The sequence below is a fragment of the Hyla sarda genome, chromosome 2 (genome assembly GCF_029499605.1).
Source record: "Hyla sarda isolate aHylSar1 chromosome 2, aHylSar1.hap1, whole genome shotgun sequence".
In the NCBI taxonomy this organism is placed as follows: Eukaryota; Metazoa; Chordata; class Amphibia; order Anura; family Hylidae; genus Hyla; species Hyla sarda.
Genome location: NC_079190.1, coordinates 86,902,246 through 87,024,141, shown reverse-complemented (window position 1 = coordinate 87,024,141; position 121,896 = coordinate 86,902,246). Strand labels below are relative to the sequence as shown.

The following is a 121,896-nucleotide window of genomic DNA, read 5'->3' as shown; positions in this document are numbered from 1 at the left end:
GTTAGGGACCCACTCTTAATAGGTGGCCTTGACGTGGCGAGTGGGTTTTTACTTTTTGATCAAAATGTATAATAACAGCCTGTTAGTTTTTTTTTATTTATGCTGAGAAGCAAGTAGATCAAAATACAAATGGTGGATGTGCGGCTATGTTTCTTTTTCTCTATTTTAGTTTTACTAATACATTGTACTACTACTGTAGTGCACTGCATTATCCTGTCAACATAAAACTGAAAGAGGACCTATCCGGCCCCGCCAGAGACAGAGCTGAGTAGGCACAAATACATGGCATACCTTCAGTAGGCCTTCTGCTGCCATGGAAACCCATCCATGTCCCAGCAATCGTTTCAACCGGGTGCCAATGAGGAGGCAGGTGTCCAGAAACCACATAAATACCATTAGCACAATTTCACCACAGCATCTAAGGAGTTAACCTACAAGAACCGGACATTTCTCTGTTCCTGGCTCTTAGAGGAGGAGGCCCTGCTGTCATACAACAGCTGAGTTCCTGCAATATTTGGCCCAGGAGATGAGTGCATGGCTACTTCTGCCCCATCAACCAAAAGACTCATTGTGGTCATTAAAGGGTTAAGTTGGTACGAAATCTCTGGAGCCATGTTCTCTGCCTTTATAAATCTCCTCCCTTTAGGAACCACTCCAAGTTTTGGGAAGAAAACACAGGCACGGCTTTCAGTGCAACCAATCTCATATAAGAACAACCTAAACAATTGCTCAGTGTGATCTAAAAAGTCCACTACTGATATCCTGTTTACTAAGGCATTTCAGGTCAACTCTTTTACATAACGCTTCACGGGCCGTTTTGCTCTCGAACTAGACTATAAAGGTAAGAATTTTTTTATTTTTATAAATGTATGGTTAGTATACAGTAATAGAAGAACTGTACGAGAATAGCAAAGAAAACAGAGGTTCAGAAGAACGAAGTACGTGGTGGGTTGGTACATAGTATACATAAAATCTGTCCTGATATGATGGTGGATTTCCTCTCACATGTTACATTTCTGAAAATGTAACAGCTGTAAGCGGTTTCATGTTCAACATACCTTTATACTGTACTTTTATACTATTTGCACATATTACACAGCTGAGACATATTTGCTTGTACCAACTGTATCAATAGAGATTTGATAATAAACACATATAAAGATAGTGAATTATCTTTTTAGTGTAGAACCGTGTTTCCTAACCAGGGTGCCTCCAGCTGTTGCAAAACTACAACACCCAGCATTCCCGGACAAATTGCCTATGACCCAACAAAAATAGTTAATAGCCGGCTACATCAAACTAATAAGGCGATTTTTCTTTAACTAATACATTTTAGTTTCCAGATCAAATATAGGAGAAATTAATTCATTTCACTTCTATTTTAAAGATTTTGTTACGTGGCAGCCTTGCGCTAAATAATAATAATAATGATGATTATAATCATGTTTTCTCATGTCATTCTGCACACAATACACAGGTACAGTATAGTGCTCATGAACCTCTGTGGAAGATGGCCACATGCATGATGCAGATGTAATGTCCCAGTACTGATACATGGTCCTGTACTACCTGTAGGCCCTGTCAGGTTGAGTCCCTCAGTGACCTGGGGGCTCCCTGCAGGGTCTCCCCCTGTTGTCTCTCTGTTGGTTTAATAAATGTGTGTATGTTCCTTTAATACATAGACAGGATCCCTATGTCTAGATCAGGGGTCCTCAAACTTTTTAAACGGGGGGCCAGTTCACGGTCCCTCAGACCGTTGGAGAGCCAGACTACAGATAAAAAATAAAATTTAAAAAACATAAACAAATTCCTATCCACACTTATATATCTTATTAGTGGACTACCCCTTTAAGTATGCAGCACAGTTCCCCCCACATTAGGTTGGCAGTATTGATCCCCCACATTAGGTTGTAGTTCCCCCACATTAGGTGCAGTACAGTTCCCCCACATTAGGTGCAGTACAGTTCCCCCATATTAGGTGCAGTACAGTTCCCGCACATTAGGTGCAGTATAGTTCTCCACATTAGGTGCAGTATAGTTCCCCCACATTAGGTGCAGTATAGTTCCCCCACATTAGGTGCAGTATAGTTCCCCCACATTAGGTGCAGTATGTTCCCCACATTAGGTGCAGTAGAGCTCCCCACATTAGTTGCAGTAGAGCTCCCCACATTAGGTGCAGTATACTTCCCCTCATTAGCTGCAGTATGTTCCCCCACAGACATACAGCCTCCAGCCATACAGTGTATGGCTGGAGGCTGTATGCCTGTGTACTGCCCCACTTCAGTGCTCCTACCACCACTCCTCCAGTCCGGCCATAGCAGTAAATCCCGGGACCGGAGGAGCGGTGGTCGGAGCACCGAAGCTGACGTGCTGCTGGTAACACTTACCAAGCTGGCCAGTGCAAGTCCTCATTGCTGCTCCGCTCCTCCGCTCTCCATTGCTATGAGCGCACGCACGGGACATCAGTGACGTCCCTGCATGCGCCACCTTCCCGGTGCTGACACAGGGATGTCCTTAGGCAGCGGTGGGCCGGATAAATCTCCTCGCGGGCCGCATGTGGCCCGCGGGCCATTGTTTGAGGGCCCCTGGTCTAGATAGTCCACAGGACCTGTGGATGTCTCAAGGACCTGTGAGTAAGCCTGTCACATGTTATGTTATGCAGTTACATGATTTCTTGTAACCTGTACTCCCAGAGAGCACCTGCTTAACCTATGACCTACAGCTTGACCAATGGGCTTTAGTCCAGCCCCCCACTATATAAAGGGGTGGCCATTACAGTTTCTCTGAGATTCCATCTGCTCTTGGATCTTACTATCTAATCTGAGAACAAGTTCTTGCTGAGGCAGCAAGCACCAGAGGCCTTAAAGTCAAGTGATCAGCATCTGGAGTACCACAAAGCAACAAGTCTCTCCAGTAAGCCTACAAGTCTATGTCTGCTGTCACTACAAATAATCAAGTCAAGTCTAATTACAAGTCAAAGTCAAGTTTATTACAAGTATTGGTCAAGCAAGCTGTGAGCTCCTCTGGGTCCTGGCCACCTCTCTGGGAATTCTGGTCTTAGCTGTGAAGATAATTACACCTGTCTTCTACTCAGTAAAGCATCTGTTTATCCATAACTTGTAATCTTTATTCACTAATAGCCCGTGGGATAGCGGAGAATCTATGCATCCATGTGGTGTTACGGAACCCGAAAACCACACTGGTGCCACAAAAACAAAAGGGTTAATACCATCCGACCCCCAGGGTTAATAATAGAGATGAGCGAACTTTTAAAAAATCTGATTCGGCCGATTCGCCAAATTTTTCCGAAAAAGTTAGTTTTAATCCGAATTTTTTCATGGCGAATCTATATTAAAAAAGGCTATTTCTAGCCTACATACAGCCTCAATAGGGGTATAGAACACTTTGCTGTGTTCTAAAACGCATATGGAGTGTGCTGGGGCAGTGAAATAATACTGTTATTCAGAATAACATGCAGATTACCGGCATCGCTTTTAGAATCACTGCCGCACAGCAGCACAATGACAGAGCTAGGTGGTGGCATCAGTGTGAGGAGACCATATAGTGGCTGAATGACACAGCGTGGAGGTGTTAGCAGCATGAGGACACCATATAGTGGCTGAATGACACAGCTTGGATGAGGCTGAAGCATGAGGACACCATATAGTGGCTGAATGACACAGCTTGGAGGTGCTGGCAGCATGAGGACACCATATAGTGGCTGAATGACACAGCATGAAGGTGTCGGTAGCATGAGGAGACCATATAGTGGCTGAATGACACAGCGTGGAGGTGTTGGCAGCATGAGTAGGCACTAGGTCTTCACAATCCCTAAAATTAAAAGATTCATTTAGAAATTTAAACCGAAGATTTTGGATAGCGGGTGCTACCTGTGATAAAATTTGAATTTCCCAGAAACAGGCCCCACAGCGGCATCAGCAAACCATATATTGCCTGAATGACACAGCCTGGAGTTGGCTGATGCATGAGTACACACCAGGGCTTCACAATCCCCACAAAAAAACACAACAATTTTTGAAATTTTAGAAGAAGATTTTGGATAGCGGGTGCTGCCTATGATAAAATTTTAATACCCAGGCCCAGCAGCAGCATCAGTAAACCATATATTGCCTGAATAGCACAGCCTGGAGTTGGCTGATACATGAGTATACACCAGGGCTTCACACTCCCTAAGAAAAAACACAACAATTTCACCCCTAAAATTAAAAGGTGAACTTTGAAATCTCTATTGAAGATACATTTTAGGTAGTGCTACCATCCAAAAATTTAAGGCCCAAGCCCAGAAGCATCAGTATGCCAAGTAATTCCTGAAAGACGCAGGCGCAGGCATGAGCAGTACACCCAAGGGTTTCATAACCCCTTTACTTTGCAAGATCAATGTTGAAATTTAAATAAAGCTTGTGCTAAATATCACAAAATTTGAGGGCCAAGGCCAGAAGCATCATTAAGTAAATTAGGTCTGGATAAAAACAGTCAGGAAAAGGCATCTGCAGTACACCGGGGGATTTAATAAGCAATATGATTGAAATATCATTTAATTTGAGGATTTTAATTATTTAACTCAAGATCACCTGATAGCAGATTCTAGACTATACAGTGTATAAATGCCACATCCTTGAGGTGGCTGAAGCAATGGGAAGCCATTATGACTCACACACATAGGAAATAGGTACATCCAAAGAAGCAACAAGTAATTAATTTGAGGATTTTAATTATGTAACTCAAGATCAACTGATAGCAGATTCTAGACTATACGGTGTCTGAATGCCACATCTTTGAGGTGGCTGAAGCAATGGGAAACCACTATGACTCACACACATAGGAAATAGGTCCATCCAAAGAAGCAAAAAGTAAATCCTTTGAGGATTTTAATTATTTAACTCGAGATCACCAGAAAGCAGATTCTATCTCAGAAATTCAGACAGACACTCCAATTTAAATAGAAAGTAAAAATGACAACCTTTAGACACTCTCATTAAAAGTGGATAACAGTGTTGAGTCACATGACACATCAGTCAGCTGTAGCCCAGTTAAATCAAATAAAGGCTTGCACAAAATTGAGATTCCCACAATAAAGAATAGACTGAATAAAAAAAGGCTAACTTCAGTGTTTATTAAAAGGTGTACTAGAAGAATTCAATAGTTCTCTCAGTCAGAAGAAAACATTAAAGTTATTTTAGGTATGTTGTCTGACGAAATACCTTTGTGTTATAACAAGTGCATATCCAAGAGTCCAGAAGACTCTATAATGCATGACGGTGTACCACAAAAAGACATTCTTCTCTAAAGTAATGTGTTCTGACATAAAGAAGCAGAGTTCATCCCTCACCGTGTTATTTTGGAAAAATTTCAATTAAAAAATCACACACAACAAGTGTTCCATGGTGTCTTGGTTAATACTCTGGAAAATTCAAGTTAACTTCTGAGAAAATTATCAGAAAATTTGAAAAAACTATAACCCAAGAGGGTTTAATAACCCATACATTGCACCATAAATTTTGAAATTTAAATTAAGCATGTATGTATCTACTCCAAAAATCCCAAAATGTAAGGCCCAAGACCAGAAGCATCAGTAATCCAAGTAGGTCCTGAAAGACACAGTCAGGAAAAGGCATCAGCAGTACACAAGAAGATTTCATAACACCTAAGATTGAAAGATCAATGTTGAAATCGCAATTAAGCATGTATGTAAGCTAGTGCAAAACATCCAAATCTAAGGCCCAAGCCCAGAAGCATCAATAAGCCAAGTAGTTCCTGAAACACACAGTAAGGAGCAGGCATCAGCAGTACACAAGAGGGTTTCATAACCCCTTACATTGAAAGATCAAAGTTTACATTTCTATTAAGCATGTATTTATCTCATGCTAAACATCCAAAAATTTAAGGCCCAAGCCAAGAAGCATCAGTAAGCCAAGTAATTCCTGAAAGACACAGGAGCAGGCATCAGCAGTACACCCAAGGGTTTCATAACCCCTTTACATTGCAAGATCAATGTTGAAATTTGCATTAAGCATGTATTTAGCTACTGCTAAACTTCCAAAAATGAAAGGCACAAGGCCAGAAGCATCAGTGAGGCAAGTATTTCCTGAAAGAGAAACAGGATGAGTCAGGAGCAGGCATTCGCAGTACCCAATAGGGTTTCATAACCCCTTACATTTAACCCCTTAAGGACCAAGGACGTACCGGTACGTCCTTGGTCCTGCTCTTCTGACATAACGCGGGGTTACACAGTAACCCCGCGTCATATCATGGCGGGCCCAGCGTCATAGTGAAGCCGGGACCCGCCTCTAATAGCGCGCAGCACCGATTGCGGCGCCGCGCGCTATTAACCCTTTAGCCGCGCGCTCAAAGCTGAGCCGCGCGGCTAAAAGTGAAAGTGAAAGTTCCCGGCTAGCTCAGTCGGGCTGTTCGGGATAGCCGCGGCTAATCGCGGCATCCCGAACAGCTGACAGGACAGCGGGAGGGCCCCTTCCTGCCTCCTCGCTGTCCGATCGCCGAATGACTGCTCAGTGCCTGAGATCCAGGCATTAGCAGTCATCCGGCAGAATCGTTGATCACTGGTTTCTTATGAGAAAAATTCCAAAGTCCAAAATAGTGCATTTTTGGTCACTTTTTATATCATTTAAAAATGAATAAAAAGTGATCAATAAGTCCTATCAATGCAAAAATGGTACCGTTAAAAACTTCAGATCACGGCGCAAAAAAATGAGCGCTCATACCGCCCCATACATGGAAAAATAAAAAAGTTATAGGGGTCAGAAGATGACAATTTTAAACGTATTAATTTTCCTGCATGTAGTTATGATTTTTTCCAGAAGTACGACAAAATCAAACCTATATAAGTAGGGTATCATTTTAATCGTATGGACCTACAGAATACATATCAGGTGTCATTTTTACCGAAAAATGTACTACGTAGAAACGGAAGCCCCCAAAAGTTACAAAACAGCGTTTTTTTTTCAATTTTGTCGCACAATGATTTTTTTTCCCGCTTCACCATAGATTTTTGGGCAAAATGACTGACGTCATTACAAATTAGAATTGGTGGCGCAAAAAATAAGCCATCTTATGGATTTTTAGGTGTAAATTTGAAAGAGTTATGATTTTTTAAAGGCAAGGAGCAAAAAACGAAAATGCAAAAACGGAAAAACCTCCGGTCCTTAAGGGGTTAAAGATCAATGTTGAAATTTGCATTAAGCATGTATTTAGCTACTGCTAAACATCCAAAAATTAAAGGCTCAAGGACCGAAGCATCCGTGAGGCAAGTAGTTCCTGAAAGACAGAGGATGAGTCAGGAGCAGGCATTCGCAGTACCCAAGAGGGTTTCATAACCCTAATTGATAACCCAAGAGGGTTTCATAACCATAATTTGGAAGTGTTGGTGTAGCAGCATGGTGAATCTACTCTGAGGCATCTGGCATTGGTGGCTGGAAATCCTGGCTGATCCATCCCTGATTCATCTTCACAAAGGTCAGTCTCTCCACATTTTTCGTGGATAGACGAGTTCGCCTTGGGGTGACTATGGCCCCAGCCGCACTAAACACCTGCTCTGATGGCACACTACTGGCCGGGCAGGACAGCTTTTCCAGGGCAAACTCTGCTAGTTGCAGCCATAAATCAAGTTTGGCTGCCCAGAAGTCCAGCGGATCTTCAATGTTTGTTGGCATGGCCATGTCAAGGTATGCCACCACCTGCTGGTTCAGGTCCTGCTCCATGTCTACCTGCTGCTGTTGAGTTGCTTCACTATGTGGGTGAAGAAAGCTACTCATCAGCGACTGTAGACTCAGGCTGCTGCTGATGGAGCTGGTACTGCTCCTGCCACCCCTCCCCTCCCCACCGCCATGGCAGTGAAAGCTGAGCGCAGAGGTCCCCCCGAGTCAGACCTGCGAGTGGATGGACCATGTCGCCGATAGGCATCGGCCAACTGACTACGTAGGATCTCTCTGTAGTAGGTCAGTTTGTCCTCCCTCTCAGTGGGTGTAAAAAAAGGCCCCCATTCTGGGACGGTAGCGAGGGTCCAATAAGTTGGAGAGCCAGAAGTCATCCCGCTGACAAATTTTGACAATTTGGGGGTCACTAAGCAAGCAACTGAGCATGCATTGTGCCATTTGCACCAGTGACTTGGAGGGACTACCTGCTTCCATCTCCACTGCATACTGCCACTGTGTGTCTGGGTCCTCTGTCTTGCCTTCCTCATAACCCTCTAGCTCCTCTGGCTGCTCCTGCTCCACCTCTCTGGTCCGTTGACTAGAAACACCGGCCATCTCATCCAACCTAAACTGTGCTCCACTCTGCCCCTCATCCTCCTCCTCCAGTTCAGCCCCCACAGGGCTCATGTAGCCTTGAGATGTAGGCACAACGTCTCCATTGCCGTGACCAGCCATTGTTTCAATCATTTGTTGTAGGAAATGTAGGAGTGGAATTACGTCGTTCATGCCGTAATCCAGGCGACATACAAATAATGTGGCTTCCTCAAAGGGCCTCAGCAAACAGCAGGTGTCACATATGAGCTGCCACTGGTTCACATTGAAGTTACACAGGGGAGTACTCCTATCTGCTTGGATCATCAAGAAATCGGTGATGGCTTTTCTTTGTTCGTATAGTCTGTTCAACATATGGAGGGTGGAATTCCAACGTGTGGCAACGTCACAATTAAGAATTTGTTGTGGGATACCGTTCTGACGCTGCAGCTCAAGGAGGGTGTGCTTTGTGGTGTACGAGTGGCTGAAGTGCATTCACAATTTCCTTGCCATTGTCAGGATGTTTTGCAAATGGGGTGAAGATGTCAGGAAGTGCTTGAGAACCAGATTTAATACGTGAGCCATGCAGGACGCATGTTTCACCACTTCCTTGTCGCAGCGCGGACACGCGGTCACCATGGTTCCCATTTCCAGATTTCATGGAGTAAGCCATACTTGGATTTCTTGACGAATGAATTTTATCAGTTCCACCCCTGTGTGACTCCGTTCGCCAAGGCAAACCATGTGAAGAACAGCTTGACATCGCCGTGCCCTACACACATGGTACAATGAAGAGCCACCGAGATTTGTACGTGCAGTGGAGGCCAAGGACACGGTGGAGGATGAGGAGGCAGAATCTCACACTGTCCCAGGACCAACTGCCTGAGAGCAAGAGCATGGAGGTGGAAGAGGTGTGACCTGTCCAAGTTGCTGTTGTGGCTGTGCAGGAACCACATTTATCCAGTGGGCCGTAAAAGACAAGTATTGTCCCTGCCCGTAGTTACAACTCCACATGTCGGCGCTGCCGTGAACTTTTGAACACACCGACAGGCTCAAGCACTGGCCCACCTTCCCTTCTACAAACTTATGCAGACCTGGTACTGCCTTATTCGCAAAGAAATTACAGCTTGGGACTCTCCACCTCGGTTCATCACAAGCCATCAATTCTCTGAAAGGTGCAGAGTCCACCACTTGAAAAGGGAGGGACTGCAGCGCCAGCAACTTTGACAGGAGCACATTCAACTTCTGCGCCGTTGGATCAGTGGGCGCATACTGTTGTCTCTTGGACATGGCTTCGCCGATGGATTGTTGGCAGAATGGCTGACTAAAAGCGGGAGAAGCAGGAGCATCTGGAGCGACAGAAGGAGGGTTTGACATACAGCTCCCTTCGGCTGAGGTGGTGGAGCCTTGGCTGGATGAAGGAGGGAGCGGATGGCCACTGGGTCATGCAGCAGGCTGGACCACTACATCAGAGCCACGGTTCTCCCAGGCCGCTTTATGGTGGCGAAGCATGTGTTGACGCAGGGCCATGGTGCCGACATTGGGAACCTGGCCACGCTTCACCTTCTGCCGACAAATCTTGCATGTGGCTACGTGAACCTCCTCCGGATGCCTGATGAAAAACTGCCACACCGCCGAGTAGCTGATTTTCCCACCTACAGTCTGCACTAATTGACTGCTACTGGCGCCGTCTCCAGGAAGCCCTGTTCCACTACCTCCCGGAAAGGTAGGCTGCTGCGAAGAAGGTGGTCTCCCCCGGGCACGTTTGGCTCCAGAATTTCCACTCCTGCCACCAAGCTGACTGCCAACCGTGCTACCGCCTTGCTGGCTCAGCTGCTGCCTCAAGGGCAACCTGCAACTCTCTTCTCATGATGATGATGAAGCCCCTTCTGCCCCCGGCTCCCAATTGTGATCAGCTTCATCTTCATCAACAGATGTCTGCATGTCACTGATGTCCTCCTCAGATTCCCCAAGAGTGTCTGCTTCAGGACCCTGAACCCTGGCAACACCGCCTCCCACGTCACTCTCCGCATCACTACTTGGCCGCCTAGCGGAGCAAGCAGCGCATGTCTCTTCCCTTCTTGGCTTGACAGTAGCTGCTGACTGTCCTCTATTAGACTGTCCTCAGTGAATAGTGGAGCTGAACCCACAGCATAAGATACTTCTCTAGGAGAGGAAACAGCATAGGACAAAGGCAATGGGAGGACGGGGATGGCTCCCGGGCCATGCCAACTGAGGGTTGTGTCTGAGGAACCCGCCGACTGTTGACTGGGGGTGTCAGATGTCACTTGTGATGAGGTGGATGAGTGTGTTAACCAATCGAAAACGGCAGATGGGTTGCTGGTCGAGACACGACCGCTGGCTGATAACGGAAGCTCAGGCCTCTCGCTGCGACTCCTGCTGCCACTCGCCCCTAGTCTGCTGCCAACTCTGCCTGAACTATTTAGGCCTCTGCCACTCCTCTGTGCACGTCCTGAAACTTCTCTGCCTGACATGCTTAGTGCGTATATGAGGTTATTACAATATGCTTCACTACTCTTTAAACAGTATTTGTCTAGAAGAGCAGGTGATTACTTTTGGCTGCCCTTTCACAATATGTAGGCCCTTGACAGATTAACAGGTACAAAATGGTACACTAATTAGATGTACCTATGCGGTATGCACTGATGAGGGCAGAAAAATGTGCAACACTACTCAGAAAAAATCTGTATTTTTGTAAAACACAAGCCGGTGAGTACTATTGTTTGGACTTTCACAGTATGTAGGCCCTTGACAGATTAACAGGTACAAAATGGTACACTACTTGGATGTACATATACGGTATGCACTGATGAGGGCAGAAAAATGCGCACAATACGCAGAAAAAAATCTGTATTTTTGTAAAACACCAGCCAGTGAGTTCTATTGTTTGGACTTTCACAGTATGTAGGCCCTTGACAGATTAACAGGTACAAAATGGTACACTACTTGTATGTATGTATGCGGTATGCACTGATGAGGGCAGAAAAATGTGCAACAATACGCAGAAAAAATCTGTTTTTGTTAAACACCAGCAGGTGATTACTTTCGCAAGGACTTTCCCTGTATCTAGACTTGTTACAGATACAAAATAGTAGACTGCTTTGATGTAGGCATGTGATATGCACGTATGAGGGCAGACAAATACACTACAGTCCGCTGAAAAAACTTGTTTGTGAACAGCGGCAGGACACAACAGTGCAGCACCACAAAAAAGGAAAACAGGGATTAAACCCTAAATTGCACTCTGTCACAGAGTGTTAAGAATGGTGTGCACTGGTTTTTATACAGTCTACACACAATTCTAACCAGCAGATGATTTGTGGAGCAAAAAAAGCACAGAATTGCGCTGAAAAATAAGGTGATAAGATGGTTCATAAAGTTCAGGCAGCTTGTTGATATGAATGAGGCAACAAAAAGCTATCTTTCCCTCTCTGATGTAATGCTCAATAATGTGAATAGGAGGTTTATATATCGTAAGATCCTTCTCAGTGAGAACACCAAAGCACTGCACTCCTGTCTGTCCGCAATGCTGATGTGACTAGCAGTTGCAGTGGTACGCTGTGGTATAAGCAATTCACACACGCAGCCCACTCTCTCTCTCTCTGAGTGCATGGATGAAATGAGCAGCAGCAAGATGGCTGACGATTATATAGGGCTGTGACATCGCAGGGGTCAATGAATGCTGATAGGCTGCATCTCGCATGTGATTCAGGGTCATCCCGCCTACCTCCCTTCCCGACGTACTTTCCCGCCCTTCCATAATCCCCTGCCCCATGTACTCACACGTGGATCCGCCATTTTTGGTATCCTTTAGCCGGGAACGCTGTATATGGAATTTAATGAAGCGATTTGCGCGATAGAATCGCGGCGATATTCGCATTCGTTGCAAATCGAATATTTCATGAAATTCGTAATGAATTCGGATTCGTCAGCTTCAATTCGCTCATCTCTAGTTAATAACATTAGATCCCACCACTCTAACCACAACACCAGTGGTCCCGCCATACACCGGTGGTTACCACACAGAGGTACAGTGTAGGACTCATGGTCATGGACCTCTGTAGAAGATGGACATGCACAGTGAAGAGTTATACAATATGTATACCACTGCAGCATGCATATGGCCAGCTTCAATATAGGTCTACAAACCTCATACTATACCTCTATGTACAGTGAGGCAAAAAAAAGTATTTAGTCAGCCACCAATTGTGCTAGTGAGGCTTGTAATTTTCATCATAGGTATACCTCAACTATGAGAGACCTAATGAGGCAAAAAAAAAATCCATAAAATCACATTGTCTGATTGTCTTAAAGAATTTATTTGCAAATTATGGTGGAAAATAAGTATTTGGCCACCTACAAACAAGCAAGATTTCTGGCTTTCACAGACCTGTAACTTCTTTACAAGTCTCCTCTGTCCTCGTTACCTGTATTAATGGTCCCTGTTTGAACTTGTTATCAGTATAAAAAACACCTGTCCACAACCTCAAACAGTCACACTCCAAACTCCACTATGGCCAAGACCAAAGAGATGTCGAAGGACACCAGAAACAAAATTGTAGACCTCTCCCTGAGGAAGCTCGATGGAGCGAAACATATGTAGGGGGTGGTATGTCCCTTGGTAAGATCTATCATGCTTGTTTGATACTGGATGTTACTTTGTTTATGCACTTTATTAATATCATACTACCTCAAGGCATATATACGGTGTAAATGTATAATTGTATCAGCCTGCTTATATCTACATATACCTTAATATAGTTATGGTCCCAGGTACATGCCTTTTAATGGTGTTATCATTTCTTTGTGCCATCACTCATTTTACATGTTTTTTAATATATGTGCTTTGTGTCAATAAAGATTGTATTGCTACATTTTTCTACCAATATATTTGTACTAGTATTTTTTCTTTGGGACTGTGGGAACAATTATTAGAAAATGGAAGACATACAAGACCACTGATAATCTCCCTCGATCTGGGAGAACCACACGGGGGGACCTAGTAAATGACCTGCAGAGAGCTGGGACCAAAGTAGCAAAGGCTACAATCAGTAACACACTACGCCGCCAAGGACTCAAACCATGCAGTGCCAGATGTGTCCCTCTGCTTAAGCCAGTACATGTCCGGGCCCATCTGAAGTTTGCTAGAGAGCATTTGGATGATCCAGAAGAGTATTGGGAGAATGTCATATGGTCAGATGAATAGTGTTGCTCGCGAATATTTGCAATGTGAATTTTATTCGCGAATATCGCATATTCGTGAATTCGCGAATATTCGCGAATATAGCACTATATATTCGTAATTACGAATATTAATTATTTTTTTTTTTAATTATTATTATTTTTTTATCACAGTACACATCACAGTGATCATCCCTCTCTGCTTCCAGCTTGTGTGGTGTGGCGTGCGAATTTTCGCATATGTGAAAATTAGCATATGCGAATTTATGCATGTGCTAATTTATGTATATGCTAATTTTCGCATATGCTAATTTTCGCATATGCGGAAAAAAAACGCGAATATTACGAATATGCAAATTTTGCGAATATATTACGAATATTCGTCCATATATTAGCGAATATTCGCAAATTTGAATATGGCCTATGCCGCTCAACACTACAGATGAAACCAACGTAGAACTTTTGAGTAAAAACTCAACTCGTGATGTTTGTAGGATAAAGAATGCTGAGTTGCATCCAAAGAACACCATATCTGCTGTGAAGCATGGGGGTGGAAAAATCATGCTTTGGGGCTGTTTATCAGCAAAGGGACCAGTGACGACTGATTGTGTAAAGGAAAGAATATGGGGCCATGTATCATGAGATTTTGAGTGAAAACCTCCTTCAATCAGCAAGGGCATTGAAGATGAAACGTGGCTGGGTCTTTCAACATGACAATGATCCCAAACACACTGCCCGGGCAACGAAGGAGTGGCTTCGTAAGAAGCATTTCAAGGTCCTGGAGTGGCCGAGCCAGTCTCCAGATCTCAACCTCATAGAAAACCTTTGGAGGGAGTTGAAAGTCCGTGTTGCCCAGTGACAGCCCCAAAACATCACTGCTCTAGAGGCGATCTGCATGGATGAATGAGCCAAAAAAACAGCAAAAGTGTGTGAAAACCTTGTGAAGACTTACAGAAAACGTTTAAGCTCTGTCATTGCTAGAGATGAGCGAATTAAATATGACGAATCCAAATTCATTACGAATTTCATGAAAAATTCGATTTGCAGCGAATGCGAATATCGCCGCGATTCTATCACGCAAATCACTCCATTAAAGGAGATGTCTGGTGCAGACTTTTTCTATTCCATCCTGCCCGGGCTGCAAAAAAAGACAAAACAAACTTTCACTTACATTCCTACGTTCCCCCAACAGCTGATCAGTCGGCCGGACTGTTTACTTCCTACTTCCCTTAGCCCGGTACGTCACACGGCGCTTCAGCCTATCACCGGCCGAGGCGGGACATCACTGCGGGCGGTGATAGGCTGAGACTGAGGCCCTATGGTCGTCAACGTCATATTACCTGTGGAATTGTCACAAGAACCCAATAAAACAGCTTGGAGTGATAAAAATTAACCAAAACTGATTAAATGAAACATTTGCACTTTCACAGTCAGGGGGGCACAGAGAGGCAAGGAATGGAAGAGGTAGTATCTCACCTGGTGGAGGACCGACAGCTCCATTTTAAGACACAAGTACAAGCTTTTTCACTGCAGCCACTTCTAGCTTTATATGCCCACTTATCCAATGGCACAGAAGCTGAATGTACTCCTGTCCAAGTTGCTGATACTGCAGTCCCTCCATTTTCAAGTGTGCTGAAAAGCAGGGGCTGGAACAGGTGGTAGGTCGCCTCACGGCGGACCGCCAACTCGATGCTCACCAGAATGGGTAATCAAAAAATTTAAATAAATTCAAATTAAATAAAATAAAAATTACATTAAAAAAATCTGTCACATCCAGATGCTCTGCGGCAGTGATTCCACTTGTGATGCCAGTAATCTGCATGTCATACAGAATAACAGTATTATTTCACGAACACAGCACACTCCCTATGCGTGGTAGGACAAAGCAAAGTGTTCTACACCCCTATTGAGGCTCTCTGTAGGCCAGAAATAGCCATTTTTAATAGCAATTCGCCGCAAATAAATTCAACCCGAACCTAATTTTTTCGGAAAATTCGGCAAGTCAGCCAAATCAAATTTTTCAAAAATTCGCTCATCTCTAGTCATAGCCAGCAAAGGGTATATAACAAATTATTGAGATGAACTTTTGTTATTGACCAAATACTTATTTTCCACCATAATTTGCAAATAAATGCTTTAACCCCTTAAGGATCGGGGTATTTTCCGTTTTTGCATTTTCGTTTTTTGCTCCTTGCCTTTAAAAAATCATAACTCTTTCAATTTTGCACCTAAAAATCCATATGATTGCTTATTTTTTGCACCACCAATTCTACTTTGTAATGACATCAGTCATTTTGCCCAAAAATCTACGGTGAAACAAAAAAAATCATTGTGAGACAAAATTGAAAGAGAAAAACGCTGTTTTGTAACTTTTGGGGGCTTCCGTTTCTACGTAGTAAATTTTTCGCTAAAAATGACACCTTATCTTTATTCTGTAGGTTCATACGATTAAAATGATACCCTACTTATATAGGTTTGATTTTGTCGTACTTCTGGAAAAAATCATAACTTCATGCAGGAAAATTAATACGTTTAAAATTGTCATTTCTGACCCCTATAACTTTTTTATTTTTCCATGTATGGGGCAGTATGAGGGCTAATTTTTTGCGCCGTACCATTTTTGCATTGATAGGACTTATTGATGATTTATTGATATAAAAAGTGACCAAAAATGCACTATTTTGGACTTTGGAATTTTTTTGCGCGTACGCCATTGACCGTGCGGTTTAATTAACTATATATTTTTATAATTCTGACATTTCCACACGCGGTGATACCATATATGTTTATTTTTATTTACACTGGTTTTTTTATGGGAAAAGGGGGGGTGATTCAAACTTTTAATAGGGGAGGGGTTAAATGATCTTTATTCACTTTTTTTTCTCACTTTTTTTTTACAGTGTTATAGCTCCCATAGGGACCTATAACACTGCACACACTGATCTTTTACATTGATCACTGGTTTCTCATAAGAAACCAGTGATCGATGATTCTGCCGCTTGACTGCTCATGCTTGGATCTCAGGCACTGAGCAGTCATTCGGCGATCGGACAGCGAGGAGGCAGGTAGGGACCCTCCGGCTGTCCTGTAAGCTGTTCGGGATAGCCGCGGCGAAATCGCGAAACCCACTGAGCTAACCGGCATACTTTCACTTTAGACGCGGCGTTCAACTTTGAACGCTGCGTCCAAAGGGTTAATAGCGCGCGGCACCGCGATCAATCCTGCGCGCTATTAGCCACGGGTCCCGGCCATTGTTAGAGGCTGGGCCTGACCTGCTATGACGCCGGGCCATAGATCGGGAGCGGACACATGACGTTCCAGTACGTCATGTGTCCTTAAGGGGTTAAAGGGGTACTCCGGTGCATACACATCTTATCCCCTATCCAAAGGATAGGGGATAAGATGCCTGATCGCGGGAGTCCCGCAGCTGGGGACGCCCGCGATCATGCATGCGGTACCCCGTTTGTAATCAGTGCCCGGAGAGTCGGCGGCATGTGAAGTCACGCCCCTGCCCCCGTGTGACGTCACGCTCTGCCCCTCAATGCAAGCCTACGGGAGGGGGCGTGATAGGTATCACGCCCCCTCCCGTAGGCTTGCATTGAGGGGCGGAGCGTGACGTCACACGGGGGCGTGACGTCACATGCCGCCGACTCTGAGGTCGAGTGTAATCAGACCCGGAGAGAACACGCTCCGGGCACTGATTACAAATGGGGTGCCGTTTGATCGTGGGCGTCCCCAGCTGCGGGACTCCTGCGATCAGGCATCTTATCCCGTATCCTTTGGATAGGGGATAAGATGTGTAAGCACCGGAGTACCCCTTTAAAAATCAGATAATGTGATTTTATGTTTTTTTTTTCTCATTATGTCTCTCATAGTTGAGGTGTACCTATGATGAAGATTACAGGCCTCTCTCATCTTTTTAAGTGGGAGAACTTGCACAATTGGTGGCTGACTAAATACTTTTTTTCCCCACTGTACAAGGAAAGATGATCCAGCACTTTACGAAAACTTGCAGCTTTATTGGGTTCCGTATCAAAAGACTTCACACTGTAAAAACGATCACTCCACTGTCATGCGCGTTTCAAGCGCATGCACGCTCTTCATCGGTGAAATGCGCTTGAAATGCGTATGACAGTGGACGGACATGCCTGCATGCGAATCTCATCCTGTCACTCACCCTAGTCCTCTGCCACCTCCTCTCCTGCCTCTCTCCTCCTGCGTGCATGTCCCCATCTCCTAGGTTGCGCACGCGCCTGAGCTTTAAGACTTAAAGGACCAGTACGCCCTTAATTATGTGCTCACCTGTGTCTCCTCTATAAGTGTCTGCTCCTCCCCCACATCCCTGTTGCCTTGTGCCATTGAGAAAGCAGTACTTTGTTTTGCCTTGCCTTGTTACTGACCTCCTGCTACGTTCCTGGCCTTGCTCCTGTGCCACCTGCCTACTGACCTTCTGCTTCGTTCCTGACTACGCACCAGTGCCGCCTGCCTAGACCTTCTGCTATCCTGACTACGAGTTGCTGTTCTCCTTCTGTACCTCGAATCTCCTTAGCCGCCTGTGTGGTCTAGTCGTGCCAGGGGTAGCGACCTGGGTGTCGCCTGCCGCAGCAAGTCCATCCAGCTTTGCGGCGGGCTCTGGTGAAAACCAGCGGCACCTGAGACTCTGCTCCCTGGTACGGCTTGCGTCATCTGCCACATAGGTCCAGCGGATCTGTTACCCAGAGAGTTCCTGTATACTGAACAGTGAGTGTTACAGTAAGATCCGGACATGGATCCCGCTGAGGTACCCCTTTCTGAAATTGCGGATCTTCCCTCCGTTGTGGTACGTTAGTCGCAGCAGTTGGCCTCACAGGTGCTGCAACTCTCTCAACTTACAGCTATGATGCAACAGCTTTTGGCCTTGTAACATCAGCAGCACCCGCAACCTGTCCCATTCCCTCCTCCAACTCCTGCAGTGGTTTCTGGCTCCCAGCTACGTCTACCATTACCCTCTAAATATGACGGTGATTCCAAGTTATGCAGAGGCTTTGTTACACAGTGCTCCATGCATTTGGAGCTCATGTCCGATGGAACGTGCTAAGGTGGCCTTTGTTAGGCTGGGTTCACACCAAGTTTTTCAAATATGGTAACCGTATACGGTTTTCCGCAAAAAAACGTATACGACCGTATCCGAAACTGTATGCATAGAGAATGCATTGTAAACCGTATTCCAAATGTTGTGTACGGTTGCATCCGTTTTGCCTCGGATACGGTTTTGCCGATTTTTCAACCGTAGGCAAAAACGCTGTCGACCACGTTTTTGCCTCCGGTTGGAAAACCGTATGCGAATTGTATGCGGTTCTTTTAACATTGTTGTCTATGAGAACCGTACACAGAATTTCAGAATACAGTTGCACACGGTTTTTCTAATCCGTTTTTGGAGTTGACACATGCGCAGTTTGGAATTTCAATAGAACAATAGTAACTTTATTAAATTGCTGGAAAACTAATTCCAACAAAATAGCAAAACCGTTGGCAAAAACTGATGCAAACGGATAGAACCGTACGGGGAAAAACCGTATACGTTTTAATTTGGAGTCATACGGTTGTATAAGGTTGCATACAGTTTTTGCAATACGTTTTTTAGCGGAAAACCGTATACGGTAACCGTATTTGAAAAACGTGGTGTGAACCCAGCCTTATTAGCCTACTGTCCGGAAAAACCCTGGCCAGGGCTACACCCCTTCGGAACCGCGGTAATCCGGTAGCTAACAATTTGACGGCTTTTCTGACAGAATTTTGCAGTGTCTTTGAGGAACTTGCACGTGCCTCTTCTGCTGAGACGGCTTTGCTGAACCTATGTCAAGGGAATTCTTCTGTTGGTGACTACGTGGTTCAATTCCGCACTCTTGCCTCAGAAATAGCATGGATTGATGAGGCCTTGTGGAAGTGCATCGTTCCCGTTTCACGCAAGAGGAGAGATCATGACAACGCAGTGAGATTTTGTGCTTGTATTGTGCTAGCCCAGAACACTTCCTCAAAGACTGTTCTGTTCGTCCTAAGTATCCAGGAAAATGCTTGCACCTAGGGAACGTAGGATAGGTGTCCCTAGGTGTGACTACCACCTCTCTTCGCTTTACCATTTCTGTACAAGTCTTTGCTTCTGCCAAGTCTTCCTTCAGCTCTACAGCATTTTTGGATTCTGGATCCGCAGGTGACTTTATTGATGCTTCTTTGGTCCACAAATATCATCTTCCTGTTTACTCAGCTTGCCAAGCCTTTGTTCATCTTTTCTGTTACTGGACAAAATTTGGACTGTAAGGTGTTATTCCGTACTCGTCATGCAAGTGGGAGTCTTGCATAAAGAAAAGATTGAATTCTTTGTACGGCCTCACTGTACTTCTGAGCTTCTTCTTGGCCTTCCTTGGCTCCGACGTCACTCTCCACAACTAGATTGGAGAACTGGAGAAATTATTCACTGGGGACAGTTCTGTCAAAATCTTTGTCTCAGTTCTGTCCAGCCTAAAGTTGTTTCTCTCGCATTCTGCATGAAGCAGGCTGAGTCTCTGCCTCCACATGGTCCTTATGATTGCCCTATAGATTTACTGCCTGGAATAACTCCTCTTCATGGAAGAATTTACATGTTATCGGTTCCTGAGACCAAAGCCATGGCAGAGTATATCCAGGAGAACCTCCAAAAGGGATTTATCCATAAGTCCTCTTCTGTTGCCGGAGAAGGTTTCTTCTTTGTAGGGAAGAAGGATGGCTCACTCCGTCCATGTACAGTGGTCCCTCAACATATGATATTAATTGGTTCCAGGAGAACCATCATATGTTGAAACCATCATATGTCGAGTACATATGTCTATGTAAAAATGATAATTGGTTCTGGGGCCTTGGAACCATTGTATGTTGAATACATATCTCTATGGGAAACTGCTAATTGGTTCTGGGATGACCATTGTATGTGGAGTGTATGGGGAGTGTTTAACCCCTTAAGGACCGGAGGTTTTTCCGTTTTTGCATTTTCGTTTTTTGCTCCTTGCCTTTATAAAATCATAACTCTTTCAAATTTACACCTAAAAATCCATATGATGGCTTATTTTTTGTGCCACCAATTCTACTTTGTAATGACGTCAGTCATTTTGCCCAAAAATCTATGGTGAAGCGGGAAAAAAAATCATTGTGCGACAAAATTGAAAAAAAAACCGCTGTTTTGTAACTTTTGGGGGCTTCCGTTTCTACGTAGTACATTTTTCGGTAAAAATGACACCTGATATGTATTCTGTAGGTCCATACGATTAAAATGATACCCTACTTATATAGGTTTGATTTTGTCGGACTTCTGGAAAAAATCATAACTACATGCAGGAAAATTAATACGTTTAAAATTGTCATCTTCTGACCCCTATAACTTTTTTATTTTTCCTTGTATGGGGCGGTATGAGGATTCATTTTTTGCGCCGTGATCTGAAGTTTTTAACGGTACCATTTTTGCATTGATAGGACTTATTGATCACTTTTTATTCATTTTTAAATTATATAAAAAGTGACCAAAAATGCACTATTTTGGACTTTGGAATTTTTTTGCGCGCACGCCATTGACCGAGCGGTTTAATTAATGATATATTTTTATAATTCGGACATTTCCGCACGTGGTGATACCACATATGTTTATTTTTATTTACACTGTGTTTTTTTTTATTGGAAAAGGGGGGTGATTCAAACTTTTAATAGGGGAGGAGTTAAATGATCTTTATTCACTTTTTTTTTTTCACTTTTTTTTTGCAGTGTTATAGGTCCCATAGGGACCTATAACACTGCACACACTGATCTTCTATGTTGATCACTGGTTTCTCATAAGAAACCAGTGATCAACGATTCTGCCGGATGACTGCTCATGTCTGGATCTCAGGCACTGAGCAGTCATTCGGCGATCGGACAGCGAGGAGGCAGGAAGGGGCCCTCCCGCTGTCCTGTCAGCTGTTCGGGATGCCGCGATTAGCCGCGGCTATCCCGAACAGCCCGACTGAGCTAGCCGGGAACTTTCACTTTCACTTTTAGCCGCGCGGCTCAGCTTTGAGTGCGCGGCTAAAGGGTTAATAGCGCACGGAGCCGCGATCGGCGCTGCGCGCTATTAGAGGCGGGTCCCGGCTTCACTATGACGCCGGGCCCGCCATGATATGACGCGGGGTTACTGTGTAACCCCGCGTTATATCAGAAGAGCAGGACCAAGGACGTACCGGTACGTCCTTGGTCCTTAAGGGGTTAACAAACCAGGGTGCCTCCAGCTGTTGCACAACTACAACTCCCAGCATGCATGTACAGCCATTGACTGTCTGAGCATGCTGGGAGTTATAGTTTTGCAACAGCTGGAGGCACACTGATAGGGAAACATTGATGTATGGGGTGTATAGTGTGTATATGTATTGTATGTGATGTGTGACATCGCATACAGTACTGTACAGTTCTTTAAATACCTTCAGGGGAGACAGAATGTCCTCCATTACGATCCCGCCGACTACAGCTCTATAGGAAAGGAAGGGGAGGGCAGCCAGCAGCTCATTGGATGCCTGCAGCAAGATGCTGCAGGCTATTGGCTATGGCTGCACTGGGGGGGCGGGGCTTACACGGAGCTCACAGTGGAAGCCTGCAGTGAGTTAGCAGGACAGCATGTGAGTAACAGGAGGCAGCACGGGGCACATTAAACAACTATCTGTCAGATGCTGAAGTTGTCAGCGCTGTCAGATAGCTGTTGGTACGATGGCCCCAACACACAGCAGCATCGTATGTTGATGCTGCCTTCAACATACGATGGGCTCTGAGAGGCCATCATATGTTGAAATGATCATATGTCGGGGCCATCATAAGTCAAGTGGTCACTGTACTGACTACAGGGGACTCAACAAAATCACGGTCAAAAGCCGTTATCCACTTCCTTTTATCTCTGAACTTTTTGACAGTCTCTGAGGAGCCAAGGTCTTCACCAAGTTGGACTTGCGAGGAGCATATAATCTCATCCGTATGCGCGAGGGAAATGAATGAAAAACGGCCTTCAATACTCGTAATGGACATTTTGAGTATCTCGTGATGCCCTTCGGTCTCTGAAATGCTCCCGACATTTTTCAGGAATTTTTCAATGACATTTTCCGAGATCTTCTCTACACCTGTGTTGTCGTTTACCTAGATGACATCTTGATCTTCTCTATTTACTTAGTGGAGCATCCAACTCATGTTCGTCAGGTTCTTCAACACCTGAATCATCTTTATGCCAAAATGGAGATATGTCTATTCGAGAAATCTAGTCTCCCGTTTCTCGGCTATATTGTTTCTCATCAAGGTCTGCAGATGGATCCAGATAAACTGTCTGCGGTATTGGATTGGCCTCGTTCTTCTGGCATACGGGCTATTCAACGCTTTCTGGGATTCGCTAACTACTATGGTCAATTTATCCCACATTTCTCTTCTTTGGTTGCCCCGATTGTGGCTCTCACTAAAAAGGGCTCTAATCCCAAGTCATGCCCTCCTGAGGCTGAACAGGCCTTCACCCATTTAAAGTCTGCATTTTCCTCTGCTCCCGTGCTTTCTAGACCTGATCCGGAGAAGCCCTTCTCTTTGGAGGTTAATGCGTCTTCTGATGGAGCCGAGAAACCCAGAGTTCTGACCCAGAGACACGCCAAGGGCAAGACTATAACTTGTCATTTATTTTCCAAGACTTTCTCTCCTGCTGAAAGGTACTACTCCATTGAAGATCAAGAACTCCTCGCCATTATGCTTGCCTTGGAGGAATGGCAACATTTATTGGAAGGGTCTTCTCATCCGGTCAGCATCTACACAGACCATACGAATCTTCTGTACTTGTAGCCCGCTCAGGGATTGAATCCTCACCAGGCAAGGTGGTCTTTGTTCTTTTCTAGATTCAATTTCTACATTCATTTCTGTCCAGCTAACAAGAACATAAGAGCTGATGCTAGCTCCAGGTCCTCTGACGTCATAGGTTTGGACTGCACGCCAAGGCATATTATTCCTCCAGATCGCTTGATTTCTGTCGCTCCAGCCGAAATTCAGCAAGGCCCTCCTGGAAAATCCTTTGTGCCCGCCAGATTGAGACGCAAGATACTGAAGTGGGGTCATTTTTCTCTGTTGGCAGGTCATCCTGATGTACGTAAGACTTTACTCCTTATTTCTTGGCATTACTGGGGGCCGCATCTTGAACGTGATGTTTCTGATTTTGTCCGTTCCTGTGATACTTGTGCCCATGACAAAACTTCTTGGCAGAAACCAGCTGGACTCTTGCAGCCTTTGCCCATTCCGGAGACTCCCTGGTCCCACATCGCCATGGATTTTATCACCGATCTGCCTCCTTCCCAGAATAAAACAGTCATTTTGGTTTGGTCGATCGGTTTTCCAAAATGGCTCATTTCATCCCTCTTCCTGGCCTCCCATCTGTTCCACAGCTAGCTAAGTACTTCTTGCTCCATATCTTTCGTCTACATGGTCTTCCATAGCATAATTTTTCGGATCGCGGAGTTCAGTTTGTTTCAAAATTCTGGCGAGCTCTTTGTACCAGTCTGGACATCAATTTGGACTTCTCCTCTGCCTACCACCCTCAGTCCAATGGCCGGGTGGAGAGGATTAATCAAATTTTAGAGACTTATCTTCGTCGTTTTGTTTCAGCGCGCCAGGACGATTGGGTCTACCTTCTCCCTTGGGCGGAGTTCTAATATAATCATAAGGATTCCGAGTCTACAAAGTCTTCTCCCTTTTTGTTGTTTATGGACTCCATCTCCATTCCCCTCTTCCTCTTCCAGTCTCTTCCGGTGTGCCAGCTGTTGATTAGCTTGTTCGGGACTTCTCTACCATTTGGCAACAAACTCGACAATCTCTTTCTCAGGCCTCCACACGCATGAAGGCACAAGCTGATAGGAGTAGAATATCTCCACAGCCCTTCTCTCCTGGTGATAAGGTTTGACTTTCCTCAAAATATATTCAGTTCAAGATACCCTGCTACAAACTCGGTTCTCACTATCTTGGTCCCTTCCAACTGTTACAAAAAATGTATCCTGTCTCTTACAAACTCTGTTTACCTGCTACTTTACGTATTCCTAATTCTTTCCATGTTTCTCTCCTCAAGCCTCTTGTCATAAACCGGTTTTCACAAAAGCATCTTCTCCCGACGCCAGTCTCCGGCTCTTCTGATGTCTTTAAGGTCAAAGAGGTTCTTGCCGCCAAGACCATGAGAGGTAAAAAAATTTCTTGGTTAACTGGGGAGGTTATGGTCCTGAGGAGAGATCTTGGGAGCCAGAGGAGAATACCCTGGATTGTGACCTTCTCAGGAAATTTCTGAAATGCAAAAGGAGGGGGAGACCAAAGGGGGGGTACTGTTACGGTCTGCGCTCCGGCCGCCTGTGCTGGCCGTGAGCACATTTCCCTGTCATCTACTGCTGCCAGCGGGGCTGGGGTTCGCATTGAGGGACACGCCCACATGCGAATCCCAGCCAGTCACTCACCCCGGTCCTCTGCCACCTCCTCTCCTGCCTCTCACCCCCGGCACGCATGTCCCCATCTCCTAGCGCATGCACCTGCCGGAGCTGTAAGATTTAAAGGACCAGTACGCCCTTAATTATGTGTTCACCTGTGTCTCCTCTATAAGTTCCTGCTTTCCCCCCACATCCCTGCCGAATCTTTGTTGCCTTGTGCCATTGAGAAAGTGTTACTGTGTTTTGCTTTGCCTCGTTACTGACCTCCTGCTATGTTCCTGACCTTGCTCCTGTGCCGCCTGCCTACTGACCTCCTGCTTTGTTCCTGACCATGCACCAGTGCCGCCTGTCCAGACCTTCTGCTATTCTGACTATGAGTTGCTGTTCTCCTTCTGTACCTCGAATCTTCTCAGCCGCCTGTGTGGTTGAGTCGTGCCAGGGGTAGCGACCTTAGACTCCATTCCCTGGTATGGCCCGCATCATTTGCCACACAGGTCCAGTGGATCTACTACCCAAAGAGCTCCTGTCTACTGAACAGTGAGTGTTACAGGTATCATTGTAGTTGCATGGACCTGCGTAGTAAAGATAACATATTATTTTTCCCAAGAAGTGCACTGAGTAGAAACAAAACTTTACGAAATTTGCAGTTTTTTTTTTCAGTTTTGCCCCTCGTCTTTTAAAGGGGTAGTCCAGTGGTGAAAAACGTATCCCCTATCCTAAGGATAGGGGATAAGTTTGAGATCGCGGGGGGCCGACCGCTGGGGCCCCCTGCGATCTCACTCTACGGGGGCCAGGCTCTCCGGCCAGATAGCGGGTGTTGACCCCCGCATGAAGCGGCGGCCGACACGCCCCCTCAATACATCTCTATGGCAGAGCCGGAGATTGCCGAAAGCAGCGCTTCGGCTCTGCCATAGAGTTGTATTGAGGGGGCGTGTCGGCCACCTCTTCGTGCGGAGGTCGACACGCCCCCTTCCCGCGGGCTGTCGGGGCTCCGTACAGGAGATCGCAGGGGGCCCCAGCGGTCGGACCTCCCGCGATCTGCAACTTATCCCCTATCCTTAGGATAGGGGATAAGTTGTTCACCACTGGGTCACCACTGGACTACTCCTTTAAGAGCTATAACACTTTGATTTTTTTCATCTACATAGCCAAACGATGGTTAGTTTGTGGTACAACAAATTGCACTGTGTAATAATTAATTTTGTTTTTACACAGTGCAATTAACGGTAAAACAGACATGTATATGTAGTTTTTATATTATTGTACAATTATTTTTTTTTTTTTTAAGTTAAACTGTGTCCATACATTACTGATCTTGAATAATATCCTGTATTATACTCCAGGGTGGTACTCAATTTTCTGCTGGTGGAGTCACTGTGTATATACATTACATTACTTATCCTGTACTGATCTTAATTTTTATCTTGTATTGTATTTCAGAGCAGTCACTGACAAAAGAGAACCTGGAAAGCATCAAGTCGGCTTCCAAAGTTTCCTCAGAAGACTAGGTAAATGACCTGCTCCTTCCATGATAAGTAATGTAATGTGACCTTGCATTCACCGCAATAGTTAGATTTTGCACAGTGGGTATCAATCATTGCACAAAATATAACAATTGCAGTGAATGCAAGGTCACATTACGTTATATCCTGTATTATTCTCCAAAGCTGCACTCACTGTTATGCTGATGGATTCACTGTTTACATACATTACATTACTTATCCTGTTGGGCTTAGGGAGAGGAAGGCAGGAACTTCAGCTGTATGGGGCACCCAAAAAAAGTTTAACTGTGGAATACATTAGTACTGTGGGCGGCAGATGCGGCTTCTGGTTTTCGGATGTGGATACGGCTTCTGCTTTCTATACTTACAGAGGTAGGAGGAGTAAGCACAGAAAGTCTTTGGGCACTCAATTCAGCCTGTCTTTCTAGTGCCCAACACCTTGATGCACTGACTTCCCCTCTCTTTGTAAAGGTATGTCAAGAGTGTGGTGCGTGTGCAACGATGAGGCAGCTGGTGCAAGCATACCTACTCCAATCTTTTCCAATTCCATTGGGGACAGAGGGGTCTGGAGAAGATAGAGGAGTCTGGGGGACAGAAGAAAGAGAGGTCTGGGATACAAAAGGGTCTGCACTACAGAGGGGTCTGGGCCAAATGTAATGTATGACTTAATGGTGCCTACACAGGCTGAAGAGAGCCCCTCATCCTGACCTCACACACACAGTCTGCGCACTACAGTCGAGAAGGTGAGCTGAACATTACATTCATTTATACTTCTATATACCTCTGCACGTGGCCAGCTTTTATAGAGGTCCACTAGCCTTATACTGTACCTCTATATACCTTTGCAACATGCATATGGCCAGCTTTTATATAGATCTATAAGCCCTATACTGTACCTCTATATAACTCTGCATATGGCCAGCTTTCATAGAAGGCCATGAGCCCTATACTGGTAATAAATATAAAAGATGTAAATAAGCCCCTTCTCACAACCCCCCCCCCCCCCCCTCCACACAGTCCTGCCTGAATCGCTGTCTCCTGAATTCACTGCTCCCTGACAGTACCTGTAATAAGGAAAAGGCAGATATCAGCTCACCCAGTAGTCTCCAAGGTATATGGAAAATAGCACAATACACCTGCACCAGCAGGAGCTTCGGATAGTCTCTGAGGCCAAGTCCTCAGGTGAAGCAATCAGGAAGGAGAAAAGGAAGTTCCGGCTCCCAAGGCTGGATAAAAAAATCAAGTTTATTTCTTCATATTAAAATCCAGTGCATGAGCAAACAATAAAACCAATGAAAGGAGAACAACACCAAACGCACCGACGCGTTTCGACTTAACGCTAAGTCTTAGTCATGCCTATGACTAAGACTTAGCGTTAAGTCGAAACGCGTCGGTGCGTTTGTTCTCCTTTCATTGGTTTTATTGTTTGCTCATGCACTGGATTTTAATATGAAGAAATAAACTTGATTTTTTTATCCAGCCTTGGGAGCCGGAACTTCCTTTTCTCCTTCCTGTAATAAGGAGCCTGACGCTAAATATTATAGCGTCATGCAACAATGAGTGGTTCCTTCTCTTTTGTCCCCTCCCTCTGTTGGGCACTGCTCTTCACCTGCCCAATACCATCCCAACAGTGAAGCATAGTGGTGGCAGCATCATGTTGTGGGGGCTTTTTGCAGAGACTGGACTCAATGAGGGAGGTTTTTCTGAGCACTTTCAAAAAAAAAAAAAATGCGATCTGACTGGTTGCCATTGTCAACTGGCCAACTTGACCCTAAGCAAACACTTGGGTGTTTTAGAGAAATCCTGGCTAAGTAGGCATGGGGGGGGGGGGCAGTTTCTGCAGCTGCTACATGCCCCAAGTGTGGTGGCTTATAATTTGAGTAGCATTAAACAGGTGATTATTCAACATATATCTTTTTTTTAAATCTGGTTTAACACTTGCCTGAGTAGAATATATGGTCTTGCATTCAACATCTTAAAAATGTTATGTTGTTGGTTTCTTTTTATGCTTTAACACATTTTAAAATGAAACAACATTTACATGCCTTAATAGACATCACATCACAAGTATATTATAATTTTGTCTTTTCATCAAATTATATAAAAAAAATTATTAAGTATTATAAGATTGTATTGGTTGTGACTTAATAATAGTATGCACCACTTACAGCATATCATAACACAAGTGTGTGTGTGTGTGTGTGTGTGTGTTTTTATAGATTGTGCTAGATCCTCAGTGAAATCTTTTGACATTTTCATGTCTATGAATTCTTCCTATTGAAAAGATAACACAGGATGGATTTTAACCCACTCTCTAGAAGTGTCTAGCGTTTAACTATTTTTTGCCAATAAAATAAGCATGCAAACTCAGCAGTACTGCACTTGTATAAAGAGATCTACAGTCATCGTATGTTTATGGCCACAGTAAAAGCCCTGATAAAATTACAAATAAAACTGTTATATACCTGAAAATAAATGCCATGGATCACCCCATGTCAGAGTGCCTGTAAATACACACAATGTTTATTAAGGTATTTTATTAAGTCCGAATCAGAAATTTTTTCACTTGATTCTGAGTGTGATATTTTTATTTATTTATTTAGTCTCAAATATGTATGAATTTGTTTGTATTGGATTCAAGGTAGTCACAAATATTTTAAGCACGTGTTCAAGTATCACTGCACATTTTTACAAGAAGGATGTAATCATACAGGAGAATCGTTGGGCAGTTCTTTGTAGTGCTTGAGAGTTTACTTTATTTTTAACTAAAAAACAGGATTCAATCCTAAACGAAGAATAAAAAAATAAAAAAATAAACTTTTTCAATTTTATCAAATCCAGGATTTGTTTTTTAGAAAGCAGTAAACATCACACTAGAACTGTGAAGACCGCAGAGACTGTCATGGAATTCTGGGAGCTGTAGTTTTGCGAGAGTTGGAAAGCTAAAGGGAAAGTGGCAATGGATTATTTTTGGGGCTGTTACTTAAATTTCAACTTTTTTTTTTTTTTTTTTTATAGAATTACCATTTCCATCATGTGGCTGCTTGTGTTGGTGCTGTTGGTTATGCTGTTGGCATACAGATGGTACAGGCAGAGTCAGATATTAGAGAATCTTTCAGATAAATATGTCTTTATTACCGGATGTGACACTGGATTTGGCAACGTGTTGGCCAAGCAATTGGACAAACGTGGAATGAAGGTTCTGGCATCTTGCTTGACTGAGAAAGGAGCTGAGAACCTGAAGAAGGAGACATCTAGTAGGCTAAAAACTACGATATTAGATATTTCTGACAGCAAGAATGTGAGTGATGTCGCTGATTGGGTGTCTCGCATTGTTGGAGACAAAGGTGAGTCAAAAACCTTTTGCCAAGTATTGTCCACATTAACATTCATTCACAATCACTGCCCGTTGTAAACATGATGATGATGAACGATCCCTTGAACAATCAAATATACATATCATACATGTAAAATAAAAAAGCGCCAATCGTCCTTTTATATTATCAATCAATGTTCAATGTCAGAAAATCTGCCTGTGTAAGAGGACCATTAGATATAGCGCTGGGTATGTACTGCTCCTTGGAGAGTCCACATGTAATTTCTTATGTTACTATGAGTAAATGTTATCCGGTATAAGCTGCAAATATTCATAGACAATGTTTTTAAAACAAAAAATGTAGAAAACTGTAAGTAAACAGAGATCACATACATAAGAGACGTTCATATGCATCAAAGCCAATAGATTAACTTGATGTGCTTGTGGCAACTCTACATATTATTGTGCTTTTATGGAACCTGCAATATATTACTAAAACTAGACACTAGGGTCATAACCACATACTGTATGTGGCAGATAACATTATGATAAACTTCATATTATTCATACTATTGTTGACAGTTGTCACGGTTGACATCGTATTTGTGAAATTTTATAAGAATCAGATTTAATAAAACCTACTGAACCATAGATATCTTATTATATTAGAGCAAACATAATTTCTGTTTCTATTGCCTTAGCAATCCTTGTAGATTGTCCCATATTGATGCCCATTTATGCTTTTTATATTGAAATTGTATTTTGTAGGACTCTGGGGTCTGGTGAATAATGCTGCCATTCCAGGTCAAATGGCTCCTCTTGGATGGCAGAAAAAAAATGACTTTGTAAAGGTTCTGGAAGTGAATGTTCTGGGGTTTATTGATGTGACCCTGACATTACTGCCTCTGATCAGGAAAACCAGAGGAAGGATTGTAAATGTTTCCAGCATTGTTGGCAGAATGCCTCTTATTCCAGGTGGTTACAATCTCTCAAAATATTGTGTGGAAAACTTCTCAGATCTTTTAAGGTAAATATAAATTAAAAATGTAGAATGTAAAATTTTGATATCTTTGATTCTTTTTTCCCTGATTTTAGCAAAGCTTGGTGGCGAAACAGATAAAACTAAGGGGGGGGGGGGGGATTTACAATTAAATGTAGGAAGAGAGAATGTCACCTCTCACCAGTTGCCCAAACTGGCTGGAGGTGATGGAGGCCTTAGGTGCCTTCCCTATAAACCAGTACTGCCAGAAGGGCTGCTTGCCAGTCCAGACAACTGGCACTGGCAGTTTGGAACGCAGTTGAGGACCCCTAAGGCTACACTATTCTGTCTGTACTGGGAAGAATCACTGTGTTATTATAAACTTGTGAGTCAGAAAACAGAACACCGCACTGTCAATACAACAGAAAGAAGCAGGATTAAACAATGTAAGAAAAACATTAAAGTGACCCTTTTGTTAACAAAGACTTTTTATAGAATGTAGATAATACCATTATATGTATATTTGTAATATACATTGGTTAGAAAATATGCATATTTTTGTACCTGCAGCTATTGTCTGTGTGTCTCTGTGAGGAAACCAAATTCAGGAAGTGTGGGTGGACAAGCAGTGCTCTGTACACGGAGGACAAGCAGGGCTCTTTGCAGTGAGAACAAGCAGGGCTCTGTGTGCACTGAGGACAAGCAGGGCTCTGTGCAGTGAAGACAAGCAGGGCTCTCTGCAGTGAAGACAAGCAGGGCTCTGTGCACTGAGTACAAGCAGGGCTCTGTGCACTGAGGACAAGCAGGGCTCTGTACACTGAGGACAAGCAGGGCTCTGTACACTAAGGACAAGCAGGGACTCTGTACACTGAGGGGAAGCAGGGCTCTGCAGTGAGAATAAGCAGGGCTCTGTGTGCACTGAGAACAAGCAGGGCTCTGTGCAGTGAAGACAAGCGGGGCTCTGTGCGCTGAGGACAAGCAGGGATCTATACACTGAGGACAAGCAGGGCTCTGTACACTGAGGACAAGCAGGGCTCTGTGCAGTGAGAACAAGCAGGGCTCTGTGTGCACTAAGGACAAGCAGGGCTCAGTGCAGTGAAGACAAGCAGGGCTCTGTGCAGTGAAGACAAGCAGGACTCTATGCACAGAGGACAAGCATGTCCCTGTGCAGTGAGGACAAACAGGGCTCTGTGCAGTGAGAACAAGCAGGGCTCTGTGTGCACTGAGGACAAGAAGGGCTCTGTGCACTGAGGACAAGCAGGGCTCTGTGCACTGAGGACAAGCAGGGCTCTGCAGTGAGAATAAGCAGGGCTCTGTGTGCACTGAGAACAAGCAGGGCTCTGTGCAGTGAAGACAAGCGGGGCTCTGTGCGCTGAGGACAAGCAGGGATCTATACACTGAGGACAAGCAGGGCTCTGTACACTGAGGACAAGCAGGGCTCTGTGCAGTGAGAACAAGCAGGGCTCTGTGTGCACTAAGGACAAGCAGGGCTCAGAGCAGTGAAGACAAGCAGGGCTCTGTGCAGTGAAGACAAGCAGGACTCTGTGCACAGAGGACAAGCATGTCCCTGTGCAGTGAGGACAAACAGGGCTCTGTGCAGTGAGAACAAGCAGGGCTCTGTGTGCACTGAGGACAAGAAGGGCTCTGTGCAGTGAGGACAAGCAGGGCTCTGTGCAGTGAAGACAAGCAGGGCTCTGTGCACTGAGGACAAGCAGGGCTCTGTACACTGAGGACAAGCAGGGCTCTGTACACTGAGGACAAGCAGGGCTCTGTACACTGAGGACAAGCAGGGCTCTGTGCAGTGAGGACAAGCAGGGCTCTGTACACTGAGGACAAGCAGGGCTTTGTGCACTGAGGACAAGCAGGGCTCCCTGCACTGAGGCTCTGTGACATGCTCCAGCTCACTCATTAAGATGATTGACAAGCCAGGAGCCTGCACAGAGCCCTTCTTGTCCTGCCCTTTCTTCCTATATTTGGTCCCCTTATAGAGACACACAGGCAATAGCTGCAGGGACAGGATTTTTCCCAAAAAATACATGTTTGTTTTAATCAATATATATTATAAATATGGATATAATAGTATTATCTAGATTATATAAAAAGTTTTTTTGATGACAGGTACACTTTTAATGATTTCATGGCCAAAACATTAAAGGGGTACTCCGCCCCCTCCCATATACTTGTATTGATGGGGGGCGGGCCGTGACATCACGAGGGGCGGAGCCGTGACGTAACGATGCTCCGGCCCCTGTATTGCCCGTCATTACGTGCAGAGCTATCTTGCTCTGCGCAGTAATGATAGCGGGGTGCTGCAGCGGCGATCCCCGGGGTCCCCAGCAGCGGGACCCCGGCAATCTGACATCTTATCCGCTATCCTTTGGATAGGGGATAAGATGTCTAGGGGCGGAGTACCCCTTTAAGCTAGCTTGATATCAGGTCAACATAGCTATCATTTTGTGTTTTATAATCTAAACAGGTCCAAAATTATGTGCATTTCGTATTCTATCTTTTTAGAGGTGACTTCTGTATTTACAGTACAGAGCTCTGAATGCCAATGCCTTGTTTTCAGTCATAATTTGGCTCACTTTTACATTAACCCCATTTTTGGCCTTGAGGACAGAGCTAATGTACATTTTTGCCTTTCGTTTTTTTTCTCCTGGCCTAAATCCTAAAATGCATAATTATTTTATTTGTCTATTCACAGAGCCATGTGAGGTATTGTATTTTGTAAAACCAATTGTACTTCATTGTGACACCTTTTATTTTACCATTAAATGATTACAGGGCAATGAATAATTTTTATTTGTGGGGTGGGGAAATGAAAAGAAACACACAATTTTGCAATTTTGTGTAGTTTTGTTTTTATATGGTGTACTTCACAATAAAACTGACATGTGGGTCAATACAATTAAAACGATACCCAATTGTGGAATATTTTTGGCATTTTTTTTATGCAATGGCAAGGCGCTGATCAGTAATATCGGTGATCTACTTGCACAGCCTGCCTTATGACAGACAATACAAGATCCCCAGAGACTGGCACAGAGGAGGGTAAGAGACCTTTTAAGCTGCCATCTTTACTCATCAGACCCCCGCAATCCTGCTGTGGGTATTCCGATGAGTGTCCCCATTGCCCTTCAACAGTATTTCCCTGTTATAAATGTCACGATCAGCATTGATCATGGCATCTAGAAGGTTAATCACAGATATTGTCAGGATTGCTGATGGCAGCCAGTTCCCACCGTCTATAAATGAGCACAGATCCTGTGCTCACTTCATAGATTGTAAACACACCAGGGCATAAATGTACCTCCTGGTGCATAAAACCCTAGAAGACCAGAGCATACATTTATGCCCTGTGCCCTCTATAGGTTGAGGTCCTCATGTACTATTGGAGTTCGGTGTAAATTTAGGTGAAAAAAGTATAGAGAAAAGAATTTCAGTTTATTTATTAATGCTTTAATTTCCCTACTGTTTAAAGGGGTTCTCCCTTGTTTATACTGTTTGTTTGTTATTATGTTTGTGTGTTATGTGTGTATAAGTATGTGTTTTTTTATGTGTGTTGTGATTATGTATATATGTATTTTCTTATCTTTTGTGAAGATCCGGAAGCTGGCCCCTTTTTCTTCCACTGGCTTGCCGTGCAACCTCGGCCTCCACCATAAGTGGGATGTCAGGGGGTGTGTTCTTGCTTCTGTCCTTCCTATCTTCTGACGTCCGAGGCGAATCTTTTCTTCCCGTTTCTCCGTGGCTCAGCGAAGAATCTGCGGCCTCTTCCGGCGCATGCGCAGGTAGTTTTTTTTTTTTTTTTACCAATAAAGTTTTTTTTGTCTAATTGACAAACTGTCTGCGCATGCACGAGTACGCAAGTGGTACGCTAACAGCGTAGCGTACGTTAGGTCTACCAAACTACCTGCGCATGCGCCGGAAGAGGCCGCAGATTCGTCGCTGAACCACGGAAGAAACAGGAAGAAAAGATTTGCCTCAGACATCAGAAGATAGGAAGGACAGAAGCAAGAACACGAACCACGACATCCCACTTACCGAACACAATATGGCGGAGGCCGAGGTACACAGCAAGCCAGTGGAAGAAAAAGGGGCCAGCTTCCGGATCTTCTGAAAAGGTAAGAAAATACATATATACATAATCACAACACACATAAAAAAAACACACACTTAACACACAAACATAACAAAAAACTGTATAAACAAGGGAGAACCCCTTTAACCCTGTTGTCTATTTAACAGCTTTTCAAAAAGCAGGTATGGTTTTCAATTTTTGAAATAGTTTATGAAATAGTTTACCCTGTTTTTGGCATTTTCTTCAGGCAGTGATTTTTCCCTTTTAACAAAAAGTTTACATAAAGGAAAGACCACCAAAATTTTAAACATTCATCCAAATAAGGGCAAATTTTCACTATGAAAAGGTCAATAGAGAGACATGAGGCCATACATGGTATATAGAGTTCTGTTTGAATCCATTGAATCAGATCAAGCAAGTCATTGCTCTCCTGTGATGTAAGGTTAAAAAACAACAAGTCCTATGGCCATCAGTAGTACAAACTGCTTGAAAATGGCTAAAATGGAAAAAGTGTACATTACCAATCTCTATAAATTTGTAGTTATGTTTCGTGATTATCATGGAGTAAGCAGACAGGATCTATCATCTAGCTTTTATGCTTATCTTCTGCAGCTTTATCATCAGCAACCGAAATATTTTGTCATTGATGTATATATCTTCATGTTTTCAGGCAGGAACTTAATGATTTTGGAGTTAAAGTTTCGATAGTTGAGCCAGGGGCTTTTAATACAGCCCTTACTATCTTGCCTTACATTAAGAAGAGTATGGAGGAGAAATGGCAGATGTTGCCGGCTGAGACTAAGAAGATCTATGGAGAACAATACTTAAGAAAACGTAAGATTTCATATTCATTAGAGCATTTTTGTGTAAATAGAAATTAATGGATCTTTCTGTATGCTGACTAAGTATTGCTATTTTATAACATTGATGCTTTTATTTAGTATTTGTCTTGAGAAACCCAGGTGCCAGGGCACCACGCCAAATTTTTCAATAGTACCTAGGTTTTTGTCTTCAATGATTGTCCAACTGTTTTGCTCCCCTCTGTCTACATTCTTGCACCGATCCCCTGTTCTTCCTGTGGTCAGTGTTCTGGTGTTACAGGAGCAGCAGACGTCAGGTGACCACCGCAGCCAATCAGCCGCCTCATGGGTGATGCTCCATACTCAGGAGCACAGAGCATCACAGAGAGGCTTCTTACTGTCTGTGACAGTCACGTGACACCGGAGCACCGACCAAAGACATACAATGCTGAATACCAGAGGCAGAAAGGGGAATCAGTGTGGGTACAGAGGTGGAGGTAAGTAAAACAGTTTTTTTTTTTCTTTAATGATAAAAACAGGGGGGAGTTGAGGGGACATTAATAACTGACACACAGGGAAGAAGATGAGGGGACAGTAATAACTGACTCACAGGGGGGAGATGAGGAGATTGTAATAGCTGGCACACAGAGGGATGATGAGAGGACACAAATGACTGTAACACATAGGGAGAAATGAGGGGACAGTAAGGACTGTGACACACAGGGGTGCATGAGGGTATAGTAATGACTGACACACAGGGAAAGATGAGGGGACAGAAATGACTGTGACACAGAGGGAGATAAGGGGGCATTAATAACTGAAACACAGGGAGTAGATGAGGGGACACTAATAATTGACACAAGGGGGAGATGAGGGAACAACAATAACAGTGACAGGGGGGAGATGAGGGGACACTAATAATTGACACAAGGGGGAGATGAGGGAACAACAATAACAGTGACAGGGGGGAGATGAGGGGACGCTAATGACTGATCATATGACGTTACTTAATGTCCTGTTGCGTAGTGAGGACACCTTGTGTGACATGCAGCATCCTGGCTCCTAACTTTTCTTGCTGGCTCCTTGATTCATAAGAAATGTGTCAAGCCCAGGTGTACATTGTCCTCACATTCAATAATAGATATTAAAAATATATCCAGCACATTGTATGCAACTGGTAAGAAGCGAGCTCAAGCAACAAGGTGATATATTTTAACATTGCATGTAGTACATATAGGTATCAGTAAATAGTGTAAATTAATGCGGCATGAATGTTGTACGTGCCCCAATATGATTCTAATAAAGAATGCAGGTGCAGAGAAAAAATACATGGGAACAACAGTGCAATATATCATACCTTAAAAAAATTGAAAATACGCTGGTAAGTACAAATCCAGCAAAAGCAAAAAGAAAAGAGCACTCACCAGGTATCTTTATGAATCATGAAACTTCTTTTTTCCAACATAGGGTACAGCAAGCAGGGGAGCGGACGGGTGAACCCGTCCGCTCCCCTGCTTGCTGTACTCTATGCTGCAATAAAGAAGTTTCATGGTTCATAAAGATACCTGGTGAGTGCTCTGTTTATTGCCTGTAAGAGTTTTGGACGTGAGCACAAAGTAGTGTATCATCTTATGGGACTGCACTAGGAGTATTTTTTATAGAAGAAGCGAGTACCTGTATACCAAAGATTATTGAATCTAGTGATGCCAAGATTTCTTCTATACACTACATCAGGATTCTTTGATACAATTGGTATAATTTGTTGCAGGTATGAGCTCTTGCACTTTTGTTGTTCTCAGATATTTTTTTCACTTTATTCTTTAAAAGAATCATATAGGGACACATGCAATATTTATGCTGCATTTGTTTTTCTTTGGGTCATGCTTTGCATAGTGTTGCAGGTAAGAGTAATTTATCTTCTATTTTACTTTTCCAAGGAGATACATATACCTTATTATATTAGCAGTCTTTACACTGTGGTATTGGTCATTGTCAAAACCTGTCCAGAGGAAATGTTGCTGAGTTGCCCATAGCAACCAATCAGATCGCTTCTTTCATTTTTGAAAAGTTTAGTTCCATTTTTTGTACTGATTTTAGTTTAGTTCCTTCTTTTTTTTTCTTTTTTTTTATAAACTTTATTTATAATTTTTGCCATACAAAACAAAAAGAAGTTGAAAATTCTACACCATAACTTTAATTTACAAAATCCACTATATATCTTACCAATATATTACAATTCATTGATTAGTATATCTTTCATTTATTTATTTATTTTAATAAGCCCTTAATTTTTTTTTTTTTTTTTTTTTTTTTTTAATAAGCCCTTCTTCTTTCATAAATCCAGTTTTTACCCGGGGCATGCATTCTCTCCAAAACCTCCATTCACACTCCTTACCCTAGTCATCTGACAACTTACAATATTTAATTCATTAGCTCCCCATCTTTATTTATCAGCTAAATGAAAGAGAACTAACATAGACTTTGAGAGTCCTTTTGATATGCTATTTACCCCAACTGCACTAACAGCACAGCCATCTGTAGTTTTGAGTAAAACTTGATACTGTATGTGTTGCCCTTTTTTTTGGGTTAAACTGTATCAAACATGGTGTCATTTCAGCCTTAAAGGGGTTATCCAGGAAAAAACTTTTTTTTTATATATCACCTGGCTCCAGAAAGTTAAACAGATTTGTAAATGACTTTGATTAAAAAATCTTAATCCTTTCAGTACTTATGAGCTTCTGAAGTTAAGGTTGTTCTTTTCTGTCTAAGTCCTCTCTGATGACACCTGTCTCGGGAAGCACCCAGTTTAGAAGCAAATCCCCATAGCAAACCTCTTCTAAACTGGGCGTTTCCTGAGACATGTGTAAACAGAGAGGACTTAGACAGCAATGAACAACCTTAACTTCAGAAGCTCATAAGTACTGAAATGATTAAGATTTTTTAATAGAAGTAATTTACAAATCTGTTTAACTTTCTGGAGCCAGTTGATATATTAAAAAAAAAAAGTTTTTTTTCCCTGGAATACCCCTTTAAGAATGCATAGAAGCTGTAAGATTTAAATGGTATAAATAGGTTACTGCACACTTAATAAATATTATTTTATATTGCACGTATACAGACCAACAAAACATGGAACAGCTGGTTACAACAAGTTCTCCTAAAAGTTACTTGGTGACAAATTGTATAGAGCATGCACTGACTGCATGTCACCCCTGGACAAGATACTCGGCTGGACTGGATGCTAAACTATTCTACATCCCTCTTTCCTATTTCCCAACATTTATTATTGATTATATGGCATCAAGAAATGCACCTAAACCTGCGCAAGGAGTTCATTGATATACAGGAGCACATAGGTGGGTGAGACTGAATGCATTCTAATTGATTGTATTCCATGTGTGTAAACCCAGGGTTGACAACCTCCATTTTTGTTTTACTGTGCCACATAAAATGACAATAATAACAATCCTAATAACTTGCACAAGCTCCTCTAGCTCCAAAGAAAGTCAGATGCATCCTTTTTTTATCATGGAGAATTTATAGGTGGTTAAAACCTTTACTGAAATCCTGTGACTGAAATGGCATGTTTGTAAATATGTTCCTTAAAACGCCAAGTTTATGTGCCTCCTTATGAGAAAAGCCTTTAAAAGAGAACTCCAGTACTTAACAACTTATTCCCTATCCACGTGATAGGGGATATGTGTCTAATCGGGGGGGGGGGTCCAACCACTGGGACCCCGCGATCTCCTGCCTGGCGCCCTGGCTTCCCCCGTGCAAAGAGCTGCCACTGATTCATGCACAGTGGGGGTTAATTTGGGCGCCTCAAACAGGGCAGTCATCACTAGGCCCCTCACCTTACCAACTGAAGCTTGATAGTGTAGGCTCTTCTTACATTTGCGGTTGACTATTCAAATACAGTGGTCCCTCAACATACGATGGTAATCCGTTCCAAATGGACCGTTTGTTGAAACCATCGTATGTTGAGGGATCCGTGCAATGTAAAGTATAGGACAGTGTTCTACAATCTGCGGACCTCCAGATGTTGCAAAACTACAACACCCAGCATGCCTGGACAGCCAACGGCTGTCCGGGCATGCTGAGAGTTGTAGTTTTTCAACATCTGGAGGTCCGCAGGTTGAAGACCATTGGTATTGGAGGTTATACTCACTTGTCCCTGCCGCTCCGGACCGTCACCGCTGCCCTAGATGTCGCTCTCCATTGCTGTCGCCGCGTCCCCGGGGTGTCCCCGACGCTCCGGCAAGGCCTCTGCTTCCCCGGCATCCTCTCTCGCCGTCGCCGCCATCACGTCGCTACACACGCCGCTCCTATTGAATGACGGGACGACGATGGAGAGCGCCGACGATGCAGGGGATCCCGAAGAGGACGCGCCGGAGCTCCAAGGACAGGTAAGTGATCGTCAGCGGACCACACGGGGCACCGTAAACTGCTATCCGGTGGCGGCTGAAGCAGTCAGCGCTGCCAGATAGCCGTTTATGCGATGGCCCCAACATACAAAAGCATCATATGTTGATGCTGCCTTCAACATGCGATGGCCTCTGAGAGGCCATCGTATGTTGAAATGATCGTATGTCGGGGCCATCGTAGGTTGGGGGGTCACTGTACCCTTCTTTCATGCAGAGTATAACCACACTACAGGCTGAACAAAAAATACTCATAACAGTCAAAGGCAGTAAAAAACTTTTTTTTCCCCCATCTTCGCCAGACCACCAGCTATGAATTGCCTATGCAGAGTTTGCCACACAAAAATCTTTGGCTCTATGCTATACAGCTTATCCCCTCACTCTGCATAAATGCCTTATCCTGCTGCACCCCTTAAATAGTGTCATCCTATTGTTACCCCAAGTAATTTTTCTGCTGTGTTGCCCAGTGCCTTCCAATACTGCACTGCAGTAAACAGTGCCTGCCAGTAAACAGAGCAAAGACCGCTTCCCCAATGTGCCCCACAGTAAATAGCACCATACACATAATTAGCAGTGCCATATACATTGTGCCCAATTTTAAAGAGACCGTTAATAAATAGTGCCATTCAGAAAGTGCCCCATGTGATTGTGAGTTATAGCCAGGGAGGAGTTTGGCAGCATGCTTCACTCCTCGGGTGGCCGCCTGATCCAACTAATACGATCAATAGACTTCAATGCAGTTCAAGCGTTGGGTTTGGTGGCCAGCTGGGCAGTAAAGCATGCTACACCTGGAATCTAATCTTTCCCCATGTGTGAATGACATCTCAAAAGTTTATACAAATGATAATGTCATAGAGATCCCTACAAATAACTCGTCAAACAGCAAAATGTTACTAAATAAAAAAAGGCACCAAAAACTCTTGTAGAAACCAGGTTTCACACAACATTTTGGAAAACCCCAGTTTTCCATGCATTTTTTAAGCCAAAGCCAGAAGTACATTATTAACCTCTTCAGGACATAGGGCGTATGGATACGCCCTGCATACCGAGTCCTTAAGGACCGAGGGCGTATCCATACGCCCGTGGGAATTCTGGTCCCCACCGCTAGCCGGTTGGGGACCGGAGCCGGATGCCTGCTGAAATCGTTCAGCAGGCATCCCGGCATATCGCCCAGGGGGGTCATTATGCCCCCCCATGTCGGCGATCGCCACAGATCGCTGGACAATTCAGTCCAGCGATCTGCGGCGATTCCGGGTCAATCAGGTCTCCAGTGACCCGGTGACCCGGAATTACTGGCTGTTCGGGGCCGTCTCTGACGGCCCCGAACAGCCAGAGCCTGCAGGGGTGAGGTGGTACTGGAGCCACCTCACGAGCGCCCTGATTCATCGGCCGGATTACCGGCCGACCAATCAGGGCGCCTGCTGCGGGTGTCACTCCCGCTCCGCCCCTCTTCCGGAGGACGTGAGCGGGTGCGGGACGTGCACCCCGGGTGCTGGGGACCCCGATTCCCGGCATCAATGTTGGGATCGGGGCCCCAGGAGCAGCGGCGGCAACGACGAGGGACTGACCTCATGCGGCTGGATCGTTGGAGGTGAGTGACAGCCTCCTGCTGTTGCTTAGCAACAGCTCCCAGCATGCAAAAAGGGCATGCTGGGAGCTGTATTTATGCAACAGCAGGAGGCAGACCACCACAACTCCCAGCATTCCCTTATGGGCATGCTGGGACTTATGGCTTTGCAACAGCTGGAGGCACATTTTTTCTATGGAAAAGTGTACCTTCAGCTGTTGTATAACTACAACTCCCAGCTTGCACAAACAGCTAAAGTGCATGCTGGGAGTTGTAGTGGTGCATCTGCCGGTTGCATAACTACAACTTCCAGCATGCCCGTTGGCTGTTGGTCCAGGCATGCTGGGAGTTTTGCAACAGCTGGAGGCACCCTGTTTGGGAATCACTGGCGTAGAATTCCCCTAAGTCCACCCCTATGCAATCCCTAATTTAGGCCTCAAATGCGCATGGCGCTCTCACTTTGGAGCCCTGTCGTATTTTAAGGCAACAGTTTAGGGTCACATATGGGGTATCGCCGTACTCGGGAGAAATTGCCTAACAAATTTTGGGGGGTATTTTCTGCTTTTACCCTTTTTTAAAATGTAACATTTTTGGGAAAACAAGCATTTTACGTAAAAAAAATTTTTTTTTTTACATATGCAAAAGTCGTGAAACACCTGTGGGGTATAAAGGTTCACTTAACCCCTTGTTATGTTTCCCGAGGGGTCTAGTTTCCAAAATGGTATGCCATGTGGTTTTTTTTTTGCTGTCCTGGCACCATAGGGGCTTCCTAAATGCGGCATGCCCCAAGAGCAAAATTTTCTTTCGAAAAGCCAAATGTGACTCCTTCTCTTCCGAGACCTGTAGTGCGCCAACAGAGCACTTTTCACCCCCATATGGGGTGTTTTCTGAATCGGGAGAAATTGGGCTTCAAATTTTAAGGGGTATTTTCTGCTATTACCCTTTTTAAAAAAAAATTGGGGGGAAAACAAGCATTTTAGGTAAAAATTATTATTTTTTTTTTACATTTGCAAAAGTCGTGAAACACCTGTGGGGTATTAAGGCTCACTTTATTCCTTGTTACGTTCCCCAAGGGGTCTCGTTTCCAAAATGGTATGCCATGTGGGTTTTTTTTTTTTGCTGTTCTGGCACCATAAGGGCCTCCTAAATGCAACATGCCCCCCAAAAACCATTTCAGAAAAATGTACTCTCCAAAATCCCCTTGTCGCTCCTTCCCTTCTGAGCCCTCTACTGCGCCCGTCGAACACTTTACATAGACATATGAGGTATGTCCTTACTCGAGAGAAATTGGGCTACAAATACAAGTAAAAATTTTGTCCTTTTACCCCTTGTAAAAATTAAAAAATTGGGTCTACAAGAACATGTGAGTATAAAAAAGGAAGATTGTGAATTTTCTCCTTCACTTTGCTGCTATTCGTGTGAAACACCTAAAGGGTTAAAACGCTGACTGAATGTCATTTTGAATACTATGGGGGGTGTAGTTTTTATAATGGGGTCATTTATGGGGTATTTCTAATATGAAGACCCTTCAAATCCACTTCAAACCTGAACTGGTCCCTGAAAAATACAGAGTTTGAAAATTTTGTGAAAAATCGGAAAATTGCTGCTGATCGTTGAAGCCCTCTGGTGTCTTCCAAAAGTGAAAACACGTCAATTTTATGATGCAAACATAAAGTAGACATATTGTATATGTGAACCAAAAAAAATTGTATTCGTAATATCCATTTTCCTTACAAGCAGAAAGCTTCAAAGTTAGAAAGATGCTAAATTTTCACATTTTTCATCAAATTTACGGATTTTTCACCAAGAAAGGATGCAAGTATCGACAAAAATTTACCACTATGTTAAAGTAGAATATGTCACGAAAAAACAATCTCAGAATCAGAATGATAACTAAAAGCATTCCAGAGTTATTAATGTTTAAAGTGACAGTGGTCAGATGTGCAAAAAACGCTCCGGTCCTTAAGGCCAAAATGGGCTCCGTCCTGAAGGGGTTAAAGAAAAGAAAAGAATAAATCCTTCCTTTATATTCCTTCCTTTTTTTTAATTCCACTCCCAGCTTTGGAAAAAAATGGAGAAAAAAAAAGTAAGGAGCCAAAAAGAACAATAAAACACTTGTAACTCAGAAAGAAATCAATGGCGCAGAATTATCAATCTGCCTGAAACCCAAACTGACTGGCTTTACCTAAACCAACCACAGCTTGGCTTCATGCCCCTTCCCCAGAATGACATGCCCCTCCCCCCTCATCAATTGTGGCTCAAAGAGTGCCGAAAACACACATAATTGTGTTTTAAATAACATTGTGCCACACTGTGCCCAGATGCAACAAATTTTGAAGCGATTTGCACCACATTCAAGGAAAATACCATCTGATAAACCTTGATAAAGGTCACTGAGCTTGTAGTAGGGGGCTGTGGCATGGTTGCAGACCAATGTGCAGCATCTGTCCTCCTCAGACCCCCATGAAAATCTTATTGCACAAAAACGAGTTTTCCACATTGGTCGATGTGCCCCTCAAAAGAACTCTGTTTAGAAAGTTCTCATGACAAGTATAACAGTTTGCTTCATGTATTGTTGTAACCAAAAAAATATGATAATTGTTACATATGTGGTGAACTGATCCATTCCAATCAATGACAGGACTGAAAAACTGAAATTGTTCACAAATTTTTACAATGGGAAATATATTTGTGCTGGAATAGTTTTTTTTATATCCCATGGTCATTTTTACATCTAGCTCATTCTCTAATGGTGCTGCCAGTTGTACTTCTATTAATGTATTATGTTTTTATCTTTGACAGATGTTTTGCTGCCAAAAATATTCCTTTAATTGCAATTTTGCTAACTTTGATGGCTATGAATGAGAAGATAAGATAAAGGCTTTTCATATGGACAGCGCTCAAATATTTTTTACTTTACTGTCGATAAAATTGACTAATATTTAGCTTTTTCTGCAAGTTTATCACAATAAGATGGGAATGTAAGGTACTTTTGCCACTACAGCTATAAATAAATGGACAGTAAACAAGTAAATGTTTATTTTCTCTTGTTCTATTTTTCTCAGTGTGTAAATTGTTACATTTACAGTGTAATTTCTTCAAGAAGACCACCCCCTTTTGTGGTAGAATTTCAGTTCCTCATTTACTATGCCTTCTTTCAGAAGACCACCGCCCTAGAAGCCCCTTTTTTGTGTAATGTATGTGGTTGTCTTCCACACTAACCTGTGTCACCGCCACCGTCATGAATATCCACCCCTGTGTCTATCTCACACATGACAGCAGCGTTGACATCAGCTGGAGCGGGCAGGAAAAAGCGTTGCCCAAACTGCAGCACCTCGCCTCCAGTGCACAGAAAAATTAATTAAAAAATTAGCAATGGGACTAATACTTCAGGAAGCACTACACTGAATTTTTTCCCCCAGTAAGCAGTGTTAAAAACATGGTCACCTACATTATCAACCTGAATATTCAGGTTAGTGTAGGTGACCCTGGTGTCATATCATTATGCCGTAACCTCTTTGGCACTATGCTAATACTTCTCATTATAAAAAAGAATCTTCCCAGATTACACAGATGACTAGTGTGAATTGACACTTGGTGGCAACAATCGGAAAGTCCATAAAAAATGAATGCACCAGTGACCACGCATGCACAGCCCACTCCATTCCTTTTGGGGCTGTGTTTCTGCTTAATTCTGGTGAACAGTTGGGGTCTTAGTGGTTGGACCCCCATCTGTCTGTAAATGATCATTTTGCCAGATGGGAAGACCCCTTCCTGTTTGCTCAGAACCACCTGGATGTTCCATAATGCATCTGGGAAAATTATCTATGGACAGATGAAACAAAAGTGGAACTAAAAAAATGCACAATGCAACGTTTTTAGGTAAAAGAACCCTGCACGCCAACACCATTTTCTAGTGCTGTCTTTTTGTGTTGCTTTTTAACTCCAGAAAAAATGACAGAAAACCTGCTACTGATTTACCCTGCATTTTTGCGTTTTTGGCATTTTTTCCTTTGTGTAAAATTGCATTTTTTGCCCCTTTGGCAGTTTCCCTGCGAGCGTTTTTTAAGAATTTTGTTAGGTTTGTTGGAAAAAATTTTGGGGAATGAAATTTATATTATTTTTATAAATTTATACATTTTCAATCAAGGACCAATTTATGTGAGCGAGCAGGAATATAAAAATGTAGCCGTCAATATCACAAATATATAAAGGGGCCATCTAATTATAAAAATTTATTTATGTTTTTTAAATTACTTTGTGAAACTTTTTATTAATAATGTATTTTAATAATGTGTTTTATAAAGTGTGTGTGATTTTAACTACTGTTTAACTTTATTCTGTATATTTCTGACATTATTTAGGTACTACTACTACTACTACTACTACTACTACTCCTCCCAGCATGGATCAGACTGTTCACATAAATTGGTCCCTGATTAAAAATTAATAAAAATTTGGTTCTAAAAAAATATGAATTTCGTTCACTACAATTTTTCCATCCCTACTGTATCTTTTTTTTTTATTTAATTTTTTTTTATGGTAACCTACAAATTAAATTTTTTAAAAAGCTAACCCCATCCTTTTTTGGATTGATAAAAAAAAAAAAAAAAAAAAGCTGTGGGATTTTTTCCTAGACTTTCATAGACTTTCCCTAAAAAATGTCAAAATCTCAACATGAGGTCATTTTTCTAAAACTGCCAGGGAGCCCAAAATTGCAAAAAAACACACCAAAAGGATTTAAAAAAAACGCAAAACTGAAGAACAAAAAGTGGATATAGGATTTTGCAGTTCCCGATTGACTTGCAGCTAACATCTGGCTGCAGCATCTTTTTTTAACAGAAAAAACACTGGGTGTTTTTATTGGCAATAAAAGTAGAAACCTAGCCTAACGGTGAAGGATTGTGGAGGGAACATCATAGTTAAAGCTTAGTTTGCTGTCTCATGGCCTGGATGCCTTAAAATCATGGAGGGAACACTGAGGAGATTTATCAAACTTTGTGCAGAGGAAGAGTTGTGCAGTTGCCCATAGCAACCAATTAGGTTGCTTCTTTCATATTTACTACCCCATTCTTCTTTTGCACATTTCATTCAAATACATATCAAAACATGTTAGAGAAGAACTGTAAGGGCTGTTCATGGACTGTATCCCCCTGTTATCGGCAAATAGAGCAGGATTACATGATTTTGTGACAATGTTTGGCATTGTTACATAATTGTTACTAAAATGTTAACTTATTAACCTACGTGCCTGCAGAGATCATATTCTGCTCGTTTTGCTGTAGTTTACTGCTGTCTGCTCTCATACTTATTGCTTGTGCTGCAGAGCAGGCAGCAGGGCTATAGCAATTTGAGTCAGATTGGGTCATCATGCTAAGGGCATAATTTAACCTCTAACAAACCAGGATGTAAATTTTTGCTCTTTAATTTTTTTCTCCTCTCCTTCTAAGAACCAAAGGTGACAGCGCATGTCCAAACAGCGCCTGCTGCACACGGAATATGCACCCAGAATTTCTCCTGGCAGACATTCCATATTGTGATTGTGCCCTTTTTCCATCCACAGAGCCATGTGAGGGCTTTTTGTTTTTTGTGACCAATTGTACGTTGTAATGGCATTCTTAATTTTAAAGGAGAAATGAGCGCACTGTCATGTTAGGAGCTCGGGACGACTTGTGACAGTGCACTCAGCCTATCACTGGTCGAGGCAGGACATCGATACGCTGTCCGCAGTGTGATGTTCCGAGCCTAAGAAGCAGGGAGCCGAGCAGTGCCGGAGGAACAGAACACCGATACTAGTGCAACGGGGGAATGTAGGAAGGTGAGTTAAAGTTGTTATTTTTTTTAGTTTTTGCAGCCCGGGCACAGGGAAAGTTAAAAGTTTATCGCTGCATTTCTCCTTTAACCCTTCAGGCTGCCGGAAGCTGACAAATAACTCACAGGTTACCCAAAGGCAACCTCTATCAATAGCAGAGTCCCAGCAGCAATGGAGGCCTAGCAAAAGCTTCAGACTGCTGTGGCAACAAATTGGCTTGAGCCAAGGCATCACAAACAGCCAAGTGTCTCCGTGTGTGGTGCAAGCTCCATACTTGAGCACTCTCCATACACCCTTAAAGGGGTACTCCTCCCCTAGACATCTTATCCCCTATTCAAAGGATAGGGGATAAGATGTCAGATCGCCGGGGTCCTGCTGCTGTGGACCCCCGGGATCTCCGCTGCAGCACCCCTCTGTCATTATTGCACAGAGCTAACTCGCTCCGTGCATAATGACGGGCTATACAGGGGCCAAAGCATCGTTATGTCATGGCTCCACCCTGTCGTGATGTAACGCCTCGCCCCCTCAATACAAGTCTATGGGAGGGGCGTGGTGGCCACCACGCCCACTCCCATAGATGTGCATTAAGGGGGCAGGCCGTGACGTCACGATGCTCCGGCCCCTGTATCGCTGGTCATTACTCACGGAGCAAGTCTGCTCTGTGCAGTAATGATAGCGGGGTGCCGCAGTGGAGATCCCGAGGGTCCCCAGCAGTGGGACCCCGGCAATCTGACATCTTATCAGCTATACTTTGGATAGGGGAGGGGATGAGATGTCTATGGGCGCAGTACCCCTTTAACAGCCCCATGTAATAAATGAATGAAAAACATTTTAAGGGTACATTAACACAAGGAGATTTGTTTGCAAATGCACTGTGTTTCCTGCTGTGAGTTTGAAACAGGACATGCTGTTGTCACGATCACACCCTATTGGTCCAGCTAAGACCCTAGAGAGAGTGTGATGGTGCAAGGGTTAAGGCCCCCAGACCTCTGGGTATCCACTACTAGTCCCAGCAAGTCACCAAATTAACCCTTAGATAAACGTGTTTCCACCAGAGCTGCCTTCAGAAAGGTGAGCTCATATATTTAGAGATCAAAGATCAGAGCTGATTAATAAAACATTTAATCTGACAAAAGGTATCACAGTGCTATATATATAAAAATAAACAAATGATATACAGGTACAAAAATATATAAAAGAGTTTAGCAAGGCAAGTTCAGAAAACAAAAGATGAAGTTCTCACAGCATGATGGTATAGCCGTCCTTGGGAGTGAGAGTCCAGCTCTTGTCAGCTTTTGGCACAGCCTTGAACAACAGTTGAGTCCAGCATTTTAAGTCTTATCTCCATCCCCCTCCCCTCCCCTCCCCTCCCCTCCGATCCCACCAGGTGGGGCATCTCTCTTCCTGACCCCTTATCTGTTTGATTATATGATGGGACCAGAGTGCATGACTTCAAACAGATGCCAAACAGCCAGACCCCCAATAAAATGCAATACACAAACCCACAGTCTGAATGACCCTCACCCCCAGGTCTTAGTTTATACACAGATACAATTATAAAACACATGTATGTTTGCATAATCAGGCCTTGGGCCTGACAGCTGTCATCAGCAAGTTTTGGACAGTGGATTTTCTGCTGTGGAATCCGCCGTAGACCCCATTGAAGTAAATGGTAAGGGTAAGTTCACATGTGCATACTTTGCTGCTGATTTTCTATATTTCTATATTTTGCTACCCATTTTGTAGAACATGAACTACAGATGTATGCTTTATTATTGATTTCCTGTTTTATTCTATGGACTGATGAGTTTTTAGTTTTTGAATTTTATGTATGTATATATGTGAATGAATTTGCACGGCCCATACTTTTTTAACATGTATGGATGGCAAGTAGTGAGCCTTTGTGCTTCTACCAAGACATGCTGCCGTAGCTAGCTGTGGGAATGGCTGTGAGGCAGGGCCTTTGGCTCTGGCCTTTGGCTCCAAAACTGCAGTGGTAGTATTTTTTTATTTTTTTTAAACGCTGCAGAGATCCTTGAGAATCAGTGCAGACAACTTCAGCAGTATACAGTGGTCCCTCAAGTTACAATATTAAAAGTGTATTCCAGGAAAAAACTTTTTTTTAGATATATCAACTGGCTCCAGAAAGTTAAACAGATTTGTAAATTAGAAAAAACTATGTAGGTGTGTGCAGCTCACAACTATTACGCACCGAGGTCAAACTGGGCAAGCAACTATACCTTAATTGCTAGAAAAGGAAAACCAAAAAATACAATGTAGCCCGGACCTTCTAGGTGAGTATAAAATGGATATACGTGGATCGTGCTTCAATAATAATTATCATTTATTTATAAAATATAGATAAGATTTCGACACTTCTCACAGGGCCCTTGTAAGAAGAACATACATATTAAAAGGCAACCTAACAATGTATTAGGCAATAGTATTAAAACTATAAACTTGGCATAGAATAATAGAATAAAATAGCAGAGTAAGATCTGTACCATGCAAATATATTAGCGAGTTGCTCTTCTAGATATTTAGGGTAGATATGTCCCTTTTAGATACAGTAGCAAACAGTCTGTACTATTAGAAATTGTTACCGGTCTGTAAATTGTAACTCAGGCGATGGATATTGCTCCCGCAATGGCTGAGTGTCCGTGGTGTGCACAGTTCTCTGTGCGGTGCTTCCAATTGTGAGCCTGGTCCAGTAGGATCTGAGCGTGGTGGCAGTCGCTGTCGGCTAAGGCGCTGGCAGGCGCCGAAGATCGTAGTGGTGTCCGGGGACTGCTGGCGCTGGCGTGCGCTGGAGTTGGTATTCCTCACCGCTTTGTTAGTTGGTAGACAGGACCATGTACTGGAGGGCTGGAAGTTCACCTCGTGGTGCCGGCGTCTGACGTCAGAGCCGGGATGGCTACACCAGGATAGTTACACCGGGATGGATCTGAACTGCTGAACCGGGTAGGTAACAGAGTGAGAGCGCTAATGATGGTACAGTTCATGAAGGGTAACTGGCCATAAAATTTGGGCACAGTTCAAGTACTACTATGCCAGTAGATAACGACTAGATCGTTAAATAAGTAGATAACTAATACAGATAAAGCAAATCCTTACATATAAAAGTAATAAAGATCTGCTGGGAGCTGTAAATCACTGTCTATGTCAGTGTTTCCCAACCAGGGTGCCTCCAGCTGTTGCAAAACTACAACTCCCAGCATGCCCGGACAGCAAACGGCTGTCTAGGCATGCTGGGAGTTGTAGTTTTGCAACAGCTGGAGGCAACCTCTTTGGGAAACACTGGTCTATGTAGAGGACAGAAGCTTCTCCAGGGTCCTGTACAGAACACACAATGTCCAAAGGAGCAGCTAACCCTGGCAGAGGTAAAAAGTAGTTAGAGAACATGTAATACCTCCCTGTACTGTAGGGGGCGCTACCAGACACCAGTCAGTGCATGCACTTTAGGAATACACAGGTTTTACCAGTGAAATATCCATTCTGATTGGTCGGTTCTTCCAGCCATTGACCCTTTTCGCAGATTCCATAGCATTGTATGTTGAGTCTGGTTTCAAGTTGCAATGGTCCTGAAAAGACCATTGTATGTTGAAACTGTTGTATGTTGAGGCCATTGTAATGTGAGGGATCACTGTATTTGTGTTAATACTGCAACAAACGTGCAATTGTGTATTGAATAAAAAATGCTGAGTAATGGAAGGAAAACATAAAAGGATAAACAGCTGAGCAGGTTTCATCTGCAAGACTTTCAGAAAAGACCTATTAATAAAGGTGCATGATCCTGGTTATTGCATTCAACTCTCTTTACACTGTTAAACTTGGAGAAATGCCAAGAGAATGTTATTTCAAGGGCGTAGCCTGGAATCATAGAGCCCTATAGAAAACCCTGAAAAGAAGAGTGGGAGGATCTGCTCTTCTTGTGGTTCTGGGCAATGAGCACAGTTTTTCAAGAGACAGCAGCAAAATTCTCTGACTTAGTAGACGACAGGTAAAGAAAGAAGCTCAAAAGGTAAGAAAAAGCACCTTTGTGAAAGACAAAAAAATTCTACTGATGAGGTTATCCTTATTTCTTCTGCTGGAAATTCCTCTTCTTGGCACAAGGTTTGAAATGATAGAGATGAAATAGTCAAATATGCCCATTGCAGCGATGCAGTATGTTTGGGCCTTTATGGCTAGCTACAGGTTTTTGCTTTTCTTTTTGCCTTTGTGCAGTTCAGCAACCATAGCTACATAAAAAGGGGGATTTTGGGAATTTTTTTGTATTCTAGTTTTTTTTATGTACAGTAATATGTGCACAAAAGAAAATAATTTTATGCTAATTACGTTATGTAATTATTGCATTTAAAAAATGTTAACATTTTGTAATCCCATTAAGAGGTTATTATTTTACATGATTTTTTTTTTTAAATTGATAATGTAATAGCAAACTCCTTCTTCAATGCTTATCGTATATACTCGAGTATAAGCCGACCCGATTGTAAGCCGAGGCCCCTAATTTCACCCCAAAAACCCAGGAAAAGTTATTGACTAAACTATAGGCCTAGGGTGGGAAATACATCATCCAGACCCCCGTCATCATCCCCCCCCCCCCTTCATCATCACCGCCTGTCAATCCCTTCATCAGTGGTCTTCAACCTGCAGACCTCCTGATGTTGCAAAACTACAACTCCCAGCATGCCTGGACAGCCATCGGCTGTCCGGCCATGCTGGGAGTTGTAGTTTTGAAACCTCTGGAGGTCCGCAGGTTGAAGACCACTGCGGCCTTCGTCATCATCCAGACCTCCCCCTTTAGTTTTCTACTCACCTCCCCACGGTGGGAAGGAAGGGTGAGCTGGTCCAGGCCATCTATGCTGCAGGGACCGTCCGGTGGGGAGGGTTAGTCATTCCGGGCTGTCCATTTTCACCGGGGGGGGGGCCCTCTTCTCCACGCTCTGGGCCTGCCCCGGACTAGTGACGTTGCCTTGACGATGACGCACAGGGACCTTCATGCGCGTCCCTGTGCGTCGTCATCAGGGCAACGTCACTAGTCCAGGGCAGGCCCGAAGCGGAGAAGAGGGCCCCCCGGTGAAAATGGACAGCCCGGAATGACTAACCCTCCCCACCGGGTGGTCCCTGCAGCATAAATGGCCCGGACCAGCCGATGGCTGTCCGGGCATGCTAGGAGTTGTGGTTTTGTAACATCTGGAGGTCTGCAGGTTGAAGACCACTGAGAAGGGATTGACAGGCGGAGAGTTCACTCGAGTATAAGCCAAGGGGGGCGTTTTCAGCACGAAAAATTGTGCTGAAAAACTCGGCTTATACTCGAGTATATACGGTGTTTCCAGTGTTGGCAAAAAAAAAAAAATGCAGCCTGACACACGCTATTAATAGGGTTACATTTAGGCTATGTTCACACTCCTCCATAACATCCGCACAAAAAATCTCTGTGCAGACATTCTGCAGACTGCGGGTGCTGGCATTACTTAGACGGCAATGCATTCTGCGTGGAGTCCACAGAAAGAATGGAATTTCTGCAGAAATTCTGCGATGTGCACATTGAAGCATAATCCCAATAAATCCAATTGAATTTCGTACGAAAATTCGGACATGTGAACATGCTTACAATATGGTTTTCTTATAGCAGATCTGGAGCAAGGATTACTTTTGTGTAATTTATGATTGCTTTAATACATGGCATTTTTCTGACAAAAGGCTTGGGGAAAAAAAAAACATGGAGGGTGCACAAGGTTTTTTCTTAAACACTGAGGCCTGAAGTTATCAAGGAGTCATTAGGGAAATATAAGACACTATGCCTACAGTGCTTTTTTATTTGTGGTGATTGTCACCCTTGGGCCTCATTCACCCGGACGGATCCACTAACGATGGACCCCTACATTGTGCCTCCATCTGTGCCTGCTCATAGCTACAATCTGCCGCTACAAGCAGACACGCTGCAATGTGTGAGTTGCCGCATGCATGCATAGTATACTCACACACAACGCAGCTGCTCTTGACTTAGCTCAGGGAGCAGGGGGAGGGGCCGCAATGTGTGCAAGTGCACATTGCAGCGTGTTTGCTCGTAGCAGCGCCCAGCACAGAATGCTGCACGGAGATGGTGGGGGTCCCATCGGCAGGACCCCTGCGATCAGACATCTTATCCCCTATCCTTAGAATAGGCGATAAGATGTGTAAGGCCGGAACACCCCTTTAATGTTATAAAAAATGCAAATGAATGAACAATGAAAGAAATAAACAAACAAACTGGATTCTGAATATGCTTCTGCAGGAAAATACATTGTGAAGTACACAATGAAGGGTTAATCCCAGACTGGGGTGGGGGTTGTAGTTCGTTGTCACACTTGTGTCCCTGATAACACAGACCTGCCTGCTGTGTCTTCTGTCCTACAGATACAGGCTAAGTTTACACACAGTGGGGGGCATTTATCATTGTAGGTTTTTTTCTGGCAATTTTTGGAAAACTGCCACTGCAGTTTTTGAGCCAAAGTCAGAAGTGGATCCATAAGGGAAGAGAAGTGTAAGTCCTTCCTTTATATGTCCTATTCCTTTTGAATACCCCCCTGGCTTTGGCTCAAAAACTGCCTGAAAAAAAACCAAGTGGAAACTTAGCCTAAATTAAACATTTCTCTTCACCTTTTTTTTTGCGTGCTGGTAATGTGTAGGAGCACCAAATGTATTAAATGGTCGCAGGGCATTTGATAAATTTTGTGCAAGTCACATTTTCTGATATTTCACTCTTCACATACACCAAAAGGCTAAGCTAAGGCTGGGCTGGTGTAGTTTGTAAACCAAAAAGCTAAGGCTAGATCCTAGTGATGGGCATCGGCTCTTTTCAGTAAGCTGGCCCCTTTAATACAATACAGGAATTTAGGTCCACACCGTTTATCTGGTGTAGGATGCCATTGTGGCACTTGTAGTCCACTGCAGGCATCCTCCATTGTATGCATTTTTATGCTGGGGATCACCCTTAGCAACAGATCACAAGGGCAGGATCTGCTCCCCCAGTATATATGCACAACTGCATTTGGGGTTGAGCACCTCCTGCCATTTGTTGTTGTTTAAATCTTATACTTGGAGGTGTATAAACTCCACATTTAATGCGCTTTGATCACTATTAAAGGGGTACTCCAGCACTAAGACATCTTATCCCCTATCCAAAGGATAGGAGATAAGATGCCTGATCGAGGGAGTTCCGCCACTGGGGACCCCCGTGATTTTGCACGCAGCACCCCATTAGAACCAGTCCCCGGAGCACGTTCGCTCCGGGTCTGATTACTGGCGATCACTGGGGCTGGAACATTGTGACGGCACGGCCCCGCCCCCGTGTGACGTCACGCTATGCAAGCCTATGTGAGGGGCCAAAAAACGCTGCGGCCAGATGTTAGCTGTAAATCAATGAGAAATCGTAAAATTATTTTTCCTAAGACGGACGGAGGCTAAGACGGAGGCCCCAAATGAAGCACAGGTGAAGTGTGGACATGGCCTAAGTCTCTACAAACTTGAGGAGATTCATCAAAACCTGTGTAAAAGAAAAGTTGACAATTGCCCATAGCAACCAATCAGATTGAGAAACAAATGTTCCAAAGGAACAGGGGTATCATCTAAAACGTAACTTTTAATATACGTGCTCGGTAAAATCACACAAAATTAAATATAATCAAATAATATATAAAAAACTAAAATGAAAATTCAATATATCTGTTACTGAGAGGACCTATTGATTTATTAGTGCCAACTGATCAACACTAGTGCTAAACTGCATACAGCAGCATAAGGTGCTCCTAGCTTCAAATATCAATGTAGAGGATATAACTGTCCCTGATCCACCGGGTTGCCCTGTGGGGGACAAATCAGGATGGGTACCTCACACTTCATCAGGAGTAAACCATATAACAGAGGTGCGCTACTGTTCGCACTATAAACCTTAAAGAATCTGAGGCCAATGCAATATCCATGTAGGCTAAATCATAGCCAAGCAATAAACTTAGCACACAAGGGGTTAATCACAGGTTAACATCGTGGCACAAGCTTCATCTCCACATTATGCACGTTATGTAGTGTGACAGTCAGGTGCTGATACAGTCAGCAGTGTCTTGCATAATATGGGAGATGAGAGTAAATATCCTAAGGGTACATAAGTAACTCAGCAGTGGCAGAGTATGCCGGTCCGGTGTCCGGGAGCGCGCGCTGTATATGCACGCCAGCGTTTCTAGCACAGATCACAACCTACCCTCCCCTTCTCTCCTCTTTCCCATTGTGTCATACGGAACAGTCCTGTCAGACGGAATGAACCTAGTGGATGTAGCCGGGGAAGGATTCAGTTAACATATTGTGAAATTCTAACCAATGTGCATCATGAGAAATTGCTAGAGAGCAAACTAAGTATCTGTACAGCAAAAACAAAAAGAAGCATAGCCAGCACAACTACCTAATACACGGGTGCACCCTGCTGTGGCAAATACAGAGTATACAAAAAAGAAGGTTGCAGCAGCACTCTTGGTCAAAAAATGGAGGCTCTTGGCACACTTTTTGATCAAAACGTGTCCTCCCATCCACCACACGGAGGTAGCCTCATTTAGGTATAGTCACATCTGTACTAGAGATGAGCGAACTTAAAGTAAATTCGATTCGTCACGAACTTCTCGGCTCGGCAGTTGATGACTTATCCTGCGTAAATTAGTTCAGCCTTCAGGTGCTCCGGAGGGCTGGAAAAGGTAGATACAGTCCCAGGAAAGAGTCTCCTAGGACTGTATCCACCTTTTCCAGCCCACCGGAGCACTTGAAAGCTGAACTAATTTATGCAGGAAAAGTCATGAACTGCCGAGCCGAGAAGTCCGTGACGAATTGAATTTACTGTAAATTCGCTCATCTCTAATCTGTACAATGAAACCCTTAACACGTCAAAACTGATTAGATGAACCTTGCTTCATGGAATACGGGTATCTATAGGTCTGAACCCTACGCAATGCATATATCTTCATATTGTACCCACATACTTCTAAGGAGAATGGCTTTGTAAAGTTGCATGTATGCTACAATTTTGTAATGCAAAATTAGAAGTACATGAAGGTAGAGGATGGGCATCTAGTGCAATCCTTCTGATATAGACCCTGAATATGTGCATGAATCCAGATTAGTTCAGTATTACTCTGCTGGGTATAAATGTTTCCTCCTGCTTCCTCCTCCCACCGCTTCCGCATAGACGCACACTTTTAGACTTGTGGAAGCCTCTTGCCCAGCCCACTTCTGCAGCCTTGGAAACTGCAGGATAAGGAGGTGAGAAAAAGTTCTGGGCCAGTATAGAATGGATGGGGATGGATGAGGGTCTGACAAAAGTGGGTGTCTGTTAAGGGACAGGAGACCCGATACTAAAAGTGACTTGATCAGACAAACTGAATCTAGTAGAAAAGCTTTCTCAGGCATGTAAAATGATTACATCTCTCTTGGTAAACAACCTCTTTGGAAAAGAATGTACCCCTAAAACACCATAGATCTTCTAGTCCTTAAATTCTATCAGAGATGTTAACTAAGCAGAGAGCACATGGCTGGCTGAGGAATGTGTGGCTGGCATTCTTCATAGGAGATTTGTGAACATATGGCTACCTCTCTCCATGTTGGGGAAAACATGGCAGAACAGAAGAATTTACCTTACTACACTGTAGACAGCCACTCTCCTTTTGAGCATTCAAATAGGTTTTCAAACTGTCATGTCTAACGAATAAACAGATATTAGTACATTTATTGTACCTTTCTGTGGTCTTTCAAGTTTCTTACGCTAACTATCTTCTGGGTTGTCATCTTTGGCCCAATTTCCTGTCTAGTGTATGTCCAATAATGGACTTTCTGTTTCTGCTCGACACTCTAGCTGGCAATTCAGTCAATTTTATCTCCCTCCACTATGTGAGAAGTTCATGTGGGTGTAGTAAGCAGATGTGGGTGTAGTAGGCAGAGTTATAGTCAAGAAGGTGTAGTGGGATGGGGATAAAGGTGGATGAAAGGCTAGCTAGAGGGTAGAGCAGAAACAGGAAGTCAGGATGTAAAGTAGACAGGAAATGTGGACTAATGAAGACAACAGAGCAGACAATTTGCATCAGAAGCAGAAGGAAAGACCACAGAAAGGTAGTGAAATTACTTTATTTACCAATATATGTTCACATTTAGACATGTGAGAATAGGTTTTATTTTTGGAAAATTCCTTTAAGCAGGGTAGGACTGGACATTGGCCATTCTCCTGCCCTGTTAAAAAAAAAAAAAAAAAAAAAACAGGTTTGCTGCCCCAGCCACTCTGCCCCTTCTCTGGGCACATTGATGGGGGGCCTGACTCCTGGCCAGCCCCAAGTTCAATCGGCTGGGTCAGGGACACTGTTGTTTGAACACCAGCAGTGGCTGCTGTGAGCAGACGTGCCACGTGCAGGTCCTTGATGTGTCTCTGTCCCGGCTAAGCAGGAGAAGAGCCTGTGGATGATGTTGCTGCCACTTCTACTGCAGGTAATTGGACTCCCTGACCAGGACAATGCAGGGCCCCTGGGCAGAGTAGGTCAGAGAAGTCTGTAGGAGTAGTAGTTCTGGGGTGACTGAGGAGCCTGGAGCAGGACTTAGTAGTCTGGGGGGGGGGGGGCAGAGGAGCCTGGAGGACAACAGTACAGGGGTGGAATTCAGCCTAACATAGAAAAATCTGTGTGTGGCAGTATTATTATTATTTCGGGCACAGTGTATGTCAGGGCCATATTAAAGGGGGCACATTGTGTGGCAGGTTTATAATAATGATTGCCTTTCCATGGAGAATGAGGATCTGCTGACAAAATGAGGAACAAATATTGTCCATGCATCTGCAGAGGGACAAGATGATAAAAAGGAAAGACTACAAAGATGTCACATGTGAGTCATATTATTGTGTAGTCTGCCCAACTGTCCCATCAGAACTGTAGTCGCTTGTTCTGCAGGTATGATTGGTGAAACTGTACTTCAATCTGTGGCTCTTCAGCAGTTATAAGTCTACAACTCCCAAAATGCCTGAGGCTCTTAAGGGATAATGGGAGTTGTAGTTTTGCAACAGCCAAAGAGCCACTTGAACTAAGGATATTGGTGGGGTCCCAGCAGTTGGACCCACACCAAAAAAACGGTCTGCTTTGTCTAAAATGCTCGGCCTATTTTTTTTTTCTTATTAAATCCTGTCATATTGCACACTTCTCCCTCAGCTTTCATCTTGCTGTATAACAGGAGTAGAATGTAACGAGAATGTGCTGTGCATTCTGCTACTTGATCTTTGACTTCTTCACACTTTGCTCCTCCCCAGGCCAGGAGTGCATGAGCTGGAGGGGGGTACATTTAGGCATTTTTACATTCCTGAACATCTAATTCAGTTCAAATGATCTCTGGTACATCTTTTGCATTGTCTCTGACATATTCCCATACCTTATTTCTCATCTCGCAGGTCACACAATCTGCTAAAACTATGAGGGCCAGGTTGTCCATGTTCTATTGCAAGCATGGACATGAACTGCCGTTCTCTGTTCTTCTCTGGCATAACAGATGGTTCTATTTCTATTTTTACTTTCTTGGGAAACTATGTCATAACTTGTCTTTAGATTTTGGCTCAATATTTTCTGCTAAATACCTTCGTGTAGACAGACTGTTTTTAAAAGCCTAATTCAGGTACGATAACAAAAATATCTTCATCCTCAGGACAGGTTTCCAAACAACTCGTCTGACTTCAGATTACTGTGTGCAGAAGCCCTGGCCCAACGCATGGCTAATAAGATGCATCTCAAAAGATAAATATGCCAAAAAAATAATTAAAAAAAACAAAGTTCTGAGCTGTGCATCATCAGCTGTGTGAATGGGGTAAGAGTTTTTCTTGAGGAGATCACCATAACTGGTGTTTGGAACTTCAGAGGCCATTAGCATTCCACTGGGCATTATGGGAAGAGGGAACATGCAAAGCAGCTCAATCACAGGTAGTTTTTCCTAAACATCAGTTTTTCACTCCAACTACAGAGTTTTAGAAATTGATCGGGATTTAATATAAATGCAGAGATCTCTCCAGAAGAAAAGATCTTTAGCTATGAAACTATGAGAGGGACACCCATTACAAGGCTCGACAATGTGGGCAGATAGAAACATAGGGGGACATTTATCATTAGGTGTCTATTGTAGACACAGATCTACCCCTTTACAGTGTCTGTCTAATTTACACTTTTGCACAAAATTTACAAAAAATTAGCACGTTTGATACATTTTATGCAAATATAGAAATGCCCCCCTGGCTCTACCATGCCCTCCTTCTCTACTTCACACTTCATAGAGCTGCTCTTCACAGACCTGTGGCATTTTCCCGCGGTGGGCCCACAGAATTCTGACTTCCCTCCTATCCACTCAGGTTAATGCCTACTTATATTTCCAAGTTGCCTTATGCTAAAAAAAATTTAACATGTTTCTAAACTGATTTTCTTTTTTCATAAAGTGTTATGGCTGACCCTAATGCTTATGAATTCCCTTCAGAGGTTTTCCTCTGATCTCCCTGGACCCCCACAGGCTTCATCCTTTACAAATAAGCAACCAGGTGGTTATGTGAAGATGCGGTGGCCCAGTACGGGATAGTGCTGCCCCGTACCTTTCCTGCCCTATCTGGCAGTGTCCCCAGGGCCCCCTGTAGTTTCCCCATTTGTACATAAGTTTTTTTGTATTAAAAGATGTGTTATACCTTTTAATAAAATTTACCATGTGATTGTTACCCAGGAGGTATCATTGACCAGCTGACCACAAGGGTGACCTATGGGTTCCCTGCTAGTCTCCCCCATATAAGCCCTGGGTGGAGCTAGCTTCGCTCTTTTTGTGCTGAGGTCCAGTGCAGTCAAGCTGTCTCAGTGTGTGTGTCCAGAGCAGTGGTGGCCTCAAGCCCAGTCTGCAGCCACCTTCAAGTGCAAGTAAGCTAAACCTGCAATAATTGTCAGTCATCAGTCATGTCAAGTTGTCTGTCTAGTCAACGTGGCCTGCACTAAAATACACTGTCCTACTACAAGTCCCAGTGAGCCTGCAAGGTCTGAGTCACTGGTCACCTCCGTGGGCCCTAGCTGTACTGTATAGACTTTACCAACTGTCTACCATCAGTAAAGCTTCCATTGTCCGTAACTTGGCATCGGAGTCTTTATTGCCCCCATGCCTAGCCCAGGATCCAGCGGTATACCTTCAGGTGGTTATAGGCTAACCCAGGCCTTGGCATCACGAATACAAGGGGTTAATGCCATCTGCCCCTAGGGTAACAACTAGAGATGAGCGAACTTACAGTGATTTGATTCCTCACAAACTTCTCGGCTCGGCATTTGCTGACTTTAGCCTGCATAAATGAGTTCAGCTTTCAGGAGCACCTGAAAGCTGAACTAATTTATGCAGGATAAAGTCAGCAACCGCCGAGACGAGAGATTTGTGATAAATCAAATTACTGGAAGTTCGCTCATCTCTAGTAACATCATCTGCCCTGCACCTCATACCCTGCCACACCACAAAGAAATGCTTTGAAAATCTTAAACTATAATTGTATATGTCCCAACAGAAGAAAAATAAATAAATTGGAAAAAGCATATGAAAAAATAAAAAATGATCAAGTTTAGTTAATATGTCACATAGTGTATCATAATAGTGAGTCTATGGCAAAAAGATTAAGAAAATGTAGACGTTCTAAATCTGTATTACATATTGCTGGACGGATTCTGACAGCTTTTTACGTGTCCTCCTAAATGGTGTATATTTGCGCAATTTAATTGGGACATGTGCAAAGTTTATGCGTGTAAACATTAAAGACGCAGTTGATCGATGTACACTGCATAATCAGCTCTACTGTACACAGTCACATAGAATTCCACAGTAAAACTTATCAAAAAGTATGCAAAAAAACACGCAAAAAACGGAATTGTGCAAACAAATGTACGCAATATAGTGAAAACAGTGTGTATATATAATGATAAATGTCACCCATAGAATGTGTCAGATCCATTTGGCCCATCTAGTCTGCCCAATATTCTGAATCCTATCCATAGTCCCTGGCCCTATCTTATATGAAGGATAGCCTTTTTACCTATCCCATACATGCTTAAACTCCTTCACTGTATTTGCAGCGACCACGAAGGCTATTCCATGCATCCACTACTCTCTCAGTAAATACTTCCAAATAATACTTCAGAAACCTTTGCCCTTCTAATATAAAACATGTCCTCTTGTGGTTTTTCTTCTTTTAAATCTCCTCTCCTCCTTTACCATGTTGATTCCCTTTATGTATATAAAAGTCTCTATCATATCCCCTCTGTCTCGTCTTTCTTCCAAGCTATACAGGTGAAACTCCAAAAATTTGAATATTGTGCAAAAGTTTCAATAATGCAACTTAAAAGGAAAGGATGAAGTGCTCCCAGATCTCCTGGTAGACGGATGCGTTGACCCTGGACTTAAAGTATTAGTTTCACCTTTCAAAATGCATTACTGAAATTAAGTTTGCACAATATTGTAATTTTTGGAGTTTCACCTGTACATATTAAGGTCCTTTTTTAACTTTTCATGGTAAGTTTTATCCTGCAATCCATGTACTAGTTTTAGTAGCTCTTCTCTAAACTCTTTCCAAAATATCTATATCCTTCAGGAGATACAGTCTCCAGTACTGCGCACAATACTCCAAGTGAGGTCTCACCAGTGTTCTCTACAGCGGCATGAGCCCTTCTTTAATGTCCCAGTACAGGTACATGGTCCTATACTACCTGTGGGCCCTGTCAGGATAAGTCCCTCAGTGACCTGGGGATCCCCTGCTAAGTGCTCTTAGCTGTAACATCTAAATCTTTGCTGAATCTGCTACCAGAGATCTCAGGACAAGTGTTCAGCATCTGGAGGCCACAAAACTACAAGTCTCTCCAGTAAGTCTACAAGTCTATGTCTGGTGTCTCTACATCTAGTCAAGTCCTACACATAGTCAAGTCTAATTACAATTCAAAGTCAAGTATATTACAAGTATTGGTCCAGCAAGCTGCGAGGTCCTCTGGGTCCTGGTCACCTCTCTGGGAAATCTGGCCTTAGCTGTGAAGATAATTACACCCGTCTTTTACTCAGTAAAGCCTCCGTTTACCCTCAACTGGTTGTGGACTCTTTATTCACTACTAGCCCGAGGGATAGCGGAGAATCCGGGCATGTGGTGTTCTGAAAACTACCACTGGCGTCACGAACACATAGGGGTTAATACCGTCTGATCCCACCACTCTCACCGCAATACCCGTGGTTCCGCCATACACCAGTGGTTACCACACTTCCCTCTCTAATGATTAAACCTCTCCCTATACATCCAAGTATTTTGCTAGCATGTGTGTGGCAGGCAAACAGGAGGATTTTTTTTTAACCTGTCAAGAAGAAGCAATCAGCCAAACCATTTACCATAATGAATGGGGATTTGTATTTTGTGGGCATCTGCTTATTGCAAATGAGAGACAGGATGTTAAAGAGTACCTGTCATCAACAAAAACTTTTAATATGTTGTTCATAATCCATTAATGAAGAGATATTGTAATATATCTTCATTAAAAAATATTAATATTTATACCAGTTTTTTCATTTTATACTTTTGGCCTCTAGGGGTCTCTCTTCTATGCCTGGTCTGCAGGTAGCTTCCTATGCTTTTCATAGTAAGTGTACAGCTTTTAGGACTAATGCTGAAAGGGTTCTGGTCCTTGCACCGGAAGTTCAGTGCTCTCAGCTCACAGGCTTGTAGCTCACAGTCCTGAGCTGAGAGAACTGAACTTCCGGTGGAAGGACCAGAACCCTTTCAGCATTAGTCCTAAAAGCTGTACACTTACTATGAAAAGCATAGGAAGCTGCCTGCAGACCAGGCATAGAAGAGTGACCCCTAGTGGCCAAAATTATAAAATGAAAAAACTGGTATAAATATTAATATTTTTTAATGAAGATATATTACAATATCTCTTCATTAATGATTATGAACAACATATTAAAAGTTTTTGTTGATGACAGGTACTCTTTAAATGTAATGTGTGTCAACATCTGACCTCTGTAATGTCATGGTTTGGCCACCACTGATATATATACTTGAGTAAGAATAGTAAATAGTAATAATCTTATTAAAGGGGTATTCCAGGCAAAAACTTTTTTTTTATATATCAACTGGCTCCGGAAAGTTAAACAGATTTGTAAATTACTTCTATTAAAAAATCTTAATCCTTCCAATAGTTATTAGCTTCTGAAGTTTTCTGTCTAACTGCTCAATGATGATGTCACGTCACGGGAGCTGTGCATGATGGGAGAATATCCCCATAGGAGCTGGACAGCTCCCGGGACGTGATTCATCAGAAAGCAGTTAGACAGAAAACAGCAACTCAACTTCAGAAGCTAATAACTATTGGGATTAAGATTAAGATTTTTTAATAGAAGTAATTTACAAATCTGTTTAACTTTCCGGAGCCAGTTGATATATAAAAAAAAGTTTTTGCCTGGAATACCCCTTTAAGATTAAGAATATTAAATCCCATTATTATAAAGCCAAAACTGTTCCATCTTAGCCAGCCAATACAGAAGCACATCAAATGAATATTACCATTTAATGCTCTCATACTACAGAATATCCGAGTGTATCTGCCACCGCTGATATCAATTGGCGCTAGAAATGATGGCAATAAAGTCCATGCAGAATTCCGCCAAAAAAATGAGGAATAAACAAACGTTCAGCAGGGTGAATGGAAAACCCATTCACAGCAATGTTACATTTGTGCAGTGGAAGTTTTGAGCAGAATGTCTGGCATTTGGCATCTTTACCACACTTACTAATTGCACTAAAGAAGGGCCAAATAATCCCTCCAAATCGTGACCACACACAGGATACTGTATCTATCACAAAGACAATACAAACAATATTCCTCTATATAGTGCCCATATAGGTTTTGTGTTGCCCTAGGACTGAATTTATAAATTCTATAAGTTCTAAATTTATAAGTTCTAAATTTGACCACATTAATTCCTGATTAGGACCCACTTCTTTCTCTGTGAACTTCACCCCTTCTTCTTTTGGCCCCACTTCCTTTCTTTATGCTCCACCCTTTCCTCTTAAGGCTCCACCTTTTCCTTTTTGCACATTAAATATGGACATGGAGTGCCTGTTTGTATATTTTGTGATGTGTACCAGTTAAAATTGTTTCTCTTCTATTTTAAGAGCTAATGGGGGAAAATGATCAAATCCTGTGTAGAGGAAGAGTGGTGCAGTTGCTCATGGTAACCAATCAGATCGCGTCTTTCATTTTTCACAGGTCTCTTAAAAATGAAAGAAGCGATGATTAGTTGCCATAGACAACTGCACCAGTCTTCCTCTACACAAATTTTAATAAATCTCCCCCTATGATCTTTAAATAAAATAATGAAAAGGGTAAATTCAACCATTTTTTTCCAAGATCAGTCATCCATGTCAGGGTTAATGATGAGTTGGAGTCTCTTATCATTGCTGCTCCTGATCTGGACAGTTCCAAAAATGGACAGATGTTTCAGCAGAGAGCACTGTGGTCAGACAGAAAGGAAATTCAAAAAGAAAACTTCCTGTGGAGCATACCGCAGCTGATAAGTACTGGAAGGGTTAGGATTTTTATATAATATAATTATATAATTTACAAAACTGTTTAAAGGGGTGAAAACCTTTTTTATTTTAAATCAACTGGTGGCAGAAAGTTAAACATATTTGTAAATTACTTCTATTAAAAAATCTTAATCCTTCCTGTACTTATTAGCTGCTGAATACTACAGAGGAAATTATTTTCTTTTTGGAATGCTCTCTGATGACATCACGAGCACAGTTCTCTCTGCTGACGTTATTATAATAATAATAACGCTTTATTTGTTGTTGTCCTTAGTGGGATTTGAACCCAAGTCCCCAGCACTGCAAGGCAGCAGTGCTAACCACTGAGCCACCATGCTGCCCTTAGCATACATCTGCTATGCATCTGCTATGCATGGTTGCTAAAATGGACAGAGATGTCAGCAGAGAGCACTGTGCTCGTGATGTCATCAGTGTTCCAAAAAAGAAAGGAATTTCCTCTGTAGCATTCAGCAGCTAATAAGTACTGGAAGGATTAAGATTTTTTAATAGAAGTAATTTACAAATATGTTTAACTTTCTGCCACCAGTTGATTTAAAAGAAAAAAGGTTTTCACCGGAGTACCCCTTTAACTTTCTGGCACCAGTTTATTCAAAGAAAAAAAAATGTTTTCCAGTGGAGAACCCCTTTAATACATATTACTTAGTGAATGGTGTTGCTTTACCTTCACACATAGATTTAGTACTGCAATGATGGCGGTTCTGACTGTGGCTTCTGCAGCCGTGCACAGGGTACTCTTACTTACACAGTACAGTGATAATATTAAGTTAAACCCCTTAAGGACTCAGCCCATTTTGGCCTTAAGGACTCAGACAATTAAATTTTTACATTTTTATTTTTTCCTCCTCGCCTTCTAAAAATCATAACTCTTTTATATTTTCATCCACAGACTAGTAGGAGGGCTTGTTTTTTGCGCGACCAGTTGTCCTTTGTAATGACATCACTCATTATATCATAAAATGTATGGCGCAACCAAAAAACACTATTTTTGTGGGGAAATTAAAAAGAAAAACGCAATTTTGCTAATTTTGGAAGGTTTCGTTTTCACGCCGTACAATTTATGGTAAAAATGACATGTGTTCTTTATTCTGAGGGTCAATACGATTAAAATGATACCCATGATTATATACTTTTCTATTATTGTTGTGCTTAAAAAAAATCACAAACTTTTTAACCAAATTAGTACGTTTATAATCCCTTTATTTTGATGACCTCTAACTTTTTTATTTTTCCGTATAAGCGGCGGTATGGGGGCTCATTTTTTGCGCCATGATCTTTACTTTTTTTTGATATCACATTTGCTTATAAAAAACTTTTAATACATTTTTTATAATTATTTTTTTAATAAAATGTATTAAAAAAGTAGCAATTTTGGACTTTTTTTTTTTTTTCGTTCACGCCGTTCACCGTACGGGATCATTAACATTTTATTTTAATAGTTCGGACATTTACGCATGCGGCGATACCAAATATGTCTATAAAATTAATTTTTTACGCTTTTTGGGGGTAAAATAGGAAAAAACGGATGTTTTACTTTTTTATTGGAGGAGGGGATTTTTCACTTTTTTTTTACTTTTACTTTTACATTTTTTTTATTTTTTTTTTACACTTGAATAGTCCCCATAAAGGGACTATTCATAGCAATACCATGATTGCTAATACTGATCTGTTCTATGTATAGGACATAGAACAGATCAGTGTTATCGGCTATCTTCTGCTCTGGTCTGCTCGATCTCAGACCAGAGCAGGAGACGCCGGGAGCCGGACGGAGGAAGGTGAGGGGACCTCCATGCGGCGTTCTGAATGATCGGATCCCCGCAGCAGCGCTGCGGGCGATCCGATCATTCATTCAAATCGCGCACTGCCGCAGATGCCGGGATCTGTATTGATCCCGGCACCTGAGGGGTTAATGGCGGACGCCCGCGAGATCGCGGGCGTCGGCCATTGCCGGCGGGTCCCTGGCTGCGATCAGCAGCCGGGATCAGCCGCGCATGACACGGGCATCGCTCCGATGCCCGCGGTTATGCACAGGACGTAAATGTACGTCCTGGTGCGTTAAGTACCACCACACCAGGACGTACATTTACGTCCTGCGTCCTTAAGGGGTTAATACTATTGTTGTGAGTACAGGGGAACTTGGTGTGCCCAGGGATTGACAATTGGTGTAGCCCACAAGGAATATGGATAACATATTATCAGTCGAGGGGGGGGGGGGTTGATTAAAATAGGATTAATGTCCAAATAGTTCCCTCAAGGTGGACAATGCAGCCATAAATACAAAGATTAAGTTTTGAGTATCTGAATATCCTATATAGGTGTCACAAAACAAAAACACACTTGGCTATCAAAGTCCAATACAAGATAAGCTTCTTCCACAATGAATCTAGTAATGTGTTTAATTCAAACATGTCAAGACAAGACATGTCTGTCTGTAAAATTTCACTGATTGTACATAAAAGAAAAAAATCAGTGTAAATATGTGGGGGTAATGGTGGTAAAAATATATACAGTAACAGAAATGACATATGTGTAAATGCCACATTCAATTCCGAAATGAATAATTTTAGAAGAGTAATTGCGCCAGAAATTCTGTCTGCTCCAGAATTGACTAAATCTCCATTTTACTGTGAAAACCCGAAAAGGGGGCATAGTCGGCAGGGAAAGTGGGCATGGCCGCCAAAAAGGGGGCGTGTACCCAACATTTTCACAAAAACAAAACATATTTCCTAAAGTTTCCACAGAAAATGTGGTAGATTTGAGGGAGGAAAACCCGACAGATCAGAGCATGTGTATAAAAAAGCAAAATGTAGGGAAAAGTGCAAAATTTAAGGAAACCTTTTAGTAAAAATTGTAGGGAATTAAAACCCACAAAGAAAACTACACAACACTCTTAGTAAATCAGGGCCATAGTGTGTGTAATAAAGGGGTTATCCACCGTAAGGGGATTTTAGTACATACCTGGCAGGCAGTAATGGACATGTTTAGGAAGGATCTGCGCTTGTCTTGGGGCTAAATGGCTATGTCATGAGATTACCATAACACTGTGGCTAGCTTTTTGTGAACTGGTATTTCCTGTTTGTTTTTCTTTTTTTGCCTACAAATCCCATAATTCCATTTTCCTCCCTCCCACACATCAGCCACCCATTGAAACATAAATGAGCTGCATCAATTCAAAGACCTGTGGTTTTCAATCAGGGTGCCTACAGCTGTTGCATTAGTTGCAAATTGATCTCTCTCCCACCAAGCGATCCCTCTACCCATTGAAGCAGACAGGCTCCCTGTCATCAGCTGACTAGTCAGGTCAGGTCTTGGCCACATTGCAACCTGGGAAAATAGTAATTTTGTATGCTGTTAAAAATAAATAGTGGGGTGAAAATCACAGAAGAATTGTGAGAAAACCATCACACACAGGTACAGACACTATATTATGAACTACACTAACTTTACAGGCCCTGTAGCATAGTCAAATAAAAATATTCCTGTAATACCCTGTAAGGCCCAAGGCCTGATTGTTAAAATCCTATATGTGTATTATAAATTATAACTGTGTGTGATGGATCATCCAAGACATGGGTGAGAGGTCATTCAGACTGTGTTTTGTGTATTGCATTATATTGGAGGTCTGGCTGTCTTGGTATCTCCTTTGAAGTCGTGCACTCTGGTCCCATCATATAATCAAACAGATAAGGGGCCAGGAAGAGAGAAGACCAGAGGGGAGGGGGGAATGGAGTCTCCCTCCCAAAAAGCAGATATGATATTTAAAACAATGCTAGACTCAAAGTTGGATGTTCAATGCTGTGCAACAAGCTGACAAGACCATCCTAAGAACAGCTGGAACTCACTCATGGACTAATATCATCATGCTGTAAGAACTCCATCTTTTGTTTTCTGAACTTGTCTTGCAAAACTCTTTTATATATTTTTGTAACTGTATGTCATTTGTTTCTGTATTTTTATATAGTCAGCACTGTGATACCTTTTATCAGATTAAATGTTTAATTAATCAGCTCTGGTCTTTGAACTCTAAATATATGAGCTCACCTTTCTGAAGGCAGCTCTGGTAAAACACGTTTATCTAAGGGTTAATTTGGTGACTTTCTGGGACTAGTAGTGGATACCCAGAGGTCTGGCGGCTTTAACCCTTACACCATCACACTCTCTCTAGCGTCTTGGCTGGCCCGATAGGGTGTGATCGTGACATACCCCTTTTAAGAACTTGGTTTGATTTCATTTAAGGGAATGGAAAGAACAGATTGTCCAGCGCAGCTGCTCAGCAAAAACGAAATGTCTTTATTTATGAAAACACACGGTATATCGGGACATCATCTGGACAGTGACACCTTTTCAGCCAAAGACACTTGGCCTTATTCATACAATTTGAACAATAGCAAGGGATCCTATATGTAGGGCAGCAGTAGTTAGATCCGTACAGTATACCTGTGCTAATGGGCTGAACCCCTACCCCCATATTTAATCAACACAAGAGTAAAAATAGTGATCAAATAAAATAGAAAAAATACACACTATAGGCAACTATTTTAAATAGAACTGTATACATAAATGTCATCTCATATATATATATATATATATATATATATACTGCTAATGTATAGTAGTATACTTACACTCGTGTTGTGAGTGTGAGGTGCAGTACATCGAATGTTCTACTAACCCACTTAGGGTACGTTCTCTCATACAGGATCCTGCTCAGATTTTATGCGCAGGATTTGGAACTGCAGATTAGAAGCTGTGCTTAGTCATTTAGTTTACACTGAAATCTACAGCAGAAAATTCTGTGCATCAAATCTGCACAGAATCCTGTACATGTGAACGTACCCTAAAGTGAGAACACGTAAGCATCTGACTGACGTGCCACACTTCAGCTCTCGACATGTGTCAGTGGTCTCAAAACGGCATGGCGGCAGCATGTCTAGTTTAATGTTGCAGGGTATTGAAAGTATACATATTGGTTGCCTTTGGAGGAAAAACAAGTAGTTCTGATCTCCAGTCATTACTTATTCTTAAAGGGGTACTCTGGTGGAAAACTTTTTTTTTTTTTTTTTTATCAACTGGTGCCAGAAAGTTAAATAGATTTGTAAATTACTTCTATTAAAAAATCTTAATCCTTCCAGTACTCATTAGCTGCTTAAAACTACAGACGAAATTCTTTACTTTTTGGAACACAGAGCTCTCTGCTGACATAATGAACACAGTGCTCTCTGCTGACATCTCTGTCCATTTTAGGAACTGTCCAGAGCAGCATATGTTTTCTATGGGGATTTTCTCCTACTCTGGACAGTTCTTAAAATGGACAGAGGTGTCAGCAGAGAGCACTGTGGTCATGATGTCAGCAGAGAGCTCTGTGTTCCAAAAAGTAAAGAATTTCCTCTGTAGTATTCAACAGCTAATAAGTACTGGAAGGATTAATATTTTTTAATAGAAGTAATTTACAAATCTTTTTAACTTTCTGGCACTAGTTGATCAAAAAAAAAAAGTTTTCCACCGGAGTACCCCTTTAATCCTCCATATGGCTCCTTCGGGGTTCATTCATTAAGTGGACCTATTTTTTCCGTTTATATGTGGTGTCCCGGTACCGTATTGCATACCGTACCTAGTGTGGAGGTCCCCAAAGTCAGAGTAACTACGTTCAGGTAGGGTTCCTCAGGTGGGACAGCCCCTAGTTGCCTCTCCTTAAGTCTAACTTTAATGTTAATATATGTCTATATTTAATAATTATATCCTATATTTCATAGGAATGTATAGTACTTACCTTGTTCAGCGTCGCAGGACCTTCGGTCATGGGACCATGCTAGTAACCTCTATGGTATGTTGTAGGACCTTATGAGGTCCTTGGGTCACATGTTACCCACAAATCTCTGTAATGGTGATTGACATTAGTATGGACCAATTAGCGTTAGTCCAGCCCCTGCCCATATAAGGGAGCTGCGTACAATTATCGCTCTCTTGGGTTGCTGCTCTCGTGAATGCCGGACTAACAGGATGGTGTGCTACGCAACTTTCAAAGACGCTAGGCCTCAAAACCTACGGCCTCAGCAGAACCAAAATCGTGAGTTCAAATCCAAATTCCTGCTAATGCTAGCATGACTACTGGACCGCAACTAATTCCCCTAAATCCAGTGGAACAGCGCAATATACTAAAAGACTCTGAATGCTAAAGTCCCAACCATTGTCAATCTTCAAAGGAAAGCTGTTGTTATGCTAAGAGACTGTTATGTTAATGAAGTGTACAAAAAATTTTCAGTAAAAGTTAACACTGTTTACAGAAACTCTCCGGTTGTGGATAATCTATTATTCTCTACCTCAAACCCACTATCATCTACCTCCCTATTGTTCCTGGGAAGGGCGGCGGTAGGAAAAGCTTTATTGAGGAGCCCTCACCCTGGCGTCACGAATAGCAAGGGTTAACAAGCACCCTTTGATTACCGCACAGCTACACTCCCCATACCCTACATCCCCCAGGCTATCACATATATGTTAAGGGCTTACATATAATGCACATAATACTTTTACTATTCAATATATTATATCCAAGGTCTGGCAGCATTTTTTGTCTTCTATAGTCGGAATTTTTGCCCTATGTTTGTTTTCCCATTAGGATGTAACCAGTAGTGTTGCTTGCGAATATTCGCAATGCGAATTTTATTCACGAATATCGCATATTCGCGAATGTGTGAATGTTCGCAAATATAGCACTATATATTCGCAATTACGAATATTCGTATTTTTTTTTTATATAAAAAATTTTTTTTCACAGTGATCATCCCTCTCTGCTTCCAGCTTGTGTGGTGTAAAGAAGGCTCTAATACTACTGTGTGAGACTGGTGTGCGAAAATTTGCATATGCAAATGTTCGCTTATTCGAATTTTTGCTTATGATAATTTTTGTACATGCTAATTTTCCCATATGCAAATTCTTGCATATGCAAATTTTCGTATATGCGAAAATATGCTGCTAATATTACGAATATGCGAATTTAGCGTAATATGACAAATATTCGCGAAATATCGCGAATTCGAATATGGCCTATGCCGCTCAACACTAGTAACCAGGATCTATTATTTTCATGTGTAGACCTTTCAGAACAAGGTTTTATAGCAAGGCGTATATAGCAACTGATATTATGTGGGGGCCCACGGTGATGGCGGGACCACAGGGTATAGCGGTGTTGGTGGAGGGTGCAAGGTGTTAACCCCTAATGTTTGTGACGCCAGAGTGTTTTTTGGGTTCCGGAACCACACAAACAGTATCTCCGCTATTCCAATAGCTAGGCAGTGAAAGGAGAGTCCACAACCAGGTTATGGTTTAACGGAGTCTTTACTGAGGTCAGATAGATGTTATTATCTTCACAGCTAGGCCAGAATCCCAGAGAGGTGACCAGGAACACAGAAGGACCTCGCAGCTTCTTGGGACCAATTATGCTTGTAATAGACTTTAGATGCTTGACTTTAGGCTTTTCTAGACTGTAGATAGTGACAGTAGACATTGACTTGGACTTACTGGAATGACTGTAGATTTTAGGCCTTTCAGGTGCTGGACTCTAGCAATAAGTTCTCTGGTGTTTGCTGGTCTCAGTAAAGAGCACAAGTGCTAAGAAAGAGAATTGTAATGGCCGCCCCCTTTATATAGAGGGGGGGCTGAGCCAAAGCCCATTGGTCAAGCTGCGGGTCATGTGTTAAACTGGTGCCCTCTGGGTAACATGTGATAACATAACGTGACCTTTCACAGGTCCTTTAGATGACCTCTCACAGGTCCTTTTTATACTAACTATACATTAATACACTGACTATAATTCTATGACCAATAAATTACATTACAGGATCAGCAGGGGTGACGCTGCAGGAGAGCCCCAGGTCACTGAGGGACTCAACCTGACAGGGCCTAAGTATAGTGCAGGACCATGTCCTGCACTGGGACATGTTGTATGTAATTTTTTTAATTGAAGGATCTGCTTATACATTGTTGTGTGTCCATTTGTTAATAATTTCTTAACGTATAGGGTTGGTGGTGTGGCCCATTAGCTCAGGTGTACTGTGCGCATCTAACTACTCCTCCCCGCTATATAGGCAGGGCTGGTGAAAGGATTTCTGCCTACACAAGCGAAGCTGCATTTTGGTGCCCCCAAGCCACCAGCTTCAGTTTCGATCCCCCAGCCCCTGGCTACCAGGCTCAGTAATATTTACGACCACCTGCTCCCCCCCCCCCCCCCCGAGCCACCGGCGATGTGCATGTGAAGACTTAGGATGCGCAACCCCTCTGCTGCCACGGTGCCAGTCAGTCCCCACTGACTGCTGTGCTGCTGCTATACACATGAGTGACGTGACACTCTCAGCTCTCCAGCCCAGAGAGAAAGCAGCGGGTAATTTGATTTTCTTGAACAGGCAGGCAGCACAGCTGCAGTCCGGCTGCAATGCAAAGACTTCATTAGTTAGGATGTGCAGCCCCTCTGTCACCTGCCGCCACTGCACCAGTCAGTCTCCATGCTGCCTGGCTGCAGCGCTGCTATACACCAACCCTGCACTTGAGGGATGCCCATCACAGTGTCCCAGCCCGGCGGGCGGACTGTGCTTAATTTAGTGTTTAGCGCCCTCAAGTGGCTGGTTGTTCAGCCTTATACAAGTGCTGGGCCTGTAAATACTGTAGGATCCTTTGCTTTTGTGCAAATTGTATGCTAAGCTTATTTGGCCGAAACGTGTCACTGTTCAGATGATTTCCTTATATTCAGTGTGTTTTTATAAATAAAGAAGTTTTCTTGTTGCTTAGCCGCTGCGCTGGACAATCTTTTTTTTCTATTTTGACTACTGTGGGTGTTGTCCACACCAGTGCGAATCGCGACAGGCCACGGGGTGAGCTGATATCTATCTCTACATTTAAGGAAATATATTCATGCACTAAATAATTAAAGGGCATTATTTATATCATTGATATAGTTTTAACTATATGTTTATAAAATAAATTCGTACTGAGACTTGGGTGGAACTCATTTTTTTTTAGGCTTCTACTAATTGATATGCTCATCATAATCTTAGACAAAGCTGAGTTGTGATTGGTCATTCTAGTACACACTGTGCCTCTTGATTTTAATCTAATGTTCTGTGCACCTCAATTAAGCTGAAAGCTTTTTTTACTTATGTAACTTGTTGAAGGATTTTAATTAAAAGGTAACACATACAAACTTTTTTTACAAGTATCCATAACCAAATGGGGATAAAGAATACAGAAAAGAAAACAATGGTAACTGGATTCTGCTGTATAGTTTACTGCGGCATGAGTTTTTAGCATTTAACATATGTGTTTTTGTTTTTTTGTTTTATGTTTTTACCTTTTTCAAGTGTGTGTATAAAAAAAAAAATAAATAAATAAAAAAGTGTGAACCAAACCTAACTTTCTATCTCTGTTCTGTCCATTTTAGTGGCACAGTCATTATGTGGCTCCCTCTGCTGGTGCTGTTGGGTCTCCTCTTCCTATACAGACGATATAGACATGGTCTGATCCTGGACAATCTCACAGACAAATATGTCTTCATCACTGGATGCGATTCTGGATTTGGGAACCTGGTTGCAAGAAATCTGGATAAACGTGGAATTAGGGTTCTGGCTGCTTGTCTGACAGAGAATGGAGCGGAAAACCTAAAGAAGGAGACCTCTAGCAGAGTGAATACTGTAATTTTGGATGTTACCAACACCCAGAGTGTTCAGGCAGCTGTAAAGTGGGCATATGCAATTGTTGGGGACAAAGGTTAGTGTGTAATCCATTTTGTTCGATTTAAAATGTGAGCAGTAAAATAATGTGTATCGGGGTGTTGGGGAGTGTCTTAACACTCCCTTAACATCTCGGGGGGGGGGGGGTCCCTTACCCTAGTTACCTTACTACGCCGCACAGGTGAATCCTGAGCCTCTGCTATCTGGGAGGTGGGGTACATGTCTGCGGCAGTGCCTCCACCCAGTGGAGAATCCAGGGTAGGGATGTGGGGCCCCACTGGGAACATACTTGATACACAGACTGACACAGCATAACTTTATATAGGACATAGCAAATGAACAACGAGACATAAGAAAATACAATGACAGTATAGCAGGAAAAACAATGCAATGTGGATTTTCCTTCCCGACCCACTTGCACACCTATGCCCCACCCCCTTGTCTTCGTCCTAATGGCCGTTGGTGCAGATAGGAGAGATGGAGCCCTTTACAAGTCCTGCTCCGCAGCATCGCTAAAACAGTCGGAGCTGTGTAATGTCTGCCACCAGACCTCAGTGTCTTTACTTTGAATGACAAGACAAGTGCCCTGTGGTGAAACAGGGTAGAGAGGGCTTTGGCTACAGCGCCCGTAACCAGGTAAGTCCAGCTGCAGTTTTCTCTCAGGGTGCATTCACACCACTATCGTTATATACCATATCCGGCTGGCAGATGGGAAAACTGGGTGCTCCCATATCCAAGCCGGACCCGGACCCGGACCCCATCGGTTAGAAGTCCAATCACGAAACCTGATACAGAGCAAAAATTTTGCCGACCGGAGTCACTATCTGACTCCAGTCGGCCCATTCAAATGAATGAGATAGGGGCGGGGTCCAGCTGGTATACGGGAGCGCCCAGTTTTCCCATCTCCCAGCTGGATCCGGCCCCTGTATATAACAGTGGTGTGAATACATCCTCACTGAGTTTACCAGACGTCTGGACTTTTTCCTCAGTGCAGCCAACAGGTCTCTCTCTATAAAAGTACTGTCTCTGTGGTGCAGTCTCTCACAGCTCGAAGCACATACTTTCTCTGGCTGGGCTTGTGGAAGATTCAGGACTTGTGTAATGTCACAATCATGTGACTGGAGTCTCCACCAATGCTAAATTATTTCTCATAAAATGGCTGCTGATCACGTGATCACAATTTCAGTTTTCATTAACAGCATACGAAGTTCATTTGTTGTCTCTGTCCCCCATCTACTGAGCATTTCAGGTACTGCAGCCAACTGTATACTGTACTTTAAAAGAGTATGTAGAAAAACGGATATCCAGCGTAGGTTCTTGGGCAATAAGAAATAATTCTTTATTCAAGCCATACAGAGCAGGATACAAAGTGACGCGTTTCAGCCTGTGTAACCAGCCTTATTCATATGAGTAAGGCTGGTTACACCGGCTGAAACGCGTCACTTTGTATCCTACTCTGTATGGCTTGAATAAAGAATTCTTTCTTATTGCACAAGAACCTGCGCTGGATATCAGTTTTTCTACATGTTGCTTTGTGTTGGTTCACACCTATCCGTGCACAGGACTTTGGCTGGGAAGGTGAGCTGAGAAAAACTATCTGTCTACACTTTTTAAAAGAGTACTATGGTGCCAGGGACATTGCTAGGTCTCCAAAAGACCAGGGGCTAGAGTCCATAGAACAGACACGCCCATAACCCACCCTCAGCCATGTCTTTAACCACACCATAAGACACGCCCCTAAAAGAATGTATGGAGCATTTCCAAGGACATTACTCCTCCATTCTGGTGATCGGTTGGTGTCTCACCCCACTGATCACCCAGATAGGCACTGAGGGAGACTATTACAAGCTGTTGACAGGATAATGGGACCCGGGTAAATCATAGACTGCGGCGCTGAGTTCATATAAAATATAGAATCCAATACAAGTCAAAAACACAAGAAGACTGAACTATATAGCACTCACCAGTTGTAGTTCGGTATAAATAACTGTACTTTTTTTCAGCAGTCAAATACCAATGATACACGCGGCGCAGAGAGGGAGAGAAAGCGGCCAAAGCCGCAAGCAGGAGCGCAGCAATGGAATGAGACTGTATAGCTTCATCTGATTCATTTTTACCTTAACCCCTTAACGATGCAGGACGTAAATGTATATCCTGGTGAGGTGATAATTAACGCACCAGGACATACATTTACGTCCTAAGCATAACCGCGAGCATCGGAGCGACGCCCGGATCATGCGCGGCAGGTCCCGGCTGCTGATCGCAGCCATGGACCCGCCTGTAATGGCGGACATCCGCGATCCCGCGGATGTCCGCCATTAACCCCTCAGATGCCGTGATCAATACAGATCACGGCATCTGCAGCATCGCGGTCATTAAAATGGATGATTGGATCGCCCGCAGAGCTGCCGCGGCGATACGATCATCCAGCACGGCAGACGGAGATCCCCTCACCTGGCTCCACTGCCTTCCGGGAGTCTTCTGCTCTGATCTGCCTTCCCGCAGACCAGAGCAGAAGATGACCGATAACCCTGATCGGTGCTATGTCCTATAGCACTGAACAGTATTAGCAATCGAATGATTGCTATAAATAGTCCCCTATGGGGACTATTAAAGCGTAAAAATAAAAGTAAAAAAAGTAAAAAAAAAAAAAAAATTAAAAAAATGTGAAAAACCCCCTCCCCCAATAAAAACGTAAATTGTCCCATTTTCCCTATTTCACCCCCAAAAAGTGTTAAAAAAAATCTTTTATATACATATTTGGTATCGCCGCATGCGTAAATATCTGAACTATTAAAATAAAATGTTCATGATACTGTACGGTGAACGTAAAAAAAGAAAAGTCCAAAATAGCTGCTTTTTTATAACATTTTATTCCCAAAAAAAATGTATTAAAAAAATGGATTAAAAGTTTTATATAAGCAAATATGGTGTCAGTAAAAAGTACAGATCACCGCGCAAAAAATGAGCCCTCGTACCGCCACTTATATGGAAAAATGAAAAAGTTATAGGTCTTAAAAATAGGGGGATTTTAAACACACTAATTTGGTTAATGAGATTTTTTTTTTTAAGCGCAACAGTAATAGAAAAGTATGTTATCATGGGTATCCTTTTAATCATATTGACCCAAAGAATAAAGAACACATATCATTTTTACCATAAATTGTACAGTGTGAAAACGAAACCTTCCAAAATTAGCAAAAAAGTTTTCTTTTTAATTTCACCACACAAATAGTATTTTTTGGTTGCGCCATACATTTTATGGTAAAGTGAGTGATGGCATTACAACGGACAACTGGTCGCGCAAAAAACAAGCCCTCATACGAGTCTGTGGATGAAAATATAAAAGAGCTATGATTTTTTGAAGGCGAGGAGGAAAAAACGAAAACGGTAAAATAAAATTGTCTGCGTCCTTAAGGCCCAGATGGGCTGAGTCCTTAAGGGGTTAAAGGTGTATTCCAGGAAAAAACTTTTTTTTTTTTGCTTCAGAAAGTTAAACAGATTTATAAATTGCTTCTATTAAAAATCGATATCTATCAGCTGTTGAAGTTGTTGAGTTTTTCTTTTCTGTCTGACAACAGTGCTCTCTTCTGACACCTCTGCTTGTCTCAGGAACTGTCCGAGGCACTTAAAGAGACACAGCATTAGAGGTTTGTTATGGGGATTTGCCCAAAATCCGTGGGTAATCCTCAGATTTCATGATGCCTGCACACATTCAAGGCACCCAGCACCAGAGACAGCAAAACAACCCCAAAACATAATTTAACCTCCACCATATTTCACTTTAGGTACTGTTATTTTCTTTTTAGGCCTCATTCTGTTTTTGATAAACAGTAGAATGATGTGCTTTACCAAAAAGCTCTATCTTGGTCTCATATGTCCACAAGACATTTTCCCAGAAGGATTTTGGCTTACTCAAGTTCATTTTGGCAAGATATAGTCCTGCTTTTTTATGTCTCTGTGTCAGCAGTGCGGTCCTCCTAGGTCTCCTACCATAGCGCTTTGTTTCATTTAAAAAAGTCGACGAATAGTTCATGCTGACACTGATGCTCCCTGAGCCTGCAGCACAGCTTGAATATCTTTTTGGAACTTGTTTGGGGCTGCTTATCCACCATCCAGACTTTCCTGCGTTGACACCTTTCATCAATTTTTTTTCTTCCGTTCATGCCCAAGGAGATTAGCTACAGTGCCATGGGTTGCAAACTTCTTGATAATGTTGCGTACTGTGGACAAAGGCAAATCTAGATCTCTGGAGATGGACTTGTAACCTTGAGATTGTTGATATTTTTTCACAATTTTGGTTCTCAAGTCCTCGAACAGTTCTCTTCTCCTCTTTCTGTTGTCCATGCTTAGTGTGGCATGCGCACACACACACACACACACACAATGCAAAGATTAAGTGAACTTCTCTCCTTTTTATCTGCTTTCACGTGTGATTTTTATGTTGCCCACACCTGTTACTTGCCCCAGGGAAGTTTAAAGGAGCATCACATGCTTGAAACAATCTTATTTTTCCACAATATTAAAAGGGTACCAATAATTTTGTTCATCCCATTTTTGTAGTTTGGTGTGACATTATGTCCAATTTGTTTTTCTTCCTCTCTTTTTTTGGTTTAGTTCCAATACACACAAAGGGAATAAACATGTGTATGGAAAAACATGTGTTACTGCAATCCTTTTCTGTGAGAAATACTTCATTTTCTAGAAAAATTTCAGGGGTGCCAACAATTACGGCCATGACTGTATATGTACAATACAGACCGAAAGTTTGGAAACACCTTCTCATTCAGAGTTTTCTTTATTTTCATGACTATTTAAATTGTAGATTCACACTGAAGGCATCAAAACTATGAATTAACACATGCGGAATTATATACATAACAAAAAAGTGTGAAACAACTGAAAATATGTCATATTCTAGGTTCTTCAAAGTAGCCACCTTTTGCTTTGATTACTACTTTGCACACGAGCTTCAAGAGGTAGTTACCTGAAATGGTCTTCCAATAGTCTTGAAGGAGTTCCCAGAGATGCTTAGCACTTGTTGGCCCTTTTGCCTTCACTCTGCGGTCCAGCTCACCCCAAAGCATCTCGATTGGGATCAGGTCCGATGACTGTGGAGGCCAGGTCATCACTCTCCTTCTTGGTCAAATAGCCCTTACACAGCCTGAAGGTGAGTTTGGGGTCATTGTCCTGTTGAAAAATAAATGATGGACCAACTAAACGCAAACCGGATGGAATAGCATGCCACTGCAAGATGCTGTGGTAGACATGCTGGCTCAGTATGCCTTCAATTTTGAATAAATCCCCAACAGTGTCACCAGCAAAGCACCCCCACACCATCACACCTCCTCCTCCTCCACACTAGCACACCTGTGAAGTGAAAACCATTTCAGGTGACTACCTCTTGAAGCTCAACAAGAGAATGCCAAGAGTGTGCAAAGCATTAATCAAAGCAAAAGGTGGCTACTTTGAAGAACCTAGAATATGACATATTTTCAGTTGTTTCACTTTTTTTTTATGTATATAATTCCACATGTGTAATTCATAGTTTTGATGCCTTCAGTGTGAATCTACAATTTTCATAGTCATGAAAATAAAGAAAACTCTGAATGAGAAGGTGTGTCCAAACTTTTGGTCTGTACTGTATATATGTTGTGAGAAGGGGAAGGGCATGGTGGTTGATGGGCGAAATGTCACCAAGGCTCCTGGCCTTGTGAAGTAAGAGCCGATAATTGTACAGTGTCTGTGATGTGATGCAGACTGACACTGTTGCTGTAGTATTATGGCTGGAAGGCCAATCCGGGACGGCTCTTACTGGGAATGGTCAAGTGTAGGGTGGGGGCCATTCCCCACAATCCAAGGCTGTTTTTTGTTGGCCTTAAAGCTAGGCTGCCTCACCAGCTGAGGGGGATTTGCTAGTTGCAGCTCACACTGCCAGAGAGAGCTGGGTGGGGAGTTCTTCCCTGAGAGGTTGGAAGCTGATCAGCAGACTTCCTGGAGGCCTGGAAAAGACTTGCTTGATGCCGCATGGCATGGACTCGGGTGTGAACAAACACCTAAGGAATACAGGTGGACTTTTGTTACTTTTTCCTTTTTGTTCTGCATGTAAAGACTGTTTGCTGTATGACAAGTGTGAATAAAACACTGAACTTTGAGTTGAAAAGTTCTGTTTCCGTGCCTCTATACTGCAACCGCACACTATATAAAATTTATATTAATATGATAAGGTTTTTTCCTGGAATACCCCTTTAATGACTGGTCCCCATTTTTCAAATATGACCTGTGTCTCTTTCAGTGGTAATACCTCTGAAATGCTTTTACTTGACGGAAACGATTCTGAGTGTTTTTTTCGTGACATTTTGTATTTTATATTATAGTGGTATTTATAGTGGTAAATCTTTGTTGCTTTGTAGCTTCTATTTTTTTTCAATGGTGTTCAATGTACGGTAAAAATTCCTATCTTTACTCTGTGGGGCATTATGATTATGGCGATACTGAATAAAAAAAAATAAAACTATACACATATATAATCTCTTTTGTGTTTTTCCTTTTTAAAAATTAAATACTTTTTTCGTGTGTGTAGCCATAACTTTACTTTTTGTCCGATTTGCATTGTGTGACTGCTTTATTTATTTATTTATATTGCTTTATGTTTTTAAAACTTTTAACCTGGCTTGTTAGCAAATAGAGGAGGGACCACATGCGATTTTGTCAGTGCATGCTGGGAGTTCTGGTTTTGCTAATGCTAACAGGCGGAGGGGAGATGTTACAGGGGCTGGCCGTGCTGTTACAAAACCACAACCCCAGCATGTCCTTACTGTCAGGGCATTCTTGGAGTTTTAGTTTTGCAAATGCTAGCATGCAGAGGAGGCGGTGGGGAGATGTGCTGTGGAGCGATGTGATCGTCAGGGAGATGTGTGGCAAGGCTATGTGATCAGTGGCGAGATGTGGGGGTGGCAGGACAATGTGAGTGGTGCGGAGATGAGTAGATGGTAGGGAGCATGTCTGTGGAGCACTCTTTCTGCCTGCGCTCCACATTCTGTCTGCAGCAGTAAGATGCTGTTCTCCCACCTACCCTCGCCAAGGCTAAAATTTTCTATGACTGCAACGAGGCGCGGAGAGCAGGAGAACAGTGTGGCTGATAACTGCCAACTATGTCACCTCACTTCCCATAAGCCAGGCAATAATAAAAAATAAATAAATAAAACGGAAAAAAAAACAGGGCAGCCTGAGACCCGGGGCTATGCGCGTGACACCCAGGGCTTCAGCCCCATTAGCCCCCTCCCCTCCTAGCAACACCCCTGCATTATGCTAAACAATTTATTCCCTATCCAAAGGATAGGGGATGAGTGTCTGATCGCGGGGGATATGACCACTGGGACCTCCCTGCAATCTCCTGCCTGAGGCTCCACTCTCTTGGTACATGGAGTGATCTATGCTCCATGTAAGAAGCCTGTCGACCTCCACACGAAGCGGTGGTCAACATGCCCCCTCCATGTATCTCTACGGGAGAGATGAAAATACACAAACGCTGTATCTCCAGCTTTCCCATAGAGCTGAATGGAGAGGGCATGTCGGCCATTGCTCTGTGCGGGGGATCGACACCGTTCCATTTATGGAAGGAGGGTCCCAGTGGTCAGACACCCCACGATCAGAGACTTATCCCTTTAATAGGGAATAAATAGCTTTGCACCACAGCACTTCTTTTAAGTAATCTCACACTGCCAAATCATAGAGATGCCCCACATCAAACTCAATTAAGTCCAGCCTGGTCCGAAGCTGTTCTGGGTATAAAAATGGTGAGGAGTTTAAAAAAATGTGTGAGCAGGTGGGCAATTTTTCTGGATTTAAATAAGTAACTCTGCAAAATGCAAGCCATACAGTGTCCTTGTTGCATCAGGTTGCAAGTTACAAGACTTCAGGATGAATTTTATAGAATCTGGTCACAGTTCCTTTGGTAGCTTCGTATTTCTAACTAGAGATGAGCGAATTTTTCAAAAGTTTGGGTCTGCCGAGTTCGCCGAACTCTGGCAAAAAATTCTGATTCTGACTGAACTAGATCTGATCGAACCTGTACTTCACCAATAGCCCAAAAACATGTGTATAACACTGTCTTAGTGCCCTAAAAGGTCTGTATAACACTGCTAGGTCACAGAGGACTGTAGCTATGTACTTCTGAGTTGTTAAGGCAAAATTGATTTTAAAGTTCTGGTAACATGTATGGTTATGAGTAAACGGATGGTACCCATTGTTTATATGCACACAGAGGTTTTGAATGAAGCTATGGCTTTTTTTAAAGAGGTCGAAAAATGATCTCTTTTTGGCAATAGCAACATATTTTGTGCCTGAAAGTGAAAAGGTAATGACTTTTTAAAAGCTGTAAAAAATTATTTCGGGTTGTAGCAATAGGACTGCTGTCATAGGAAATGCACAAAAGTAACACAAAACCCTAGGCTGATTTTTCACAATTAGTGTAAAAAAACAACCTGGAACACTTCTAATTAAAACAGATTTTGCCCTGACAAAACAGATACAAAACGCTCACTGCTGATTTACTACAATTACTATATATCTGTGATCCTACTCCTATCACTGCTTAGGTGAAGATCTCTGTGAGGAACATGAACACCTGCAATTGCTAAAATGGCTGCTCAAGGTATATGCATAGGCTTTTATAGTGGCTCAGATATCACTATACTGCCTCCTGATTGGTGGGAAGAGCTGTTTGAAAGGCATTCTGAGATTACCAGAGGTCGTGTCTTCCTTCTCCTCCTTCTCCATTCTGCTACAGCTGTCACGCCCCCTTCCTATAGACTTTCGTTGAGGGGGCGGCCTTGAACATGGAAGCCCGCACACTGCGTTCAGAGTAATAAACTTCCGGACGCTGCGAGCAGAGCTCCGGAAGGCCAGGGCAGTGGAGAACCCCTTTAAGCAGGTTCTGCTAAACCAAATCACCCAAAACTTAAGTTCTATCCAAACCAAACTTTAGTGTAGTTCTTACCGAACTCTGGTTCTACAGGTTTGGTTCACTAATCTCTAATACTGGCTAAAAGGATCGGATTATGCTTTGCGTACCTTGGGTGAGGTTGCTAGTGAAGTTATATATACAGTCCAATGAGGTTATACTCTACTTCAGAGGACCTACACAGGTTTGTTAACTCTGGTGCAAATATATAAAACACTTATGGTTGTTTCCGGCATGGACATTCCGAATTCCGTGTATGCAGAAAGAATGAACGTATTCTTTCTTTCGGCAGACTCTGCACAAATTGCATAGCCTTCTATGAGACGGCCATTCCCGTGCTGTCATAACGCTAACATAAACCTCACGCAGTTTGCGGAATGTCTGCACAGAGATTCTCTGTGTGGACATTCTGTAGTGTGAACCTAGCCTTAGGCAATGTTCACAGGGAAGAATTTCTGCATGGAATTCTGCATGAATTTATAGCCAATACACTTCAATGGGATTCAGCTCTCCCATTCACACAGTAGAATTTCTGCTACAGAAGTTGAAGTGAATGGGCAATTAAATTTTCATGCAGAAATTCTGCCATGTGAACAAAGCCTTTAAGGAGAACTCCGGAATAGGAAATTGTTTTATTTTTTCCCCCTTAAATACAATTTTTTTTTATTTTTTCAAATAAAGTTACACTTAACATTCCATTATTATTATTAGAAAAAGGAATTTTTCCCCACCCCTCCCTTCTCCCTTCCCTTCTTTACATTTATTCATTTTTCTGGGTGGGTAGGAAGCAGGAGGACACTCACTCTTTCTCTATTCTGTTTATCCTTTGTTCTTTCCTTTCTTTTCTTTTCCCCTTTATCCTTTCCTTTGAATCACGTGTCCCCCTAGTTCCCACCCCCCCTTACAATATACAAAAAAAAAAAAAAAAACATCCAACTTATACAGTTTCTCCTCCACTCACCTCTTCCCTCTCTATTTTATATTTTCTAGAACCCCCCTTATCACCTCTCTGCATTCTTCTACTTCTGGTATATTTGGGGCCAACATCTCCTAATTAACAGTAATCTAGCATAAAAAAGCATCACCAATAGCCTCCTTCTTTCCTTCCCTTCTTGGTTTACTTTACTATCATCAGCCAAAATTATCAACATTGTATTATCTTCTATCTTATCTTTTATCTGTTCTCCAATATGTTTTATTATTTTCCTCCGGTATTCCTGAATCTTCACACCTTCCCATATTATATGAAGGAATTCATTCATCTCATTCCACACTCACCTTATTTTCCATCTTTTTTTATCAGTAGGTTGGTATTTTATGGTAATCTCCTATTACCGCTGATATTTGAATACCTTGATAAAGCAGATTTTCTCTCTCCAATACCTTTTAAGGTCCTGGTTCCTCTTAAAAAAAATTATATCATCTGCATATAAGGATATTTTATCCCCTCTACCCCCTATTCCGAATCCATCTATCTGTTGGTCTGCTCTAATTCTAGCTGCTAATGGCTCCACTACTAATACAAATAATAGGGGGGAGAGGGGACATCCTTGCCTAGTACCACGGGACAATTCAAAACTCCCCGACCTTTTCCCCTCTATGCTTATATTAGCTTCCGCTCTGGTATATAACAATTAAATTAAGTCTATTTGACAAAATAGGCAAAAAAGCGGGGGCCTCCAGCTGCTCCAAAATCAGGAAAGTAGACGGTTAAAACTTCACATTTATTGTAGCATTTAAAACAGGAGGATTACCTCTGGAATCCATACTTCTTAAGTATCTCCCATAGGAACACCCACTCCACCCTGTCAAACGCCTTGTTGGCATCAAGTGACAGGATGGAGTGGACCCCCTCGCTCCCTTCTACCACCTGAATATTGGCCAGGGTTCTGCAGATGTTGTGTTTAGTCATCCTATCTGGTATGAAACCACATTGGTCCTCATGCACCAGTTCCCCAATTATTTTTTGCAAACATATTGCCAGAACCCTGGCCAATATTTTTACATCCGTGTTTAACAATGATATTGGACGGTATGATTCCAATTCTATTTTTTCTTTATTAGGTTTTAGTAGTAATATTATTTATGCTCCTCTCATGGATTTGGGAAGGATTTCTACTTTTAGTGAGTTATTTATGATTCTGAGTAGTACTGGTATTAAGATTCTTCCAAATTTCCTATATATTTCAAATGGCAACCCATCTTCCCCGGGGGTCGTATTCCCTTTTATCCCATTCAATGCCATTTCTAATTTCCCCAAGGTTAACGGGCCACCCATTGCCTCTATCTGTTGTTCAGTTAACCTAGGTAGATTTATACTTTCCAAATATTTTATTATAGCTTCTTTTGAATAATTTATTTCTGATGTATACAACTTTTTGTAATATAGTGCAAATTCCTCCCTGATCTCATTGGGGTCCCTGCATATCATTCCTGTCAGGATTCGGCAGGCTGGTGGTGGATCCTCTGTGTCAGTGAGGGATTGGCGTGGACCGTACCGGAGGACCGGTTCTAATTTGCTACTGGTTTTCACCAGAGCCCGCCGCAAAGCGGGAAGGTCTTGCTGCGGCGGTAGCAACCAGGTCGTGTCCACCGGTAGCGGCTCAACCTCACTGACTGCTGAGACTGGCGTGGTACAGGAGGACTAGACAGAGGCAAGGTCAAATGTAGCAGAAGGTCAGGGCAGGCGGAAATGGTTCGTAGTCAAGGGCAACGGCAGAAGGTCTGGAAACACTGGTAATGGCACACACAGAAACGCTTTCACTAGGCACTAAGGCAACAAGATCCGGCCAGGAGAGGAAGGGGAAGTGGGTTTTTATTCACATGGAGCAGAGGAAGCTAATTGACACTGATTGGGCCAGGCACCAATTAGTGGTGCACTGGCCCTTTAAATCTCAGAGAGCCGGCGCGCGCACGCCCTAGAGAGCAGGGCCGCGCATGCCGGGACGTGACAGCCGGGGAACGGGACAGGTGAGTAGATTGGGATGCGACCTGCGGGCGGGCGCGTCCCGCTACGCGGATCGCATCCCCGCTGGCAGTGACAGTGCAGCGCTCCCGGTCAGCGGGTCTGACCGGGGCACTGCAGAGAGGAGAATGCCGCGAGTGCTCCAGGGAGAAGCGGGGACCCGGAGCACTCGGCGTAACAATCCCAGTGCTACTCTTTTTATTTCAGTTATATAGGATGACCTGGATATGGACACCAATAAAAACACTGACGTTTACTGTGGGAAAGGAGATACAGTATACAGATGAAACCATCTGTTTTCATCTAAGTGCCCACAGGAGATTGACCTGGATCTGCCTGGATAAGGACACTGCTATAATCATTAATGTTTATTCTGGGGGAGGGGGTATAATGTATTGTGGTGTCCCAGCACCGGATTGCATCCGTTGCCTTGTAGTGAGGTCCACAAAGTCAGAGTCCCTAGGTGTAGGTGGGGTCCTCATCCTTAATTAGCCCCTTGTCAACCCTTTTGTCATTAAAATTATTCAAATTTAATGTGTATATATTCATATAGTAAGTGTACTTACCTGGTTGGCGTCGCGGGACCTGCGGGTCACGTGATGCGTTCCAAAGACTCTATGGTTTGTAGTTCAAGGACCTTTGGAGGAAGTCAGGTGTTTACCCATCACGCTGTGTAACGGTGAGTGACAGCTGACTTGGACCAATCCAAAACGGCCCTGCCCCTGCCCATATAAGGGAGCAGCGGCCATTACTCTTTCTCTTTCCTCGTGGGCTTTTGACAGGGAAGGATCTGCGCTGCTGTCATCAGTGAGTTAGGTTTGAGCCTTGCGGCGACGGCTGATCTTTACAAAACTGTGAGTGTAATCAATCCCTAAGCATTCTGCAAGATCACCGGACCATATCTAACCCCTAAATCCGGACGGATCTTCGCAAATTACCCTAAATTCTGAGACTTATATCAAAAGTCAAGGTCCGCAACAACTGTCAGTCACTGAAGTGTATGGAGACTGTATTAATGAGACTGTTACTGTTCATTGGATGTACCGCAAGTCTTTAAGTAAAGTTTATCCAAGTTCCAGTTCAACTACCTTGTGGACCTTCAGTCATTTTATGCATGCACCTATCGTTACTGGGAAGGGCGGCGATAGGCCGGAGAATTACCTCAGCATACTAGCCCTCAGCCTGGCGTCACGAACAACAGGGTTAACCTTAACCCTTGATATACTGAAACAACACCCTGACTACACTACCCCTACCCCTGAGGTCTACCACAGTATTAAGTATAAGATCAACATTGGCAGACAGCAGCCCCCCTTTAGTAGTTAAAAAAAAAAAGTGGGGATATACAAAATTCTCAGGACTGTGAGCTTGACTGGTTTACAATTGGTTTAAAAATAGAAATTTACAAATACGTATAGTAACTAGTCTCTAGAAGAAAGGTAGCTAGGGTAAAAACACCAAAAACAGATCTTGGAAATATGGGTCCTAGGGCAAGAAAATCGACCAGTTTGGTCAAGGATAAAAACACGGGAAAAATTGACAAATATTTCGCTTCACCAGGGCCGGTGCCTTAAAATCGTGGGCAAATGAAAAGTAATATAACAGAGGAAATAATATTTAGAGTGTGATAGAGAGGTAGGAAAAGAGGTCTCGAATACTGCTTTGGAGACAATATTAGAGGCAATTAACAAATGTAACTGTTCCATAGACTCCTTGGTGAACCAGGTAGGAGCTATAGGTGGGGATATAGCAATAATAAGAGATGAGGTGAAAGAATTTAAGGAGAGATGTCTGGAAATGGAAGGAAGGATCTCCTCAGTAGAGGACGAAATGCAAATAGTTAAAACCCAGGTAGCAAAAATAATAAATGAAAATAAAACACTGAGTGAAAAAACTATAGTCTGGAAGACCGCTCCAGAAGGAGTAATTTAAGAATTATCGGTCTCCCAGAGGGAGCGGAAGATATTGATTGATCAGGGTTTTTGCAGAAATGGATGTTGTCCCAGTGTGATGAGGAAAAGAGTGCATAGGATACCAAGCCAACCTCCTCCAGCTGGTAGCTACTAGTGATGAGCGGCATTGCCCATATTCGAATTTGCGAATGTATAGACTAATATTGATCCTATATTCGTGAATTTTGCGTATTCGTTACATTCGCATATGCGAATATTCGCATATGTGACTATTCGCGTATTCGTGTATTAGAGGAAGAAAATAGTGAGGGGGTGGGTAACTTTACTATTGGTTGCTAGGGATGTTGTTGATAACCTCTATTTGTATAACCTGTATTTGCATCATTCTAATTGGCCCACAAGTGAAAAGAAGGAATATGCGAATATGTACACATGCGAATATGCGCATATGCGGAAATATTTGCAATTTCTAATAGCGAATATATTTGCAATATTCGCGAATTCGCAAATTTGCGATATTCGCAATAAAAATTTGAAATGCGAATGTTCGCGCCAAACACTAGTAGCTTCCCAAGAGTAATAATTATGAAACTGCTAAATGCCAAAGAGAGAGACACCTTTATGCAGGTTACAAGGGACCAAGGTCACGTGCCGAAACGCGCGTTGGAGTGGCGTCATCCCGGATTTATACCACTTGTGTAGTGTGTAGGTATCTTGTTTTATGCAATCCCTATCTTGTATTTGCATTGTCTTTTGTACCCTTATGACATATAGCATATGGCACTTTATATTGTATGCAATTTTGCACAGTATTTACTGTTTACAAGTTCTTTTAGCAATAAGTGTCAATCTCTCTACCTCATATATATACCTACCTCTCCATTTGCTATACTAAGATCTCTTTTATCATATCCGGTGATGCAGCTTTTTTGATGTTTGTTTCCTCTTTACATATATGTGGTTTTTAATGTATATCAATAAACCTTATACTTTTTAACATACTGGTTTGCTAAAACTTCCTTTTTGTTCTTTTTGTTTTTTTACCGTGTTGTTGGGAGTTGCAATACATATTGGGGGCTTACTATCTATTACAGGGGGTGAGATTATATCAGTTATTAGACTGTGTACCTACAATCCCTATTTACTCTTTGTCTGTTTTTTGGTTTATTAGCTATAATAAGCAGAATCTTTTCTAGAAGCAACAGAATGGATGGATAAACAGGGTCTTAAAAATAATATCTGTGGAGTAAATACGGAGTAGAAAGCTAGGAAACATGTAAGGTTAGAGGTTTGACAATTTTTGGGGCAAGTCAAAAGGGGGGGGAATACGGGAGGGGGTGGGGGGGGTAGAGTCTCTTTCCCTTTTTTATTATTTTTTTTTTCTCTTTCTCCTCCTGCTTGTCTTCTCTCTTCCACTTCTTCTCTACTATTATTGTTCTCCTATTACTTTGTTACATCCCGAAGGAAGTTAATGTGGTTAAATAAGATATGCAGGAACTGAAGGGTTTAGGTTTAAAAATAAATTAGATGGGTACACGTTTGTTTACATGGAACATTAGAGGGTTGGGCGATAAGGTGAAGAGAATTGCAATTATAGAGATTATAAAGAATCACTTGCCAGGGGTAGTAGGGTTACTTGAGACACATTTAACAAACAAAACCACAAATGTATTAAAAAGGAATTGGTGGTCTCACTATCACCACTCATGTTTCACGTCACACTCAAGAGGAGTGTATGTATTAATTCACAGGAAGGTAAAATGGGAACTATATGGCAAATGTATAGATAATTATGGAAGATATGTAGTTATGCATGGGAATTTAGAAGGATCAATTTGTATAATTGCTTTTGTGTATATTCCACCTCCATATTCACTTAGGGCTTTGGAGGAGATACTTGAATATTGTGGGAGGATTTGAATTGCGTAATGGAGGAAAACTTAGATAAAGGGTTAATCACAATATAGGGAAGAATAAGGGTTCACCATTATCAAAATATTGCCAAGAGGTGGGTCTAGTAGACACCTGGAGAATAAAAAATCCAGGGAAAAGAATATATTCCTGCTGGAACAAAATGTGTCAAACCCTATCAAGAATAGACATGTGTCTTGAGAATAAAGAGGGATGTCCAAAAATAGAGAGAATAAGGTACTTGACTCACTGTATCTAAGACCACACACCGTTAGAAATTACTGTTAGCACTCATATACCGAAAATTAACAGAATGAAAAAAAATAAACCCATATTGGTTGGAGTTAATAGATATTAAGATCATAGAGGAGCACCTGGAAGAATTTTTTTTGTTTTATCTGGGATACAACATCAGACCAGATGGTCTGGGATTCAGCAAAGTCTTTTTTGAGGGGTGAAGTGATGGGGGCCATCTAAAAAAAAAAAAAAAAAAAGAGACTTAATGGACGTTGAGGGACGTAGATGGTTGCGGCCTGATGAAATACTCAACATATATGGCCTTCCCCGCTCCCATGTGCTATTTGCCAATCAAGCGCACGCGTTTTGCTCTTCTCGACTACGCGATCTTACACGGGAAGCACTGCCTCATCCCTTCGATGATGTTGTGGGGAATGAGCCGAGAAGAGCAACTATCTCTACCTTATACCTTACCCTTCGCGCTCGTCTCTTGAAAAAGACCCAAAAAAGGTGTTTAGCACGTGGGAGCGTTGGACGGGTGATGCTGATATTGGAGACACGATTCTAGCGGGATGGGAGGCGGTGCGCAAGAACGTAATAAATGAACGATGGAGAGAAACGTACTTTAAATTGGCGCATGCTGCGCTATACGGTTTTAATATACCTCCCTCACCCTCATTTCCTGACAGGATCACTCGATGTCCCAAATGTAACGCTCCCTTCACGAACCTCTATCATGGAGTTTGGGAATGCCCATTCACCGTGCAATATTGGCAGACCGTCTGCTCGTATATTCGGGATCACTGGCACACTCAACTTTCTTTCACCCACCAATCATTGCTTTTTCACCAATTGCGCCCACCAGAAGTTGGGGAGAGGGAGGGAAATGGGGGTAGTATGCCTGCCTTGTTACACGTTGTGCTCCTGGTTGCACTGAGATGTCTGTTTCACACATGGTTAGAAGCCCATAGACCTGATGTTGCTATGATAGTTTCACAGCTGAAATACTTCATGGGGGTAGACAGGATTGATGCGGAACGACACCTAGACTCGGGGACGCAGAAATTCTTTAAAAAATGGCGTTCTTTCATTGTGTCCCACTTTGACCTCACTGAGATTGCAGAGGTAGTGTATCCCTTCAGATACACTACCTGGTATAATACGGAAGAACTTCAGGGTACACTGGGAGAATTACGTCTTCCAAATGACTGACCACACTCTGACCATTTCTTCATATCCACTGACTGACACTGGAATAGAGGGAACGACTAGGACTTTCAGGAAAGACACTACGTGGGGTGGTCCGATGGTCGGGAGAAGTCGCTTGACAATGTATGACTGTGTTTGGAGTTCACTGTTGGATAAGCAACTCTGTTTCTACAGGGATACTTCATCTGCCTCTGTATGGGTATTACCTATATATGTATACCTATCTGGATGAGGGAGGGTGACATGGGTCTCGAGGGTTGTGAGTGTAATGTCCTGCTCTTATCTAAAATTTTTCTGCCCTTACATCTTGTCTGAAACTGTGTTATAACATGATTGCCCCACGCTAGATGTATTTGCTGTATTGTGTATTCCACGCAGAGACTCAATGTTTTATTTACATTTTTGTATTAATGTTTATTCTTTTGAAAAATTCCAATAAAAATATATTTAAAAAAAAAAAAGGAAAGAATAAATAAAAAAAGGAACAGGATTTAATATTAGAGGTAAGAAAGGTGGAAAACAGACATATGACTCGCCGACCACCAGCAACCAGGAAGAGGACCGCAGCGGAGACCGTAGCTGGTTACCGGAGGCCCCGGGGGAGCGAAGGAAGGTATGTAGGTCTTTATTTTTTTTTTATGCCGGCAATATGGAGGACAATTTTTATATTCGGGAGTTCTCCTTCAGGGGTTAAGGGCCAAAATGATGCTGCTGTTGGCGGTTAAAAAATTCCATAAAATTAAAAATAAATTATTCAACAATTGAAAAAATATAATGGTCAATTTCCCTACATTTTTGCAAGAACAAGAAATCTTATGTAGATTCTAAACCATCACCTTCTGTGATAAAACTGAAGGTCACACAACCCAAAAAAAGTATGGATTTCATGATAGTAAATGCCCAGCATTTTTCTATTTAAAGAATACAGCCTTCATTTGACAACCTCATAAATTGGCTGCCTCTTACTAATTTGTAATTTGTCAGCACCAATGACTACACTGGGTTACCACTGGGTCCCGATGGAGCCCATTGACTTGAATAGGGTTCGTCAGGGATCCGGTGGTTTACCAAAGAAAAAAAAGAGCATTTTTTTTCTCCATTAAACTTCCGTCACTACAATGGACAGGAAAGGTTCTGATATTATAGCTGTATAGCTAAAAAAAAATATATTTTCTTTATATTTGCAGGAGTCTGGGGCCTAATAAACAATGCTGGAGTCAGTGTCCCATGCAGTGCTACTGAATGGATGACAAAAGAAGATTTCTTTAAAATCATAAATATAAACCTACTGGGGGTCGTAGATGTGACAATCCATTTCTTACCCTTGATCCGGAAAGCTCGGGGACGAGTGGTCAATGTATCCAGTATAGCAGGAAGACTAAGTGTATGTTCTGGGGGATACTGTCCTTCCAAGTATGGAGTAGAATCTTTTACAGACAGTCTGAGGTGAGTTCTATCAACTGCGCTTTGCCTTACACTTTACTTTAAAGTGGTGAATAAATGAGTTACACATCTAGTATACACATACAGTTTATGCTTGTAAAAAAAACTTCTATATGCTACTGATTTAACATTGAGGATATAGAAGCCCCAGTTGTAATATGACTGTGTGCATGATGCCTTAAGGTATGTTCACACATGGCAAATTTCTTGCAGCAATGTCTTTCGTACATGTGAATGGGGTTATTTCTGAAGCATGTGCATAGATTTCTGCAAGCCCCATTCGACAATTGCCGAATTTTTTTTTACCACAGATCTGTAATGTGTAAAGATACAGTCAAGTTGGTGTTTTGCAACCTATAAGTCAAGTTTATTACTTTTCCACTATTAATTGTGTATTTTACAGACGTGAAATGAAGCCATTTGGGGTCAAGGTATGCATGATTGAACCTGGATTTTTTGATACACGAATCACAAGTAAGGAAATGTTAAGAAAATCTGCTGAAAAATGCTGGAACAGCACTTCAGAGGAAGTGAAAAAAAGCTATGGACAGGAGTTTTTTAAGCTTTGTGAGTATTTAAAATAATATAGAGATTTATAATTTTATCAATTAACATATTGATTGGCATATAACATGCACTTTTAAATCCAAAAATTAATGCAGGAACCCTACCTGCATGTTCTAAGCCAAAATATCCACCAGGCCTGCAGCAACCACCACTGGTCCCTATTCTAAAGTGACCACAGCTGGGCTGCTGATCCTAAATAAGCAGCCGGCGCCGCGGCCACTTTAAATCAGTGGCCAGCGGTGGCTTCTGGGACTCATGAGTGACGTCCCACTAAGGAGCTGCGCAGAGGTCAACACTCGTCAGTGCCTCACTGACTGCACAGCCCCGCTAGACCAGCCACCTGAACCTGAGCCTGTTGGAGCGCGTCTGGAGACACAGGCCAGCTAAGGGGGGGGGGGAGAGGGGGGGGGGGAGGTAGTGGCAGAGGAGGCAGCGGAGGCAGCGGACCGACCTGAAAGATGCTCATCGGGGAGCAGAGAGTGGGGGAAAGAAATGACACAGAGGGGAGCAGATGGACGGGGGAAATATGTTGGACAGAGGTGAGCAGACCAGGGGAAAGATGTGGCCCAGGGGGGATTGGGGGGGGGGAGATGTGGCACAGGGGAATCGGGGGGGGGGGGGGAAGAGGTGGTACAGGGGGGATCAAACTGAAGAGGAGGGGGAATGAGGTGGCACAGGGGGGAATCAAAGATAGGGGAATGATGTGACATTAAGTTCTGAGTTTCCAAATAATTTATTTTACTTTTCTTAATTTTTTACTCAATATTCCGGGAGAAAATTAGGGTGCGCCAGTACGTGTTCTATACCGGTAAATGCTCTTTTTCATTCAATATTTATTATATTCTATCTTCTATATTTATTATAATGTTAGCTTAGACTGAGCTAGGACCTGCGGTCATTTCTAAGATCACTATGTACTACTGGTCCACTGGTATGTATAAATTCCTTAAAGTGGGGGGGGGGTGCTGATCACAAACCTTTTTATGGTTTGTCAATATAATTATGGTGCTTATCGAAAAACCATTTAAAAAAAGTTTCTGATTCATCCCCTCCCTCATTCTCCTATGGAATCTATAGGGTGCTTTTATACTGTAAGAGGATATTACTAGGATTTATTTTTATCTCTTTTTTTTGTCATTCATTAATGCTGCTGTAAAGAGTCATACTTGCCTACTCCCAGTGCCCTGTTGATCCTCCTTCCGGTCCGCTGCTGCTCATCTATTCTTCCTGCTTCTGAGAAGACAGATCAGAGCAAGACCTGCCCTCTCAATCAATCACATTCTATAAGAATACCAGCAAGAAGGTTCTGCTCTGATGCGTCATTTAAGAAGCAGGGAGAATAGAAGAGATGAGCAGCAGATGAGGATGGGAAGAGCTGCAATATGAGACGTGAGATATATTAAACCTAGGTAGAAATACTATGTTTGATTAAACACAGAAAATACATTTAACTGACCCTTAGATGGCTATTTTATGTTCATGTTATTTTAATGCTTTTAATGCGTATCTATTCTAAAAGACAAGTCAGTCCACTGCTTTACTCAGTTTACTAAGTATTTAATCTTATAGCTTTCATGGGCTCATTCATTGCTGACTGGGATTTGTAGTGCACCAACTTTACACAGTACTGCCGGTGACAGGAGGTCACTTACTAAGGTCAGCACATTTAATAATGCATTGCTCTGCTTGTAATGTTATAGCTTTTATGGGCTTGCGCACTGCTGGCTGGGATTTGCAGTGCACAAACTGAACACAGCACTGCAGGAGACATGAGGTCACTGTTTAAGGTCAGCCACTAATTAATGCTTTGCTTGGCCTGCTTTGAAATTCTAAAGGATTTGTAAAGACTTCTGGGATCTGTAGACCTTGCTCTCACTTTCAGCTTTCTTACTCCAATATGACAGCTAGAATGCAGTGCATGGGGCTTTATTAGCCTCTAACACCCACCCCTATGCTTTGTTCTTTTGGCTTTGGAGCTGTAGTATACACAATGCAAAGCAATAATTGGCTAACCCTGGGTCATGTGATCTTGCTAATAGCTACAAAGTATGCTGGGCTACCCTGACGTTATCTTAGTGTTCCCAGTACTTCCTCCTTACATTTAGGCACCAAAACTCTGTGTTTCTTATCCCTCCTGCTATTATTACCAGAAATGTGGGAAAGTTCAACAAGCCACTGTCACGCCAAAGTTCGCTGCCAGACTGGGGTCACCAGGCTCTGCTCACTAGTCTCTAATTTTAAGGGTTAAATGGGTACTGTCATTTAGAAAAACGTTTGAGATGTCTCACCAATCAGGAGAACGAGCCAGGAACAGTTTGGGCACAGCGCTTTCTCTCCCAACTCCGGGTCACATTCACATTGTAAGTCTATGGAGGGATTCTCAATCACATGACACAGGAGCATGCTGCAGCACAGACTTCTCCTGGCTTGTTCTCCTGAACAGCGAATTTCTGAACACTCAGACCACTGCCAAACATAACTTTTGACATGTTGCTAGGACATGGATGTGGATAACAGAGGAAAGGCTATGAGATGTACGCATGCACGGCCACTTGATTGAGCGACTTATAGTGGAAGTGACCAAGAATAATGTTCTCAAATAGCATATCTGCTGTAGATTTTATGCTGATAATCTAACAACGTAAATAAATAACTGAACACAGCATAAAATCTGCAGCAACTACACAAGGTGTGAACATACTGTAATAAGCAGTGAGGCAGCTATTTACTTTAAAAAAATTACATTTGACAATGTAATAATCAATATATATATATATATATATATATATATATATATATATATATATATATCAGCCATTTATTCACAGGGTTTTCTGTGAACTATTATGAAACCATGCCCATTTTTGTCCTGCCATGTGCCTTTGTAACAGACCATGCCTCTCTTTCGGCTTTTCACAATGCAATATCGGGTTAGGCGGATTTTCCTGGTGCACACTGTCACACGCTGTCTGTGACAGGTCTCAGACACTATGCGCCAAAATACCTTAGGAAAACCCTACAAAAACTATTGGGTTTTAGCTTAGTAAATGGGGGCCAGTGTGTGTGTGTGTACGTTCCAGCATCACTTCTAAACGGCTGAAGATAATAACATGAAACTTGGTACACATGTTACTTATGTGTAAACTACAAACATAGGATTGGTAATTTAACCCTTACCAATTTTCAAGAGTCAGGGTTTTAGTTTAACCCCTTAAGGACGAAGCCCATTTGGGCCATAAGGACGCAGACAATATTTTTTCGTTTTTCCGCCTACAAAAAATCATAACTCTTATATATTTTCATCCATAGACTAGTATGAGGGCTTGTTTTTTGCACGCCCAGTTGTCCGTTGTAATGCCATCACTCACTTTACCTTAAAATGTATGGCGCAACCAAAAAAAAATACTATTTGTGTGGGGAAATTAAAGAAAACCGCAATTTTGCTAATTTTGGAAGGTTTCGTTTTCACGCCGTACAATTTACGGTAAAAATTACATGTGTTCTTTATTCTTTGGGTCAATACGATTAAAAAGATACCCATGATGAAAATCGCAAACTGTTTAACCAAATCAGTACTTTTAAAATTCCCCTATTTTGAAGACCTAGAACTTTTTAATTTTTCCGTATAAGCGGTGGTATTAGGGCTCATTTTTTGCGCCATGATCTGTACTTTTTGCTTATATAAAACTTTTAATACTTTTTTTACATTTTTTTTTAATAAAATGTTATAAAAAAGCAGCTATTTTGGACTTTTTTTTTTATGTTCTTGCCGTTCACCGTATGGTATCATTAACATTTTATTTTAATAGTTGGTATATTTATGCACGCAGAGATACCAAATATGTATATAAAATATTTTTTTTACACTTTTTTGGGGGGGAAATAGGGAAAATGGGACAACTTAAGTTTTTATTGCGGGAGGGGGTTTTTCAAATTTTTTTACTTTTTATTTTTTAATTTTTGTTACTTTTATTTTAACACCTTAATAGTCCCAATAGGGGACTATTTATAGCAATCATTTGATGTATAGGACATAGCACTGATCAGTGTTATCGGTCATCTTCTGCTCGATCGCAGACCAGAGCAGAAGACCCTGGGAGATGGCAGGAGCAAGGTGAGGGGCCCTCCGGCCACCATGTTGGATGATCGGATCACGGCGGCAGTGCTGCGGGTGATCCGATCATCCATTCAAAGTACCGCGATGCTGCAGATGCCATGATCTGTATTGATCACGGCATCTGAGGGGTTAATGGCGGACATCCGCGCGATCGCGGATGTCCACCATTATGGGCGGGTCCCTAGCTGCTATCAGCCGCCGGGACCTGCCGCGCATGACGCGAGCATCGCTCCGATACTTGCGGTTATGCATAGGACGTAAATGTACGTCCTGGTGCGTTAAGTACCACCTCACCAGGACGTACATTTATGTCCTTCGTCGTTAAGGGGTTAAAGTCCTGTGTAAGTCTATGGGAAATTTATGTTCCAGCATAACCTCCAAATGTCTGGAGATATTTAAAACATACTTGGTACACATGTAATTTATATGTCAAACAGAAATATAAGAGAGTTAAATTAACCATTACTTACCTCCATATGTGAAGAATGTTTTTTTTTTTTTTTTGGCTCAAGTCCTTTGCAAGTATATTGGACTTCTGGTACCTTACTCCACAAGTTCCACTCTCCATATCCTGGTGAGAGTGTCAGTGTGGCTTACAAGCCACACCCCTCCCAGATGCCTCACCCTATCCTGAAAAGCCCCACCCACCACTTACGCCACACCCATTTCATCTGTCGACCCTTCTGTGCATTGGTCCAGCTTGCAGGTCACACCCACTCCCACAAAGCCACACCACCTTATATTTTGGGCCTACAGGACATGAAGGCTGGATAGGAGGATGGGATGAGGTCGATATGTGAGGACGGGATGGGAGATCGGAATATAGGGGATATGGGTTCAGGCTATGAGGAGAGAATATGAGGACAAGAGCTTTCTCCTATTTTTCTTTTCCTCCCCAACAAGGATTAGGTAAGAAACATTTGGTAATGCCGTATACTCAGCTAGTATTCATACATAGAAGCTATTTAACAAAGTGTCTGTGAAAGCAGAAAGTGGCACCTATACAGACATAACATAGAAAAGAAAAACAGGATGAATGAACTATGAATTTTATCTTTTGATCTAACTTTGTTATATTTTACATACAGGTATGGACTCTCTTGACAAAATCACAGCAATGGTTAACACAGATTTGTCTGTGGTCACAAACTGCATGGAGCACGCTCTGACAGCGGTTCACCCCTGGACACGTTATTCTGCAGGATGGGATGCCAAACTTATCTATTTGCCACTTTCCTACTTGCCTACAATAGTCTCCGACTATATATTATCTATTGGACAACCCCAACCAGCAGAAGCTATCTGATGATTCTATTAAAATTAAATTAGTTTTCACTTTAGATTATGATGCCCCAACATAGATGTGTAGTCTTATTGTTCATATCAACACAAATTATTGCTAGAATTAGCATCTCTTCTCATGCACAATATACAAAACCTACAAAAAGCACTGCAGCAGACGTGAAGTATGCAAAAATACAAAGCAAAATGCAATACAATAAGTGCAATAAGTAAAGGGCATGCATGCAGTATCAGTACATCTTATATATACGTAAAGTGCAAATTGAATATGGCCACTGCCAAACAAAAGTGCAATAAGTAACATATAGCAGCAAGACAGCAGTAATAGCCACATAAACAACATAAGCAGCTGCGAGACGTCCACCCCTATGATCGTTTCGGAGCTACGTCCTTCTTCCGGGGCTCATACACAATATAGCACAGGCAGAATTTTTGTCAAAATGTGGACCTTTATAGAAGCAAGGACTGTGTAATGCACTAAAAGAGAAAGCAATGTTACAATATATAGTTTTATGCAAAGTTTAAATATAAAATAATATATGTATATGTGTGTATATGTATGTATGTATATACATATATATATACACACACACTGTATGTGTGTTTCATGTCACTAACAATATTTAATCGTGCACATAACCATTACATATGTCCTTATGGACTATTTTTATATTTAAAGAAATAATGTTCATTAGATTAGATACCTTAGCTTCTTACCATCTTCCTTACCCCCTTATGCCTTATGTTCAGTCATACTGTGGTGGGATACTAGCATGCTCTTTCAGGGAGACATAAATCTCACAAATTACCGTATTTTTCGCCGTATAAGACGCACTTTTTCTTCCCCAAAACTGGGGGGAAAAAGTTGGTGCGTCTTATACGACGAATACACCCCTATCGCGGCGGTCCCTGAGGCCATCAACGGCCGGGACCCGCGGCTAATACAGGACATCACCGATCGCGGTGATGCCCTGTATTAACCCTTCTGACGCGGCGATCAAAGCTGACCGCTGTGTCTGAAGGGAAAGTGACACTAACCCGGCTGTGCAGCCGGGCTGTTCGGGACCGCCGCGATTTCACCACAGCGGTCCCGAACAGCCCGACTGAAAAGCCGGATTAGTGCTTACAGGACACCGGGAGGGACCTTACCTGCCTCCTCGGTGTCTTCTCCGTTCAGGGATCCCCTGTATGGCCGGCGCTCTCATTCCTCGTCATCACGTCGTCGCGTACGTGCGTTGGCGTGCGTAACGACGTGATGACGGAGAGCGAGGATACCCGGCCGGCAGCAGAGACGTTCCGGAGCGACGGGGACACGGCGACAGCGATGAAGCGACATCCAGGGCAGCGGTGACAGGTCCGGAGCGGCGGGGACACGTGAGTCTTTCCTCCTATGCAGTGGTCTTCAATCTGTGGACCTCCAGATGTTGCAAAACTACAACTCCCAGCATGCCCTGACAGCAAACGGCTGCCCGGGCATTCTGGGAGTTGTAGTTTTGCAACATCTGGAGGTCCGCAGCTTGAAGACCACTATCCTAAAAATAGGGTGCGTCTTATACGCCGGTGCATCCTATAGGGCGAAAAATACGGTATTATATAGGAAGAAATTTTGATAGACATGGAATGGAAAAACGAAAATAAGGAATTTTATTTGAACTTGTACATGAACCTGCTTACACCACATCTAAAATGTCTGTCTATTGACAACATGGATGCCATACTTTTGATTATCAGGCCCTTTGGTTCATTTTACATATAAAAGTCCTGATATCCCCCCAGTCCAGTTTTAATATTCAATATTAGAATTTGTTTGTGGATTGGAGAACTTGTAATTTAACTTGTAATAAATTGAACTTGTAATAAATGAACCACAACTTTGAGTATTTTTACGACACATTCTCAATGCACAAACTTGAACTCAACTTCAAGTGTGTTAATTGTTATGTATTAGTTGAAGAAAATACCAATACATTTAATTAAATTTAAAATTATTTAGACAACCACTGTAAAGAGAAATTGTTTTTTTGTTTTAATGTTTTGTCATTAATTTTAAGGAAACGTAATCTCTGGTCATATTGTATTTTTTTGGTGCTCAAAGTGATGGTTTCCTTGCTTGTCTGCCACTTGGCTACTCAAATTAGCATGGGGGGTTTTGGATTCCTATATTCATATCTGGGATCTTGATACCATGCTTGTGTAATGAACTGGGGCTGAAGAATCTTTTGGGCTCTTCTGGATACATCTTAGAGTTAGCTGGGTTGGCTCCTACTTCTTGTCTCGGTTAGCTTAATCCCCAGTCTCACGTCTGGATAACACGTGATGCCATCTTGGGCTTTATCTAGGTTTAAGATAACAACAAGACATTATGAGTAACAACAAACATAGACTGTAGCACACATACACCTGCCTTAGGCCATAGGACTTAAGCCATATATTAGCTAGAGGCTAGCTAGAGGATACTTATTTTTCTGCCAAAGAAAAACAAACTACCTAAAATAAACAAACACAAAAAAGCATTATTATTATTATTATTAATAATAAAGGGGTGCCAGAGAACTTCAGTGAAAAACTACCTGTTAAATGGGCCGAAGAGCAAGAGGCAGCGTTCCGAGCTCTTAAACGTCAGCTGACAGAACCACCCATCCTGTCGTATCCAGACTACAGTTGGGCATTCCGGCTATATACTGATGCCAGTTTGTACGTCTGAGAGCTGTACTGTCCCAAGTGCAAGAAGGGCAATAGCATGTTATATGCCAGTCATAACCTGCGAGGAGCAGAAAAAAACGATGCAAACTTCTCGCCCTTGTATGGGCCGTGACTGAAAAGGTCCATTGTTCTACAGGGTACACCCCTTTCTACCTGATGATGGGGTGGCATGGGCAGCTGCCGAAAGACCGGATGTTTGGGCTTCAGGCCCCATTCAATCGGAAAGTACGTCTGGCCTATGTATAGCGTCAGGTGACCTGGACGCTATACGTAGGCCGGACGTACTTTCTGCCCCCACATTGCCGGAAATACCTTTACCTGTGCCGCACGTGTGCGTCTCACGCGCAGCACTTGGGTCCTGCAATGCGGCTGCGCTGTTCACGCTTCATTGTTTGAGGGCACCCGCTCCTCCCATTCAGGTACTGACTATGAGCTATCACAGGTGTACTTGCTGGCCAATTATGCTCTGTCTGACCCCATGACAGTTTTGGAGCCCATGATTGGCTCACTATGTGTATATATTGTAGACACCCACCCAGATTACGCCCCGGAAGAAGCCTTAATTGGTGAAACATTGGGTGACGGAGGTCTGGCATACATTGTTATTTGGTCCACTTGGTAATGATTTTCACACTTGTATTTGTGTTAGGTTGTTTTTCCTTTTGGCACTATACAGTATACATTTTAAGTGATTTTAAATGTATTTTCTTTTTTGCTTTTGTGTTAATAAAAATTGTATACTTGTTCTAAAATTTATCTGTATGCGCTTTGTTCATTCATGATGATTATAGTCATTTTTTTGCGTAGGATCCAGTATACATTTCTAGGGACCCTAGTGTAAATGTTCTCTTCCAGCCAACCTGTAATCTTCTATATCACATCAACCCTGGGACCGATGCAACCAACCTTAGTCTATACACCAGCCCCTGTCCGTTCACCGTTGGTGCCAGTCTATACTCCAGTCTCCAGACCACCTGTCTCACCAATGTCTCTGCCAACAAGTCAAAGTCCTGCCAGTCCAGAACAGTTCCGAAAGAGAACCTGCTCCAACTCAAATTGTATCAAGAGCTCCCGAAGAAGTAGGCGTTCCTGATTCTCAAGAAGTGGTGCTGCGTAGGTCCTAACGGTTCACTCAAGGCCAAATCCCAGCCAGGTACAAAGATTAACTTGTCACATAAAGATTAACCCCTTAAGGATGCAGCCCTTTTTCACCTTAAGGACTGAGCCTTTTTTCGCAATTCTGACCACCGTCGCTTTACGCATTAATAACTCTAAAACGCTTTTACCGTGACGTATTCTACTTTATTTTGGTGTTAAATTTTCGTCGTTACTTGCATCCTTTTTTGGTAAAAAATCCCAAAATGTCATGAAATTTTTGAAAATTTTGCATTTTTCTAACTTTGAAGCTCTCTGCTTGTAAGGAAAATGGATATTTCAAATAAATGTTATTTTTATTCACAAATACAATATGTCCACTTTATGTTGGCATCATAAAATGGACATATTTTTACTTCATTTACCGTATTTATCGGCGCATAACACGCACTTTTTAGGCAAAAATTTTTAGCTTAAAGTCTATGTGCGTGTTATACGCCGATACCGCCCCAGGAAAGGCAGGGGGAGAGAGGCTGTCGCTGCCCGCTTCTCTCCCCCTTCCTTCCCTGGGGTCTAGAGCCCTGCTGCCGGCCCTTCTCACCCCCTAGCTATCAGCGCCGCTGCCCGTTCTGTCCCCCTGACTATCGGTACCGATAGCCAGGGGGAGAGAAGGGGCATCGGCACCCATTGCCGGCGCCGCTGCCCCGTTGCCTCCCCCCATCCCCGGTGGCATAATTACCTGGGTCGGGTCCGCGCTGCTGCAGGCCTCCGGCGTGCGTCCCCTTCGTCGTTGCTATGCGCTGCACGGCGCGGCGCATTACGTCAGTGCGCCGTGCCGTGCATAGCAACGACGCAGGGGACGCACGCCGGAGGCCTGCAGCAGCACGGACCCGACCCAGGTAAATATGCAACCGGGGATGGGGGGAGGCAACGGGGCAGCGGCGCCGGCAATGGGTGCCGCTGCCCCTTCTCTCCCCCTGGCTGTCGGCGCCGCTTCTCTCCCCCTGGCTATCAGCGCCGGCAATGGGGCGCCAGTACCGATAGTCAGGGGGACAGAACGGGCAGCGGCGCCGATAGCCAGGGGGAGAGAAGGGCCGGCAGCAGGGCTCTAGACCCCAGGAAAGGCAGGGGGAGAGAAGCGGGCAGTGACGACCTCACTCCCCCTGCCTTTCCTGGGGATGTATCGGGGTATACACGCGCACACACGCACCCTCATTTTACCATGGATATTTGGGTAAAAAACCTTTTTTACCCAAATATCCTTGGTAAAATGAGGGTGCGTGTTATAGGCCGGTGCGTGGTATACCCCGATAAATACGGTACTTAATTTAATGAAAATTGCAAAATCTGAAGGGACAGATGTTACAGAACTACAACTCCCAGCATGCCTGGGCAGTCCAGGCATGCTGAGAGTTGTAGTTTGGCAACATCTGGAGGGCTACTGTTTGGGCACCACTTTAACAGTGGTCTCCAAACTGTGACCCTCCAGATGTTGCAAAACTACAACTTCCAGCTGCTCCCATGCTGGGATTTGCAGTTCTGCCTTCCTAGTGGTTGCCACAGTAAAGATCGCTTTACTTTCACTTTCATTTCCATCCCTGTCACTTACAGCTCCGATCATCCCTATTTTCCGGGGGATCGGGTCACCAGAGACCCGATCAGCCCGGAATAGCAGAAAATCGCATGTCTGAATTGACATGCGATTTTCTGCGATCGCTGACATGGGGGGGTCTCAGGACCCCCCTCGGCGATGTGCCGGGATGCCTGCTGAATGATTCCAGCAGGCATCCCGGTCCAGTCCCCAACCGGCTAGCGGCGGGGACCGGAATTCCCACTGGCGTATGCATACGCCCCACAACCTTAAAGGAGAACTCCCGAATATAAAAATTGTTGCCCATACTGCCGGCAGTAAAAAAAAAAAGATGTACATACCTTCCTCCCCCCGGGGCCTCCGGTAACCGGCTCCGGTTTCCGCCGCGATCCACTTCCTGGTTGCCAGTGGTCGGAGAATCATACTGCGCTCAGCCAATCACCAGCCACAGCGAAGTCCGACTCGGCTGGGGATAGACTGTGTGAGAACGCTTCAGGACACAAAATTCTTCACTACACCGGCACCTGCTGCCGGGGCCGAAAACGTCACACTGCCGCTCAGCCTATCGCCGGCCGAGTCAGGCCTTTCTGCGGCTGGTGATTGGCTGAGCACAGTAAGACTCTCCGACCACCGGCAACCAGGAAGAGGATCACGGTGGAGACCGGAGCCGGTTACCGGAGGCCCCGGGGGAGCGGAAGAAGGTATGTACATCTTAATTTTTTTACTGCTGGCAGTATGGGGAACAATTGATATATTCTGGAGTTCTCCTTTAAGGACTCGGGATGCAGGGTGTATGCATATGCCTGGCGTCCTGAAGAGGTTAAAGTACCACATAAAGTTAATTGTCACACATAGTTAACTAATACTACATAATGTACCTATATCTACATCAGATGCCCAGGATCTTTACTGGCCAGAAGGTATTCCTGATAACTAACCACACACGTTTCTAATGTTATCTAGCAATGTATATTGAGTTCTGGGGAGAAGTGTGTCCACCGAGGGACCCCAGTAGCCAAGGTATTGGGTAAAAAGCCTCCGGCAGTCCAATGCGTGAGTTTTAAGTCATGTATATTGTTATGTTTATTGTATTTGATAGTGTTACTACAGCAGTTACAAGGTTACTAATCCTCCACATGTTTAGGAGCATGTATGGACATTTTATACTACTTCACCCACTCACTAATTGCAGACCTGGAATATGGACGTTGTTTGTAATGCCCCAGGAACTGTCTGTGTCCTCTGTGGTCATTCCAGTCCTCCGCCCTCCAGGACTGGGCATCGAGGATGACTTCATTAAATGGGGAGTTTGTGGTGGCCCAGTGCGGGATGGTGTTTCCCCGTACCTCTCCTGCCCTGTCAGGCAGTGTCCCTTCATGTCTCCAGGGCCCCCCTTCAGTGTTACCCACAGTGCACATATGTTATACATTAAAAGTGTAATGTTTCTTTAAACCCTTAACCACTTGAGGACCATGGGCATACAGGTATGCCTTGGTACTTAAGGACGTACCTGTATGCCCGTGGGAATTTTGGTCCCCGCCGGGTGGGGATATCTATCAGCAGGCATCCCGTGCCAATGCCCAGGGGGGTCCTGAGACCCTCCCCCCACCCCATGTCGGCGATCGCCGCAAATCGCCGGTGAATTCACACTGTCGATTACGGGTCTCCGGTGACCCGGAAAATAAGGGGGATCGGAGACACCCCCGATCCCCCTGAAGGGATAGGAGTGCCACCCCTCCTATCGCTGCTATTGGTTGGTAAGAAGCGACCGACTAATAGGAGATCGGGGGCGGGGGGGTTAAAGTTTGGTTCCCCTGTTCTGCCAGCGCACAGTAAACAGCTGTCTTACCATGCTGGGAGTTGTAGTTGCGTACCTCCAGCTGTTGCATAACTACATCTTCCAGATGCCCGTTTGGCGATCAGTACATGCTGGGAGTTGTACTTTTGCAACAGCTGGAGGCACACTGGTTGGAAAATACTGAGTAAGGTAACCAGAACCTAACTGAAGGTTTTCCAACCAGTGTACCTCCAGCTGTAGCAAAAGTACAACTCCCAGCATGCACGGTCTGTCAGTGCATGCTGGGAGTTGTAGTTTAGAAACAGCTGGAGATCCCCCCCTCCTCCCCCATGTGAATGTACAGGGTACATTCACACGGGCGGGTTTACAGTGGGTTTCCTGCTTCAAGTTTGAGCAGCGCAAACTCCTAGCGGGAAACTCACCGTAAACCTCCGCCAGTGCAAATGTATACTAAAAACACTACACTAACACAACATAAATGGTAAAACACTACATATACACCCCTTACACTGCCCCCCCCCCAATAAAAATGAAAACATATCGTACAGCAGTGTTTTCAAAATGGAGCCTACAGCTGACACAAAACAACAACTCCCAGCATTTCCGGACAGCCACTGACTGTCCAGGCATGCTGAGAGTTTAACAACAGCTGGAGGCACCCTGATTGGGAATCACTGGCGTAAAATACCCCTATGTCCACCCCTATGCAATCCCTAATTTAATCCTCAAATGCGCATGGCACTCTTTCACTTCAGAGCCCTGTCGTATTTCAAGTAAACAGTTTAGAGCCACATATGGGTTATCTCCGTACTCGGAAGAAATTGCATTACAAATTTTAGGGGACTTTTTCTCCTTTTACCCCTTATGAAAAGGAAAAGTTGGGGTCTACACCAGCCTGTTAGTGTAATTTTTTTTAACATTTTTTTTTACACTAACATGCTGGTGTTGCCCCATACTTATTATTTTCACAAGAGGTAAAAGGAAAAAAAGACCCCCAAAATTTGTAATGCAATGTCTCCTGAGTACGGAAATACCCCATGTGTGGGTGTAAAATGCTCTGCGGATGCACAACAAGGCTCAGGAGTGAGAGCGCACTATGCACATTTGAGGCCTAAATTGGTGATTTGCACAGGAGTGGCTGATTTTACAGCGGTTCTGACATAAAAGCAAAAAAAAGAAATACCCACTTGTACCCCATTTTGGAAACTACACCCCTCACGGAACGTAACAAGGGGTATAGTGAGCCTTAACACCGCACAGGTGTTTGAAGAATTTTCCTTAAAGTTGGATGGGAAAATGAAAAAAAAAAAAAAACACTAAAATGCTGGTGTTACCCTGAATTTTTCATTTTCACAAGGGAAGATTGGAAAAAAAAAAGCCCCCCAAAATTTGAAACATCATTTCTTCTGAGTAAGAACATACCCCATATGTGGATGTAAAGTGCTCTGCTGGTGAACTACAATGCTCAAAATAGAAGGAGCTCCATTGGGCTTCTGGCAAGAAAATTTGTATGGAATTGAAGGCCATGTGTGTTTACAAAGCCCCCATAGTGCCAGACCAATGGACCCTCCCCCCACGCTCCCATTTCAGAAATTAGACCCCTCACGTAATGTAATAAGGGGTGCAGTGAGCATTTACACCCCACAGGTGTCTGACAGATTTTTGGAACAGTGGTCCGTGAAAATGAAAAATTTAATTTTTCATTTGCACAGCCCACTGTTCCAATGATCTGTCAAATGCCAGTGGGGTGTAAATACTCACTGCACCCCTTATTACTATCTGTGAGGGGTGTAGTTTTCAAAATGGGGTCACATATGGGGGGTCCACTGTTCTGGCACCACAGAGGGCTTTGTAAATGCTCATGGCCCTTGACTTCCATTCCAAACAAATTCTCTCTCCAAAAGCTCAATGGTGCTCCTCCTCTTCTGAGCATTGCAATGCGCCAGCAGAGCACTTGACGTCCAAACTTGGGGTATTACCATACATACAAATGGGGATACAAATTTTTTAAAACTTGTAAAAATGTAAAATTTTGGGAAAAAACAGCATTTTGGGGGGAAAAAATTCATTTACACATCGCCAAACACCTGTGGGGTGTTAAGGCTCACTGTACCCCTTGTTACGTTCCTTTTACTGTTCTGACACCATAGGGGCTTCCTAAATGCAACATGCTCCCCAAAAACCATTTCAGCAAAATTTGATTTCCAAAAATTCTGAGCATTGTAGTTCACCCACAGAGCATTTTACACCCTAACATGGGGTACTTCCATACTCAGAAGAGTTACACATTTTGGGGGGCATTTCCTCCCATTACCCTTTTGTAAAAATAAAAAATTAGGGAAAAAATTAGCACTATAGTAAAAAAACAAACATTTTTTTCATGTACACATCCGGCTTTAACGAAAATTCGTCAAACACCTGTGGGGTTTTAAGGCTCACTGGACCCCTTTTTACGTGCCTTGAGGGGTGTAGTTTACAAAATAGTATGCCATGTGTTTTTGTTTTGTTTTTTGCTATTTTGACACAATAGGGGCTTCCTGAATGCGACATGCCCCCAAAAACCAATTCAGCAAAATTCACTCTTCAAAATCCCATTGCCACTCCTTCCCTTCTGAGCCCTCTACTGCGCCCGCCAAACACTTTACATACACATATGAGGGATTTCCTTACTCAAGAGAAATTGGGTTACAAATTGTGGGGGGCTTTTTCTCCTATTACCCCTTGTAAAAATTCAAAAGCTGGGTCTACAAGAACATGCAAGTGTTAAAATTGAAGATTTTGAACTTTTTCCTTCACTTTGCTGCTATTCCTGTGAAACACCTGAAGGGTTAACAAACTTTCTGAATGTCATTTTGAATACTTTGAGGGGTGCAGTTTCTATAATGGGGTAATTTATGGGGCATTTCTAATATGAAGGCCCTTCAAATCCACTTCAAAACTAAACTGGTCCCTGAAAAATTCCTATTTTTAAAATTTTGTGAAAAATTGGAAAATTGCTGCTGAACTTTGAAGCCCTCTGCTGTCTTCCAAAAGTAAAAACATGGCAACTTTATGATGCCAACATAAAGTAGACATATTGTATATGTCAATCAATATATAATTTATTTGGAATGTCTATTTTCCTTACAAGAAGAGCTTCAAAGTTGGAAAAATGCTAAATTAAAATTTTTTACATAAAATTTTAGAATTTTTCACCAAGAAATGATGCAAGTATTGACAAAATTTTACCACTGACATAAATTAGAATATGTCACAAAAAAACTATCTCAGAATCAGATTGAAAAGTGAAAGCATCCCAGTTATTAATGCTTAAAGTGACAGTGGTCAGATGTGCAAAAAACGCTCTGGTCCTTAAGGTGAAAATGGGCTTGGTCCATATGGGGTTAAGGACAAGGCCCATTTTGGCCTTAAGGACAGGCAAATCTTATTTTTGCCTTTTCGTTTTTTTCCTCCTTGCCTTCTAAAAATCATAACTCTTTTATATTTTCATCCACAGACCCATATGAGAGCTTTTTTTTTGCATCACCAATTTTGCTTTGTAATGACATCAAAAATATTAATGTGGGAAAATTGAAAAGAAAACCGCAATTTAGCAAATTTTGGAAGGTTTTGTTTTCACGGTGTACATTTTATGGTAAAAATTATGCTTTCTTTATTCTGTGGGTTAATATGTTTAAAATGATACCCATGTTATATGCTTTTCTATAATTACACCGCTTAAAAAAATTCTCAAACTATTTTAACAAAATTAGTATGTTTGAAATTGCTCTGTTTTGACCACCTATAACTTTCTAATTTTTCCATATACGGGGTGGTATGAGGGCTCATTTTTTGCGCCGTGATCTGTAGTTTTTATCGGTACCACATTTGCTTAGGTTTAACTTTTTTTTTATTTATAAATTCTTTTTGGAATAAAATGTGAAAAAAATTCAGCAATTTTGGACTTTATTTGTTTTATATGCCCACATCTGTAAGACGAGAGAGAATCCGGCACTGCTGTCTTTTCCTAAAAATTCCACTATTTATATGTTGTGTCTGCTGACAGTAAGGATCACTGTGGGTGGTGCTGCACGATAGTTAGACAATTAGTAATCACAACACTGAAGATAAGAAAAGATTGCGGAGCAGCTAACCAGGTCCTAGTACTTGAAGTGTCGTATGTCACATCGCGGTCAGGCACATCACGATCAGGCAGTAGGAGGACGGGGAGGCTGTGATGGTATGGGGGGATTCAGACGTCAGGGCCACAGCCGTATCGCACCGTTTGGTGCTTCGTCAGGCCCCTGTGACTGATACCAAAATTACGCTTTTTGGTGGGTAAAATGGGAAAAACTTTGTTTTTGATTTACGTTTTTATTGGGGAGGGGATTTTTCTAATTTTTTTACTTTTTATTTTTACACTTTAATAGTCCCCATAGGGGATTATTTATTGCAATAATTTGATTGCTAATACTGTTCAGTGCTATGCATAGGGCATAGCACTGATCAGTGTAATCGGTGATCTTCTGCTCGATCTCAGACCAGAGCAGAAGACCCCTGGAGATGGACAGAAGGAGGTGAGGGGACCTCCGTCCACCATTATGGATGATCGGATCCCTGCGGCAGCGTTAAGGGCGATCCGATCATCTATTTGAAGTACCGCACTGCCGTAGATGCCGTGATCTGTATTGATCACGGCATCTGAGGGGTTAATGGTGGACATCCGTGGGATAGTGGATGTCTGCCATCACCAGCGGGTCCCTGGCTGCTGTTAGCAGCTGGGACCTGCCGCGCATGACGTGAACACCGATCTGGTGCTCACGGTCATGGCGGAGAGTAAATGTACGTCATGGTGCCGTAAGTACCACAGCACCATGACATGCATTTACGTCCATTGTTGTTAAGGGTTTAATTGCTATGACCATGTGATTGTTACCCAGGAGGCCCTAGTGACCAGGTGACCCCCTCAAGTCACCTATGGGCTCCTTGCACAGCCACCCTATATAGCCAGGGGAGGGGCTGCAGTCTCTCTTAGCTCTCTTCCCTCATTGCTATTCCTGCTGAGATCCAGTGCAGTCGTCTCAGTGTGTGTGCCCAGAACATTGGAGGCCTCAAGCCTAATGTCTCCAGCCACAAGTCAGCTCAAGTAAGCGTCTTGTCAATTACAAGTCAGTGATCAGTTTAGTCACTATGGCCTGCAATAAAGTGTCTCCATCTGCTGCAAGTCCCAGCAAGCCTGCGAGGTCCCCCTGTGTCACTGGTCACCTCCTTTGGATTCTGGCTGTACTGCATAGACTGTGTCATCTGTCTAACCTCAGTAAATCTACCATTGTCCGTAACTTCCTAGCCCAGGACCAGTGGTATTACCTTCAGGTGGTAAAGGCTAAACCATGCCTTGGCATCACAATAAGAAGGGGTTAATAACATCTGCCGCTTGGGTTATAACATCTACCCTGCATTGCACCCTGCTGACACCACACAACCTTGTCTACTGAACTAAGAAATGTCATTTCTGATTGAAGAATCTGCTTTGATCTTTCTCAGCGTTGCAAACCATGTACGTTTCTGCTCACTATGAGCTGAAAGAATCTGCTTTCCTCCCTATTGGAATGACCCTGCTCCGTGACCTCCAATGAGAGAAATCTGACATGCAGTTTCTGCAAACTACTCTCAACCATTGCCCCCCCCCCCTTCTTTGGAGACTATTATTGCCAATATGGATTAGCTTGTAAGGGTGTTTTTAGAATACAGCTTCTAGCTTTCATTACAGGTTGGCTTTAGACAGGGCACTCACTTGTAGAAACTCAGACAGGTAGAAACTCAAAGTTAAAGAGGTATTCCGTTTTTTTTTTTCTTCATATCAACTGGCTCCAGAAAGTTAAACAGATTTGTAAATTACTTTTATTAAACAATCTTATATCTTCCAACACTTATCAGCTGCTGTATACTACAAAGGAAGTTGAGTTGTTCTTTTATATCTGACCGTGGTGCTCTTTGCTGATACCTCTGTCTGTGTCAGGAACTGTCCAGAGTAGGAATAAACTCCTGCTCCGGACAGTTCCTGACATGGACAGAGGTGTCAGCAGAGAGCACTGTGGTGAGAGAAAAAAGTACAATTCAACTTCCTCTGGAGCATACAGTAGCCGATAAGTCCTGGAAGGATTAAGATTTTTAATAGAAGGGATTTAGAAATCTGTTTAACTTTCTGGCACCAGTTGATTTGAAAAATAAACTCTTTTTACCGGAGTACCCCTTTAATAAACACAAGGACACCCCAGAAAATTTAAATTACTGCAATAACTGCAGATCAAGCACTAGAATCAGGAACAAGGCAAGAAACAGGATAGAATTAGCATACATAGTGTTTTGTTGTTTAATTATCTTGCTGTTGCAGATTCTATCAGGAATATAGTGGGTCAAATTTTATTCTATAAAGTTCCTCTATTCTCCTGCCATACCTTAGTGACCTATGGTCACCAAAAATTATAAAAATTATGACCTTATAAATTACTTTCCGCAGAATGCTGTTGGATACAATTAAGGGGGGCAGGAAGGCAGTTTGATCGTACCCTCATTTATCATCAAATTGTATGATAAACTAACCAATTAGGTGTCACCATTTCCCTTGTCAATTTCTCATGTTCCTGCCCAGTCTGTTACTGCCCAATCAGTGTTAACAATGTTAGGTCATGTTCACATGATGGAATATAAAAGCGGAATCCAGCAGAAAAATTCAGCTCAGAAATTCTGTTGCAGCAGAATCCCATTTTTTTCTTTAATGGGACTCTGCTACACTCTGCACACAACGGAATGTCCATGGCAGATGTTTCCACTGTGAAAATTCCATTTCCAGTGTCCGCCGATAGAATGAACATGTAAAATCTTTCTGCAGAGTCTGCTTGGAAATGCATTACCGTCTGGGGAGATGGCGCATTTCCGAGCGGTCCTAGCAACAGCATTTTCCAGCCGGCGCCCACTATTTGTGGAATGTCAGTCTGTGTTTTTCGTTTTTCATGTGAACATGGCCTTAAATTATGTAGGGGCGAGCAGAATTCTATGAAAATATATGCCAACATTTTCAAGGGAATTCAAGTATCCACTACTATAGATGGCATGTAGAGGGAAGAAGAGATTACTAATGTACTGGGTTTGCAAGGTGCTATGAGCAGAAAAGGAAGTGAACAGGAGCAGCAAAGCAAGGAGATAATTCACTATGTGGGGAAAAGCTGAGAATTATAATTTTTTTTTATGTTTCATATAGAGATAGATCAAAAAATATATATATACAGTATAAAGGGGAAATGTGTTTCTATTTTTTTCAGCGGGGGATTTTTTTTTTTGTATAATAAAATAAAGTTTTGAAAAACTTTCTTTTTTACTTTATCTTAGTCCCAGGGGGACAAGGGGACTTTGACATGTAATCTCTCCACTGCTCACATAATACACAGGACTACACTGAGGTTTCTCTGCACAGTAAATAAGTGCTGGGCTACTTCTGCCCCCGAACAAAATACATATTATTGTCATTAAGGTGTTAAATCTGTATGAAAATCCCTGGAGTCACAAAATGCACAACTTGTGGTGCAACCAACCCTGTGCAAATATAACCAGTTGCTAAGTTCAATATAAAAGTTCAATATAATAAGATAAAGTCCACTACTGATTTTACGTTTGCTATGACATATCGCATCAACTCATTTACATAACACTTCAAGAACCTGTTTTGCTTTGAAACTGAACTAGAATTGTAGTTTTTTTTTAAAATATACTTTATTCACAGATCCAGAGCATGTACAAAGCATATATGGCAAAAGTGCATTGAGCACAATCAGAATAGTATATAACAATATAGAAGCAGAATCATACATCAAAGAGTGTATCACTGGATCCTTTTCCATAATATAGAGGATTACCAACCCAAGTATAGGAAATAACAGAACAATAACTATTAAACAAAACTCAAAACTCCTGAGGGAAGCTGCACCACCTCCCAAACCGAAGTCAGTTTCTTGCCTATATAATATACAGGTCACCTAAGGTCAAACTATTTACTATGCAGGTATAGGGGTCTAGGAGTGGGACCCTACATGAGACAAAGAATGCAAAGAATCCTGCAATATCATGACGATAGTGCCAAATTACCAAGTGTGCCTTTAAGAGATTCAGTTAAATACCATGTGGTATGTTTAAAGTACTTTACTATCCTACGACGTTCGTCTACATCTGGTAGGTATTGCAAATAACGTTTCCATTTATTTAAAAAAAAGATTTTGCATGCGCTTCTGAGCATCTTATGGACAATAACATCTCTCTATGCAATATAGAATGATATTCCAACAGGGTTTCCGAGATCGTCGGCACTGTTGGTTGAAGCCAATGTCTAAGCAGGCACAATTTAGTAACCAAGATAAGCAAGTGTACACCTTTGGGCATTTTGCCTCTATCAGGAGGATTCGACTCTCTTGCAGGTATATAGTGAAATATGTATGGTTCTGGGGAGAATGGCAAGTGTCTATTCCAAATGGTCATTATTAAGGAAGATAGGTCGGATCACAATCTCGACACCTGTGGGCATTTCCATAAACAATGCCACAGGTCCGCACTCTGTAGCTGACATATCGGGCAGCTTGTGAGGAATGGAGGTGGGGGTGGCGTACCTCTCCATTTAAATGCATACGTAGCTTTGTGCAAAATACGCCACTGAATTGTGCATTGGGGGTAGAACCATTAGCTGCCAATAGGCCTTCCAATAAACAGGGGGCGATATCAGTGTCACCAATTTTGGAGGACCATTTGGTCAGAGCCGTGTCCCCCCATCCCTTTAACGCTATATCCCTGGTGGTTGCGTAGATCAGCGAAAGGGAACGGTGGACGTGTGTGCTCCCCAGTAACTTATCAAAATCATTAGGCTTCTCTACTGTCGCATAACCTTGCACCATACTATGAAAAAAGGTGCACATTTGGTTATACAACCACCGATGAGAGTTGGGAAGGGCATATTTACACTGGAATTCCCCCCAGCCCATGACCACCCCCGTGGAGTCAGTCAGAAAATCCTTAAAATTGGCAATACCAAGTGACCTCCAATGCCTACCCACCAGACTAGTGGCACAGTGACGAAGCGCAGGAGTGTTCCATAGCTGAAAGTGCTTAGAAAGACACCAAGGCATCCCACATAATTTACGAAGCGCCTTCCATGTTGCTAAAGTATCACTAAATAATACATTCTTCTCAGCAAGCTAGGGATATCTTTATAAGGTAGGTGGAACAGAGTGGATAGTGAACCCAACGGACAAAGTCCTTTTTCTAAGAGTGTGTTGGAAAAATAAGTGGTACCAAAAATCCAGTCTCGGACATGTCTAAAAGTAGCTGACAAATTATATAAAGGAGCATTAGGCATTTGCAGTCCCCCCTTCTCCCTGGCTAGACATAGAGTGTCATAAGCCACTCTTGGGCATTTACCTGCCCAAATAAACCTTGTAAAAATGGCATGGAGCCTTTTAACATCAGTATGGCGTAACAACAGAGGGTTGTCTGCAGCGGATAGAGTAATTTCGGGAAGCTCATCATTTTAATTAATTGAACCCTACCATAGAAGGAGAGAGGCAAGTCCTGCCACCTTTTCAGCTCACCCTCGATCTTTGCGAATAAAGGGGGATAGTTTAGAGTATACAGGGAGAGTGGAGTGCGACCTAGCTTTATACCCAAATAAGAGATATATTTCTGAGCTACTTGGACCAAGGGTACCCGGGCAGGGTCAAGAGATCCTGTACCTAAGAACAGCAGTTGACTCTTATCCCAATTCCCCGTATAGCCCGATAAAGAGCCAAAAGTGGACAAAGCCCTAAAAACAGCCGGCAACTGCGTCTCCGGTTCGTTTAGGTATAGCAGTATGTCATCAGCAAAGCAGCTAATTCGTACCTCTTCCGACCCCACTGTAATACCGTCATAGACATTGTGCTGAAGAAAATACTGTGCCAGCGGCTCTAGAGCCAAGTTAAAAAGTAGGGGTGAGAGAGGGCACCACTGTCTTGTTCCCTTCTGTAATTGAAACGGGGTAGAAAGATACCCCGGTAGATGTATTCTAGATATAGGATTTTTATATAAAGCCGACAAAAACATCATAAAACTACCCGTCAATCCCGCCTTGTTCAGTACCAACTCCAGCCAGGACCAGTGAACATTGTCAAAAGCCTTTTTGGCATCTAAAGACAATAGTGCTGGAACCCGGCTGGAGTATGGACGAGACGCTACAGCCCCCTGAACTGCAAAAACCGTCCGTATATTGAATACTGCTGCTCTATGTTTAACAAAACCTACCTGATGTGTCCCTATCAGAGATGGCATATAAACCGCTGGCCTGTCTGCCAGGATTTTGGACAAGAGTTTAATATCTACATTTATCAAAGATATAGGACGGTATGCTCCAGGTTGTGAAGAGTCCTTCCCTGCTTCATGTAGTACTTTGATATGGGCCAAGTTGCCAGATGGGGGTAACGTCCCCACCGACAATGTGTGATCATACACCGCTAATAATACTGGGCTGAGCTTCTCCCGCAAAATCTTAAAAAACTCCCCCGTAAAACCGTCAGGGCCAGGTGCCTTGCAACTCTTCAAGTGGGAAATCGCCTGAGAAACCTCCTCCAGCGTAATAGGCGCATTAATCGAGTCTCTATCCTCTGCAGACAATGTAGGAAGTGAAATGTTGCTCAAAAATTGATTCCCTGCAGCAATGTCTATATTTTGGGCAGTATATAGGTCTTGATAAAACTGTCGAAAGATTTCCAACACTCTCCTAGGCTGTTTATAAAGTATACCAGATTTATCTCTTAAGGGTCTGATGGGTTCTAGGGGTCGCTGACCACGGGCCATATTGGCCAATAGTTTACCAGATTTGTTTCCAAATCTGTAAAACTCCGCTCTGAACTGGTCCCTATAATAGGAATCAATCGCAGCCTGAGAGAGCTCAAAATCACGCTGCGCCTGGACCCATATGCTCTTCTTGACAGGAGTCGGATCATCTAAGAAGGAAGTGTAGGTTTGTCTTAGTCGTGTAGTCATGCGATCATATTTGTCCCTAGCCAACTTCTTATGGTAAGCAACATGTGCTATAATTCTCCCCCTTAACACTGCCTTACCAGCCTCCCAAAACAAGTGAGGGTCATTCTTGTGTGCCTCATTCAACATGGCATATTCCTCCCACCAGTGGCCTAGCAGTTGAACAAAAGACTCATCCTTAACCAGTGCAGAAGGGAATCTCCTGGGGCACAGCCGGAGTCAAATGTAATCCCACAGGTGCATGGTCTGAGATTACTATGCCATAAATGTGTTCAGATTGGATGTGCAACAGTAGAGGATGGGAAACAAATATGTAATCCAGGCATGACCAGGAATGGTGTGAAAAATGGGTGTATTCCCGTTCCGTCGGATTAAGATGTCTCCACGCATCCACAAGTCCCGTAGTGTGAAGGAGTGATTGTAAATATGATTCTGTGTGTGGTGCACTGCCCATATCCCGTCTCCTGTCTTCTGATGTATGGGCTACTGTATTAAAGTCTCCGTCCACCACTGTAAATTGTTCTGTGTCAGTCAAAAGGTGCGATGTCAGAGCATCCAAAAAAATGGCCTTCCCAGATTGGGGACCATACACATTATATATGCTGTAAGAGGTATCTCCCTCTATCAAAAGGACATGTTGTAACAACCCCTCTGCATCCTCCCAATGTGCTTTAACATTCTGCATCAATCTTTTATGTATCAGGATCAATACCCCCCCTTTTCAATTAACAGCTGGGGACCCAATAACTCGTCCCACCCACATTTTCTGCATTCTTATAAAGTCCTCCTTAACCAAATGCGTTTCCTGAAGAAGCGCCACATCAGCTCTTAGTTTATGTAAATGGCGTAAAATAGATGAGAGCTTCTCAGGAGAACGCTGACCTTTAGTATTCCAAGAGATCATTTTCATACACCGTATAAAAAAATGCGTACACAAGACCTAGGTGCACTGTCAATACGAAGTATGGTAATAGCAAAAGGCATAGCAGGTAAATATAATGTGGTGCAGCCCCCCCGGGAGAAAAACCAACAACAAAAAACATAAAGAAATATAAACCAAAATAGCACAGTACCAATCCCTATCTATAGCAGACCCTATAGATCTAAGCGAGACAGGGAGATTAAGGACTTCACTTCTTCCGTGGATCTCCACTGGGTTCCCGCAGACCCAACTCTCCATAACACCTCTCAGCAGTACAAATCATACTCGTAGAGGCTCCGGCCCCTAGACCTCTGATATAGTGTAAAAAAGAACAGTTTAAAGGCCATAGGAGAACGGGAGGGAGAAAAAGAAAAGTAGGTAAGTAAGTAGGGGAGAAGGAGGCGGAAAGCAAAGGAAAAGTGGGGGGGGATGTGAAGGGGGAAGGGAAGGGGATGGGTAGAGAGGTGGAACGGAAGGGGGTGGGGGGGTTGGGAGGGGAAGGACAAGGGAAAAGAGGGGAGGAGGAGGGTGAGGAAAGGGAAAAATAAACACCTAGAGAACAAAAATAAAACCTGTCAAAAGTAGTCCCGGACAGCCCATAACCGTAAAACAAGCAGCATGAGCCCAATGAACAGTCACATAGTCCAGAAAAAATAAAAATAAAATAAAAAGGTGGTATACAATACGTCTCTCATGTCCAGTAGAGGAAGGCTAGGAAACAGTCCAGCATAGTCCAACGAGAAAGAGTCCCGAAGAGAAGGTCACAGGAGTCCGCTTACAGGAAGATCAGCAGTCCCAGAAGCCAGAAGGAACATAGGTCATGTGAGGTCATTCCATAGCTACCGGTGGAGTAGGAGGGCTTGTATGGCGTCGTCTCTTATACGTCTCCAACGAAGCATTTCCCTTGACTGCTGCTTTCAAATTCAATGCCGCCATAGCATCTTCTGGTGTAGTAAAGGATTCTGTAGTGCATTTCAATTTGAAAATGCGAAGTACTGCAGGGTATTGTAGAGTGAACTTCCTCTGCTGAGCCACTAGTTGGGAACAAACGGATGAAAACGCTTTGCGCCTCTTTGCCACCTCCGCCGAGAAATCATTAAACAGCAACACCTTGTGACCACGTATCAGCAGAGGAGACGACAGCTTTATATAGGTTGAAAGAATCAAAGCCTTGTCAGCGTAGTTTAAGAATTTAGTGATCACTTGTCTCTGTCTGGTAGCAGCAGCTGCAGCTGAAGAGGCAGCAGGTTGTCTTATAGGGCCCAGTCTATGTGCTCTTTCCACCACAGCCTTAACATTAATTCCAAGTGCTTGTGGCAGTTCCTCCGCACAGATGGCGCACAATTGATGCGACAGAATCGATTCCGGTAATCCTACCAGTCTCAGATTGCTCCTCCGGGAGCGATTTTCCAAATCATCTGCCTTTCCCTGCAGAGCTTTAGTGATGCGAGCAGACTGCTGTATTTTCTGAGTGGCTGACATCATTTCTTCCTCCATCACATTCAGCCTTTCCTCCAGGTCAGCTATCTGAGTTGTATGAAGGGACACCTCTCCTCGGATATGGGTGAGGGCAGAGGTAATAGAGGTATCAATTTGTATTTTCAGGTCGGGCAGGAGCATTTTAGTCACCTCCTCAGCCATTAAAGTGGCTAAAGACCGAAAGGAGAACGGCAGTCCCGGGATTAAGGCCTCCTCTGACCTAGCTGGCAGGCATGTCAACGATCCCACTGCTTCAGCAAGCGATTGCAGGGTGGGCTCTCCGGCAGTGCCACGAATCGCCGCCATCTTCTCCACCTCAAACAGGGCTGTAACAGAGTCCCCGCTCTCTGGCCCTGCCCGTCCCCGCTCCTTTGCACAAAGCGGTCCATCTGGCGCCCGCCGCTCTCCACTAACCTCCGGCCCCAGGTAGGTAGGAAAAATGCAGCTGAATAGGGTGTTAGGAGCGGGTAGACGAAGCGGTCAGGCCGGAGCTCTCTCTCGTTGCTCCTCACATCCGCGCGCCGGAACCGGAAGTCAAGACAAAATTGTTTTTAAATGTATGGTTAGTATTCAGTAATAGCACAAATGTACAAGAAAACAAGCGCAAATTGCTTCATTAAACTGCATTTAGTGCTGCCCAGGCTCGAGGGCATCTAAAATGGCGGATCCCAATGTCAGTACATGGGGCAAGGAACACTGGGAAGGCGGGAAGGCAAGGCAGGAAGGGAAGTAGGCAGGATGACCCTGAATCACATGCACGTTTCACCTCCTAGTCACATCAGCGTTCTGGTGGACAGAGAGCAGTGCTTTTTTTTCACTGAAAATTATTTTTACTGCAGTCATTAACCTCCCAGTCACTTTCTACAGCATTGTATTACAGATAGGGGCATAGGGCTGTGTGTTGCCTCATGCATTTGAACAAGCTGCCTCAGCTTCATAAACCTTAGCAGAGAGGCAGGAATAATTTTTCAGTGCAGTTGTGTGTCTCTGTTCCACCACAAATGGTCTGCTGTTTATACTAGTCTGTAGACGGTATAATACCTAGCAGTCCCTTCCTAATAGACTTTAAGAGAGAGCAATTTTGGGTTTAGTACACAGCGACTGTGTACTGCTGGTGTTGTGCAAAAATATGTTTTTTTTTGTTAACTGTAGCATATATTTCTGCCCTCATAAGTGCATACCACATACCTACATCTAAGTAGTGTACTATTTTGTACCTGTTAATTTAGCAAGGGCCTAGATACTGTGAAAGTCATGGAAAAAGTAATTGCCAGCTGGTGTTTTACTCATACGTTTTTTTAAGTGTACTGTAGCGCATTTTTCTGCCCTCATAAGTGCTTACCACATACCTACATCTAAGTAGTGTACTATTTTGTACCTGTTAATCCGTCAAGGGCATTAAAACTGTAAAACGACAGCCAAAAGTACACACCTGCTGCTGTTCTAGACAAACACTGTTTTAAGCGTAGTGAAGCGTATTGTACTCCCCTCATATACGCACTAAATATGTCAGGCAGAGAAGTGCCAGGATGTGCACAGAGGAATGGCAGAGGTCGCAGCAGACTAGGGGCGAGTGGCACCAGGAGTTGCAGCGAGAGGCCTGAGCTCCAGTTATCAGCGAGCTCCAGTTATCAGCTAGCGATATTAGCTAGCAACCCATCTGTCCTCATCGATTGGTTAACACAGCCATCCACTTTATCACAAGTGACATCTGATACCCCCAGTCAACAGTCGGTGGGTTCCTCAGACACAACCCTCAGTTGGCATGGCCCAGGAGCAGTCCCTGTCCTCCCATTGACTCTGTCCTATGCTATTCCCTCCCCTACAGAAGTATCTTATGCTGTGGGTTCAGCTCCACTATTCAGTGAGGACAATCTAATAGAGGACAGTC

At 43.0% G+C, this 121,896-nt stretch overlaps 2 protein-coding genes across 5 annotated transcripts; both read left to right on the top strand.

The window, feature by feature from the left end:
* The first annotated feature begins 353 nt into the window (after positions 1-353).
* Positions 354-44,637, top strand: LOC130358751 (retinol dehydrogenase 7-like). Of its 3 annotated transcripts, XM_056562484.1 has the most exons (7): positions 354-841; positions 26,360-26,427; positions 29,440-29,768; positions 30,506-30,764; positions 35,468-35,631; positions 38,716-38,953; positions 44,388-44,637. In XM_056562484.1, exons 3-6 carry the CDS (start codon positions 29,456-29,458, stop codon positions 38,934-38,936), a joined length of 957 nt encoding a protein of 318 aa, XP_056418459.1. In that variant the 5' UTR covers positions 354-841; positions 26,360-26,427; positions 29,440-29,455; the 3' UTR covers positions 38,937-38,953; positions 44,388-44,637. The 3 variants fall into 3 exon arrangements, with proteins under 3 accessions (XP_056418459.1, XP_056418460.1, XP_056418461.1); XM_056562485.1 differs by lacking the exons at positions 354-841; positions 26,360-26,427 and adding an exon at positions 26,643-26,892; XM_056562486.1 differs by lacking the exons at positions 354-841; positions 26,360-26,427 and adding an exon at positions 26,922-27,164.
* Positions 44,638-51,289: 6,652 nt separating this feature from the next.
* Positions 51,290-102,750, top strand: LOC130358747 (retinol dehydrogenase 7-like). 2 transcript variants are annotated; one of them, XM_056562472.1, is made up of 6 exons: positions 51,290-51,418; positions 74,463-74,788; positions 93,139-93,397; positions 93,798-93,961; positions 99,167-100,778; positions 100,889-102,750. In XM_056562472.1, the coding sequence occupies exons 2-5, from the start codon at positions 74,476-74,478 to the stop codon at positions 99,382-99,384; spliced, it is 954 nt and encodes a 317-aa protein (XP_056418447.1). In that variant the 5' UTR covers positions 51,290-51,418; positions 74,463-74,475; the 3' UTR covers positions 99,385-100,778; positions 100,889-102,750. The 2 variants fall into 2 exon arrangements, with proteins under 2 accessions (XP_056418447.1, XP_056418448.1); XM_056562473.1 differs by lacking the exon at positions 100,889-102,750 and adding an exon at positions 95,531-95,617 and having other exon boundaries at positions 99,167-99,298.
* The last annotated feature ends 19,146 nt before the right edge of the window (positions 102,751-121,896 follow it).

Excerpts from the sequence above, each read along its gene's own strand:
- LOC130358751 (XM_056562484.1), top strand. The coding sequence starts at position 29,456 with ATGTGGCTGCTTGTGTTGGTGCTGTTGGTTATGCTGTTGGCATACAGA. Across the intron at positions 30,765-35,467 it reads AACTTCTCAGATCTTTTAAG|GCAGGAACTTAATGATTTTG; the intron begins GTAAATATAAAT and ends TCATGTTTTCAG. Across the intron at positions 35,632-38,715 it reads AGAACAATACTTAAGAAAAC|ACCAACAAAACATGGAACAG; the intron begins GTAAGATTTCAT and ends GCACGTATACAG.
- LOC130358747 (XM_056562472.1), top strand. The coding sequence starts at position 74,476 with ATGTGGCTCCCTCTGCTGGTGCTGTTGGGTCTCCTCTTCCTATACAGA. Across the intron at positions 74,789-93,138 it reads TGCAATTGTTGGGGACAAAG|GAGTCTGGGGCCTAATAAAC; the intron begins GTTAGTGTGTAA and ends TTATATTTGCAG. Across the intron at positions 93,962-99,166 it reads ACAGGAGTTTTTTAAGCTTT|GTATGGACTCTCTTGACAAA; the intron begins GTGAGTATTTAA and ends TTTTACATACAG.